Here is a 128,148-nt window from a genome sequence, read left to right on the forward strand (position 1 = left end):
ATGCTGCCACTAGATAGGCAATAATTTAAATGGTCAGTCTCACCTTACATATGCTGACGTCACATACAAGTGTTCCAAAATAAAATCTATATCTACACTGGATATCAGGGTAAGTCTTTGCATGTGGTACAACTTACTCCAGGGATGTCAAAGGCAACACTAAGCTAGAGAAGCATGAGTATTTCTTGCAGAATTGACTGTATTTTTGTGTATTGCAAACATCTAGAGTCTCCAACATTAACCACAGACTTATAATTTATTTTAAATATCATGCTTATAAATGACTCCAACTCTGTATCAATCAAATTTTCAGAAAAAAACAAACATTGACTTATGAGCAAGTATTTATGAAACAAGGACTGACATAAAATGAAATCATAAAAACATCCAAGGTGATCTGAATAAATTGTGGTTTCTGTTCTTAAAGATAATTTTACAGTGAACAAAATGCATGATTTTTCTGTAAATTATTGTGTCTACATACATCTGATAAATATTTTTGTCTCATAGAAATAAATGACATGGTCCATATGCTTCTAGGCTGCCACAGCCTATTTACAGCTGACCACTGAGAACATGGTTTGTCTATAAACAAAGTGACAAACACAGAGATACCCTTGCACTGTCAATGACTGTTCACTCTTCATAGCAATGCAGCACAAACAAATTTGTGTTTGATGATATGATATAAAACATGGAAGCTTTCAGAACGCATCTGTATTGCATGTTTAGGTTGATCCCCCATGCCGGTCATTTTAATTACCCATCCTGGATCCCATGAATATTTTCATGGAACAGCCTAAATGGAACCAAATTTCTGTCAAAAAGATCTTGAAAAATGTGTATCAAAAACTCAAAATATTCTGGAGTTACCTAAGTATGTAATATCCAGTAAAAACTTAATATATAAAGCTATTATTTAATTTGTTTGACCAGAGAAGAAAACTGCTAAACTCAAAAATAAGATTCATCACATACTAAATATATTCTTCAGTGTAGGACAAGATAATCCCACTTGAAAGTCATAAGTTTGCACCAGATCTGAGGATCTGGCAAGTGTACTAGGTGACATAAAACCTGGATCTTATGGGTAGCTTGTTTATTATATTCAATACACAGTGAAGAAAATTTTTGCCACTCATAACTACATAGATTAAAATGGCACCAATGGGTACAGGTATAAGTAAATCATAATAATTTTGTCAGACAGACAACCATGCTCACATGTAGGCTAGTATATGACTAATGTTGCATTTGCTACTTCTATGCTTTTTAAGAAAAGGCATGGACACCAAGATACTGTAAATCCCTGTTCAGACCCATGAGTATATGCCTTCTATAACTCCTACTGAAGAGACGGAAGTTCAACTGACCAAAAAGAATTGCCACCTTTGCAGACATTACTGGATACTGGCAAGGGGTGAGGTAAAGTAGGACCATATTTACTTAGGACCAACTAGACCATAATATTTCATGTACGGGTCAAATCACAAGACTATCATCCCAGTGGATTAGGAGAAGCAGTGATAAGACACTAATGGATTCCAGACCATGTGTGTGTGTGTGCGAGTGTGTGTTTGTGTGTAGACCACGGATTCCAGACCATGTGTGTGTGTGTGCGAGTGTGTGTTTGTGTGTAGACCACGGATTCCAGACCATGCACTATGGCATAAGCTCTTTGGCCAGTTGAGCTTAAACTTCAGATTTTCTTTGCAAACGTTTGTATGAGCCTGAAGGCAAAAACTGAAATTTGTAATTATGTAGATTCAAGTTATTTAATTAGATACATTGATTGCTTTATCACATCTGTTGTAATTACTAATACCAATATAACTAAAATTATCTGTTAATAATTATGTTAACATATCCATGTCAAAGCAGGTGTGGAGTCAAATCATATCAGATTAATAAATCTAAGATATATATACTGAGAATCAGAGATGAGGACCCAATAGCATACTGGAATTTATTGAAAAGACACCCACATAGGTACCACTAGACTTTAAAAAATGCACACAAATGGATGGGGGGAGGGTGGCATGTCCCTAAGGTACCAGTATAGAGAAATTTCCCCTGAATGTGTTCCTTGCTGAAAATCCCAGTCTAACTCATAAAAAAATGTGGCAAAAAACATTTCTGCATCTACAACTCTTATGACAGATTTAATAAGTCATAGAGGCCAGCACATTTAATTTTTACATGCACCACATCACTATCACAGTCTTGCAGAATCTGACATTAGATCTAACATGGTGGTATGATTAATCTCCTTATTGTAAACTAAGAATAATTACAAGACCTTAGGAAATGGTAAAAAGTAATAATGGAATTCATGACTGATCCCATCCAAGTTGAGGCAGGATCACCAAAATTATCAAAACTTGTATTGGTTTGCAATAGTAAACCAGACAGCTTTTTTTCTTTTCTTTCACATACCAAGACCACCTGTACACCATTACATTTGTTTCATGCGAACCTGGAATTGCATTGTTTTTCAAAGAAAATACAGTAATCAAGTGATACCACCCAGTGTGTAAGTCCATGTGGCCGAGGATGCCTTAAATTCCTTATTACACTTATTCCTTTCAACATGCAGCTAACTGATCTAACTATTGTAGTGGTCATCCTATCTACCAAAACAAATTTTACACAGCAAAATAATCCCCATTAGATTTATATGTATTGGATATGTGCCATCATGTTACATAGCTTACCACCTACTATTTTGCAGTTTTGCATCATTTTCATCGTTTAATTTTTCAATGCAGGATGATATTTTATATATGTTTATGTTTTCAAAGATGCCTGTGCATATGTTCCAGGCTTGATACTTTGATTTTCTAAATCACTTAATTATTTAGTGTCAAGCCAGATTCTTCACATCATTTTGTATATACTGTATATATTGTACGTAACAGATAGAAGGCCTCAAGGTAGATTCGTTCTGTAACTAACTGAGTTACATTCTCTAAATAAAAAGTCTTTATTACTATTATTATTATTATTATTATCTGAGACAGCTACCATTTAGAAAGACGCTCAATCTGACCATATGACAGTTTAAGAAGTTCTATGACCATCTCTGGAAAAACTGCCATTGTAATGAAATTCCATTAAGATGACAATAGAATAAATAGGTATTAAATCAAATCATTGAAGCTATATTGTGACAATAGACTGATGACAATTAAAAAGCCACAAGTATTAATGTGACTGCCAGGTTTTAATTTGAAAAATCTACTATATGCAATAAAACTGTCTAATTAAATTAAGAACTTCCTGTAACATTCACTTGATTTTAACTTTGAGACAGGCTCACTTTCTGTTCCTCCATTTGCTTTATTCATGTTAGGATCTGCTGTTTCTAAGTCGTCAAATGACTTAGAAACAAAACTGATGATTTTCTTGTCCAGATCCACTAAATGGATTTCCTTTACATTCATTTCCTTCCCTCTGACCTCAATAACATCTTTCAAAGCTTTTGCAAAGAGACAACTGCATTGGTATACTTCATCATCACTGACATCATTCAGATTTGCTGAAAGTATATTGAAAGGTTTTATTTAAAACCTACAATGAAAGCAATCTAAATATATCCAGAAAGTTGTAATACTATCACTGAGTAACCTGTAGCATCAGTTAAAAAAGTACTGCTGCACAAGCCACTAAATTATGGGAAAAAACAAACTTCAGTAAACTGAAAATAATTTCTGACCTGTAGAACAGCAGCACATAATAATTTTGGCTATATAGAAAATAATATTGCCACACAAAATTAGAAGAGATGATGATACTCAACCCCACAGAAAAGTCTCTTACACAATATTCTCTATATTGCTGTTGTTTATGCAATTGCTTAAGCATAACTTATACATGGCAATATGTGACCCACTCAAAAAAATAAGCCATATTAATATGCATGAGACATTTATTTATACATTGCTCACCAACCAATCAAAACATTTCCAGCTGTCATGTGTAGCATCTTTGTTCAAGAAATCTTTCTTTGGAGTCATGAATGATACCACATTATACTTATACTGACTGCCCATTCACGTTTTCCAGTGTGCTTCTATCAGTTACTTTCAGAACATGAACTTACTATCTGCTTCCACTTTTCCCTTGTGGTATTTATTCATGCATTCAGAAGGGCTTTTATCAGATATTGATGCCTGTCTTTCTTCAAAACACAATGGCATACTGCTCCTCTTGAAGACAGAGAATCACCCATATAATATGAACAATCACTGCAACTGGACCTTCCAGCATTTAAAACAGAAACTAGAGTCTATAGGCATTTAAGTGTTTACTACAATTTCTACATATGAAATGTGATAGTTATATTTGGACAATGTTGCCTCCACTTATACGTCAAGGCCTACTGTTCCTTCAATGAGATATCAGCGGGACTACTTAACTCAAATGCCACCTAGCACACATGAGTAATAATCAGATTGAAATATTACTTATCCCTCCCAGGAAGCTACATCCAACATTCCAATTTCCTCCCCACCCTGCCATTGACCCAGTATTACAATTTTCACCCCACCCTGCAATTGACCCAGTGTTACAATTTTCACCCCACCTTACCACTGACCCAGTGTTACAATTTCCACCCCACCTTGCCATTGACCCAGTGTTACAATTTTCACCCCACCTTGCCATTGACCCAGTGTTACAATTTTCACCCCACCCTGCCACTGACCCAGTGTTACAATTTTCATGAATTTGCAGCAGAGGCATCTATTTCAGCAACTGCAGTGGTGTGCAATATTCCAGAAGCTCAGGGATTCATTCCAGTATGGCCAACACTGATGTAAACATGCTGTCTACATATATTATACTCCATTCAGCTCTAACATCAACCTCAATCAGTCCAACAGTCACTTCATGGCTTGACAACAGGCTTCTTCCCTGAATTTATTTCTAGACCACTAAATATTTTATCAACATCATTAGCCCAGCTTGCATCCAGAGAAGAGTCCTATTTTAATCAGCTGACTTGCAGACCCTGGGAGTTTCTCCAGAAAGACTGCTTGCAATCAACATAGTATCTGAAAGCCTGCAAAAGCATATCATTGTGGTTAAGCACAGCAATCTTGCTTCTCCTTTGATACCTGTTTGAATCTGATCCACCAACTCAAGAATGATCCCCGATTACTTCAGCATCACAGTCTCAGTGAATTCAAAACAGCCTATGGTGAGTAAGTTGATATGTATTATTTGTACAACAGATGACATGAACTAGATAAAATGAAGCTGATATTATCAACAATGTCAATGCCTATAGCAACATATTTTATGATTACCACAATATTTACTCTAGTCAGGCAGTCATTGTCCTGTGCGACTACAGAATCATAGTAAAATGGGATCTCAGAGACCAGGTGGCTCTTAAGCTGTTGATTGGTTGCAGCAAAACAATCACATGTGACATATGCAATTCCATTACTCATCCCACCAATATTTATCCACACAAATTGTGCTCCGGCTCTCCAATAGTAAAGAGAGACAGCAAACAACAGATGGGTATTTAAAAATTAGGTCATCCCTGAGATGCTAGATGGTAAAGAACTGTAAAAAGTTTAATTCTAAGTGAGGCTGCAACAGAACTGCCTTTATTTACACAGCTGCAAAAATTAAAGGTCCAAAATACATTAGGAAGCAATCTATCCAAATAATCCATTCTACATTTCCAGTACTCACAATATCCATACCACTCATAATCTAGTAATAGAGAAGACTCAACAAATCTGACATGCTTTCCTAACAAAGGCTTCCACCCCAACTGAGATTTCCAGATTGTAGCTTGAACTCATTCATTGTACTGACTAGAACTTTATTCACTATTTGACTATGGGCCTAAAGCAAGGTTTGGAGGAGAAAACTAACTTGCTTACTTCTTCTCTGCTGTAAAAAAAAATGACCATTGTGGACCATTTATTGGTTAAGGAATGCGACAAAGGTTTCATCCTCAGTCCTTTCCCTTCTCCACCATATCCAAACTACAGTTAGCCCCATAAGTGTAGCTATAAGAAAATATTCAAAAGAGAAAATACTTATCATGCTGATCATGAACATGAAAGTCTTAATCAACTTACTAACAAAGAGAAAAGCTCCTTAGGTCAACATTGAAAATTAAGGCAAGAGGGCCATCATGTGTAAAACATATTTCAGATGCTTTCAAGCAGACTCCCATTACACCTTCACAAGGATAATTGTTTTGGATGAGATGGAGAGGACAGTACTGCATTTGTGTTTTAAGTCCAAAATTATTTGATATCTTATCTCAAGCAATCTTTTGGATAGCTAAACAAGTTGATGTTATTTTGCAATTTCTTGATGATTTTCTCACAAGAGACCATTCTTCAACATGCAGTGAGAGAACTACAGCTTTGAGAATGTTAATTTTCAATAGTTTAAAGATTCCCATAGATCCAAGCGAGATCTTTGGTCTTTGTACAATTTTAGAATATTTGGGAACGATACTGAACTTCAAACAAATGCAAGCACATTTACCACAGGATACAAGGCAATCACTGCAGACAACATTAAACACTTTCTTTACAAATGCAGGGTCCACAAGTGAAAACTGCTCCAGTTGCTAGGCAACCTAACTTTCGCTAATCATTTAATTCTCCCAGGCATTTGTGTCTTATCTCATATGACTATCAACAAGAGCTAAAAAGAGTCCCATCATTATATACACTCAGACACAAACTGCAGACAGGAACTTTGCAACATAACTTTTTTATAAACAGTTTTATATGATAATGTCATCTTGTCTAAATGAGTGATAGTTTCTCACAATGCAGCTCATGTACACTTAATATACTGAATACTGAATATTCAGAATCACTGGACTTGGGCAAAAGTAAGTCATACCATGTCAACTTCCCTATTTTGCTAACAACTTATCACATGTGGATTGCAAGTTATCATGTGTAAATTCACAAAAGAACGGTGTGTATGTCTCTTTTTCTCGCGCTCTCTCTCTCTTTCTCTATCTCTTGATATAAATAAATAAATAAATATATATATATATATATATATATATATATATATATATATATATATATATATATATATATATATATATATATATATAGTGACTGACTGGAAAGTACTCCTGCTGGATATTTGTAGTTCTGCAGATAAATCTTATTCCTTTTCTTATATATAATTCCACCTGTGTAAAATCATTTAATTTCAAACCCCTTATTTGACATAATAAGTATGTTATGGTAAATCTTTGTATGATAGGTGTCAAACTGCATCAATCGCCAGTCCTAATCACTTCCTAATCCTTGCTAAGTTTGTACTTCCATCAACAAAGGAGATTAAAGTATACACTACCACACCCAAGTGGTCCCATCTAAAATTCCTCTTTATACTGTCAACATTGGTATAATGATAAATATGTTAGGCTTTCTTTCAAGTAATAGTAAAGACAGAGACAAATGGAAAGAAAACACCAATCAAGCAATCAAAGTACCTATCCAAGTTTTAATAAATGCTTCAGGCCATAAAACAATTATGTATTAATGTTGACAATATAAACCCATCTGGGGACAGAGTTTTTCCAGATAATTGACTTTATCTGGGAGACACTAAATCAATCCAGGTAACTCAAGTCATGTGAAGTGGCAACTTTATAATCACAGTTTTAGTATATACATTTCATAGTTTGAAGGCGATCTCTTATGTGGTATAGGAAATGATACACATACAACATAATGCACACAAAGATGGAAAAGTGTCAAGCAACTTATTTTTCTGGATATAATTTTGTATTTTGTATCAGTTGTTGCATTTGTGGATGTACCATCATTACAGTACATGGGAAGAGGGACACCTTTTTCTTCATAAGTCTCTTCACTGTATTTGAGTCTTGGAATTTGTGATTTGTAACAGCAATACAATCAATGAAAACTGGTGACCTCAAATAGCTAAAGGAACTTGTACTCTACTGACCAAAAAGAATTTTCAAGAAGTTAAGACATGACCATTTCTTCCCTTTAACTCTTGAGTATTCAAACCAGCTCTGATATTCTTCAGCAATAACAAGATTTTCAAAAAAGCTGCTATGGATATCAGATTATCAACATTTTCACTTAGGTCCAACATGACATCATAATAAGTCTTCTAGTGGAAACCCATTACTGACACAACAACCTTCCATTTTTAGAAAACTAACAATAACAAGATATGGTTGCAATAGTGGCCATATTGGATATCACATGTGCACCATTTTCATTAAGGACCAAGAAGATATCATATGAAGTCTTTCGGTAAAACCAAATATCAATATGACCAGCCTTTTTGAAGAAGTAGTCATCGCAAGGTTTTCAATATGGCTGTTATGGTGGCCATATATATCATATTGGCATCATTTTCCAAAATAAACACATTGTCATCATAAGAAGTCTTTCAGTGGAAACCCCATGTGGATATGACCATTCAGGAGTAGTGATAAGATTTTCAAGATGGTCACTGTGGTGGCCATATTGGATGTGAGAGCAGCACCATTTTCATTTAGGACCAATCAAACATAATTGGAAGTAATTTAGTATTAAAAAACACAGGGCATTTTCTTTTTATTCAGGAGCAGTAACAATAAGATTTTGAAGATGGCCCTATGCTGGTCATACTGGTATCAGAACAGCACCATTTTTCATTTAGGTCAAACTAGACGTCCACTTAGAGGAGTAACAAAGATTTTTAAGATGATCACTGTGGTGACCATACTAGACATCTGATCAGGACCATTTTAATTTACGCCTAACAAGATATCATAAGATGTCATAAAACCTTGTGTCAATGTGACTTTCCATTCAGTAAATGTAGCATCATAAGGTTTTTTAGGATAGCCATTATGGTGGTCATACTGGATATCAGACAGATACCAATTTCATTTAGGACCAACCAGACCTCATAAAAAGTCTTTCTATGACAACCCTATTTTGACCATCAATTCAAGTATCAATAAGAAAATAACAAAATATTTAAGATGACAGCTGTGGCAGCCCTACTGAACATCAGATCAGCACCATTTTCATTTAGAATCATCTTAAATAAGACAGCATAAGTTGTCTTCAGGCAAAAACCCCAGTATCACCTTCCATTCAGTAAGAGTAGTCATAACAGGCTTTTCAATATAGCAAACTTGGTGGCCAAACTGAATGTCTGAATGGTACCATTTTCATTTAGGATTAATTTGGCAGCTTTCTAAACTAGATGAATGTGTTTATAAAGTTTCAATGCAATCCTCCAAGTAGTTTAGGACAAGTAGTGATAACAAATGTCTGCTAACATAGAGATGGATGATGGACAACAGACCATCCCACATATGACCATCCCTTGTTCTAGACAACAACCCAGTGGAGCTAAAATTGAAATCATACTAATTCATTATTCATATTAAAAAGAAAAGAGATAACAGTGCTTCATATGAAGAAAATCATTTACCTGCCCCAATCAAAGGCATGACAATTTTCTCCATTTTTGCTTGCCTTGCACGTTCAAAGACCTGAATATAGCGATCTTTCAGTGTATCAATATCTGTAATACTTCTTTGTAATTTGATGTGGATGACGGATTTTATATTGCGGTCTCTGAACAAATTACCAGATCTACAAATAAATATTTTCTCCCTGGAATCAGGCTGTACCCTGTAAATTGAAAAAGCAAATATGCAGATTACTTCTAATAATTAAGTGTCCCTAAAAATCTAACATAAAGTGTATGAGTGCAAATTAAAAGCCAGAAATGCATCCATATGATACTGATGACCCAGATCCATTTGTATATTGCAACTGAAAGATAAAGCAATGTCAAACAGGGAACATGACTCCCTAAATAATTTTATAAAATGGTGAAAATCATATCTGACCAAGATCACCATGTAGTCTCAGGTTCATCCTAAATATGACTGCACTTAAATCTTTCAAACTTATAGAGTTTAAGCAAACTCTGTAACTGATGAAACATGACTTGATGTGACAAGACTTTCCAACATGGGTAAAATTATATATCCCCACTATGCATAACTTTAAGAACATATTCAGGATGATTACTGCTATGTAAAGACTAAAATCGGCAATAAAACAATAACATCCCATGTCTGTTTACTGGGTCATCCTCATATTTACTTATCTAAAGAATGGATGAGAAAAAAAATGTAAAGAGTATCTTTTTATAGCTTGCACTTAAAGTAAGGCAAAAGTAATTGACAATTTAGTACTCTGTACAAAATCAAATCATGCATTTTTAGCATATAATAGAAGCAATGTCATAATTGTAAAACATGTAACTTTGACCTCAACATCAATAGGTTCAGCAATCATGTGAGTGAATCTCTTGACTTCATAATAACTAATTATAATTATGACATAAAATCTATCAAAGGAATAGAGGAAATATATGCATTTGAAAATAAAAATATAAAACTGTGACCTTGATCCATAATAAAGAGGCAACTAAGCATGTCACAGAATGAGCTGTGTCAGTTTTATATGAATTCATCCCAGGTATGAACAAATTCCAGCAAGAGCTTGAGGAAATATAAGCAAATGTCATCCCAGGCAGCTGTAGGTTACAGACAATGGCCTTGAATGAAGTGGGACAGAACTCTATCCAAACTTTCTGTGAAGATCCATGAACTAATGTTCAGACCAAAAGGGAGTGCTGTGAATCGGTCAATGAATGCAAACCTCAGGAATTTCCTGGTGACTGGTGTATTGGAATATAATGGTATGCATCTTGAAGATCTAAGATATCTTCCTCCTGAATGGAAACACATCTTGGAGTGTGTATTCTAAGCCATGGTACATATGAATTGGATGCCCTCCAAAAAGGTTTGTAAGATCCACACACTGTTTGAGTCTCCACCCACTATGATGTGTGAAAAGGACAGCATCAGCATAGGATGCTGATGGGGGAAAATGCTATTTAATTAATCATTATCTCTCTACATTTCTGTCAAGTGCCGTTGGAAGTGGTGTTCTTGTCTTTAAAAAAAATCCATGCAGGATTGTTTCAAACTTTGGCATGACCTTGGGGAAAGAGTACTTCTTGCCTTTCAGGTCTCTCCTCTGACAAAAGGGCTGAGCGCCAGGACATTGATTCTATGCTAGGTCCATATCTTTGTCAGCCTGCTCTATATGATCATAGAGAAGCAGCTTGGACAAGGGTTACTTTTTTGTAACTGCCGCTTTATGGAGTTTCTTAGGGAAAACAGATGTGAAAGAAAAGGCACCTATTTCTGCAATCTTAAGTTCAATAATGGTGTTATGGAATTGGCAAGAATGTGATGAACTACTTTGTCCAGATCACGTGATATAGACTCCCAAGCAGAACCAGTAACATTGTATATAACCATGACTGTGACTTCCATTCAAGCATGGATCATACTGCAATGACATTTAAAACCAGTTCTTGTGTACTGAGGAAGGATAAACAGTTAATATGAATGCATCTGGATTTAGAAATTCCCAGGCTTACATTTTGTCAATGGCTGCAAGTTTCATTTGAAAAATAGGCATATGCATCTACACTTGAGTCTCAAAACTGCTTCTATAAATGATGATTTGACCAGACTGCAGTAGCTGTTGGAATGTTAGCTGGTCTTTCTCGGACAATAGATCGACAGATCTGGGAACTTTGTATATTGCCAGCAAATCTATGCATAGAAAGGGAAGTCTTTCCTGGATTGTATCAGATCAAATATGTGTTATGTATATTTCATTTGATTTATATTTGATTTAATTCAATTGTTTGTAAGTTTTAAAATCTTTTTATTGTAATTTTATTGCATGTCAAAGTAATGTAATCTTGTTTACTTGATTTGGCATTTTTTTCAGTAAATTCAGTTTGACCTGACTCTTTTCATAAACTATTTTTGACTTAGTTCCCAACTTTGATTCAGAAATCACTGAGACAAGTAAATAACTTTTTATTCTTATTTTATTCTCCGAGTAAAATAATAGGTTTTTATCAAGGTCATGCTGGGAGTATGTGACTTTAGATATGTAAACAGCCTCTATTTCACAATTCTAGGTTTTCCGAAATTGCGCAGTAGTTACATTTAATAGTGATGTTTAGAGAGATATCTCTCAGTTGGACTTTTACTTTGGACACTGAAAAGTGTTTTGTTGTGACCAGATGAGTCTAAAATATATTTTTGGGAATTATTAATTCTTTTTCCTGGAAATATTTCAGTGCTCATACAGAATTCTTGGACAAAGACATTTCTTGAAATTTTATTTGGAAATTCAAACACCAGAATATTATTGTGGAATAACAATGAACTGCAGACACAACTGCACATTACTAGCTACAGTATACGTTATCGCCTTCCAGTTTGGATTTTTTTGTCGGGACTCAAATTTGAATTCATTAGAACATTTCATTACTACGATTTCTAACATTTAATTCAGGGATTAGTCTTGGATTATTTCTGGATTTGACTTCTTCAAACCATAAGTTCTTATTTTTCATTTTTACAGTGTTTTTCCAGGGAAATAAATTATTTGTTAAATTTTTCAAAGGTTGTTGTTTTCACTCTTTCTTAGTTACTATTTATTAGAGTCTAGACACCCTAAGATATGGAATATGGCATTTGTATTGATGAGTCCTGAAATATAGAAGAATAGGGTGGCACAGATGTCTCCTATGATGCATGTGACAAAGTTGGCAAAGCCATTCCATAAGGAAGGCAAACAAGACAGAAGGTCCAGACAGCCATGGACACTATAATTTCCTGATGTTCAATAAGTGAATGGTTGATAGTCTGGGAATGGTATCAAGCATACAGGATTGGAGCAACAGTGTATCTCGTGCAGGAACAGAGTATGGTGATGAAGCTGTCTTGTGTTCCCTGACTGAATGATCAAAGGTCATGCAATGGTACCAGCATAAGACACATGAAAGTTGCTATTGCCAATACCAGATAGTGATGGAGCCTTAGAGATGTCTGATGTTCACTGTGAGAATAATCAATGGTTTGTGAATAGTACCAGGCATCTGGGACTGTAATGTCACTGAAGATGAGTTGTGACTAGAGTTACAGTCAAAACTGGTACTAGAACTAGAAATGCTGGACATCAGGAGCGATCTCTTTCATGAAACCAGGAGAGGATATGTCAGGAAACAGATCACTGTACACAGTCCAATTAACTCCTGGAAAAGGTTAAGGCTGTGTCAGATCTAGTGTTGACCATAAACAATTCACATCTACTGCTAAGTCCAGTAATAGAAAATATGAACATAAGAAGAATTGTAATATGTAACTAGGTTCATCATTGGTCCTCATACCAAGCTTGGACTGGCTCTATTGGTACTACTGCGAATGACCTGTTCTTGCTCTTGATGATATTAATTGAGATGGCAATACTGATGGCATCCTCCTCTTTGTTGGTGGGTCTCTTAGTTCTTCCACTTGCCTGGTTACTCTATTTGGCCAAGCCAGTCACCCATACATACCTATGACAACTATGTGCATATGTTACAAGTACATCCCAAATTGCATCCTTTACAATTATCCTGCCCACTGAGCTGGTTGACTGTAATTATGGAGAGCAAAACAAATTCAGATGAATACAGTCATGCGTCACATAAACTTAAGCTGAAAAGATGCCAAATGACCAAAACAAGTCAGAAATAATGACACAAAAGAACTTACAGTATGTAATACTAAACAATTACTTGGCAATTCACAATGTCAAGTACTCAGATTTTGAACTGACATACTTTAGACATTAGGGGAGACACTCAAAATAGAGCTGACATGTGTATCACACAAAGAAGTTAGGCCTATCAAGTGTGAATTCTTTATTCTGACAGAATGGAGTGGGAAACGGGCATATTGAGATGTTCAATTTAACACAATCACCTCTACAGGTATATGAAAACAAGATGCTGATCAGATCAACACCATTTTTATTTAGGACCAATTAAATATCATAAGTCTTTGTGTGATAACCTATGTTGACATTATGTTCAGAAGTAGCAATAATAAAACTTATATAATTGCTGTCATGGCTGACATGTTTGAGGTCAGATCAATGCCATTTTCATATAGGACCAACCATATATCATAAGAAGTCCTTCTGTGAAAATCCCATGCTCAAACAAATATCAAATCAGAAGGAGGAGCATTAACACAATTTTCAAGATGGTTGCCATGGCAGATAACATTTTCATCTGCAACAACCTAAATTTGTAGTTAAAACTATGCGCCAAGTTTCTTCCTTTCCATCTAAGTGGTTTAAGCAGAATAGTGATAAAAAACAACTGCTAACTGATGAAAGACTGATGATAGACAGATGCCAAAGGCCCATGTCATTCACTTTTCTGGTCTTCAACCAGAAAAGATTAAAATCTACATCAGCATTGAAAATCTGGGCTCTGTATGGACATAATAACAAAGAGGACTATACAATGCAAAGATTAAGAATCATCATTACTTTCTGATAATAACCTTAATGCTTACTTTGATTTCATTTTGTCAAATTCCTTCTCATAAAGAGTACCTCCTGCCTTTCTGATAGCTTTTGCAACTGCTCTTCTCTCTATGTTAAAGTCAGTATCGACAGCACAAGCAATAGCATCTACATTCTTCACTTCAACTATGGAGCAGACATAGACCTTGACACATGTATTCTCAGTGAGCTTGAACACAGACATCTTGCCATGAGGGTAATTAGCATTGTCAGCAAATTCTGTAAAAATGAAAGCATGGTTTTATTGTAATAAATGATACTTATTAATACAGCTGCAAGAAAACTGGATAATTCTCAATGACACCTCAGGATCTACTGTTAGTCATTTAACTATTTCAAGAATATAAATCTTGTGGTTTTCTAAAAAATTACAGTCATCTGCATTTAAATACACAGATTTCTTATTGTTTCCACAGAAGAATCATTCTGTTGGTTGGTGTCTTTTAGTTTGTTTAATCATGCAAAATCGTGATTTATAGCTCTACTCATCATAGACCAGAAGAACTTATGATATGGTCTGTATTCCATTGTTCATCATCTGCCATGCATTTGTCCATTTGCACAAGTTTTTGTTGCTGCTCATTCTAAACTACTTGAAGGATTACCATGAAACTTCAGTCATGCATTCATTCCAGGATCTAGTTGGTCCTAACTGAAAACTGTAGAGATGTTCTGACAACAACAAGGCCACCACAGCTGTCATCATGATAATCTAGTTAGTGCTACTTTGCCTAAATGGACTGTCATATCAACATGGGTTTTTCACTATGTCTAATTGGTCTAAAATGAAAATGGCAGCCATCTTGTAAATCTTGTTATTGCTACTCCTGAGCAGAAAGTCATACTGCCATTGGGTTTTCAGCAACAATTTCTTATGTCAAGTTGGTTATAAATGAAATTGGTGCCTCACAAAAATCCTGTATTGATGCCACATCGGCCATCTTGAGAATATTGTTATCACTACTCCTCCTGAATGGATAGTCATATCAACATTAGGTTTTCACTAAAAAGGCTTCTTATCATGTCATATCAACATGGGGTTTTAAGATCAGTAATACAACACCTTAGTAATACAACATATTGCAAGGCTTACATTTTCCAGGAATGAATTACCCTTTGCTGTATTATAAGAATTTAGGGTGGATATTGTGGAGAATCATTGAAGCTCAGCCAGTAGACCATGTACAGACCCAGTCTGCTCCCTAGCATCACTGGCTGATCCATTGTACCGGTAGCCATCCTCTTTTTTAAGAGGATGCCATTTATAGTTTTTTTCTCAAATACACTAAATAATATTTTGCCTTCAACTAGTGCTTAAATCATTCAAATGGCATCTAACATTCAGTGTTATACCCTGTCTATTTCATACTGTCTCTTGAATTGCATCTCTTGACAGTTTATGGGCAATATAAATTTAGACTTAACCAATCCCTCAGTGGTTGGGTAATCCTTGTTATATACTGATGATTATGATTGTTGTCATTCCAGATTCTTGGATATTTTTTTTTTTAATGAAACAAATCTGGGTTAAAACAATGATTCACTGATTCCATTGAATAGCGAGTGAACATTGTGGAGAATTCTTGAAGTTAAGGGTTGCACACTACATTATTATCTTGTGTGTTCAAGTGTCACATACCATTCCCTTCACCTATAGTGAGTTGGGATAGCACTCACTCATTTTATTATACTTTTATTGCCAATACTCAGTCAAATATTTTGGTTGGTTGTTAATTGTGCTTGACCACAGGTAGCACATTGATCCAATCATAACCAGAGTGAGGACATGACTGATTTATTTTTCATTCATTTAATTGCCCTGAGCAACCAGAAACTAGACAAAGGATATTACAAAATATCATGTCAAACTGTCTTAGATTTTTTTACACATGGAACCATCAAGTAAATGCCTTATTAAAGTACAATTCAATGTCTTAAGTTTACCTAATGTTTCTTCAATAGACAATCAAAAAAGAAACAGCAAACTAAACTAGTAGTAGCATTTATAGTGGTTTGAGATAGCTGATAGATCAAGGTTCCCAATACTGAGTCTTCTACATTCCCCATGACTTAATCTCATTGGGGATGTATTGCACATTTGTGCATCTTTGATTGTAACCTGCATGAGCCCCCAAATGAAACTTCAACAGGGTGCTACAGTATAAATGCAGGCATTGTGAGCTCATGGTACAAATGATATATAATGACAATTGTTTACTTGATTTTTGCTGCCTGTAAATCAGTTTCTACTTTTACTTTCTGTGCCTGTGTATGAAGTTGTGGAAAGCTTTGGATTTCTGCCAACACAGGCTCAAACTTCACTGTGGTAACTGTTGTATCTTTGATGGTCACAGATTATAGTTTACTGATGATACTCGGAGACTGCTCTGCACCACAACAAGAGCATCTTATCAGAGAGAATCATAGCAATATATCTGTGCTTAGTTACACATGCCTTAAAGTGCATCTCAACCAAGGACTGTTTAATAACCAAGCCTAGATGCTTGAGAGAAAAGTAATAAATCTGGTACACATGAACCAAGTCTTTATGGGACATCTGCGGACCCATATCAACATTCTGGTCTTGGCCCATGTACAACAAAAGACTGTGTCATGTATGTGCAACATTATTGTTTGTGAAGTCAAGCAAAAGTTCTTCGGAGGGTTCTAGATGACCATTTAACTGCAAATTAACTTTAAATACTAATACACGGTCAAATATCATTGTGCCACTGGTTGTCCACCATTTGAAGAGTGTGTTAATAAAAGTCTGTGGTGAACATGAAAAACAACAACATTGATGTGCCTCCAGAACTCATAAATGACAAGGAACATGTTACTGCAGCCATCAAAAGGATAATCACTGGTATCCATAATATCAATTTCAAAAATGCAACTTTGCCTTCAACTGTTTGGACCTCCATGATGCCCAAATTGAAAAATTTCTGCTCCCCTTTCATGTGATTGTGTTTGGCTCCAAATGCAGCCTTGTGGGCATCACAGCGATGCAGAATATGTGACTCAGAGGAATCACAACTTGCCATTGTCTTTGATACTGCAGAAATTCAGGATTGTATTTGAATTACTACTAATTAAAGCAGTTGTTTCAGCATCTCTTGCTGCATTTCTGATGTTTGCCATGGTATATGTGAAAGGATCTTCACCATGTGAAACATCATCGATGGGCCAGCAGATCTTGCATAATCATCACTGTAGCTGGCAAGTCCAATAATCGTTGTGGAAATGTCAATGTTGTTCAGACATGCTTTGATTTCCTTTCCATTAACGATAACATGCACTGATAAACATTGCCATGATACCATTGACAAACCCAACCCAGATGCCATGAGTGTAATTAGCATTGTCATTTTGTATAATTTTCCATCAATTTCCAAAATGACCTCACACCAACGCATATTGTACACTTGTAATTCTATTCAGCTTATTTCATTAGGGTCATTAGACAGATACAAATGATACTGAAAATCTCTTCAGCCTCGATATATCTTATATATCATCACAGGCAGGTCCATGTCAAATGCAGTATTTATAGCTTACTGCATTTGTATGGGAAAATATGAACGAGTTTTTAGGATGGAAATACTGCACTCTCTTGGGAGTGCAGTATATCCATCTGACAAAACCAGTTCATATTTTCCCATACAAATGCAGTAACCTTCTTATTATATGCTCATCTTTTTTTCTACCTAAGGCTTAATTATGTTAATAAAATTACACTACACAAAACAAAGTACATGTAACTGAATGTATGCTGTATTCCAAACTAAATACACAAGCGCAGATTCATTATTACACAACAACAGTGTTAATGCGTACATTACTCCGCCCAGAAAAATGTGAACTTGGTCGCGCACTAAACATAACTTTCAAAGAAAATGGCATTTTGGTCTCTTTAAAATTGAAAATTTGGAGTCATATTGTGAATGAATTTGCATTGCAACAACTTTTCCATTTGATCTGGAATGAATAGATTTTGGTATATTTTGTCGTTTCTACAAAATTTTGTGATTATGGGCTGAATTTATGTTCCAATTCCACATGAAGTACATCGGATTTCAGCACAATGGAGCAGCATACTATTGACATGTGCAAGTGTTTTTTCTGCTCTGCCATTGAACGTCTGAAATCATAATGTGGGAAAAATATGAAGACTTTCAATTGCAATGATCAAAAAGACGCTATGGAATTTTGAGTGCAGTAAGGAGGATGTAATTGCACTTGGAATATAGTTGAAATTACAGCATAATTTCGAAATGCATAATCAAGCTTGAGAACCCATGACATGGCTCATGTAATTCAGATTTACAGAACTAAGAAAGTACATTTTGAGAAAATTCAGGATGTAAAACTGTAAGCATATTGTTTACCATTCTTATTACCAGCTAAAGAAGACAGTTTATGCCTTGTCACTTGGATGTTATTTGTAAGGACCCTGTCTGGCATCTATAGCTTGCCTAAATCCAAAACATAGTATCAGAAAAGTTAATGCAGAATGTGCCAAAGCAGCTGATATGTGGCAGTCCACAAAACATCTGCTTTAGTTCATTCAGTTAGTTTACTTCATTCACAGACAAATAAAATAAATCAAAAGTGCTGGCATCTGCGTCCATTATTTGTTTATAATAGAATGTAGTTCTTTTATTCACATGAGTTCAATATCAATTGCACGCGAGTTCAATATTGTAAAATACTGAATGATTCTGGCAATGCAAAGTTAATGGAGAAAAAAATGAGCATATAATAATGGTGCTTCTTTGAATTTGACCCTACTTTTCACTTGTACATTATCAGCATCGTTTAATACCTTTTGCAGCCTGTCCACAACTGTAATATGCTTCCCATTGCCACATCTGTGATAATCAAATTGGCCAAACATTGTTGAGCAGCTTTCCTGATGATTTTACTGACCAGCATGAGCATTGTTGCCATTGATAAAAGTGCAACCACCTCTGATGATGCTGGAGTCACTAATCATCACCGTCAATCTCGAATCGATTGGAATGCCTGCAGTCCCAGATTTTTCAACCAGTCTGAAGCAGTATTTTTGATGCTATTAATGACTCACATTTCAACTTAACACCATAAGAACCTTTGAAACTCATGTAATCAATTCAGAGACAAAATGACTGAGACCATTTCTGCAATATGTCAAATAAACAAGTTTTCTCATGTTGACAACAATCATAGTAATCACATGTTCACATATGATTGTTTTTTTTAATTAAATATCAGATCAATCTCTAATAGTAAAATTGTAATACTGAGGTCTTCAGGCAGAGATCCAATGCATGCTTGTCTTGGTCGTCAAGGGTGAAGCAAAGCGGTATCAACCAAGGATAGTGGCAAGAAAGATACATGGGAGCCATCATAAGAATTGACAGCAGATAACCCAAGGGAGCATTTGGGAAGAACCCAAACAATATTTAACCCTAACAATGTGATACTTGATAAACCTCAACAGTTTGCACAGCAACTGCCACTGATGGCATAACCTGTTAGATTAACCTTCATTGTGATGGTGATCTTAACTATATCTGGCACAATATTATATCCCATGCATAAGATTTGTTTGCTTCTGGGAATCTCATTAATATTTTCAAACCAACTGAGAACCATTCTCAGCAAAAACTGTCCGAAATATGGCAACCACAAACTGTGAAGATTTGATTGAGATGGCAGAGCTGAGCATGGGCTCATGTTTGTGTATACAGATTGGAGAGTCTTTTCTAGTCACCAATCAAACACTCCAATGGATGATCTTCACTGATTGAGTCAATGTCATACACACCACAGAATGTTAAATACCATTCTAGGTATCTATGTGACAGCCCTCTGCAAAAACACAGACAAGTTATTTGTCGGGATACCCACCCACCCACAAATCGCTGTGATTGGATATTAGGCCAACTGTTATACATGTTTATGCAGAATGATGCTAGTGCAATCTCATCTTTGAAGGATTGTTCGATAGTGATTGATGTAGAGAAAACCATGTTCCAAAGGCAAGTTTCTACAAAGTGAATTTTAATCCATCTAAGCAGAGGCTCGAAGGAAAAGACTGAGGATTAGTGCGCACAAGCCATACTACTATGGATTCAACTTCAGAAATTTATGGAGTTATTCTATGGCAAGATGAATTCTCATCACACATTCAAGGATATTTTCAATCTTGAAAAGAGCACCTGACACAATAGCAACAGGTCATGTATTACAAAAATTAAATTGGCAGCAATTCCTGTGGGACAAGAAGATGGAAATGTGAGGGTACACATCTGGAAGATTTTAGGAGACTGACAAATACTTGAGATTTATGGTGTTCCTGACTGAGATGGTTGTCTCCACTCTGAAATCTGTTTAATGCAGATAGTTCAATGAGTTGAAACTTACCATCGTTTTTGACACCAAAAATATCTGGGAATATAATTCAGTCTCTAGTCTCTAATATGCCTTCTATAGAAGAGTGTACACCTTTTCCACTAGAGTTACATGTAGCAGCTGGGACTGGTGAAAAGAAATGGGGTCCACTGTTGAAAATTCTTGGAAATGACACAGATAACCTTCCTCTGCTGTGAAAGGACCCAAACATTCTCGAAGCCTCAGGTAAGGAAGCTAGCTGAACATATATTTAGACATTTGGCAGTGGAAGACATCACAGGAGAGGAACTGTGACTCCCTAAATCAGACTGTCTCCCTCTTTTAGCCTCTACAACATCAAATCTAGCAAAGGATGGGAAGGAAGGAAATTTCAACTGTGGCTGCTAGAGAAGTTGTTGGAGTAGACCCTGTTTTAAAAAAAACTTGGGAGAAATACCCATTGACTGAGCATAGTAAGCATGCTTCTTCGCTGGTTTAGACAGACCTGGAGTTGTGCACAGGGACTAGTGTTGTTGATTCTTCAAGCCTTGCAATGTCATAGAGGGAAACCGATCTCTTAAGAGCACCTCCGCATCAAGAGGGGCAGCCCTCAAAAGGTTTAGCTACAATCCAGCAAAACTTTTTAAGTCTCCAAAGCAACATCTCAACAGAAGTAGAGTAGCTTGATATAGTGTGCCGCTGACATCATAATTGTATGCCTTGCCATTTTAGCCACAGCCTTCAACACATTCTATAAAGCTGCTGAAAACAACAATTCCTCTTTCAGTAAACTGAAAGAGGCAGCAGAAAAGAGATTGGCATGTAAGACTATTGTAACCAGGGTTCAAGCCTGGTTTCCAAATCTTCCAATCATCTGACCAAAGGCAGAAACCAGCTATCTTGCAGCCTCATGCCATACAAAAATAATTCTGATTAGGCTCCTGAACCATCAGCCACCATTGAATGCAGAAGCAACAGAAGATCTGAATGAGAATGTGTTCCAGAATCTCTATCCAAAATGGAGATAATGCTAGTGTCCTCCGGAGTGGAATGAAAAAGGCAAGAGGAAGTACCTATCCTTCCTGATCTCCATCTCTGAAGAATGAGTCCTTAAGATGATATTTAGTCATCCTATCCTAGTTCACAAGAAACAAAGTAACTAACTCTACAATCTTATCTCCTTGGAAAACAAGATTAATTATCTGTTTTGACACTGTAGAAGGTTGTTTGTGGCCCCCTCTTTTTCTTAACCAAGGCCAGAATAGACCAGGAAGGTATGAAACTGATCAGTTGACGTACTATGGAACCAAAGAAGAGACATTTATAATGATATGATGTGAAGACTACTGGACCATATATTACATATGGGATTAAAAAGAAACATGGGGAACAACCCTAATCCATTCCATACATATGAGAATAAAACCAGACAACATACTATCTCACTGGGATTAAACATTAACATAGAGAAGGGGGGGGGGGGCTACTGACCTAATCCCTCTCTCCAGATAGTTGGCAAAACCTGTTTGGTTACTCCAAAAGTGTTGCCTGGTGACCACCGACTGGTGCTAGAAGACTTTTGTCAGACAAACAGTCCAGTAATTGTAATCTGATAGAATAGTGTCTGTTCAGAGAACTAGACTCAGCATAAGATTTGTAAAGGTTTGAACACTTTCTTGTATTGGGTACCATCAATTTACATCCCAAGAATTTCTCCATAACAGAAGCTGACAGCATCAGCTTCAAAGCTCATTGATGGCAGATGCTCTGGGCAATTTCTGAAAAAAAGAAAGTAATACAGATCCCTCCCGCTCTAAATGCATAGACTGCTCTTGAACAGGAAGTGACGAAAGACCCCTTCTAGAAAGAGTGGATCATCAAGAGATAAAAAAGACAGGAAATGGACCCTTGCTCCCTTCTCTATAAGTATGGCAATTTAGACCAACACCAATTTTCCCAAAATAAAAAATCAGACAACTGTCGCCAAGTGTACACTTACTGAATGATAACAGTATGGGTGAGTGCCTCATGGGATCTTCTTATGCTTGCATTTACCCATATAATTAATTAGCTTACAAAAGACAAATCACCAAATAATGACAGGGAAAAATATAAGTAAGAGAAACTTACACTGATACTGGTAAAATAACGGGGTCAAATTGGCTAAGAAACATCTTTTAGAAGCAAAGTGCAAAACAAAATCTTAAAAGAAATAAAACGGGTCAAAAATACACACTTAGAAAGCAAGAGGAAAAACTAACTAAAAGCTAACACTACACCAAAAGGTATATGCTAAGCCAAATGACAATGAAAATGAACTTTCACTGAGCATCCTGACACTCATATGCATACAAGTCAAAGTCCAAATGAGGAAAATATGTGATACGTCGTATACTGACTACAGAATGAGACATGTTCATTTTGCTTCTGGCACTCCAATTACTAACTGGACAAGAGAATCTTCAGCTTGGTCTGGGGACTTAGCATCCTGGAAAAGTGTAGCAATGCAACAGTAGCTGCTGATGTATTACTGCATTTAAAAATTTTAATAATCTTTACTTGAAATTCCCAAGTTATTATACACCTATGTAACTGATATTATAATTATCTTTTTCTTTTCTCAAATTTTGGCATCTGCTTCAATCACTCAGATGTGCATCTGACATTGTACGCCACTCCCTTGATAACTCGCGTACATCGGGGTCCAGAAACATCGACCACACTATAAGTGAGGTGCGAGTTATCGAGGGACCTGTCAAATAAGCCCAAAACCAATAAAGTGATCGACGACATAAAGGAAAAATAAGGAGGGGGGAGGCAGATTATAGTGTTGAATACTCACTTTATAATCGTGCTGAGATTAACTGTGAATAAATATCTCTTCATAACGGTGTACTTTATTTATTATTTCCTCATAGGGCAACATTAATTTCAGGATAAATTACAGTATATTGAGGCGATCATCGAAAACTTTATTCCACGTGGTTTCTGTTCGCTTAACATATGTACCACTTCACACATTGTGTACTACGTCACTAATTTTTATGTTGAATTGGAGACATTCTAGTTTTATTGTTTGATCCAAATTAGATGTTTTTTATATATAAAAGATCGACCCTTTTCGAGAAACTGTCTATCTAACGATAGATAGATAGATTTGAATGTGATAAAAGTAAAATGGAAAACAAAAAAACAAGGGTTAATCAGTACTAACATATTTCATTGGTCTACAAATTTAAAACAATGTAAATTAGAACAAGTTAATACTTGCCATTCGTGCCATGCTTGACAAATATCAATTCACTTTTTGAAAAAAATCAGTTAATTTTTTTTGTGTGTTACTCCTTGGTTTCTCCGCCGCCGAGCAAAATCCCTCAGATTTCTCAACTGCATGAGCTTTACGTAGTCAACATTTTGGGTCTCCAGCCACCTTATGGCAATATCAAAATATTTGATTGCTTCCTGTGCAGAGGGGGGAGGTGGTGCAACATCTGCGTCTGCATCACTTTCAACACTTGTGGTACTCCAGTTAGAATCGTCTTCTGCTGCAAATTTGTTTGTTATTGAATTCATTATTGTTTCATCTGACATGTATTCAGCTGTGGGGCAATCATTGTCAGCACAAATCCACTCCTCCATATCATCAAGAGAAACGCCCATCTCAGGACCATGAGTCTGTATGAATTTCTCCCAAACAGCCTCAGCATTAATGACATCAGTTTCACTGAAACCTTCGAAGTCACTATCATCGTCACTGTCTCTGTTACTGTTTTGCTTTACGTCAAAGGCAGCTCCAAGACCCTTAATCCAGCACCCCAGGTCTCTTGTAATTGATTTTTTAATGCAAGAAATGCTTCCCCAAGTTGTTGATCAAAACAAAGCCGGCATGTAATTAGGTTCTCACAGAAGTACTCACGGGTTTCGATGTGACGGTCGATTGACTTTTTTCATGTTTTCAATGAGCAGAATATGTTGTGATTATAATGTTTACAATGAAACGGAATTAAAGGATTAGAACGTGACTTTCACACAGGAAGAAGTTTAATTGGTGTTTATTTCATTCTCTGTTGCCACCTGTTAGCATTTACCAGAAGTTTTCGTTGATCGCTATTTCACCAGACTGTTTATTTACAGTATACTGACAACTATTTATCATAAAAACTTACATAATATATGATATCTTGAAACAGAGGTCTCGCTAGGATTTTAAAACAGGGTCTTTCTGCCTCTGAATTCAATCACTAAATATCAGTACAGTTTCTCACCCGGCCACCAGTCAAAGCCTTTGAACTAGCTGCCTACTTATTGCATCATGTTCTTTTTTTTATGTACGCTTATAAAATGGCAACATGTATGTACATCAAAGAGTCTTTCAGTCACTGAATTCTGTCATTGTAAATATCAGCACAGTTAACTGATCAACACATTTTCCCACAAAGCAGGTGGCTGAAACCCCGTACGAAATAATTAGGCAGATTCCACCTGGAACTTAAGCAGACTCCAGGCGGAATCTGCCTAAAATGTTAAAAATCTGGTTAATACAAAGGCAGACATGGAAAATTTGAGAAATCAAAGATAAATCCATCTAGAGTCCGTCTAACTCAGATGGACTTTTGTCAAATTCCTGCTATAAATACATCTTTAGGCATAATTTTGGACTTGGTTGATTTTCCACCCACCATCTAGGTGGAATTAGGAACTTAGTCACTGGCATCTATTATATGAAAGGAGGAATCTGGACTTAGTTTATTTTCTAACCAACATCTAGGCGGAATGAAGAACTTAGTCATTTACATCAGTTAAAGAAGGCATAATTAGGACTTGATTTTTGTGTGTCTGTAAAGTTAAATGACCGAAAATATAGTGATATTTTGTGATTGTAATATCAATGATAGTTCAATAAAAATATCAATAAGATATAATAAAATGTATTGTTTCTGGTACAATTCGAATGATTTTCAGCAGCATTTATATTTCCTGTTTCTGATAGCTGTAAATTTTTATTGTTTATTTTGGGCACATTTATAACTTCTTGCAACAGCTTTCCTTGTTAAATTTCTTTTTCAAATTTGTTGTTGTTGTATTTTTATTTAACTTCAACTGGATTTAACTGCCCTCGAACAAGTTTTAATCTTGTTTTCCGTTTTAAAACATAATTTCGCTTTTCTCCTGACCTGAATTTCCTCGATATGGACCCATTTTTTAATATCGTCTCCGAAACTCTTTTTTAAATAATGCTCTATCCGGTCCCATTCCACAACGAGCTTTCAAATAAGTATTTGTTCCGTTTATTGTTTAACAGAGGATCGTTGTATAAAGCCTTCTGAATGGTCAACATTTTGTAATTGCCCAATGAATCATCGCTTAACAGAAACTGATGGGAAAGAGCATGTTTACTAAACATGGCGATTCGAATTTTCGAGCGGGACAAGAGATTGAATAACCATTTGAAAAAGGTGCGGCAATGAGAATACCCTGAACGCAAATTTGATGGGAACATAACTGGTCAATCTGTATGAAAACTGAACGCCAGGACAAGCATTTTGCTTTTTGTGCCATAAAGAACTTTACAGTAGTGGCTAACGTGCTAAATAGGACAAGGAATTGAATCGGGACGATTTCTAAGTAATATACAACTCCAAACTGATTAACTTCAGAATTTAAGGAGGGACAACGTGTAGATCACTGGTGGGAATTGTTGCCAGTTATCCATGTCTATCAAACATAGTCATATCTTTGCGGAATATTCTTGGCTGAAAAGTAGAATCTACTTTCAATCTCGTGAGGCATTATTGTGTATATTATCAAAATATTCTTGGTGTGTTGGAATTCAGTGTAAAATAAGAGTAATTATATCATGATAAACGTTTGTCATGGCTGCTTATGGAACAAGGACTAATTTGAGAGACCACAACAGCATCATAGTTTGTGCAATCAAAAATCCAGTCTACAGTACAAGTGACATAAGGCAGGCTCCTAGCTTTTCTTCTTTTCATAATCAAATTGTCTCAAATGGATGCTTTTATGTAATTTTGCATTATTTTCACGGCTGAATTTTTCAATGCAAATTAATATTTTATATTTTGTATATGTTTATATGTTCACAGATGCCTGTGCATATGCTCCAGGCTTGATACTTTGATTTTTAAAACCACTTAATTATTTAGTGTCATATACTTCATATCATGTTGTATATACTGTATATGTTGTACATCACAGACAGAAGGCCTCAAGGTAGATTAGTTCTGTAACTAATTGAATTACCTTCTCTAAATAAAGTCATTATTATTATTATTATTAACTCCCATTTCTCTTGCCTTGGATGTCATATAATTACAACATCAGTATAATTGTTTTCATGCACACTTAAATATCACCTTGGTTAATAAAGCCCTGTTTAATTCATATCCATTATTTCTTTGAAACCTGCTGAAATGTCTGAAACACTTAAAAAAAACTTAAGTAATATACTATATAATGATCAAAATTGTAGTGATAATCTTACACAAGTTTTAGTCATTTTTTTTGTGAAACTTCACAAATATTTCAAAGAAATTTGAGTGAGACCTCAACATAATTTCAATGAAAGTTTGGTCAAAATATGTGTGAAATCTCCCCTAACTTTAAAGTGAAATGAAACATACTAAAGTGATGCCATGTTGGATTAGATTTTGTATGCAAGAAAGAAAATGGCATTGCCCCTTAGGACAAGAAAAACCTAAATCTTATATGATAATGTCTGTCAAAATAAAATTTATGATCCATTTTAAATATTACTGTGAATATTTATCATTGATTCCCAATAATGTATAAAAATCATTAGGCAGTTTAATATAAATATGAAGTATATTTTTTATGGTTTAGGCAGAAATTGCTTTTAAAAAAAAAACGTCTGAAATCCGCCTTGACATTTTCATTATTGGATAGGGTTTCTGCAGGTATTTCCATCTAATTAGGCAGAAGTAAAGATTCCGCCTAGTAACAGTAATTTGCATATTTCGAGCTATATTCCACCCTGAATCTGCCTAAAAGTGATAATAAGGGGAATCTAGGCTAAATAAGCGGAATAAACAGATTCCATCTAGTAGGCGGAATAAACAAATTCCGCCTAGTAATAGATGGACTAATTTGCATATTTTGGGCTGTATTCCACCCTGAACCCACCTAAAATTTATAATAAATGGAATCTAGGCTTTAAGTGAAATCCGCTTTAAAATTCCACCTGGAATCTGGTTAAAGTCAGGGCGGAAGTTTTCGTACAGGACAGGACCGGCAAATCTTTGAATTTTCCTGCGCACCTCTTACATGCATATGGAGGATGCCCGCCTCAGTGATTGTCTGCGTCCCAGATCAAAAATTGGCATCCAAATATGCGTAATTAAGCATTTTCGAGACCTCTGAAATTTATTCTTATTTAGAACTTGCAAATTTCAAAATATGGATTATATTTTTACGGGCATTAATCACCATTTTCGATGATAAAACGAGCAATGTCTCAAGGTTTAATTTATCAATTCTTATCGTAATCTTTTGATGTTCAGCATATTTTAATGATATTTTAAATACATTTTCTCTGGAAAAAATTGGGAGCCAAGACGGACACCGCATTATAAGCGGGATCAGAGTTATCCGGGCGCGAGTTATCGAGGGAGCGGTGTACTGATAAGATAGGTACATCATAACATGCCCTGTAACTAAAGCCAGTCACTAACCATATATACCTGAAGCAGAAGCGGAGCTATAACTGTTTGCATTCTTGAAGTCCAGACATGTTTGGTTCTGCGTCCATCTCCCATATGCACCTATGATCTCTTGTAACATATCTTTGTTGATATCCACAAAGTGAATTTCCCTCACTTGAGTTTGAGGATGTTTACTATCATAATCGATGACGCCTTTAATGTACATTTCTGCACATATTCTTTTGGGTACACTATATATGCCTGAAATAAAGGAAAATAAGGCAGACAAGAAATTCAAGTATAATTACAGTATGTAACATTTTTGTCCCATACTTGTAACATGTATAGTGTTAGTGAGGTAGTGATAATCTCTTTCTTTTGGTTGGTCCATTTGTGTGTCCATTCCTATGTCATCCAAGCCTAACAAAATACTTTATCCTAGTTCAATAACTATACTTATTACTCAAAGGGTGAAATTTTCTCACATGTGGAGACAAGTTTTAGTCTAAACATCAAAATTCTCACTTATGTACTGGTAATTGTGATGGACAGATTGACGTCCATCAGCATATATACTAAATCAAAGGTAGGTCTTGCCATAATTATGCACAATTTATTTGTATTTGGGTTTTTTTAGCACCTTTTTTAAACAATCAGTATCAATGCCACAACTGTGCTCCTAGAGCAGACCCTGGAGATCAAACCTAATCATAAAACATAATCAAATATTTATAAATTGAACCTCTTCAATTATAATAAAACGTTGAAGTTTCTCTCAACCATTTTTTTAAATATTGCACTTTAGATGGTTCTGGTAAAAACTGACATGGTTACAAAAAAATCCCAACTCGTTCTACAAACAGAGCAGTTGGTTGGATGGTTGGTTAGTTGCTTTCTTACAGCAAAGTCAGAACTTTTGGCTATATCATGCTGATGAAACAGAAGCTAGATGCCTTTCCCAAAAATAAACTGAGGCTGCTGACCTTGGCAGATATTGAACCTGCAACTCTTAGATTATAAGTCTGATGCTGCACCAACTGAGCTAGCTACCACAGCTCATAAAACCAATGAAAAAAAGTACTTCTGTTAGCTGTTCAGCTGTATCACTGCTAAATTGTTTAGGAAAAAAATATACATAGCACACGCCGTGTTTATGCAAGATGTATTATTTAAATAATGTAATCCAACAAGAGAATATTACTATAATAAGCTTGATACATAATATATGTACCCTTGATAATACAAAGGGTATATATATTATGTATCAAGCTGTATTATAGTAATATTCTCTTGCTGTTGCACCCTTGATAACACAAAGTGGTCCAAGGCTGACATGGCCGGGGTGGGAGTGGGAGACAAGCGCCCCACTCCTCCAGAAATGCCCCATATGGCTTGCATCTCTCATCACCTCTGTCAACTAAAATCCAGCTCCAGGCCTTCGCGAGTGGCTTAGCTTTGACGTCCGGCGGACCATGTTTTCACTAACAGCAGATGGGGTGAAGGCGGGCCACTGGCGCCTTAAAACCAGTCGCTTCGGGTAGATGGGACTTGTAAACCTTGGGTGGTAGCTCATCTTTCTAAGGAGAAGAAAAACTCCGATTCAAAACCTCTGCTGCCTTGCGGCTCTACCCACTCATGGGAAAGGTTAAGGGAGTAAATCCCGACAGAAAATCCAGAATCGGAGTCCCTAAGGTAGTCGGACATTGACTTCAACGTCATTCCGGCAATTCCTGAGACACCGTTGGTGCCAAGCTGTATCGGCATTTGTTGTTCCCTTGGGTCCACCAGCTGCATGGAGAGGGGTGATCTGCTGCATGGGAAACAGCCAAAGCATAAGAAGGAAGACAGCATAGTGGAGGAGTCCTCAAGCAATGACAGCATCACCATTGAATGTGGTGATACTGAAGATTATATAGAACCATCCACATTTTGGAGAAGATGTTTCCAGTGGTGGTCAACATTTTTCTGTTTCATCTTGGAATTACAGACCATGCCATGACAGAACCGAAGCCTCTTACCAAATACAATGAGAATATTCCATCCCACCTCCTTCCATAATTACCCTGGACAAATGCTTCCTTACCGCCTCAGATTTAGAATGTACATAACATGTAGATGGTTCTGAGAACTTGTATCAACTTGCCCAGTTTGAAAGGTTTTCCAGTCTTACCAGCTAAGAGTCAAAGGCCAGAGAAGCCCTTGGCTTGGGAGGTGAGGCAGATTAGAGTAAGGATAGATGATGCAGCTTAAGTTGCACCCCCAAAAAATGATTTATTATCGGCATGACCCTCATACCAACTCTGGGCCAAAAGTGCCTTTTTTCGGCCTTGCTAGTATGGGTACTGCAACATAGGTCATTCTAGCTGCTGCCTGTATGTCATTTTTAAGGGCAATATAACAATGAGCATAAACTCATTATTGGACAGTGGGCCATCCCAGAAGACTCACGAAAATAAGTCCAAAGAGTGATATATAAAATATGTCCCCTTGATAATACTGACAAAGTGAGAATTCAGCTTACCCCCTGGGTAAAGTATTGATATTGGGGTATGGTATTGAAATTGATACAAGATAAACTTATCATATACATCAAATTTATCTCAGTGAACCATGGTAACTCAGTTGGTAGAGCATCAGACTTGTAATCAGACCAGCCTGAATCAACTTATTCTGTTTGTCCTTGAGAAGACATTTAGCTATTTCCTCTGCATTATATAGTCAAGTAAAGTGCTGAAAGTGTTATTAAAAATCCAGCCTTCCTTGTTTTGTTTTTTTAAACAAAAAGCATATTCCAAGTAAAATGATGCTTTTATACCATCATTATTTTCTGTCTGTCTTTCTCTGTCACTTTCAACAATAGGTTCACCATTAAGTGCAACACAAAGATCATAAGGCAGGTTCTTAGAAATGATTAAATCTAGAATTCAGAATTTAAAATTAATATTGTAGGGTAAATTTTATCTCTGGATATTTTGATGTGATATGTAGTTTTTTGGGTGGGTAAAACTAAGTTTAATTATTCAATACTTACCTCACACTATTGATTAGCTAGCCTATTTTTGTGTCAAAACTAACCGTCCATACATCTTCCCACAGAGTAGAGAAACTGTCAGAATGACATTTTGTACTCCACTCTCTTATATTGCACACTTTTCCATATGTCACATGGTTATATGCAGAGTGCAGATATTATCCGTCATCTTTTCACAGACAATTACCCAAAACATCAGAGTGGGGTGGGAGGAGGACATTTGGCGATAGCTTCACGTACGTATTGCATAACTAAAATTCATTTTACCCACTAAAAATCTACATTTTAACAGTAGCAATTACTTATCCTTCCGTTATTGCATAGATGAGCTTGTCGGTTAGGTGGGTAGGCTGATGCTTTAGTCAAGCTGATCAAAAACAGAGAACCTGAGTCGTACTCACCATAGAGGGCGAGGTCCATCTATAGAAGGTTGATGTATCTCTGAGCCCCATCTTGTGTTGTAACAACAGGCCCTATTGAGAAACACAAATATGTGTTGCAGTGCTCTACCTCCCTAATGGGAGCGTTTAACCCATGGTTGTGGTGCTCCATTTCCCTAATGGGAGAGTGCAACCTGCTGTCATGATGTTCTACCTCCCTAAGAGAAGGGTGCAACCCGCCATTGCCATGTGCAACCTACCTAATGGGAGGGTGCAACCAGCTAGAAACCAGATACAGCCAGTCTCAATAGACAAGGCAGGATTCTCACTTCTTGTCTTGCAGAAGGAGGCTTCACTCAGTGTTTCACATGGGGCTTGGTTAATGACCATAAGAAACAAGATTCGTTCTGGGCGTAAGAATGTGGGAGACATGTCTCTGGAACCCAAAACACCAGACAAGAGCATCAAGTTGATGGTAGCTCAATAGCCCTTAAGAGTGGATACCAAAAATCATCTGGTCTTACAAAGGAACGAAAGAAAATCAGCAATGAAGTTGGGAGGTAGGGGGATAAATGTGTTCCTACTGCACCAAATGCAGAATAGTCTCCACCAGGCATCATAGACCTTGGAAGTAGAAGTTCTCTTGGTCTGAATGATGCAACTGGTAACTCGGACCAAAAATCTGTTCTGGCAGACAGAATGCTAGAGATGAGCCAGGCAAGAAGGTGGAGAATGTAGGATGTTGTGGAGGAGGGATTCCCGGTATAATGACAGAGATCCCTCCTATGAGGTAGAGACCTGGTTCAATTGATCAACAGGTCATGGAGATCGATGGACCATAATCGATGGGGCCACAAAGTGGTGATGAGAATGATCTGAGGAGAGAAGTTCAGGCTCATTGCAGAACTTTTGGTAAGAGTCGGAATGGTGGGAAGGCCTATGAGAACAGGCGATCCCACTGGATGCTGAATATATCGACTGCCCATTCTCTCTAATTCGGGACAGACACTTAAGGAAAGTTTGTTGAACTTGGTCACAAACAGGTTCACTAGAGGTCTTCTTGTGTTGTAACATTTGGCCCAAGAGAGAAACACTAATACGAGATGTTTTGCAGTGCTCTACCTCCCTAATGGGAGGGTGCAACACATGGTTGCAGAATTCCATCTCCCTAATGGGAGAGTGCAACCTGCTGTACTGATGATCTACCTCCTTAAGAAAATGGTGTAACCTGCCATTGCCATGCACAACCTACCTAATGGGAGGGTGCAACCAGCTAGAAACCAGATTCAGCCAGTCTCAATAGACAAGGCAGGAATCTCAGTTCTCATCTTGCAGAAGGAAGCTTCACTCACATGGGGCTTGGTTAATGACCATAAAAATCAAGATTCCATCTGGTGTAAGAATGTGGGAGACATGTCTCTGGAACCCAAAACACCAGACAAGAGCATCAAGTTGACAGAAGCTCAATAGCCCTTAAGAGTGGATACTGAAAATCTTTTGGTCTTACAAAGGAACAAAAGAAAATCAGCAATGAAGTTAAGGGGGACAGGGAGGATAAATGTGTTCCTATTGCACCAAATGCAGAAGATTGTCCACCAGGCATCATAGACCTTGGAAGTAGAAAATATCTTGGCCTGAATGATGCAACTGGTAACTTGGCCCGAAAATCAGTTCTGGCAGAGAGAGAATGTTAGAGATTAGCCAGGCAAGAAGATGGAGAATGTAGGATGTTGTGGAGGAGGGATTCCCGGTATAATGACAGAGATCCCTCCTATGAGGTAGAGACCTGGGTCAATCGATCAACAGGTTAGGGAGATCGATGGACCATGATCGCTGGGGCCACAAAGTGGTGATGAGAATGATCTGAGGAGAGAAGTTTAGACTCATTGCAAAACTTTTGGTAGCAGTCAGAAGGGTGGAAAGGCATATCAGAATAGGTGATCCCACTGGATGCTGAATGTATCGACTGCCCGTGCTCTCTAATTTGGGACAGACATGTAAATGGGAAGTTTGTTTAACTTGGTCACAAACAGGTCCACTAGAGGTCTTCCCCTGAGGGAAAGCAGGGACACTGTTACTGAGTGGTGAAGAGCCAAATCTGTTGCTGGGAAAGGCTTGGTCTGTTCTGGATAGACTGTCCGCTAATATATTTATCTTACCCAGAATCTGGAGAACTCAGATTGTGACATTCTCTTAGGCTGCCCAGATGACGAGCTTCCAGACCACTACCCAAAGGGAAGGGGCATGTGTACCTCTTTGACATCATAGATATGATTAGATGGACTTGTTGTTTGAGGAGACCATAACACATCTGCCCCTTATTATGTTGATGCACCCTTGCAGTGCTAGAAATACTGCTTTCATTCCTAGGTTGTTGATGTGGAGGGACAATTCTGTCCGAGTCCAAGAACTGTGGACAATTATGCCCTCAAGCTCTAAATGAACCCCCAAATGGAATCTGAGGCATCGGCAAACAGATAGGAGTGGGGATCAGGTGAGTGCATGAAAACCCTGATCAGGAATCTGTCTCAATTCATCAACCAAGCAATGATGGTGAAAAACCGGTCCTAGGTGACTAGAGGTTGATAGAGAATCTCTGTGCGGCTTCCAACTTGCAAGAAGGTTGAAATATAGAGGATGCATGTGGCATTCATGGTTCTGAGAAGGGAAATATAAAGGAGGGCAGATAACACAGTTTGCTTGTGGCATCTCTAGGAGAGCCAGGATTCGATCTGCCAGCTCCTGAAGAAGAACCTGGACCAAGTTTTAGTTGTGAGGAAGCTCATCCCAACATAAACATAGACTTGCCATAGTTCTGACTTTGAGGATGGGTAAGAGACCCAACTGAGTTAAAGTGGATCAAGAGTGGAACAAATCCTGATGAAGGGACTGAACTTGAACATTACAGATCAGTTTGTCGCTGAAATACTAGAGAATCAAGGTTCACTGAATTTGGAGATAGACCTCTACCACTTCCATTATCCAGTTGAACAGAAGACATTCCAAATGGCAGAACCCAGAATAGAAAAACTTCCTGGTCTAGCAAAAAACAAGATATTTGCGGTGTGGAGGAAAGAAGGGGATGTGCAAATATGCATCCTGAAAGTTGATGGAGATGGCCTAATTGAAGGAAGAGTGTTCTGGATTGAGGACAAAATCTGGGTGAATGGGCAGAGATTGATTAAGGTTTGAAATTTTACACTTTTCTAGGTGACCAGGAAGATTTGGGAGTAGAGGGATTATTCAAGACCCTCTCAACTGCCTTCTCTGCAATAGGGTGTGCACCTCTTCCCTCAATTCCACCAGATTGGAATGGGGAAAGAAGTTGGGTTCCTTGATAGTAGGGTATGTTCCCAAAACTATAGAAGATAACCCTCGTTCACAATGGAGAGGACCCACCCACCATCTCATAATGCTTGACCAAGCCCCTAAGAGGCCTGGGCGAGCACTTACTGGGATGTGTGAGGGGGATGAACAGCAGGTGATAAGGTTAATTTGCTAGGGCTGTTCCCCGCCCCCTTTTCTGCTGGTAGGAAAGGAAGGAGGGTCAGAGAACTTCCTCACAGATCTGTGGTGACCTGGGCACCATGAACCTGATGAGTAAGTGGTCTAGCAGAAGTTGAGGATTGGAATGGGCTTGCCCCTGATGGAAAAATTTGCAGATGGTCCCTGAGGGTGATTTGTTTGATCTCATTTCCTGGTCGATTGCGATGGACGGGAGTGGAGAGAAAGATCAATGTTGGTGATTCCGCAAGGCTGGAGAAGTCAGGGTAGGAATGATGCCCTCAAGAGGGTCTCTGCTTCTAGAGAAGCAACTCTTAGAAGGTCTTTACTTTAGTTAAGCAAGACCTTCAAGGAGTCCATGCAATGTCATGGTGGATGTGAACAAAGTCTGCCTATAATGCCACAGCAACAGAGTGCATGACGAGATGCCTGACCACAGCATCCTCCACAGCCTATATCAGCATGCTAAAGGAAATAGCTGAGAATAGGGTGGCATGCAAAACTATGGTTACAAGGAACCAGTTTCCTGCTCCATGGCATCAATTATTTTGATGGGAAGGCATGTCCATGCTTCCACAGAAATATGACCTTGGTTGCATTAGTGTACAAAGAAGGAGGTTTGATAGACCACTTTGGGGAATGTACCCTGTAGCAGGAGAAAGAAAATAGGGTACAACTTTATGAGGGAGGAACAGACCATCTTCTACATTGTTGACCCCACTGGCCTTCTGAATACCTCCATAATATTTCCTCAATCGTGTATGTATCATCAATGTGGGAGAAGTAAGAGGCTTGGTTGAGCTTGTACCCAAGAGAGCCTTCCCAGAATGGAAAGGATATTTATGGACTGTGCACCAGGTGGTTGGGGCACAAGTCAGTGGGTAATAGATGATAAGCCTTGTTTACCACATTATTAAAAAACCAGACCTCTTCTTCCTCATCCATCTGAGCTGAAGGGTTGGGCCTGAGAAAAGGTGTCATTGCCACAGCTTGTGTCTAAATCTCACTGGAGGCAATGAAGAGAACATGTCTTCCCTCAATGATATACCACCTTAAACATTCCAAAACGAATCCACCTGGTGATGAGGTGATATGAGCTACAGCATCACTTCAACTGCAAAGGCAAGGTTCACAACTTTTGGGTGCATAATGGACCAAGGGCCCTGAGGTGGAAGGCCCCTCATCCAATAAGGGTTCACATGTATAATTGGGAACAGGAGAAATTGATGCAGTCCCTGACCCTAGCCTGAGTCCTATGTATTGATTGGGAATTCTGCACAGGTTGAGATGTTAAAAGGGGGGGAGGTTGGTCCTTTTTTCTGTCCCTGGACATAGAGGCGAATGAGTGATACATGGGAAAGACCTCGTCTTCAACTGATTATCACTGTGTGGTGTTTTGCCTCCCAAACAGAAGGAGGGCAACACGCTGCCAGAAGCACGATATGTATTGCAGTGCTCAACCTCCTGATAGGATGGAGCAATCCACTGATGGGATGCTCAACCTGCCTTAAGGGAGGTTACAACCATATGACTGTGATGATCTACCTCCTTCATTTTCTTTTGGAGTACATGAAATGACTGCATCATTCTCAACTGGACAGCAATGTCTTTTAGGTTATGCACAGTGATCCTGCCTTTGGACCTCAAAACAGTTTTTGAGTCTCAAAAAATCCAACACTGTCTGGGAATATGGCAGTTATATTAATCATGCTCTTGACATATGTTACTCGTATCGGGGGAGATTTTATAAGAGTGATAATTTACCTAACGTTATTTACTCCAAAACTGAAACAGACCTATACTATCAGAAAACAAAAGTAGGGTTGGTACAGTGTCACTGTTATTGATGAAAAACTAGGAAACAGTGAGCAATATTATGTTAGTAATCTGCATTATAACACAAATATTATCAACTCAACAACTGATGTAATGTCAATGTTTGTGGTTCTGTATATTAATTGATACAGATACAGAAGGGGCAGAGCAGTACAAGACAGTCAACCAGGAAGTTAAGAAAAACATGAAAAAAGCAAAAGAGAACTGGATAGAAGAACATTCCAAAGACATTTAGGGAAACTTGAAAACGCACAACAGCATGAAAGCATACTGACTGGCCCAAGTTCTAACAAGCACAAAACAATGGCAGGTTACCTCCTTACAGGACAAAGCTGGAAACTGCCTCACAGAAAAATATATTCTGGAATGATGGACAGAGTACTGTGCAGAACTTTACAACCACCGAGCCGCAATAGATCCAGAGGTACTGAATGTCCTTCCAGCAACAAACAACAAGCACCTTATCCTACGTGAAGAAGTAGAAGCTGCAGTGAGATCACCGATAAAGAGGAAGTCAGCAGGAGTGGACAACATCCCAGCAGAAGTGACCGAAGCTGGGGGAGGAGCAATGATCAGTGCCCTTACAATTAACATCTGCAATGTGATCTGGCAAACATGAGTATGGCCATCGCCATGGACCAAATCACTGATTATCACCATCTCCAAGAAAGGCAACTTGCAACAGCGTCAAAACCATCGTACAATCAGTTTTATAAGCCATCCAAGCAAAGTCATGTTAAGGATACTGCTGAACAGACTAAAGCCACAGACTGAAAAGATCATTGCCGAAAAGCAGGCAGAGTTCAGAGCAGGGTGCAGCACAACAGAGCAGATCTTCAACCTCAGGATATTGTGTGAGAAGTACCTCTAACACCAACATGATCTGCACATCTTCATGGATTTCAAGAAGGCATTTGACAGGGTAGGGCATGCAGCCTTCTGGGTGACCATGAGACTGTACAACATCAATGCCAACCTCATCACAGTAATAGAGCACATCTATGACAAGCCCACCAGTGCAGTACTTCAACGGCAACATAGGGGACTGGTTCAGAAAGACAGTCGGAGTCAGACAAGGCTGTCTGCTCTCTTCCACATTATTCAACATCTTTCTGGAGAGAATCATGGCAGATGCGCTTGAAAAGCATAAAGGACAGTCAGCATCAGAGGCAGAACAATCACCAACTTATGCTTTGATGACAACATTGATGGACTAGCAGGAAATGAGCAGGAATTAGCTAGCTTAGTAGAGAGCCTCAACAAAACCTCTACAGCTTATGTCATGGAAATCAGTGCAGAGAAGACCAAAATGATAACCAACAACACCAATGGCATCAGCACTGACATCAGGGTCCAAGGTACGAAGCTAAAAACAGTCCACAGCTTTAAGTATTTGGGGGCAACTGTAAGAGATGAAGGATCGAAGTACTCTCCAGGATTGCACAGACAACAGCAGCACTGACAAAACTGAGGCCCGTCTGGAATGACAAGAACATCAAACTCAGTTCAGAGGTCAGACTGATGCACTAACTGGTGATCTCCATATTTCTCTATGCCTGCAAATCATTGACCATAACAGCTGATCCTCGGCATCACATACAAAGACCATGTCACCAATGAAGAAATACAGCAAAGGACATGACAAGCAATTGGGCCTTATGATGACCTCCTGATCACAGTGAAAAAAACGTAACTGCAGTGGTATGGGCATGTCTCACAATCATCAGGACTTGCTGAGACAATCCTGCAAGGCACTGTACAAGGAAGAAGAAAGAATGGCAGATAAAGAAAGAGATTATAAGGATAACATTCGAGAGTGGACAGGCTTGACATCGAGTGACTCACTGAGAAAGATGGAAAATTGAGGGGAATGGCGGAAGCTGGTTGTTTGGTCTTGTGCAGTGCCCCAACGGTCTACCAGACTACATGACTGATCATGATGATGATGATATTAATTGACTCAAATCACTCATGAAGTAAATATAAAGCCTGTCATTAATTAATCATTCAACATCAAAATGTGACAGTCATTTATCAGACAGTACGGCAGGTAGCAATAAAAAGTGACAGCATTGATTATGTGAAGAAAAAAATTAATAAATTTAAGTTGATTTCTTGGAATAACTGTTGTTTGCCAAAAAGGGAGTTAATGAATGATTTTGGTTGCAACATTTTTTTTGTGATTGTTTTGGAAAGTCTATATTTTTCATTAGACAAGGCTGAATCTCGAGTTTCAATCCATCAAACAACCATTTGAATTTGTAAGCTTTATAGCAGTATTGTTTGGCTTATACCCCAAATATTTAAATTTGACAATTATTTTTTAATGTGGCTGAAATAACCAGTAAACTCATCAATGAAATAGATGGTTCTAAGCTGGATAACTTGCAGGAACAACATTAAATTTAAAGTTAAGTCAGACAATGACATGTACCAGCCACTTAGTGTTTAGTCCAAGTAGAATGAGATCTGTAAATGATTAAGCAGGTGATTAATGTTGGAAAGACAATTAAAACAGCCAATCAAAGCTAAAAGGCATGTGGAAAATGACATAGTGATTATAAAAATGCTAATTTTGTAGTTCCAAAAGGCAGTCACATTAGAAGGGGCAGAGGGGCACATCGTCAGAGCAAACTTTCTTAGGGGTAAGATAGTGTAACCCCTCTATTTCTTATTATTATTTCTTATTATGAGGAATACAGATGTATATTTTGAAACCAGAAACTGTCTCAAACTTAGCAAAGGTTACAGTCAATGTGGAAGTTTGAGGGATGATCCACCTGTTAAGAAAGCCTGAATTCTCTATTATTATTTTTATGCCATTCTTCATTTCTAATTAACACAGCCACAATTTCTACACACAGCAAAAGTATTGTAGGGAATAAAGGATCTTCTGCCTTAACCTCTAACTCCAACAATGCAGTTAGATTGCCATATTGAATCTCCACATGCTTGTGCATCTGGGGAAATTATGTCCACCCATTTTCTAATACAAAGTCTAAAATTAAATGTTTTAAGACAAACTGTAAGAATTCCCAGCAAAGTATTGCACTATTTCATTATTGCATAATTTTTCTAATAACAAAATAACTTGTTTAATTTTCATGCTACATGTATAAAACAAATGGTTAAAAAAGTGTGTGTCTCCAAATATTTTGTATTCAATCAGGCCTGCTTAACATTACTGTCAACAGTAAGCTTGTTTATCTACGTAATTATATAGGCAAATGAACTAGACCAGTCTAAGATGTATGTTTAACACACTTTTTATTGAGTCTTAGAATATTTTCTATTATTTCTTGAGATGGCTCAGGTGGCCTAGTGGTTAAAGCTTCTGCCTCGTATGTATTAGTCGAGGGTTTGAACCCTGGCAGAGTCATACCAAGGACATAAAAATGGTCCAACAGCTGCCTTGCTAGGTTCTCAGCATTAAGAGGTTAGTGTTAGGACTGGTTGTCCTGGTGTCAGGATAATGTGACTGGGTGCTACATGTCTGTGGCATGATGCCCCAGTGCTAGACATCACTATAAACTGCCACACTGCAGACATTGTAGAAATATGACTGAATTTGTTTAAGAGCTACATTAAAAATCCAAATCACACACACACACACACACACACACACAATATTTCTTGTTTACTTCCATTTTGATTTTGCCAGAATTTGAACATTAAGATTACTGACTTGTGGCTAAAATGAACTGCAAGTCCAAGATTTAAAAATAGTACGTTAATATTAACTTTGATAACTTTGATTTACCTGAACTAATGGCAGGCAGAGCAATCTTTGAAAACTTCAATGTGTCGGCCTCCACAAGGACATTTATGATAGTCATGTACAAGTCCTTTGCACACTCCTCCTTTACTTTGTAATCTGACCATGTGGGTCCCACTGCATGTATGACCCCCTTATAAGGCATGTTACCAGCTGAGGATGTGAAGTTCTTTGTCACATCTAACTTCCTATGCGTGTTAATATAACTCTTACATTCCCTCTGCAGCTTACTCTGGTCACCACCTGCAGCCTTAGAAATGTGGCAGGCAACACCATCTGCATGATTTAGATGCCCATTGGCAGCATTAACAATAGCACTGATACCGTTGAGTGTGACTATTGAAGCGTGATATACAAAGACTTTAGTTTTACCACAAGGTGTACAAAAAAGCCATTTATCCTTCTCTGAACTTTCATCCTCAGAAATTGAACTAGTCTCTGATCGTTCTAATTGAAGTGTAATATTACGTTCTCCTGATGCATCTTCCTGCTGGCTTGAAATATTTGGGTTTGAGTCAGTCGTCTTTGCAATTGATGTTTTGGACTGATTTTGGTTAATATCCACTGCTGCTGTTAACTTAAACAGAGATGTGACATTGCCATTTTTTTCTTTTATTACTCCCATTTTACTGTCTTGACTAACTGTCTCTTTCGAACCAACAATACCAGGACCAGTTTGACTTGCATCATTGCTGTCTGATGTTGGAGATTTGCCTGAATCAGAATGACCTTTGGAACCAACAAGACCAGGATTAGTTAGACTTGCATCATTGCTGGCCAAATTTTGTGATTTGCCTAAATCAGACTGACCTTTACCTTTGGAACCAGTGAGACCAGGACCAGTTTGACTTGCATCATTGCTGGCCAAATTTTGTGATTTGCCTGAATCAGGCTGACTTTTACCTTTGGAACCAGCAAGACCAGGACCAGTTTCACTTGCATCATTGCTGTCTGACTTCTGTGACTTGTGTAAATCTGACTGACCTAAAGTGCCAGACGAAACAAGTCTTATGAGGTCCTCAAGTTTCTTTTTCACATCCTCAAAAACCTCAAAGTTGCAAGTTATGCACAATTTGTTCTGTTTTGGATCACGTTCAATATTTACTGATGCTGATTTCAAAAGTCTGAGCTTTTCAAGATCTTTTTTCTCTGATGATAATCTGAAGGCTAGTTCATCATAAAAAACCCATACAACATAACCATTTGAAATATGAACCGAAGGATTTTCTTTGGATGTATCATCAGAGTTATCCTCTATGTTCTTCTTTTTCTTTTCTGACCAAGATTTCAACAATTGTTGTACCAGTTCCAACAATACTGTCCCATTTGCCTTGATCCTGAATTTCTTTTTTGATTTATTGGCTTCAACCTTGAGTCTATATGTTTCTTTAACCAAGTTTACTGCCTCATCAAAAAGGTTTTGTTCTATCAAATCTTCACAGAATGATATGTCCAAATCAATACCAGAAGGCATCTGAAATGAAACAGTAGAATAAAAACCTGCATATCTTGAATTTGTTTGTATGAAAAGATAAAATATTACTAACAGCTCTTTATCAGATGAACACTAATTATGGTAGTCCCTCTATGATGTACCAGCAACTTTTAACTGACATTTCCAGCTAACCTCAAAACACACCAGCAAAGTGGAATGCAGAATTTGTGTTGTATATACATATACCAATTAATAAAAAACTCACAAATCAAATGAAATACTGGAGATCAACTTTGAAAAGCCAGAATATCTATCCCAAACATGAGTCACAAGGAATTATCTCCTGTGGTGATATTATTACAAATTTTATACCAATCAAATATATAAAATAAAACATTTATTAATTTTCAATTAAAAGAACAGAGAATAAAAAATATGGATATAACCATTGCAGTTCAATACATTTTACAAATTTTATAAGTCACTTACCCAGGGAAAGCCAACTGGAAACTTTAACTTGCCCTTGAGTGATTTGAGCTTTCCCCAAATATCACAATAAAATATCACAACTAAAGTAGAAAGATAAGACCATTGCTTCCTTTAAACTGCTGAGTGTTAAAACCATCACAGATATTCTTCAGCAATAACATGATTTTCATCATGTGATGTACATATTGGAAGTCAGCTTGGCATCATTTTTAGTGAGGACAAAGCAGACATCATTAGAAGTCTTTTGGTGACAGCCTGATGTAATAATTATCATCCATTCTTGGAGCAGATATAATAAGATATTTAAGACACCAGTTGTGGCAACCATATTAGATGTGTGACTGGTACCATTTTCATTTAGGACCAACTATATATCCTATAAAGAAATCTACTAGTGAAAACTGTTTTGATATATAGCAATTGATTTGGGAGGAGTTTAACAATATTTTCAAGAGCTCTACTAGGGTTGCCACATTGAGGGTCAGTCATTTTTTACTAGTGCCCAACCTAATACACTATAAGAACTCTTCTGACAAAAACCCCAAGTCAAAAAACTTTCCATCTTAGAGGAGTAGTAAAAAGAAAACTTTCAAGATGGTCACATACTGGTCATCAGATTAGCACCATCTTAATTATGGATAAATAAACTGTATGAGAAGTCTTTGGGTGAAAACCCAATGCTGATATGAGAATTTATTTATTGAAGTAGTGATGACAAAATTTCCAAGCTGGCCACTGTGGCAGACACATCAGACATCAGATCACACCATTTTTATTTACAACTAAATATACGTCATAAAAAGTCTTCTGGTGAAAATATCATATCAATATAACTTTCCATTCAGGAAAAGCAGTGATAACAAGACTTTTAAGAGGATCACTAAAGCAACTATACTTGACCTCACATCTGTACCATTTTCATTTAGGTTCATATTAACATCAAAAGACATCTTATTGGGAAAATCCAATGTAAATGGACTTTCCGTTCAATCAGAGAAGTACTTACAAGGTTTTCAGGATGACTGCTGTGCTGGCCATACTGGATGTCAGATCAGCACCATTTTATTTCATCTAGGAGCAACTAGACATCACAAGTCACCTTTTAGTGAAAACCTAATGATTCAGGAGAAGCAGTAATAGAAATATTTTCACAATAGCTGCTGTTTAGTAGCCATATTGGATGTCAGATCAGCACCATTTTCATTTAAGACTATATGGACATCATAAGAAGTCATTTGGTGAAAACCCATGTAAATATGACTTTCTGTTCAGGTGGAGTTATGATAACAAGATTTTTTACAAATGGCTGCTGCAGTGGCCATATCGGATGTCAGATCAGTGCCATCTTAATTTAGGACAAGCAGAACATCGTAACATCTCTGTGTCATGAACTATATTGACACTAGAGTCAGTTTCAGTGTTTCGTATAAGAACAAAACACTTTTGGTCATCTGTAACCTTATATAGTTGGTTATAGTTTTTGGCAAAAACAAATCCACGTGACATGGGGGGCTGGATTTTTAGTCTTGCCTGCAGCACATCATCTGCCTTTATGGCACTGAAATTTTGCTGTAGGAAAGAATTGCTGTACACTTAGTGCAATATGAAGGAAGCCTTGCTAATTAAAGTTTGATTGTCATTAACTGGAGTCTTGAACATGTGAGGGAATGACATGAACTAATTCAAACACAACAAAAACTTTTTTAGTAGCTTAAAACCATCACTTTGGACTTGTGCTGTCATGTGACCTATGTATCATTTCGTGGAGTCCCTTGGAGTATGCAAGGATCAATGAAATATTTTTCTGAACAAATCCTTGGTAAGTGACACTTCCATTATCCTGCCTTCTTGACCTGACATTAATAATGTACACATTATCAAATATGAGGAAGATGTTTTTTTTCAAATCATGAGGCAGAGATTCTATGTTAATTAATGAAGGTACTCAATTATTATCAAGATATTGATCGAACACCATCAATAATTCACTCTGAACTTCATATGTTTTAGTAGCATATTAAGATTAAGCTAATGAGACTTTTATTCATAAAAACAGGGACACAAATTTTGTTTCAAATTGCAAACCTTTTTCACTTCTATGCTACTTGGACACTGGGCAGAACATTTGAAAAATATGTCTTCAATCAACTGTACAATTATCTTACAGCCATCAACCTAATTGGTTGTCTTCAATCTGATTTTACCCCAAAAAACTGACTTCCTTACAACTGTATTTTTGCAAGGTAATTGGCAAAGACAAAATGACATTAGTATTTTATGATACTGATAACCTTAGTGAAAATGTAACTGACATTTCACTTTTATTTCAGAGAAATTGGTCAAAATATTAGTGAGATTTCAATGAAATTTGTGGCTAAATGAAAATATCACTAACTTATGGCAGAATTTTACTAAGATTTCACAGAAATTTTGGTGAGAATTTCACTTAACTTTTGATCAAAACTTTAATTGAAATTTCATTGAAATACCAGTGAAATTTGACTGAAATAGTGAGATTTCAAAGTTACAATATAGTATTTTACTGAAAATTCAGTAATTTTTCACTGACATTTCAAAAGGTTTCAAAAGAAATAATGGATACAAATTATGTAGCATTTTATTAACCAGTTTAATTTTCAATATAAATGAAATAAAATTATACAGCTGTTATATGACATCCATGAGGTATGAGAGTTGTACTCCAGACTCGACTTTTGAATGTACAAAACTGTGATGCTGTTGTGAACGCTTGAATGAGCCCTCAATCCAAAAGCAGCCATGACAAACATTTATTATCATATAATTACACTGATTTTACTCAGAATTCTAACACAACTAGAAGACTTTGCCAATATAAACAATAATAATGCTCACAACATTAAAAAAGGATTCTACTTGTATGGGTCATGAAAACAACCCTGCAATATAGATAGACATTGGCTATCTGGCAACAATATAATCACTTCCTCACCCATGATCTATACATTGTCCCTCCATAAATTCTCAGTTTGGAATTTAAATAACTTCCAAATCATCCTCGTCCAATTCCTTCTCATTTAACATGTTAGATCCTACAACAGTTCAAAAATAAAAGATGTCTCCTCTGATATTACACCCAAAAATATAAATATAAGGGAATGATTTTGATACTGTACCTGTGGAGACTGTATATGATCTAAGCACACAGCAAACCACAAAGACTGCTCACATGTGCTCAAAAAATCAGCCTAAATTAGTCTAAAATACACTATCTTTATCAGTTATTAAAATAGGATAAGAAAATTTGCCAGAATAGACAACAACAGCTTCTGAAAGTGCAATGAATGAATTACAAAATATATAAACTGTAAAATAAAGTTATCACTGTTCTTTTACAATTTTCCTCTGAAAAAAGTCCAGGAAGTGAAAATGTCCAAGCAGAGCTAGCATATTTTGACAGGTGCACATCTAAAGTAATGCCAAGCTGTATAACCTATACTATATCCATTTATCAGACACCAAAATAAAAGGAATCGAAAGATTTTTTAACAATGCATAAGATATACAAGGTCTTTTTTTAAATAGCCAGTATAGCTAATGAGGAAAATCAGGGAAAATTTTTTTCTTGAAAAATATAACCCTGTAAAAATATAAAACTGTATAGTGACACCTTGAAACAAATATGAAAATTTGTGCAATTACTTTTCTTACTTTCATGTCATCATGTATGATGTTCTCAACAAAACAGTATGTTAATATTGATGTCATGCACGAAAGTAAGCTAATTATGCTTATTTTGCTCTTGGTTACACAGTATGCCTTGTGGCAGTATTGTGTGCAATGACCTTAGTTGTTGTTGTTGTTCTAGGGTTTAACACCATTTTTCAGCATGAGATAGGCTATATATGGTGGCCAGTATAACTGGTGGAGGAAGAACCCTGGAAAACCCAGGGAAGAACCACTGACCCACTTCAATATAAAAGTTTCATTAGGTAAAAGAAATTTATAGTAAAACATATTTCCTTTCATTCATTTATAATGAAAAATTAAGAAATAAATGATAAAGCAAATTTCTTACTTTCATAATCTAGTATTTGAAGAATAAGCAAACATTTTAACCTTTGATCTTTGACCTCCATGAACCTCATCTGTTCGATCCCTTTTAAAAGTGTAAAATAATTAGTGACATCTCAGAAATAATTGTGGGAAGTTTCATGTTCGTGTCTTTCAGAGTAGCACTTGCTGCTATGTTGTGAAAATGTAACGTGCATTTTTAAATAGCTACCGTATATTCTCGCATATAAGCCGAATAAGTTAGGGGAAAAAAAAGGCCTGGAAGAAGGGGGGGGTCGGCTTATCCGCGGGCCAATGTCTAAACTTGACAGTTTTTATGTCTTTTTATTGACTACTGTAATGGCTGTAAATTTTGGGGCACAAAACTATTTTTTTTCCATGCCCTAAGACATAAGCTTTAAAAAAAAAAAATACGTTTCAGGCGACCTGGCAATTATTAAACTGTTATAAAGTACTATGATTGATTTTGTTATTATTTTGCATGTGCTTATTTTATGATTTCTCCAACACAATATTAAATAAAGATAAATACAGACTTCATAATTCGCTGACCGGTTGAGTTTACCCTGAGGAGACTAGGCTGAATTATAATGTACAGTACTTACAGTGCAAAACGTACATAGCGTCACTTAAATCCTTATTTATTCCCAAACATATTGATGCAGACTTTGCTTTATTCATTGTTTTGACTCATTAATATTTTCAGAAAGTTTAACAAATTCTCAGTGAACTTTCACCAGAAAGTGGTGAAACACCATACTTTTTGTGAAATTAGGACATTTCAGTGAATTTAACCTAAATTTCAGCCAAATTTTCGCTAGGGAATGCCTTCAACAAAGTCAAGCACAAAGGCTTAATTCACAAAATTAGAAATACTGAAATTATTGATAGACTGATGGAATGGTTCAAAAATTATCTCTCAAACAGGAAACGATAAGCTGTATCAGACAGTTGTACATCACACCTGCAACATGTCAGGACTGGTATGCCCTATGGATCTGTATTTGGACCACAGTTATTTTTAATTTACATTAATGAACTGCCACCAATATTCAGTCCACTATATATAAACCTGTTTGCTGATACCAATGTTGTCAATTAATGTTGAAGATCCAACTACTGCTGCTGGTCTTTTAAAATCAATTTGCGGGCTAATCAATGCTTAGTTGATTTTAATCAAAACAAAACCAAATCAATCTGTTTTAATGTTAGCAATATTATGCATTCATTAATCACATCAGTCACATTATAAAAGTAACTTTTATTGTTAATAATGAGAAAGCTCGAAACAAGCTTATACTTGTTGCTCAGTTCTCTATATATCTTGTTATATTTTATGTACTTTTGTAAATAAATACTGTTTAAATCAATCAGATGCAAGATTGCCATATTATTATGCATTGATCTCGCTCAGCATTTACTGTGCCACTGTGCCTGGCATGATACTATTCAGCCTCAACTTGTATGGAGGTTTTTGCCTCACGTATTATTTTTTTCAGGCATAAATCATGGAATCACTGACCTTTGGATATAGCAAAATTATAAATCCTCTATCAAAAGCATGACAGGAAAGTTTAATTGATCTGAAGAGGTGGGGGAAGGTGGGGGTAGCTCCATGCAGATATGCACCCCTAACTAGTCACTGTATATTACTGGTCAGACAGCGATGATATCAAAAAAGATGTTAGTTTCCTTAATATCATTGGAACTGTATATAACAAGACCCTCTTCATTTTCCAGATCACCAAGATCCAAAGATATTATGCCTTCTGTCTGTACACCCAGTGACAATTTGTTTTTCTCACTAATTACTGTGATGCTACAAAATTTCTGGCATCCTTTGGTACCCCCTTTATTCTCCTGGATGAGCTTTGTGGTGTCACTTTCAATCACCTTCTGGTACAATCTGAACCTTTTTTGGCAGTTGTCTGACTCTAGCTTAATGTTGTATGTCTTCCAGCATCATAACCTATGCAGACAAATTCCATGATCAGCATCCAGTTTCATTTCTCCTTTGCCTTATGGATATTTTTTGTTGATGCTGCTGTTTGTTCTAATTGTTTAATAATGCTTTGTCCTTAATTTGACTAAATAGAACTTTGCATTAATTTTACAGTACAGACTGTTTTATGTTTCAGACACTGATTCTCTGACTAAGCGAGAATTACTGTCTCATCCCCCCCCCCCCAAGTTTGGTGCTTTTATTTTGAAAGTTAATAAGTCCACTAAACTCACACTACTAGCTGATCTCTAACTCAGGTCACATAGCAATGCAAACCAATATTGGCCAAGTCTCCACAACATATTTCTGAGGAAATTACTGTCTCGTATTTTTTCCTGGTTCTCTGTATTTATCTCAGTCTTATAAACATCTTGATTAGTCTCATGCAAGATGCAAAGTCCATTTTTCAGTGTCATTTTCTTTAGAACTTCTACAATTCTGTGTTGGACATTTGATTGTTTTTTCTACCAATGGTAAAACATGTATTAATGCAGATACCTCATTACAAATTAACCAAAGCTATTTCATTATCAGGACTGCAATATGATACCTATAAAACATATTCATTTATAAGAATGCAAAATATTTTATTAAACAGGGCTCAAAACTCCTATTCATCTAATCATATGTATGAGTGGTGGCTGAAGATGTCACTTTTTCTAGATGCCTGTTCAATTGGACAAGTTGAATTTTAAGCAGATTCAGTATTATTTATTGTGTAGTATGAGTAGAATTAATGCATGACATTGTAAAAGTACCATGTTCCTTGCTCTGCAAATATCCATGCAACTGAACATTTGATAAACTCTAATTATACAGATATTAAAATAATACCTGACAATTGAGACCAGCTTATGTTTAGAGAGTAAAGCAAATATGTCCACTATATACAAAACCCAAACAAGGATTTGACTGACAAATATCAAACTTTGAATTGCAGGTAAATACTTTTACTTCAATGTCATATCTTTCCTCTTGACTGACAGGTGTATGGTATATTCCTAAATAATAACTGAGTTTAGATGTGATAGGTGTTTTATATTCTAAATAATTACTGAGTTTACCTAGATGTGACAGGTGTTTGGTATTCTAAATAATGACTCAGTTTAAATGTGTAAGGTGTTTGGCATTCTAAATAATGACTGAGATTAGATGTGACAGGTGTTTGGTATCCAAACAAATGATAGATGTGACAAGTGTTCGGTATCCTAAATAATGAGTTCAGATGTTACAAGTGTCTGGTAGGCTAAATAATGTCAGAGTTTAGAGATGATCACCTGTAGCCACAAGAGTTGTAGGTTTCAATTCCTGAACAGAGATACATTTACTTAAACCTTACTCTCTGCTTCGCTGTGTAAGTAGAGTAACTGTTGCAGCTCACAAAGACAGCTTGGCTTCAGTTGCAGGAGTATTAGCAGCATTAAAAGAATCTATCCAATAACATAAACACAATTCTAAATAACTCATGGAAAGTAATGTCACAAATGACATACTGGTAGTTTTAGTATACAACACAGGTTTCAGTTCAAGACTTAGTTTAGTTACTTCTAAATGTTCAAGTAATTAAATTTCAATTTAAGCATCTAATTATGTGTGCATTGTAAAGGATGTGTGGATGAAAGGCAAGAGTTAGAACAAAATTAAAGCATTGAAGTTTTAAATGTTAAAATTTTATATTAGATAATCAATAATGTTGTGTCATTGTCATATCCTTTTGTTGGATGAAAAACAATAACTTATCTTGCCAAAATTCATCCCCTTTGTGAGCTTTATGTAACTAAATGTGCCCATGTATGTACAATGTATGTATGAATGAACATATGCATATAAGGTATCCTGACTCAAGAGTGTCAATTAAAAATTATGTTCCAAAACTGTAAACTTGAAACAAACTTGTAAAACTTTTATAAAACTAACAAACCCTTCCAGATAAACATGATGTCCTACAAGATAAAAGGGGTAAATAATTACTACAATTCTTTAAAAGATATATAAAATAATTAATAAAGGTACAAAATGCAAGACTATAAACCATCTAGGATTGCAGTGTGGGCATAACTTTCACCCTCTTGAAGAAGAAAAACCCTGAACTATTAGGTTACAGCAACTATGCAGTTCTTCTGTGCTATATACCTACATTTTGTGATGCATTCCAAGTGACATTTGGTGGCACTAGGTAATAGATAGAGAAATGAGAACTATTCGTAATGGATGCAATTGTTCTCTCACTAGGGTTTGTTCATTAGGGTTCTAAAGAGAAATTTGTGAGAAGAAGATGGGCATTCAGGGGCCATGACCCCCTCTAAAAGATAACATGGAACTCTTGAAATCCAATGAAAGACACATCATACAAGCAACATCCTATGCCAAGAATTGAAGTTAATAGACCAATTCTATAACTCTGTCCAAAACAAAGCCACTGAGACAAAGCCAATAAAAGGCACATTTAGGTTGATGAAACGATGCTCATATCAATTTGCACCAGAATATGTTGGGTGTTTCTAGAGCTATGCTGGTTACAAACAACATCTCATGTGAAAATATGAAGTTGAATTAACAAGGGCTATAACTCTATCCAAAACAATGTTGATGAGACAAAATGCATAAAAGGCACATCCTGGTGGATAGAAAATGTTTATACCAAATTCCATTGGAATATAGTGAATGATTCTATAGTTACAATGACTCCTAGCAATATTCCTAGTTTCCATTTGGAGGCAAGAACTTTCTTGACATGAACAGAGCTTTTGTCCAAAACTGATCTGGAAAGACTAAATCAATAATAAGCAAATTAAGCCCATATAAACATTTTCATAAAATTTTAACTTAATTGAAAAGGCACATAACTATTGAAATGGAGTTGATGTGACAAACACATAAAAAGCAGTGATTCTATGAGACAATGTACTGCATACACTATACATCTGTATTAACTGTTAGATGTAAGAACCAACTGACTAAAGCCCTGTCCAGATTTTTTTTTATACATATGGATTAAAATTGCTTTATTTCTTTGTGTAAGAAAGAAAATGTAAATAAATGTATAATCCATACTGTCCTGTAAAAAGTCTACTGCTGTAAGACATCTAATTGCCAAAATCATTGTTGTTGAAAGGTATGGTATCAACAAAACTTAGAGCAATAGTAAAGGCTACATAATGAAGTACAAAATACTTCACATAAATACTATACGCAGTGTGCTAGTTTAATATTCATATGAATCCATATTGTTACTGTGATGTCATCAATGGCATTCAGCCAATCAAAACCACTCTCTGGATGATTCATGGAGGTGCCTGACAGTTTTTATCCATTTAGAACTTTGACTCTGCATGATAGTGAACAAAATCTTCCTTAGCCTTCATATTCCAAAACTAAATATTTCTTTGGTAATAACATGATGAAATTATTCCCAAGATTTTTCAGTATTAAATTTGAGAATTTTTATAATAACAGAATTTGTGAATTTTATGGTAATCTGAGCAGAAAGGCACAAGTATATCAAGTGTCTCCACTTAACAAAAATCAGAGACAGACCCTGGTGTTGTCTGAATGTTAAAATGATGAAATGTATGTTCTTCATCATTTTCCTGAATGCTAACAGTTAAAATTATTACAATTCACTAGAATAAAGACTTAAAGTAGTACCAGTACAACATCTCCTTCTGTTTTCTTTTTCTATGTTTTAAGTAAAGCCTAAGTAAAGGTTACAACTGCATTAGGATTATTTGGCATACTTACAAGAACAAAAATATTTACCTTCTTGCTCCCAAGTAGGTCAGATGTTTAAGATCTGTAGTAGTAGCCTCCCTTTATCAAAGATGGCCCACTGTTTATTTGTAGAAGAGCTCTTGCTTCTTGGTAAGTCTGTGCTCATGTAGCAAGGAGTCTACTACAATTTCTAAAAAATATTAAACACATGCAGATCTGGGCTCTAAAAAGAGTGCAAGAAAGTTTGGAAAGTCACTAAAATGCATTTTTATTCAAGTTATCAGTCTGTGACTCAAGGAGCTTTACAGTGGATATTTGGTTATCTTTTTGTATATTTATAATTGGTGTGCATCTGGGACATACCATTTAACAGCTTTTGAGGTTTTAGGACATAACAATTAATTATTTTCAAACTTAAGGCATATTCGTGCATTAGGAAAGGCTTTCTTCATGCCTTATTAGGTCAGATTTATACCTTGTGAGTCTAACAAAAATCTTATTGCAAAGGTATTTCACTAGGAATGGTAGGTGTTTTATCACACATATACACCAGTCACACGTGACTGTGAAAATGTCCTTTTCACATTACTCCTAACAAGATCAAGAAAACTTTGAAAAACAAAAGATGACAATCAAAAGATTCAGGTCTTCAAAATTAATATTAAATGGAACACACACAGTAGATAAGTCATATTGTTCAGTTATTTATTAGATTACTAAAGCATTACCATAAGAGGTTATATCTATATACATTTAAAATGAACAAAAGACCAACACAGATTATCATTATTACCACTCTAAATGACTAAATGATATTATAAATGGAAGCTAAATAAATATGTTACAAATATTTAGTCTAATGAAAATCTGGGATTTGACACAGCATTTGTTGACAGAAATATGATTTTACCATATACAGTTAATGCTATTATACGTCCTGCCAAACAGCCATAATGCTTAATGTGCCCATACATCCAACTGTATGGCTCTAAGTTTGTAAATACATTGTTCTAACATCATTAAGTAATAAGATAACTTTTTATCATAACTGATAAACAACATTACTTCCTGATATTATTATACAGCTGCCAAACACAACTATATTGCCTGGGTGTGGTCTAAAGCACTTGCCTTTACGAATCAATGTCATGTCACCACTGTCCATGTGGGTTCAAGTGTCGGACTTGGCCAATATGGGTATGTGAGAAAGCTAACCAGTAGTCTTCGTGGGTCAGTGGTTCTTACTGGGGTTTTCCCAGGCTCTTCCTCCACCAATTATTCTGGCCGCCATGTATAGCCTATCATGTGCTGAAAAATGGAGTTAAAGTACCTAAGACAAAAACAACACCAGAAACTGTGTTGTGTTTTTGATGATTGAGCTAAATATTTAGATAAAGGTGACCAAGTAGAGATTTTTTTTATTAGACTTTCTAAACGTTTTTTACACTGCCCCCATGTATTGTTAAAGAGTAACCAATTTCATTATGGAATTGCAGGGAAAACTCTAGACTGGAAATGCTATTTTTTTTTTCCAAGAAAAATGTGTGGTGGTAAATTGATACAAATCTGGTTGGTCCAAAATTACTTTCTACAGAGTCTCTTAAGGCACAGTACTGGAACCAGTACTTTTCTTCATGCACATCAATGGCATCATTATTGAATTGATTCCTAAATTTGCCTCTTTGCAGACGACTGTGTGTGCTACAGATCAACCACAACCCAAAAGGATACCAAAATATTGCAATTTGCGACATTAACAGACAGTAGACATGAAAATGGGACATTCATTCCTACATAATAAAATACAACATAATCCAAATAACAAGAAAGAAATTCCATAAAATCAGAATGTCATATTCATTAGAAGGTAGTACATTAGAAAACATCAATTGAATATAACATTTTGGTTACACAAATCAACCAATCCATTCAAATCTACACCAAAAATATACCTTTGATATGTGTAATATATAAAGTATACGTTCTTTAGGTATCATATAGTAAATAAACATGTTAAAAATCAATAAACAGTAAGAGATTGTCGGTTCTTTAAATATCATATTTTAGTTTCTGGCAAATTTCCAGTCATAATTTTGCAAGACTTAGATATCGGCTATTATCTTCAGAGTTTATGTTTTCCTTAATCAAATAATTTTAATTGTTTACAATACAGAAATGTGAGTTAATATCTTTCAGAAACATTTTTAAACCTTTCATAAATCAGGTCACTATGGCCAATGTTTAACACTATCAAACAGTAATGAATCTGTTTGAATATCAACTGACGTATTTATTTTTCATGCCAATCTTTTTGGGGGTTTTTTTGGATTATAATATTTAAATATTATAAGTAAATACTGTGTAAAGAGTTATTCATGGGTAACATTATATTAAAATGTACTTTACTGTTATCAATTAATTTTTATCTTTTGAGTAAAATCTAACAAATTAGCAAATATTATTCAACATAATTTTTTTATTCAAATCACATATTAAATCCATTTTGTATTCAATTAATTAAGTGAGTACTGACCAAACAAAATATTATGCAGTGACAATATGACTAAGTATAGAGGCACCACTCGTTTAGTGTTAGTAATTTGAAGGAACAATAAGTCATTAAATCTTTGAAAAAAAAACAACAGTTATCTTTTCAAATCCAGATAGAGACATCATATTATGATCTTTGTTATGACAATATTATTGTCATACTCACAAATGCCATGATAAAATTTATTATCAATGGTTCATTGATTACCTAGTAATCCTAGATCCACTGAGATGGTTAGAGACATTGGTAATCAACTGGTACTCATCAATGTATGGAGAAAATTCATAGATGTTAAACATGACCAATCATTTCTTATGTCTTAAATGTATGTAATATTGTGAACTTTGTGTGGGTGTGGGTGTGTGTGTGTGTGTGCTGAAAACAAAGCATTTAGTGTTTTAGACAACAAATCAAGCAGTTTTACTATTCCATCCAATGATTCAAACCAAAATACAATGATGATATACAAACATATTTTGTGAAAGTATATACCAAAGAAAGAATACACAGTAAGAATTCATGTACACTGGGAGTACCACCTAAATCTGTTGCATGCTCAAAATACAGAAACAAGCACAGATTAGAACTGAATTTTGATTATGATCTCAAGTCACACCACCACATGGTACCTGCTGTAAACAACATATATACATGTTGGGTAATGTCACAGGGCAATTTTGTGTATTTGGTTAATCAAGGTTAACAAAAATCTGAACTGCAAATTTTTTAATCAACGGTTCTGATATTTTTGTCAAATACACTATACACAAAGAAAATACACTGTGTACATAATGCAATGTATGTGTATTTGGAGTACACCTGTGCACACACAAATACATGTACACACAAATACATGTACAAATAAATATACCTTTAATAACTGTGATACACATAATAAACAAGGTACTTGTTATTTTAGTGTCAAACAATGGCAAAAAATATTGAAAACTGTGATGTCAATATAAACAATTATAAAAATGAAAAAAGACCTTAAACAATATTTTATATAAATTAATTGTATATATAAATGTTTTTAAAAAAAAACAACCAGACTACTGTATGTGTTATGCTATGTATAGAAACTCTTAACCATTTACTGCAAGTTATCTACTTTTCTGATATATTCATGTTACTATTATGATACCAGTGTTTCCCTTTACCCTCATTTATGCTTCCAAGGCCCCCGCAATTTTAATTTCACCCCCAATTTTGATACCAACATTTGTTTTTTACTCAGCGGACATTTTTGATGACGTCAACCCATCGGTGTGACCCAATACAAACCCAATCGAATGTCATGCACTGTGATGTCGCCAAGAAAGCAACACATGTTGAAAACAAATTCGTACTATCATGTTATTTTCTATGATAGACCCGACGTTCTCTTTTCTTGGCCCAGTTCAGCACATGGCCATTATTGTAAAAACCGAAAGTTATTCAATAATTTTTGTCTATGATTTTTGAACGGCATTTAAGGTGCTGAGCAACGAACAATCAGAATTCAATAGCCTTTGGTTAAACTATTTTATTATGACATTTTAGAACAACAATTACAGTAATATTTAATTTCATTTCAGTAAATGTACATACATAATCACACTGACATACCTTTAATCTGACTCAGTATCAATCACATGCAGTATGGCTCTTTTGCAAGGCACAATATTATGAAGACACCTTGATGCCAGAACTATCCTACCCACCATGGAAAGTATTATCCCTTGTGATTTTGTTATATACATAGGATATCCCTATAAATGCATACAGAACAGCATCGGATCCCTGTCGTCCAGGAACAAAATTGTGTAAACCAGGAACTTATTTACGACAAATTCCTTCCCAAGCCTCGATGTGAAATTGATGTACGTCTATTTTTTCAATGTTAGCTATATATATAAATGTTAATGCCATAATTATTTTCCCACCAACTACAGAGCTTGACACGAGTTTCTAATCAAACAAAATCCATATACATCCGCTTTAAAAACGAAAGTTGATGCCTTGTTGCTGTTCAGTACACGGTCCAACATAGGTGCTTACAATACCGAAACGAAACGAAAAACCGGAAAATTCTGGAACCACCAAAATGTATATGCCATAAGTTGATATTTTAATATTAATTATATGCGAGAGCAACGCGTACTTTGTTTACTGACGAAAAGTGATATAATAACAAATTTTACATGCAGGAGTTCGACAGCAAACTAATTACAAAATATACATTATCGGAGGAGACCTGAATCTCAAAAATTACGGAACAAGCGTTTTACAGAAAAAATAGATTAAAGTTTAATATGAAGAATTATTACAATTTTTTATTCACTGCTGGTGTGTATTTATATTCATAAAGGCAGTTATCAGTACATAATGAGAACATACCGGAACAAGGGGGGGGGGGATAAAAATGTATTCCAGTATGACATTGTTTTATTGCATTTCTAACAATTGTGTGTTTCTTTTCATATTCTGTTTAAATTTTTCTTCGACAGAAAATTGCATATTTTTTATATTTTTAAGGTGTAAATATTTCATAACAAATAAGCACCACACACACACACAGATATACATACACACACACACACACACACACATATGGTATCACGGTACCAATTGTTTTTCCATATACCTCAATGCTAATGTTTTGTGAAATAAATATACTTTCTGTCCTACTTGGGCATGCATGTCACACACTGTCATATAGAACAATGCTAGATTGTCAATTTGACAATGACATAACCAGGTACTCCATTGCATTTAAGAGAGATAACTCTACTGGAACTAGACAGGGGTAAGAGTTATCTAGTCACAACAAGCACATTTTCAGCCATGTGTACCATATTTTAAAAAAATCATAAAAAATACAAAATATGATCTAGATAGAAATTAACACAAACTCACATGTTGCCAAGAGGCTCAACTTTTTTTTAAGCCAAACAGAAAGTACAACTCTTACATAATGCACCAATCACAGCTAGTGTTGTTCTTTAATTCTGAATACAATGTTCCATACACCTTAAGCTCCGCCCACCTGGACTTGCGCAATTGGTACCGTTATACCTATAGCAAACCTTAATTTTTCCAATAATCTGTGAAATAGTTCAGGACTGTATAAGTAACAAATATACTTAGTCTCACTTGTGAAAAACAATTTGATGAGGTACTAAGCTATGTGTTATATGAATGTGTATAGAAATCTCATTGAGCTGTTTTGAACTATTGTTTTCATACTTTTGCTTCACTATCAAAATCATCTTTTGAAATAAAATGAATTCTTTCAACTATGAGTTGTATCTTATTCATATCAGCACTTACTGAACTTCACATAGGTGATATGGGATAAATCACATTATGTCATATTATGTAATAACTAGGTCAAAGGTCAATGTACCAAATAGTATGTACCTGTCCTACTTCAAAATGTACAATTCACCTAAAAGATAGGAATTTATATTTGTTTGGTAGGTGCAGAACTTAACATCAGAGACAGGTGGACATGACCCAATCTTATTATAAAGTATAAGCTTTGACCATTTTACACTATCTGCAGATACAAGAGGTCACTAACCACCAGTCCTCACACAAAGGTCCACCTACCCATCCTCTTTGTAACACAGATAGTAAGCTTTCCTCCTTTGTAACGTGAATAAAATTGTTTCAATAAGCCAATCAGTCACCAAATATAGTAAATTGCACCTTCTAAGTGGTTATGTTGGATTGGGGGTGAAATTAGGGGAATAAAATACAGAAAAATGCCAAATATAAACACTAAGTATAGCACATCAAATGGAGTTAAAAACAGGAGGAAAGTGTTTATCTAAAAGGGAGAGGTAGCTTATGATAAAGGAATTAAAGGAGGCAAAATCAGCAATGCAAAAAATGAGAAGTGAAAGTTTTATGACCTTACCTTGGACAAATATATGGGGCAGGGCCCAACAGGTCCAAGGACAGCCCAAAGGCAACTGTGCTATAACTTCCCTTACAGGTACCCAAATTTCAAGTGAAGTTGTGTTCATTTCCATCTAATATAAAAGGGTGAATAATTTAGATAATATAGATACATATAAAGTATATTTCTTCTACATAAGAATTTAATAATAATTGGCATAAGATAGAGAGAAACTCATCTCAGATCCAAGCAGAACATACCTTATCAGTTTTTAAGCTTGTAAACTTTACTGTGAGAAATTATTAAATTGCTTCTACTTACATTTGCATCAAGATTGAGGGCTAATATAATACTTCACAAATCTTCTCTTTATTTTCATAACCAGTCACTGAAAATGTGAGATTTTATTTCCTTGAAATGTTATGACTGGTGTAAGGGAGATAACTGAATGATATACATAAGGTGTGGTAACCTCTAATACATTATCCATGTAATTTTGGTAACCTCTAATACATTATCCATGTAATATAGATGAGTTCATCAACAACCTGTATTAACTTCATTGCAATTAAATTATCTCAAAATACATTACTGATAAAGTGAGAACCTAACATTTAGACTCCTATATTTAGTGGAGACCTCAAGAGTCATGTAATTTTAATTTCTAAGATGACGCACCTCTTTCATATCACATAGTTCATATTTTCTACAATGCCGGCATGTAGAGTGCAGCCTTCCATAACCATGCAGATATCATCTGATGCCAATTTGGATTCTTGCGATGGGATGCAAAGTTAGTCTGAGTGTGGATTTCAATGGAATGAATATGCACTGTGTGACTAAAATGTTTATCATTCTGTAATGTTGGACCAAACATGGAAATTCCACAAGAGCAGCTTGATGGAAAGAAATAGGATTAATTGAAAGTCAATAGTAGATTATAATTGGGCTTATACAAATGCTGACTTAAGGAAACTGTTCTTGTTTGTTGGTATTCACTGCTTCTTCAACAAAAGGGAATGCAAGAGAACTGAACTAACTACATGAACAATTTCAAAGCAGGAGAGTGTTAAAAAAAAAAAAAGGACAATTAGAGCAGGACAATTCAAATCAAAATGGGAAGGAATACCATATCCTTAATAAATTACCTAAAAATTACTCATGCCAGAATATCCCACATGGTACAAGTGATCTATGTACTTAGAGTGTTCTCTATCCTGGTTTATGGCACGCCTTACAAGAACAAGATAGCTGTTTTTGTACGCATGATTTTTCATCTTTTGCAGGTAAAATAGCCAATATTTGACCAAAATCAACTATATTATGTTTACATAACTTATTTTATTGCATGCATTCCAATCTAGGAGGTAACATCACATACATAAAGGCATCAGGTAACACAAGCCTATATCTATCATAGCTATAGTTATCAAAAGTCCCCATCCAAAGCCATCTTGTGATATTTTCTGAAGATTTCATACATTTTATTCTTAAAGAACTTTCAATATTTGACCAAAAAGTGTTCAGCACACATTTGTTTTCCTACATCAAACTAGTATAGTTCATAAATGCCGCCCACATGTATGCGTTTCTATGGATACACTGTGAGGCTATTCTTTCCTTTAGGTATCACGGTACCAATTGTTTTTCCATATACCTCAATGCTAATGTTTTGTGAAATAAATATACTTTCTGTCCTACTTGGGCATGCATGTCACACACTGTCATATAGAACAATGCTAGATTGTCAATTTGACAATGACATAACCAGGTACTCCATTGCATTTAAGAGAGATAACTCTACTGGAACTAGACAGGGGTAAGAGTTATCTAGTCACAACAAGCACATTTTCAGCCATGTGTACCATATTTTAAAAAAATCATAAAAAATACAAAATATGATCTAGACAGAAATTAACACAAACTCACATGTTGCCAAGAGGCTCAACTTTTTTTTAAGCCAAACAGAAAGTGCAACTCTTACATAATGCACCAATCACAGCTAGTGTTGTTCTTTAATTCTGAATACAATGTTTCATACACCTTAAGCTCCGCCCACCTGGACTTGCGCAATTGGTACCGTTATACCATATATATATATATATATATATATATATATATATATATATATATATATATATATATATATATATATATATATATATATATATATATATATATATATATATATATATATATATATATATATATATATATATGTGTATGTATGTATGTATGTATGTATGTATGTATGTATGTATGTATGTATATATATATATATATATATATATATATATATATATATATATATATATATATATATATATATATATATATATATATATATATAAGTAGTGAAGTGGGGCAACCTAGCGACAATGGGAATTAGCATTATAGCCCCCCCCCCGGGCAACTCTAGCGACAATGTAAATTTAACATGGGGAAAAATCATGGGCAACTCTAGCGACAAGGGAAATTAACATGGGAATAAATCGTGGGTCTGTTTAGCGACAAGGGAAATTAACATGGGGAAAATTGTTGGGTCACTCTAGCGACAAGGGAAATTGAACATGGGGAATTGATCGTGGGACTGTTTAGAGACTAGGGGAAATGGAACAGGGTCGGGACCCTATTTTAATAGGGTCCCGACCTGATGGGTCTATGGAAATGGAACAGGGGAGAGGGATATAAAACACACACACACACATAAAAGGGGTAGGCAATTGAAAGTCTATATCTTTTCGAGAAATGTGGGTGGCCCTGAAAAGGGCCTTTGGGTTTCTTCTTCTTCTTCTTCTTCTTCTTCTTCTTCTAACTCCTTAACTTCTTTATCCATCCCCTTATTTTTTCCATCATTCCTTTCTTCTTCTTCTTCTTTTCTGTTTCCGGTATCCAGTCGGGTGACCCATGGCTCGGAACTTCTGTTGGATTTTCATCCAGTTAGCGTTTAGTTTCTCTAGTTCTTCCTTTTTCTTTCTATTTTCTTCTTCTTTTCTATCTTTTGCCCACCTGTCCTTTATTTTCTCCACTTCTTCATCTATCACCTTTTTCATCTTTTCTTCCCCTTTTTTCAATTGTTCAACACTCCTTTTGACAAAGGGCCACTCTAACCTTTTTCTATCTCTTCTAAGAACCTTCGTGCTTCTTTTACCTTCTCCATGGCCTCTTTTATTGTCCCCACTCTGACATAAGGGGGATTTATCAGCCCTCTCAATCTCTTCACTTCTTCTTCAATTAATGCCTCTATCGTCTCCCTGGCTAATTTTAGTTCGTTCATGTAGTGCAGACTTGTTCTTAACCTCCAACCTCTTTCAGTCCTTTCAACTCCATATTCACCATCCACCATCCAAAAATAAACATGCCTTAAATCATTAAACAGTTGGGACACTTCCATCTTCTTTTTTTATTCCTTAGAATGGTGCGAACGATTTTGTTGTTGTTGTTGAGTTGGATTATAGTGGTGTGCGCTCGCAATGAGCATGTACCACTGGTTTGTGATGCCACAGGCACCTTTTTGATTACTCATGGGGGAAGGAATGGTGCCACTTCCTCCAGGCATTTATGTGTTCACAGAACACTTATTGATTGGGCCGTCAGGTCGAAGTACTTTTGTGTACATATCGATCTGATTGTAAGGCCTATATTTTTGTTTGTAAGAGTGGGATTGGACCCAGCATGCACTCTGTCATTCATTTGCATTGATGAGCGACCAGTGGGATTGGACCCGATCTAGTTCGCGTTTTAATTTATGATGCGTGCACTGCACGTATGGGTTTTGATGTCTGTCCGTGGTAAGGGGTGAACATGGTCGGGCTCAGGCGGAGTTGTCTTGCCACTGGTTAGCAGGGTTTTTCCGATCCAGGATATTTGTTCTAAATTTCCGTCTTTTGGAATTTGAATAAAAGACTCTGTGCTGTTTTTAAGAGAGGTAGAGTTTATTGAGGTAGATGTTAGCTAATAGGTGACAGCAATTTGATTGGTTTGTTTTGCAGCATTGTGTTGCTGGCCCTGGATGGAATTGGTGTTTTTCCATCTTATTGAGTAATTATTTAGGGTCCTATTTTTCTAGTTACAAGTTTTGATTGCAGCCTTGTGCTGCTGGCCCTGATAGTCATTGGGTTTTTTGACTACCTTATGCTTGTAATGTTTTTGGGGTATTGATCTATGTTATTGTTATATTTGCAGCATTGTGCCACCGGCCCTGATAGTCGTTGGGTTTTTTGACTACCTCATATGTGTAAGTTTTGGGGTCTTAATAAGGGTATCCCTGATGGTCTATTCTTGCGACCACCTTATGCGTTCTATTTTTGGGATTACATAGTTATATCTAGGTTTATCTTAGCTGTCACCTATGTATAGAGAAAAGAGTTTTTGTAGCTGTTGGTTAGGATGTTAGGAGAAGGATAGGTAAGGAGGAGTGGAGTAGGATTTTTATTTTCACCACCTACCCCCCTGTATATTCCTTCCTGGTTTTTGTACTAGTTGTTTTTTGTGGTTGGTGTTTTTTATTTTATTCTTGTTATTTGTAAAGTTTTATCAGCCAGTGGATTTGTTTTGCTTAGAATTGTTTGGATTTATCCTTAGTTTGTTTTAGTTAATCAGGTCCCTGCACGGTCGTGTTGGTCCGTGAACCCACAGGACCTATCCGGCCGTCCCAGTTCCTAATTATTTGTGTTTAGATTTTTGTATAAATTTCAGTTTGGTGCCAACGACGAACTTATACGAAAAGCGCGGACGTGATGGAAAACATCCCCCTAAGAGAAAAGTTAGTCAGTTAGTTAGTTAGTTGGATTATAGTGGTTTTCGTTCTTTTGAACATGTACCACTTTTTTATTCACGCACTGCGTGATTTTTAATTACTCCTGGGGGAAGGAAAAGGAGCCTCATCCCCCAGGCTTTTATGTACTCAAAGAGTACTTTTTAATTTAGCCACTCAGGTGTAGGACTAACTAGTCCTTAACAACTTGACTGAAAGGCTAATAGACATGAGTGGGAATAGTCACACCACACACTCGTGTTTCTTAGTTGGATTGAAATGCCCCAGGTGTCAAACCAAGCAGTATGTGACTCCCGCCACGATTGGTCGGCAGCGATGATGTCACATTAGGACACCCGGTCTTGTGGCATTGACGAAGTGGCCCGCTTTTTTGATATCATCAATTGCCTTTCCCAGTCCGATATTCCGATAGACAGAGCCTTCCTTTTTTCCACTCTGTTTAGGTGGTGCAGGTTCATCAGCTTCATCGCCGCTGGATGATGATACTTCCAGGGCCGCTGCCAGCGTGGAAGTTTCAAATTCTTCAGTGTCGTCTGCCAACATTGCCTGGATTTGGCTGAGTATGTTAGTAGAAATAGCTGTGGAAGCTTGATTTTAAAGTTCAGCCAGATGTTGTTTAAGAAACAAGGAGACAGTTAGGAGTATTTTTTTTTTTTTTTTTTTTTTTTTTTTTCGTTTTCTTTTTTTTTTATTCATGAATTCCTTATTTATTTTGATTCCCTATCTTATTGGTTTGGAATGAAAACTTGTTTTATGGTTGTTTGTATGTTATTATGGAGTCATGTTTTAATTAATTCCTATTTTCCTATTTTAATTTTTTGTGGCCTTAATTGGTTTTTATTATTCTGGGTATGAACGGCTGTGTCAGTTTGTGAACCTACGAGACCTAGCAGGCCGTCATAATTCCCAAACAGTGATTTTGTAATATTCGTCCTTAACTGGTTTTTATTATTTGGGCTATGAACGGCTGTGTCAGTCTGTGAACCCACGAGACCGAGCCGGCCGTCATAATTCCCAAACAGTGATTTGTTATATTTTTAACTGGTCTTTGATTTACTTTCTTAGATTTTTTTGAGTAGATTGGATTCGTGTATAAAACTTATGATATTTTTGAATGTTAGATTAATATTGGGGTTTGTGTTCATCAAGAATTCTGGGTATATTGTAGGGGATCCAATTTTATGCTGTTTAACTTTAAACTTAGCCCTTTCTTTTTCAAGTGTATGGCAGTTGTTAAAAATATGCTCTATGTCTTCTGGGACCCTGCAGTGGTAGCAGTTAGGGTTATGTGGTTGTGGTCCTATGTACTGTCCGAAGCTGTTAGCCAGCTTGGTTTTGCCCGTGAGTATTCTATTTATGAATTTTTGTTCACTGCCTTTTGTTTTGGGTGGTTTCCTATTTCTACATACTTCTTTAATGATGGTTTTTAGTTTCCTGCCTTGAGTGCTTGTGTTCCATAATTCCTGCCATTTATTATCAATGAGGGTTTTAGATATGCTATTGAGTTCGCATATGCTATAATCTAGGTTGATGTGAGTGGTTTCGTTTAGTTTTTGTTTAGCTGTTATATCTGCCATATCGTTACCTGGTATGTTAATATGGGATGGTATCCACATAAATTCTACTTGTAAGTTATTATTGTTCAGTATTTTTAACAATAAATTGGTTTGCCTAAGATAGTTTTCTCTTGATTTGGTGTTGTTATTAAGTATTGAGTTTATGACGCTTAGCGAGTCACTTATTATTACCGCTTGGGGTATTTTGTTCTCTTTGATCCATTTGAGTGCTTCAAGTATGGCCCAGAATTCAGCTGTGTATATAGAGCAGAGGTTAGGTAGTCTTCGTCCTACTTTAATGTTAAGTTCGGGGATTACGTAAGCTGCTGCTGTTCTGGGTGGTTCTGTAATTTTGGATCCATCAGTGTAAATCTTAATGTAGTTGCAATATTTTGAGTTGATTTCTTCTGTACAGATTGTGTTTAGTTTGAGTTCCTGTTCGTTTTTATTGCCATATTTCGTAATGAGGGTGTTAACTGTGGGGTTGATATTTATCCATGGTTCTTTGTCATAGTGATTTGCAATTTCTGCTTGGAGTTTGTCTATAGGAAGTTGTTCAACTAATTGATGGACTAATTTCCCTGCTGGTATGTTTTGTGATAATTTAGTTCTAAAAGGTATGTTGCATTTATTTATAGCTAGCCGGGTGGGGTGTGTGTCGGGGTGTGTTGTTAGCCTGGCTGCATATCTGAGGGTGAGTTCTTGTCTTCTAAGGTGGAGCGGCAGTTCTCCAGTTAAGATTTGAAGTTCCACTAGTGATGTGGATGGTAGTGCACCAGTGCAAATAATTAGGGCCTTTCTTTGTATGCTATCTAGTTTTTTGAGGTTATTTTGCGGTGCCGAGTTGTAAATTTGGCATCCGTAATCTAGTTTAGATCTAATTAACGATTTATATAAAGCTAGTAAGGTTTCTTGATTGGATCCCCAGGTGGTTCCTTTAAGGGTTGTAAGGAGGTTAAGGTCTTTATTACACCTTTTGACTAGTTCGTTTATGTGGTGTCCCCAGTTTAGCTTGGAGTCATAATGCATTCCTAAAAATCGTGCTACATTTACGAATTTAATTTCTTGATTTTGGATGGTGAGTTTGGGAAACTGATTTTGTAATTTACGTTTGGTGGTGAATAATACTGCTATGGTTTTTTCATGGGATATTTTGAAACCCCATTTATCAGCCCATTTCCCTATTTTGTTTAAACTTGTTTGAATATCGCTGATTACTTTGTGGTTGGAAGGGTTTCCTGCTCTCCATAATCCACTATCATCAGCAAATTGTGAGAGTTCAATTAGTTTTGATGTTAAGTTGGTGTCCAAGTCATTAATCATGATGTTGAAAAGGGTTGGGCTGAGTACGCTCCCTTGTGGTGTACCGTTTTCAAGTGTGTGTGGTTCAGAGTAGGTGTCGCCGACTCTGGTTGATATTTTACGGTCAGCGAGGAAGTTTTCAATGAATTTAAACATTCGACCTGTGATGGCGTAGTGGTTGAGTTTGGCTAATAAGCCTTTGGTCCATACAAGGTCGAATGCCTTTTCGAGGTCAATAAATACTGCAATTAAATTCCTATCAGCTTTGCGTTTGGAGTTGAACGCCAATTTAATTGCGGTTTCTAATCGTATTAGTTGATCCGTGGTGGATCTTTTGTTTCTAAATCCGCATTGATTATCGGAGATTAAATTATTGCTCTCTAGGTGGTGTTTGAGTCGGTTGGTGACTATGGTTTCCATGATCTTACAAATGTTGTTTGTTAGGGAAATGGGTCTGTAGGAGCTAATATCGTTAGGGTCTTTTCCTTGCTTGGGTATTGGAATTACTATTGCGTGTTTCCATTTATCGGGTAGTTTGCCTGAGGTCCATATTTGGTTTAGTAATTTAATAATTGTTTGTTTAATGTTATTTGGGATATTTTTGTATATTGTGTATCCTATTTGATCTTCCCCTGGGCTAGTTTCGTTTTTGGTTTTCAATGCTAGGTCCCATTCGTAAGTTGTAATGTCTTTATTTAGGTTCGAGACTTTGGGACCGAGGTCTTTAAAGAGATTACTATGGGTTCTTTCTACTTTGTCCCTATGTAATTGAAATGCTGGGGTGTTGTTGGTGTTGCTACTCATATCTGAGAAATGCTGAGCTAGTCGGTCAGCCTTTTCTTCATTAGTAATGGCTCCAGCTATTTTTGGAGTGGTGTTAGTTGTCTTTCCTCTAATTGATCTAATCTTATCCCAGACTTGTTTGGTACTAAGAGAAAAGTTATATTACCTAGATCATAACCAAACAACGCGCGGACGTGAAGGAAAACATCCCCTACTTTTCTCATTTCATATTATCTACTATCCACATACGTGAAGCAGCAATAAACAAACCCCAGATCTACTATTCACACACTCAAAGCATTAAAATGAAACCCAAATCTACTATCCACACAAACATACGTGATCACTTACAAAGCCCAATAATCTACTATCCACACAAACGTACTTGAGCGCTTACAAACACACAAACACAAGAAAAAAGAGTCAGTGTTTATATTCACACTACTCTACATACACACAGTGGCAAATCGATTACTATTTCTTTTCTAGAGTATTGGGTAGCCCTGAAAAGGGCTGTTTGTTTTTTTGAACTCCAGTGACACCTGGTTAATGATGGCACCTTCCAGGCCTGGCACCACATACACATCTTCTTCCCCAGTCTCCTTTTACTTTTTTTCTTAGGAGTGCAGAGGCGGGATGATTGGCTTCAGCACCCCAACCGTCTGTCTCTGGTATCTTGTAAGTCATCCTCTCTCCTATTTTCGTTTCCTCCTCTTCTCTCTGTCTTCTCTCCTCCTCTTCTTTCTTTATCCTTGCCTCTTCTACTATGGCCTCTGCAGCCAGCTCGTTCACTATACGCCTGGCATATTCCAGGTGTACATGAAGTTCAAGCAGTGTTGCTAGTCTGGTGTTCATTCTCTTGATCAATCAACAAGGGTAGCTAGACTGCCGAATGATTTTTAATTTATAGTGAAAGCGAGGACGTAAGGAAAACATCCACTAAAACAAAAGTTATATTACCTAGATCATGACCAAACAACGCGCGGACCTAAAAGAAACACTCACTGACTTTTTTATACTACCTATAACTATTCTAAAAAAAATTCATTAAACAAATAATATACTATCCACATACGCAAAGCAATCAAACCCCAAATCTACTCTCCACGCACGTCAAACAGCAAAAAAAAAACATTATCATAATCTACTATCCACACAAACACATACACTCACACCACAAAAGAGTCAGTGTTTATATTCACACTACTCTACATACACACATTGGCAAATCGATTGTTATTTCTTTTCTAGAGTATTGGGTAGCCCTGAAAAGGGCTGGGTTTTTTTTTTTTTTTTGTTTGCTATGGCAATCTTTTAGTTTCTAAGAATGCGACGTCCTCTGACGATAGACTTTCTGACGATAGGTCTGCTTCTTCGGAAAGAGAAGAAGAACTCTTTGGTGTCGATAGGACAATAGACAAAGCCTCTGTCAGGTTGCTGCTGCTGTTGTTGCTGTTGCTGCTGTCTCTGCTGTTTCTGAAGTATGTACTTCTCTGTCCATTCTTCTTTCTCCCTGTTCATTTCTTCTCTGAAAAGCTCTTCTATCAGGTCTTCAGTGACTTTTAACATTCTCACATTCTCTATCTCTTCTGGCTTCGGTATCAGATTGTGTCTGACCCTATGCAAATTCACGAAGGCTTCGTTTAGCTTAGCTAGTCTGGAGCACATCTTCTTAGGAGGATGAGTCGACAATGGATGGTTAGACTGGAGGCTGCCCCCGGCTTTAAAGTCAAAGCGCGGACGTGAAGGAAAACATCCCTCCACGGTTTTCGAGCCGGAACGTTCAATGAGTGCCATGAGAGGGATAGTAAGAAGTCAAAGAGCATGAATCAAAATTCTTATAGCCAAACAAAAGGCAAAGGCATTTTTTTTCAAAACAACATTTTTTTATTCAAAATCACTTAACACTAACAAACAACTCTAACCTTTTTAAAATATAACATCAAACATTTTTTCAAAATACAAACATTTTTTTTTCCAACTAACACATTATTTTGGACAAGGCTGACAACGAGCTGTGGTTCAAAAGGTAATAAAGTTCCCAGGTATCCATAATTTGTGTGGTTTTTTCTTCTTCTTCACAGGTAATAATAAGTGATCAATTCGATCCTGACTTTTTGCTTGAAAATGTCTGACAAATAACCGTTTCTTCGTTTCGTCTCCCCACTCTGATTTAGGAGAGCTTCGATACGATGGATCTCTTGAGTGGTTAATGGTGGACAAGAATGTTCACGCAGTCTTTATACCACTGATGCAACACGACTTCGTCAGAGATGAGACTCCAAGCTTCGTCCAGATACTCGTCCAATTTTTCTTCTTGACTCAGCATCAGGCATTTATCGTGTTGAATTTGACTGGGACGATCGTTTTGACATCCATAGCAATCTTTCTTGATCAACTCCGTCATTTTTTCGACCAAGTGTTTGGCAAAACAGGAGACTAAATGGGCTTCTTGTTCTGACCATCTTGACTTCATCATGATAACTTCTTCTTCCACAGTCTCCTTACATTCCATCTCCAAAGTTTCTCCACTAGATAAAGAGGGATAACAGTCTTCCATAGCTTCTAATAGTCTAGAATGACTTCTCTCAAACTGTTGATTTCTATGGTATTGTCGAATTCTGCATACAGGAGGACGTTCCCTGTTACATCAGGGTCTCGGTTTGCAAACTGAATTTCCACACGAATCTCACCCGATTTTATAGGGTGGAAATGTCCCTCGTCGCTGCCTTGGTCTGGAGTGAAATCAAAACCCCACAAAGCATAGACTCCTGCATAATCGTCGTACGAAATACCGTGACTGGTGTTGGTTCCTAACTGTCCCGTGGCTTCGTACAGGGACAAGTACGATCTCAAGTAATTCTTCGCGGCACCAAAGTTAGGTTCAAAGGGTCGGGTACACAAGGTCTTGCCATCACGACTGACTTTAATCTTGGACACGCCAAAATGTTGAAACTCAGAAGGGTTTTCGTTGTACATTCCGTTGAAGGCTGGATTTCTGACGATACCAACAATCAAACGCTTGGGTAACTGTCCTTGGAACAGATGATCTTCGATCATAGATCGCTGTCCAGCAGGAATGGTGAACGTTTTCACTTTTACGCGTCGTATCGGATACTTGGCGGCCGTTCTGCTCAACGTCTGACTGACGTCGTTTCCCACTTTGGGTAACACTTCCACACGACGCACGTAAAGTCGGGCTTCTTGAATGATAGTTTTGTATTCATTGGCATGGGCCATCAAATGGAAAGCGGCACTGCTACGATTCAGTCTCAGACGGATATCCACCCCGTTGAGCAAATACTTTTCTTGTAACCACATGTCCAAATGCAAACGATCCATCAATTCTAAACTTCGCCCTTGCAGAATTTTCTTACGACGGTCGTTAAACCCCACATTGTGAGGATTGTCATCTTCTGTTAGGGCTGTGTCGATAAACGTGCCTACACCTGCCGTGTCAGGTTTCCATACCACGCAAGCATCCAGATGAGTATTCCTTTCTTCTTTTCCGTACGTCAAGAGATTTTCCAAGTAGGCACGATACGGGTAAGTATCCATGTTGCTGCTGACCAGTTTGTTATTCAAGTACAAGTCCACTTCGGTGAACAAGGAATGCATGAAATTGTTGACAGGAGCTACTCTAGCATTGCCTCCTGGATTGGTGTTGTCCGTTTTGATCACTTTCACTTTCAAGTACAGGTAACTGCTACTCAGATCGATGTAATCTTCGGGCTGTCCTTTGATTTCAAACTCGATGGGAGCGGAATCCGTCAAAGAGGAGACGGGTTGAAATTCCACCCATTGGGATTCTTGCATCGTCATCATGGTGGGGGGCATGGCAAACAGATCCAGTTCCGAGTTGGAACAGGCGCAAGACTCTCGGTGCATCATTTTTTCTGTGTCTCAATAATCGAAAACGTCCAAGTCTCGGACGGTTCTTCTTTTCTTTGCCTTTCTAGCTTTAGACGTGCAAAGTCTGGTGAAAGGGTATTTTCTTCGTCGTTACTTTCTGCCTTGTCCTTGCTGAATGCCTGATTCGGTAGCGTGCAGGGCATTTATAGGTGTTTCTCGTCGGCCCAAAAGGTCTTTACCCGTTTGCAGCAAGACATTTTTGCCTGCCCTCAAGAAAGCTTCTTTAGGGTTTTGTTTGTCAATGATGACATTTTGGAGAAGTTCTTTGCCTTGCGTCAGTGCCGCATCTTTCAAGGCGTGCAATCCGCATGTCACCATCGGTTTCAACACCGGGGCCACCGAACGAAAGGCCGATTTCAGCATCTCTCTTAAACCATGTCCTCGCTGTCGAGCAACCCCTCGGTACACTGGATACATGACTTACGAGTCGTGAGAGAACCGTTTTCGAAAATGGAGTTTCACCGTGACTTTTCCTTTGGTGAATGAAATATTTTGTCCCAGATCTCCTTTTATAGCAATGTTGACCGTGTCCAAATACGACTTGCTGACAGGCAAATAGTGAGGATGTACAAATTCGCGGTGAACGTGGTAAGTGTTTCCACCTTCCTCGTCAGCGGTCGTAGCAGAATCCACGTTGAAAGGAATGACACGCAGTAACAGCACAGAGGTGTGTCCCACCACGTTGTACTCCACCACATCGGAGTACACAAATATCAAATTCAGTCCTTGGTTCAGTTCTACCGGGGAACGAAATAACTTGGTAAAAGACTCGTTGTCGTAAATGATTAGTAATTCGTTTTTCTTGAGCATGGCTATTCTCATGTCCATGTCTCCGCCCAACATGTCAAACAATTCAGGACAAAATAAAATGGGCACGATTTTACTCCCGTCAAATTTCATCAAGAAGCGACGACCTGATTTGTGGTATTCCATGGTGACACTTTTTTTGACACTTTCCAAAGCTTTCAGAAACACGACATTAAACCTGGAGGCTACGGTGCTAACCAAATGTTGACCACTAAAATAGTAGCCTGGGGGAATGAACGAGTGATAGGTGGTGTACTTTTGATTTTGTGTGCCAGGGGTTTTTATGTTATATTTGCCATGGGTATCCAAGTACTGTTGCATTTGCTCGTCATGAACTTCCACATCAAAAAAAGTTTGAATGGGAAGGACATTGAGGACTTGGGTCGGGTGAATGATTTCTACTAAAGCCACTTCCCAATGGGCTTCGTGATCTAATGGGATGGTCTGAGGTAATTTGGCCGTGTAACAGCACAACGTGTTCTTGGGAAGCACCTCCATGGAATTGTCACTGGGTAAGGTTAAGTAAAATTGGTTTTGGTGACTCATAATTCCAGAGTTCCGTGGCTGTCCGAGGGGTTACTGGACGTCAGAGGAGTGTCTCCGCCCAAAATGGGATTATTGTTGTTGTTATTGGAGTGGTGACTGACACTGGCACTGGACACAAGGTTCCCGTTGTTCCCGTTCGAGGAGAATTTCAGGGAGGGATTGGGAAGCAGGTAATCGATGCAGCTGCTCAATAAAATGGTCCAGAATTGTTTGTCTCCTTGTTGCAAACTTAAATTGGCGATGGCTGCCCCGATGACACAATACACCACGAAGATTTGGCAGAAAAAGACGATTTTCGTTTTAGGCACACGTTCTCGGCACCACACCCACAAAGGTTGTTTTTGTAAATCTTGCAGAGAAGAACTAGGTGAAGGAGTGGTCGACGTAGCTGCGTCTGTGTGAAAGGGCATGATGGTCACTTCTTTTTATAGTCGATGACTTGCGAAGCGTCGATCCAAGAATCAAAACTGGGTGGATATCCTTTCCAACGTACTTTGACTTCTTTGACACGTCGTTTACCCACTTTACGGGTTCTGCGTTCGAGAATGCTTTCGATGTCGTACACATCGCCTTTCTTTTTGGTGACACGATGTAACTCGGGTAAGTAAAACGTTCCTTTGAGCACTTCTCCGTTCATGTCTTCCAATTTATAGACGGCAGGATCACGGCCATGCACTCGTCCAGTGACACGAAACAATTCGGTCGTCCAGTTAGGTAAGTAACCTTTGTCGAAAGTGCGTTTGGTTTTGCCAATGCATACCCAATCTCCTACGGTCAACACTCCACTTTTCTTGGGGGCAGCCCCCGTCGGGGACGTACCAAACAGGCTCTCAAACACCAACACTTCGTTCTCGGGAGTCACTTCTTGCGGGGCACGTCCGATGCTTCGATGGTAAGATTGTTTGTACGCTTGCACCATGTGCGGTAAGATGTCGATGTACTTCAGAGTGTGGTGATGCGTAAAATATTTCCACATACGTTCTTTCAAAGTGCGTTGAAAACGTTCCACGATGCTGGCTTTGGTTTCAGGATTCTCGGTGGTAAAAAAATGAATGTCACGTTTCTTTAATTCTTTTTGGAAAGCTTGGTTCAGAAATTCGGTGCCTTTGTCCGTTTGCCATCGAAGAGGGTGACGGCCGCTTTGTTTCAACACTCGTTGCAGGGGTCGCACTAACTCACTGCTCGATTTGGAAGTCAAGGGTACGACCCAGGCAAATTTGGAAAAGACGTCAATGACACAAAACAAATATTTGTAGCCACGATTGTAGCTGACCAAATGAGAGACATCGGCTAAATCGGCTTGCCATTGATGATCGATGCCTTCCACTCGGGTGCGACTTCTGGAAAACTTGCGTCGAATGGGTTTGTGTAAAGTATAGGTAGCTTGTTCTTGTAACCATCGTTGAACTTGAGGTAAACGGAGACTTTTCAGTCGCGTTTTGCCAGCACGATACACTTTTTGAACTCCTGTGTAACCTGCAGGATGGGAGGGATCGTAGTAAATGCTGGCTAACACCTTCTCCATTTTTTTGGTTTCTTAATAAGGCACCCACTCTTGGAAGGTGCTACTCTTTTTCTCTTGGGGTATTTTCTTGGATTGTAATGCTTTGCGTGTGCGACCGGCAATAGGTGTGGAGGAGGAGGAGGAGGATGCCTGAACAGGGGATAATTTTTCTTGTTTCACTTTTGTCTTCACTTCTTTTTCTCTTTTGATGAAGAAGGGGTGGTCATCATCTTTTTAATCCATCCAATTCTGGAGGTAGGTGGTGTTGTTAACTTGCGTACTTTTTCTGGTGGAGTTTGAAACCCTTCTTCTTCTTCTCCTTTTTCTGTCTTGGTCACTGGTAGTGATGGTAGTGGTACTGGTGATGGTGCTGGACTTTTCATCAAGGTCTTAAAATCTTTCAGAGTGGGAAGAGCTGTTTCGTCTAAAGCTTTCGGGTGAAAGAGTTGCAGTCGTTGCAAGAGTTGACCGTACTTTTGCGATTTTTCTGTTTCGGACAAATCTTGGCGATCCATCAAGGACTGCAATTCGTGTTGTAACTGGGACATCTCGCTCAAATTGGGATTGGGAGGTAAATGCGGGGTGCGTTGTTCTTGCCAACGATGGTATTCCATCCATCGTTTGTAAGGCACTAAAGCTAGTTTTCGTCCTTCCATGGGGTTGTCAGGGGTCGATTCTGAGATCTTGGGACTTCAGAGGGTCTTTTTATCTTGCTCCCGTCAGTCCTCCCAACATGGTTCCCAAGACTCCTTTCAGTAAGGGGCCTAACAGGAGAGGTAAAATTCCTCCACGTTGGACCAACATCTTCTTCTTTTGACGAAGGGGGATTTTATTTTGAAACAGTTGGCGAAGAACGTGATAATGTTTGCCTAAGCATTGTTTCTGGTGTTTGGACAAAGGGATCGTGCCTTTCAAGACGTTCAAACAACATTCGCACACGGTATCGATGACCTCTTTGGAGGCTGTTTGAATGAGTTTTTTTCGTAGGGGTGGAGAAGCTTTGGACAGGACAGATAACATGTCCCCATGTTTGACTAAACGTGGTGGCAGTCCTTTCCATTTCTTTCCTTGGAGTTGTTTAGAAGAGGGAAGTTTTCTGGAGGGTGACATCTTCAGGAGCACCAAAAACACTGATACCCTACTTGGTCACACACCTTTTTTATACTAAAACGCGTCGCCACTGATTGTCTTTACGTCGTATCAACTTCAGGACAGGCATGACACGTCGTGCAGGGGTACGCAACGGACTAAATCGAGCCAGTTCTTCCTTGGACAAATCCAGTAAACTTTGTAACATGCCCGATCTTTCTTGAACTTTGATTTTGGGAGAAGGTACTTTGTGAGCAGCAGCCACTACCTCTAAATTGGAGGGTCCTGCCACTGGGGAAGTTCTTGGGGTCATCAACGGAGAAGTTCTTGGTGTGATCAACGTCTCCAAGTACTCTTCAGTTCTTGGTGTCATCAACGCGGAAGTGGTTGAACTTGAGGCTGCTGGAGACGCGGTCACCGCCGTGGCAGGTCGTGGTTTGCGAGTGTAAGGTTGCGTCCTGGCTGAACTGCCTATCTTGCGACTAGTTTTCTTCTGTGGACTTTTCTGGGGACTTTTTCTCTGCTTCTTTTTCTGGGGGATTCTTTTCTATTTCCGGGGTGGTGTCTGGTAAGAGGAGGGTCCCGCCACTGGAGAAGTTCTTGCAGACACGGGTCTCCTTGGGGACCTGGTCTTTTTCTTCTTCTTCTTGGAGCTTCGTTTGACTTTTTTCTTGGGGAGAACTTTGGGGGCATTAGGATCCCATCTTAAGAGAGAGCGAATGATGACCCCTCCTAGAGTACCGCTCCCTCCAGGTTTCAAAATGATTTGTTTTTTGGTTTGAGTGTCGATGCGAGATCGGCCAGTTGGGTCAAAGCGACTTTGTTTCGATCAAAAAAGCGTTTGGTTTGATGAGGAATCTGAATGATCTCTTGCAGTAATTGACGTGCAGTCACCGTGAACCATCGTAAGACTTCTTTGAGACTAGCTTCTAGCTCGTATTTGTGGACCTTTTTCTCGACTGATGCCATACAAGGCACGAATCACTTTGACGGGAAGATGCGACTGAAGGGACGTCATGTTCAAACTGTCTGAGACAGACGAAAAGTGTCTGAGGTTTTTATAGATTTTTTTGTTGAGTGAAGTTAAGTCGAGGACGGAGACGTGTACAGGACAGGCCCTCCGTCTTGGCCCCAGTGATGAAACAATTGGGTACGAAATCGCAAATCATCGGGGGTAGTAGGTTTCAAATCGACGAGTAAATAGGCGTGTGGAGTTTGAGTGGCATCGTCGTACGCCTGAGTCAACCAAGGTGTTCCTAACTGTTTGGCTAAAACTTGCACTTGCGATTTATCTCGAGGGTTTTTAAACAAGACCACGTAATGCTCATTGAGACTGATGCACTATGGGCTTTACTTTGTTGAAACAAATTTTGGGTGATGTAAACGACACTGGCATTACGATGATGCCCTTTGCGCGTGAACCACAGTTTAATTTCTTCTTCATCTTCTCCTAACATGTCATCGAAAATGACCAAATGTGTTTGACGGTAGTCAGAGACGATGCCGTCGTCTTCTTTAGGAATGCCTTCCACAAACACGATGGAATCGCCTTGACTTTCTTGCCACTCTTTGTAACACCACACGATGCGTTGAGGTGGACGATCGATCAAATGATGTTTATGTTCGATCAAGCGTTTGACGAATTCGGTTTTGCCTGAACCGCTAGGTCCAGCAATGAGCATGTTAAAGGGATGGCGAAGATACAAAGCCTCCCAACTGGCATGATCTAAGTATTCGACGATGACTTTGACAGTGGAGGAAGAGGGGGCAGAGACAGCAGAGGTAGCCATAGTGTTAGGAATGTCACTTGTGACACGAAAACAGACAAGACAAGAGTTTATATACTTTTTCAGGACACGTTTATTGAATGTTTTAAACATGAACACGAAAGACAAAAATACATAAAAGCCAAAGGCTTAAGTACAAGGATAAAAGGCACATCAAAACCATTAACGCGGAATAAACACAAGTGTCTGTACAACATGTTTTGAGTAATGTTCTGACCAGTTCTATAGGGGGTAAGGTCACACAAGTGTCCTCCCGAAAGGGTCTTTCAGGCATGTCCACGACAGTCCTGTCCTGGATGACGGGTTCTTCTGGCACTGTCACTAACACAGGTTGAAAAGTAACTTTTTTCATGAACAACTCTCGTGCATACTGGGCCACTTCTTGGATCCAAGCCTCAAAACCCCCATTTTTCCAGTCACATACATCTGTCCAATGGGGGTGTAAGTCACAAGCTACACACACATCGTCATACACGTCTTGGGTAGCTAAAAGTTGACGAATCATTTTTTCCCGTAGAGGTCGAGAAGTATCCAGATGAAAACGTAAGGTTTTGAGCAAAAGGAGTCTCTCGTGACCATTTAAGGCATTTGGGTGGTAAGTACTGTTCGTAAAGAGTCCACAAGAAATCGGCTGGTAAACGAAATCCCAGAAAACAAGTCACTAAGACACACACTATGCGTCGACCCAAATTGAACGGATACAGTTCTTGTAATAATTGATGGTGATGATCCACGGTTTGAATATGGCCATTGAGTTCCTTCCACGGAATCTGTTCAATCACTTGTGACATAAGCCGTGGCATGGATTCCTGATTTTATAGTGTCTTTATTTCGGAAGCAATAAAGGTACTTTCTAACTAGACATCTTCGTTCTCCAGTAGGGAATCTAAATCTTGCATACTGTAACCTACACTTCAGAGTTTGTTTAGATGTTTCGTCTTACGTTAAGCAGATTCCACGTAAAATATGTTGGTAATCCTTTAACTCGTCTTCCTCAATACGTTGCTCTAGGTGAATCTCGAAGTAACCAAAATTACGAACATTTCGTTCATTCACTAACTCAAAGTGTTGAACAAGGTCTGACCACTGAAACAATTTCTGACGAATCAGTTCTTTTATACCATTCAGGTACCCGTGGTTCAAACACCGGTGACGTAACGGATGCAACTGTTCTTTACGTTTCACTTGTATTTTGACCAGCTCTCGGTAAATGCGTTCTCTCAACTCCACAGGCAAGCCCAAAATGTTCTCTTGTAAAGTATCCATAAGTATATACACTGTTTATGGGATCCTTGGGTGGTGGCCAATAGCCTCGTTCACCTTTGTGCCTGATGTAATATCCACTCATAATCAGTCTTCTTATACTTTGGAACAGAGCATAATTTAAAAACGGATGAATAACTTTGCGTTTGCGTTTCACTTGTATTTTGATCAGTTCTCGGTAAATGCGTTCTCTCAACTCCACAGGCAAAGCACGAATGTTCTCTTGTAAAGTATCCATGAATAGGTCAGTCCGTACAATTCACAATCTTCTCCTAGAGCAAAAGTATTCCACATAGTGAGTAATTTCTGACCACTGCCATTCAGGGTAACGTCCAAGAATCTCACTGAACTCTTTTGATGTAAACGGTCTAGAGTGATATAATAGGATGAATGTACACTTGACCCGGATAAATCTAACACACTGGTTGACTTTTTTCACTTTCCTCTTGTGAATTTCTCGGCACAAAAGTTCTACAGTTACCCATTGAGATTTCACTCTGGCAAACCCCTGCCAAACTTCCTTGTAAATCTTCTCTTGCAGTTCTTTAGGTAATGATTCAATATCGTTTTTGAAATGAAATTTAAATACTGGTCTCGGTGATGTCTAACATTTGACTCCTAACCAATCTAGTTTCTTCTTCTTCGTCAACGACATGGTAAGTTACTTCAATGTCTCGGTCCCACTAAGGGTAAGTAATGACAATTCGGTGACCATCGAGCATGTTCTACGTAGGTCGAATCTTGCGGTTCCCAGTGGTGAAGTGACACTTCGCAACTGAAGCACTTGACTTTATCTCCTTCTCCCAAGTAGAACAATTCGGCTCTGGCTAATTCTTCGGGGGTTGGTCCTCCCAGATACTTAGGACATTTTCCTTTGAACGATTGAAGACGATTTTCAAAGTCGCAGTATTCCGACAAACGCACAGGAAACGAATATTCGTCTTTCACAGGTTCGTTTCGATGAGGGTTGGGTGACATGGACAGGAGTTTGCTCAGGGCTGGATGACATCCGTAGGTGGGTAGACGTGAAGGTGAACATCCACCTTTAAAATGAAACCCAGTAAAGTGTCCAAGAGGACGAGCGGCATCGCTTTCGCATCCCTCAGGTTTGGCACGCACAGAATCACTTTCCATGATAGGGGTAGTGAGAACAAAGTTCCTATGATGCTTTACGGCATCGCTAAGGTCACAGCGTACAGCATCGTTCCCATCGCAAGGCTCACAATCGCATTCCACTTCAGAAGTCCCACACTTGAAGTGTACCTGTCTGAACTTGTTTTGTGTTTCTCAAAAAGTATTCATCTTGTTCGCTTGGTCTTGGTAGTCACAATGAACTATCGATCTTGACCATAGCCCCTTTTTATACTAGTCGCAATGTAGTCTCAAGCTTGTACATCGTTCCTTTTTTATGTTTAGTTTTGGAAGGTACCGTTTCTAAGGTGCCGTCATCATTGTACCGTAATGTCATGGGTGGAAAGGCTATAGAAAGGTAAGGGCAGTGCGGAGACCATCGAGTATGTTCCAAAATAGCTGAATCTTTATAGATACATAGATCCATTCGTAACTTCAGTCCGCAAGCGAAACACTGTACTTCGTATCCCAATCCTGACTCAGGTCCCAAGTAGACAAATCCTGTTCTAGCTAAAACATGCGAAGAAGGTAATCCTTTCCTATCCGTAGGCCATGCTTGAAACGTGTCCAATCGACGGGCACAATCACAATAGTCAGGCAAGAAAACCGGAAAATGGTAGGGTTTGAACTTGGAGTTCTCATCGGGTTTCTCACTCGATTCTTGCTGTGGCGAAGTCATCCTTCTGGTGGGTGGCTATCCTCTTACAACCAATGTTTTATACCAACATGTCCATACGGCAAAGTAAAGTGGTCGGGCAGTCGCACTCGCTTCTGGTACACGATTTGATAGACTTTTTCCAAGGGTCGACTGACGATGTGGTGAGTGGGTAAACGTACAATCTTGTTGGGCTGATAGGTGGTCACTTTAAAGTGTTCATCTTCTCTAGACTGCAAGGCTTCTTTCAATACCCCAAAGTTCACTACTCGACTGGTACGATAATTCAGAGTCAATCCTTTCACTTTGCACTGCGTGTGCACTTCTCCTTGTTTGTTCCGGTATTCGTAACCGTAATGTTTAGGATCACCACTGGCGAACTTAGAATCTTGTCGTCGGGGTGCTCGTTTGTCCAGGCTCCTAAACGGTCTCCTTCGATGTCAGGGTGCTGTTGACTCGGGTGATGGATGTAAATGCAACTGTCTGTGTCAAAGTACAGGACACGTTCCCCTAACAGTTCTAAAGCTTCATACAATTTTAAGCGAGCATGAGCTGTCACGTAAGCCGCAATGATGACATTTCCAAAGGCGTCGCCTTGTACAAAGTCCAGATCTTCTTCGTAATTGACCAAGATCAAATCCTCACGAACGACGTCTACCTGTTTCATGAATTTGGTTTTGTCGTAAATCATCTGGAAGTAGCGGGAAGGTTCGGTCAAATATTCCGTCTTGGGTAAACACGGTCGTTGTGCCATTTTACCCCACAAGCAATTTAACATCACTTTGGCAAACGATCGCCTGCCTTCATTTTTCTCGATGTGATCTATAGTGATGCCTTCTTGTTCATAGTATTTCTCTTTGAATGTCTTTTCGTCTTCGGGAGTGTGACACCAGGACGGATAGCCGCTGGCTTCTTGCTTCATTTTCAAAAAGGCATCCACGTAGTCTGCGAAAATGCCTTTCTGCGTGGGGTCACCCTCGTGGTATTGTTGTATCTTGGGAAAGTGGCAAATTTCGTACACTTCTAACAGTTGGTATCCCATGTCCAGAGCTTTGAACAATTCTACGCTGACCCACGTCCCCGTCAAGGCCCGTTCTTCCTGGTCTTGGTTGCACGTTTCGGCACAAGTACGGCACAAAGGAAACATCAGTTTGCCTTGGTAATGGTGACGTAAGACGGGATGGTAAAAGTCCGTGGGAGGCAAGACTTTGCACTTGATAAGACCTTCGTATTGTCGAATGTTTTTCAGGTCGATGTGTTCCGTGAACAATTGCGGGTGCCCTGCAGGAAAGCGACAATATTTGCACACGTAGGGATACAACGAACACACGTCCAAGTATTTGATTTCTTCTCCTTTCTCTTCGTCGGCTTGGTACAGCAAACAGGTGGCATTGGTCCTTCCTCCGTACAAACTATCCCTCGGGTTCAGCGGGTCCATGAACTGGTAATTTTCCACGAGGCGTTTAAACTCGTTATCGGTTTTCAAACGGTGATCGTATTCGTGTTCCCACATTTCCACCACTTGGTATCCTTGCTGTTCTAACTTTAGGCGTCCCTGACAAGTGTCCTGGTACAAGTCTTCCATGGTTCGTTGTAAAAACTGATTTTTAGTGCCACGGTCAGGGTAACAGACGGGATATCCGTGAAATAAGCAACCGTTAAACTCGTACACCATCTTGGGATTTTCTAAGTCCCAACCATCGACCGAATGTGTTCCGATGGTCTTTTCGCCTCCTCCGTTGCGGGCATGCTGAATCTACTTGTCTTCCTTGTCGCACAAGTAATGTAACCAGCGTAGGGCTTTCACCGAGTAATGACGCTTGACATAGTTGGTCGTTTGAGGACTGATGACAGCTACGGTGTTTTCAGGCATGAATCGTTGGCGGTACACTAAGGAACACGCTTTGGCAATGGTGCAGGCTTCTTTCAAAGGATCGACCCCTCCGTGTTCCATGAAGAGTTCTCGAAATTTTCCACAGCAACGCCGTAAAATGTCCACGTCGGAACGACAATACTTTAACATTTCTTCCTGAAAGTCGAAAGGGTCGGAGGCATGAGCCTGGTACCAAGCGTAGAAAGCTTCTCGTTGTTCGGTACGCATGTTGTCGGGGTCGTAATAGTGAGCCTCAGGCAAATGGGGTAGAACGGCGTGTTGGTTGGCTTCCGTATTGAAAAAGTGAGGAAAGTACCCTTTAGCCATTTCTGTCATTCCAAACGTTTTAGGCATTCGACTCAAAGGCATGGCCAAATAGCTCATCGAATCTTTAAACTGTACTTGTCCCACTTGCATGAAAATGACTTTGGCTCTGTTCAAAGTGACTTTAGGACGTTCGGTGCCATGCTCCGTATAGTGTCTGAGAAGAAACTGTCCATCGTATCCGGAGAAATTGTCAGCCATCACCGTGGCATGACGATGACAATCTCCGTAACGTTCGATGTCCTCTTGGCTCCACGTCTTGTCGATGGGGTCTAAGACCCATTGTGCGAAATCGGCTAGCGTGTTCGGTCCCCGAAAGATTTTTTCACGCCCTCCAGGAATCTTGCTGCAGTAAGGGCAATGTCTCACGATAGGTTCTTGAATGCACTTTTCGCACGCTCGATGAGCCACGCAGAAATTAGGAATGTGAATGCCGGTCTCTTGCATGCATTCGAAATCGAAAAAGATGAAATTGCCTTTCTTCTTGTGTCCATCCTCTTTCTCTGGTTGGGGTTGGTATTTTTGCACGTAGCATTGGTGTTCCAAGTCCACAATGTGATGACAAATGTGACATTTTTTCTTTCCTGAACATACCTGTCCCTTGGCATTATTGGTACGTAGGCCTTGTCCACACGTGAGGCACAGTCTCTGCAGTTGACAAGCGCATTTCTTCTGTGAACCTTGCGCCTTCAAATGTTGTTGGTAACAGGCAGGGCTGACAAACGTACGCAGGCAAGTGAAACAATGCACTGGTTCTTGTCCTTCGCTCTGACAGGGTGGAGAGGCCAAACATCCTGAGCATTTCGATCCACAATGCTTGTGTTGCTCTCGATTGTTATAGACATAGTCACATTTCTTACAGTAATTACTGTATCCTAGGAATCCAGTGATAGTGGTAAATGGTATCGGAATGGTCATCGTGATGATAGACGTGAATGTATTTTCCATCCTTAAAGTCTTTCCCTCGAAACAACAGAGGCCCACGCATTTCTTGAGGATGCACTTTCAAGGTGTATCGTGGAGCTAGGGCATCTTGCAATTTTTGCATTTCAGGAATGCCACAGGGTTTGTCTTTGGGCAAGCCAGCTTGTTGTAACAGGAGTTCTGCTTCATTTCGTTGTTTGGCTCGGTCGGATCGTTGAATAGTTTTCCAGGTTCTTTGCCATTGTACCGTGTCGTTCTTGTTGGCATAGGTTCGTCCCACCACGATGGCCCTGGCTAAACACATCGGGTCTTGAGGGTTGTTAATTCGGACAAGACTTGTTTGGTGCTGCGAAGCTCGTCCACCAATAACATCTTTTTGCGTCCAGTCCCTTGAGGAGGAGAGACGTGGGTCATGTCCAGTGTGGCTTTTCCATCGGTGATGTCAAACTGGTCATTGGATTGTTGTACGTGTTGAATTTTGTCCATGACTTTGGAAGCAGTCAATTCTGCAGGGGTGCTAAACTCGATCCAAACAGGGGATTTCAAACCGTCGTGTTAAATGGAAAGTCTCAAGCGATCGTCTTCTTTGGGTTGACATTGTCGCTTGAGTGTGGTAAGTAAAGAATCCCACATCTCAGTGATTAACCCTTCTGTTTTCTCTAACGGTACGTCGGACTTGAAATTTTTAAACTTCACCCTGTACGTGTAAGCCGTGGTTCTAAATTTTCTAGAGGAGCGCTTTTCTGTCTCTCGAATGTCATAGTACTTTTCAGGGTTGACTAAGGGTGGTGAACTTTGTTTAGAGGGTTTGGATTCTGGTTCACTCAAGTCCTCTTCAAAATCACTAGCATGAATTTGTGCCAAGACTTCAGCCCTGGTACGAGGCGATAGATCACGTTTCTGCCTCTTACTTTCTTCTTCTTTCTTCTCAAATGAATTGGATCGTTTCATCTTGATAGCAAAACGTCAAATGACTAAAGTTTAAACACCATAGGTTATTTTATAGTCATGGCAGACCAGCGTATATAAAAGGGTGTGTGTCTTGTGCTTTCACTATTCATTTCACTCTCAAACCGAGCACAACGATGGAAGAGACTACACAAATCGAACATTTCATCAGAGCTTTGCGAGGGGTCATTAGAAAATTCTCTTCAGACCAGCCGACGGACTACTCTCCTTCCTTGCGAGATAAAAGTCAAGATACTTGCTATATCTGTCAGAAGAAAGGGCATTGGTCTTCAGAGTGTCCAGACCGTCAAAAAAGCAAAAAAGGGGCTAGAAAAGACAAAAGTCAAGATACCTGTTATTATTGTCAAGAAAAAGGACATTGGTCTCCAGATTGCCCAAAAAGAAACAAGGGGAGTCAGAAGAAAAGAGGGATTCTTCAGAAGAAGAGAGGGATTCTTCAGAGGAAGAAAGCAGCCAGGTAAAGAAAAAAAAACAGGAGAAGAAAAGAAGAAGAAGGGAAGAAAGTGAGGAGGAAGAGGAGGAAAAGAATGTGACGGTGAAGAAATTTAAAAAACAGAGCGACTAAACAATGAGACAGAAGAAGTGTAAGAACTTTTTAAAGTGTACTGTTGATAATTTTGAATTGTGAATTGGATTGTAAATATTTATAAAAGAATAAATTAGGTATAAAAAGGTAAGTGTCTTTGAGTTTTGATTTTAAAATAAGAACGTACACTCACACACTCATACACATATTATAGGGTAAAATGGGTTGATTATTTTGGTTTTTTTTAGTTTGAATGGACGTTGGCAATTGAAAGTCTATCTCTTTTCGAGAGACGTGGGTGGCCCTGAAAAGGGCTTTTTTTTGGTGTAGGGGTGAGTTTAAGCAATCAACTTTAACTGCCTTAAGCCTTTGCCACGGCCAAGGCCTACTTCTGGACTGCGTACTGTTGATGATGATGACGATGATTTGGTTGAAATCACTAAGGGTGGCACGGTAGGCTTAGTCACAGGGTTGGAGTGTTTAGCTCGGGAAAGTCGTATTCTCTTCGGTCGTAATAAAGAAGTCTGATACATTTGTTTCAGACTTCTTAACTCCGCTAAAATGTATAACAATACCGTGACCGTTTGATTTTCACACCCTTGTTTCTTTGCTGCTGCTTCTTCTTCTTGCTGTTGTTTTTTTTCTTACCTCTTCTTCTTGCTGTTGTTGCTGTAGCTTGTTCCGCTTCCTTTTGCTGTTGTATAAATTTCTCCAATTCTTCTTTATGTCTCTGTCTAAAATTCTCCACGTGCGGCAATGAAGGAGACGAAGGTTCCGGAACAAATTCTTGCGAGGTAAGAAAATCCACAAAATTCCAGTTTACCTCTTCTGAAAGTAAGTCCTTGTTCCCTTGGGTGATCTCCACTGCTGGTGCACCCCAACTGATCGTTTTCTGAGTTTCCGTCATGTTGAATAACTGACGCATAGATTGACTGTACACAGGCGCTAGCGAATTTATATAGACCACGTGACGTCACAGACTGCTCTCTTCCGATTGGACGATGGCTGACTGAATTTTGTAACGCGTGTTTGGATTGGTTAATGAACTCAATCCGTTTCAATCCTTCCTCTACCTATAAATAAGCGCAGTTCACTGCATTGATTCACTTGTTCTCGGCGCCTCAAGATGTGGACCACAGTCGAATCATCAACCCTTGTTTCTTCGATGATGTTCAGGACGGACATACTAATGTATGTCCGATCCAAGTGGACAGTTGTCCACAAGTCAGACACCAGTCTGTGGATACGAAGAGTGTATGTGGAAAGACAAGGATGTCTCAAGAGGACTCTGATTTATGGCCCTGCAGTAAGACGCAGCTTGAGGACAAGAAGATGCCGCAGATGCCCTTTATGTTAAGGGCATATTAACATAAATACAAAGGCCCTTTTCAGGGCCACCCACATTTCTCGAAAAGAGATAGACTTTCAATTGCCTACCCCTTTTATGTGTGTGTGTGTGTTTTATATCCCTCTCCCCTGTTCCATTTCCATAGACCCATCAGGTCGGGACCCTATTAAAATAGGGTCCCGACCCTGTTCCATTTCCCCTAGTCCCTAAACAGTCCCACGATCAATTCCCCATGTTCAATTTCCCTTGTCGCTAGAGTGACCCAACAATTTTCCCCATGTTAATTTCCCTTGTCGCTAAACAGACCCACGATTTATTCCCATGTTAATTTCCCTTGTCGCTAGAGTTGCCCATGATTTTTCCCCATGTTAAATTTACATTGTCGCTAGAGTTGCCCGGGGGGGGGGTCTGTAATGCTAATTCCCATTGTCGCTAGGGTGCCCCACTTCACTACTCAAAAATGAATAGTACAAAAAATAATAAAATCACCATCTGGCAATGGAACTGCAGAGGAATCTTTAAAAACCTATCAGAACTGCAGAACAAACTGAATAATACGGCCATAAAACCAGACGTAATCTGCCTACAGGAAACCCTCATAACACAAGAACACAAACGCCTGCCCAAACTACAACGCTATACCCAGGGAATCTTTAAAAACAGACCCATGGGGCAGAAAGGGGGTGGACTAGCAATTTTTTTAATAGATACACTAATCTACTATGAAGTAATAGAAGTACCCCCTAACCTAAACATCAATAATAGCATCGAAATAATGTCAGTAATGATAAATATAGGAACCACAAACATTCAAATAATAAACGCATGCTACCCAGGGGGGTACCTTCTGCCCTACCAACCTAATCTCACTAAAGGCAATCACTAATAACAACAACAACAATCTAATGATCTGTGGCGACTTCAACGCACACAGTGAATTATGGGGAAGTAAAAAGAAAGATCAAAGAGGAAAAATGGTTGAAAAATGGATAACTGAGAACAATCTGGTCATCTTAAATGACGGGTCGAACACTAGATTAAACCCTGAGGATTGCGCTCTCTCAGCCATAGACCTAACCATCACTAACCCAAAATTGGCTCAAATCACAAATTGGTGGGTGGATCAGGAAGATACGTTAGGAAGTGACCATTTTTCCCATCACAATCAATATTCAAACAAAAACTCAACACATTCCTAACGAAACCCCAACCAAAATGGAGGTACCAACAGGCAGACTGGGACCAATTCCAATTATTACTAGCTAGAGTAAATCCAGATAACTTAGAAAGTCCAAGTATTGACATGTATTATGATAACATAACAGACACAATTATAGAAGCAGCTAGCCGATGCATACCAAAGACAACTAATATCCAAAATAAAAACCCTGTACCATGGTGGACTAAACAGTGCACTATAGCACATAAAGACAAAAAAAGGGCCTTAAATAAATATAAACGCACCAAAAATTCTATCTACTTCCAGCAATATAAAGATAAAGAAAAAGCACTAAAACAAACTATAAAAACTGCTAAAATTAATCTATGGCAAACCTTTTGCTCTAAACTGAGTCTAAAATCAAACTCAAAACAAATATGGGACAAGATAAAAGCCATAAAAGGGAAAGCAACTACCTCAGCCCCAAAAATTAAAAATGCCATAACAAATAAAGATAAGGCAGACCTCCTAGCAAAGCATTTTTCGAACATGAGTAGCAACAATAATCACACCAAAAACTTTCAAGAACACAAAAAACTAATGGAGGGAACCCAACCTCAAATGTTTCAAGACCAAGGAACAAAAGAATCTCACCTAAATAGCGACATCACAGTACATGAATGGAAGATAGCCCGACGATCCAAAAACGAAACATCCCCTGGTAAGGATCAGTTAGGTTACATTATCTACAAAAATCTACCTATCAATATAACAATAGCCATAATCAAACTCTTTAATAGGATATGGGATAAAGGCCAACTACCCACCAAATGGAAACAGACCATAGTAATACCAATCCCCAAGCTAGGTAAAGATCCCAACAACATAAATTCGTACCGACCCATCTCCCTTACAAACAATATTTGCAAAATAATGGAGACAATAATCGCAAATAGGTTAAAACACCACCTAGAAACCAATAACCTACTCTCCATAAATCAATGTGGCTTTCGGAACAAACGGTCCACAACTGACAAACTTCTCAGATTGGAAACAGACATCAAACTCGCTTTTAACGCACATAGGAAAACCGATCGCAACCTCATAGCGGTTTTTTAGACCTAGAAAAAGCGTTCGACCTAGTATGGACCAATGGACTAATGGCCAAATTAAACCAATTTGGAATAACTGGACGCTTGTTCAACTGGATTGGCGATTTCCTCACAGGCCGGAAAATTACCACAAGGATAGGCAACACCCATTCGGAAGAATTTTCACTTGAAAATGGAACACCGCAAGGCAGTGTAATAAGTCCGTTACTATTTAATCTAATGGTAAACGACCTTGACCTCAAGGTAGCCTCCACAAAAATAAACTTGTCACAATTTGCAGATGATAGTGGCATATGGAGGAATGGAAATCCTGCCAATCACACAGTAGTTAAAGAAATCCAGCAGAGCCTAGACAACATAGGGAGATGGGCGGACAAATGGGGTTTCAAAATATCTCATGAAAAACTGTGGCAATCATATTCACCCCCAAACGAAATAACAACCTAGTCTATCCAAACTTCTATATACAAAATCAATTAATCAAATATGTAACAGTAGTAAAATTCCTAGGAATGTTCTTTGACAACCACCTCACATGGAAACAGCACATTGAACAACTCACCATGAATTGTAACAAAGATCTCAATTTACTGAGGAACATCACAGGGACTGACTGGGGATCCAACCAGGAAACCCTCCTCACGATATATAAAAGCCTAATTAGATCAAAACTGGATTACGGTTGCCAAGCATATAACTCGGCTAAGCAGCCTGTACTACAAAAACTTGACACTATCCAGAGAAAAGCCTTGCTATTATGCACAGGAACACTCCCCTCAACATCATTAGAAGAACTACAAACACTAACAGGAGAACTACCCTTAAGATTACGTAGGCAAGAACTGCTTCTCCGATACTCCATTCGATTAGATACCCACCCAGACAACCATCCTACCAAAATAGCTATAAATAAGTGTAAAGTTGTCTTCAAACCCAAAATCATACCTATCACACCAAGTGGCAAAGTAATCCTTGAACTAAGAGAAAAGATACCTCTACTAAAAAAACAGGTAACAAACAATACAGACCAGAACAAATCACCATGGTTACAAAAACCACCAAGGATTAACATTGAAGCTACCAAATTAGGCAATAAAGAAGGACAAGAAAACTTACTAAAACCTGTACTGGTAAACGAAATCAACCAAAAATACCCGGACTGTGTTAAAATATATACCGATGGATCAAAAACAAACAACCCACCAAGAACAGCAGCAGCAATAGTCATCCCTGAATTCAATATACAAACGGGATCCAGATTACCTGACTATTGCTCCATTTACACCACTGAATTCTGGGCTATACTTGAATCACTACAATGGATCAAAGACAACCAAATACCTAAAGCAGTCATTATAAGCAATTCCCTAAGCGTTATCAAATCGATCCAAAATCGCAATACACACTCTAGGGAACAATTCCTCGACAGAGCATGCCAATTAATCGACGATATCACCACAGCACATCAATTAGTCGAGCTCATGTGGATACCGTCGCACATTGGAATCTCTGGCAACGAAACAGCAGACAAAGTTGCACAAACCAAACTAGGAGATTAAAACTCTATCAAGCTTAACTATAGCTCTACAGAAGCAATAAGCTTCGCACAAACATATATAGACCAAACATGGCAAGATTTTTGGAACTCCTCCACAAAAGGGAAAAATCACCATGAAACCCCAAAACACGTAGATAGGAACATACAGCTACCTAAGGGTACCTATTTAGAACAGAAAACCATAAACAGGATAATAACTGGAAAAACTAAACTAGCAAGCAGTTTTGGAAGGTTTATAGGACCCAAACCAGCAACCATTAACTGCTTTAACTGCCACACCGCCAAAGATCTACACCACATATTCAATATATGCCCAAAATATCAACCCGCTCGGAAAATATTTATCAAAAACCAAAAAGAGATTGGATTACCACACACATACCCAGAGTTACTTATGGACTCTAATAAAAATAAACAATCAGCATATAAAAATATAAATCAATTCATAGACTCAGCAGGACTTAGGAACAAAATATAATTACTATCCCCACAAAACCAAAAGACCCAGTAACTAGCTAAATAAGTGTAGAAGCCACCACATAAAAAAACCATAACGTATCATTCAATTTTATAAAAGTATTAATAAATAATTCACTTACGAAGCACCTATAAAAAACTAAGGAAACCGCAAAATCGGATGTCCTAGATGTCCTTAACGAACCGAGTAATCAGCTAGGATTCCTGTCCTAGATGTCCTTAACGAACCGTGTAATCGGCTAGGACTGCGTTCTCTTGCTAAATAAAGTATAAATAACATTCAATCTCTAAAAACATCAATTAATAAATAACTTAAAGAGGTAATATCTAAACACTTATAAATAACATAACGTAGGAAACACACCCTAAACACCTCGACTGGTAATACCATAATAACCTTGAAAATCTCTCTTCATACATGATTTCTACTAAGAACCTCTATAAACAGCATAGAACATCCCCCCTCCTTTTAGAACATTTGAAGAAGAAAAATAAAAAAAAAATCTTGAAAAAAAAAAAAAAATCTCGAAAAAAAAAAAAAAATGGCAAATGCAACAAGAAACCAGCGATGTAAAGCAAGCAGGACCGTTCCCGAGTTCTCCTTCCCACTAATGACAGCCAACCATTCAAGTGTAGGGACCTTTATGGACCCACAGATTGAGGCCAAACTATCAGGGTTCCTTGAATCCATAAAAGCCTGGGGGAGGTGGCACCATCCCCTTCCCCAGGAACAACTAGCAGGCTGCGGTGCAGTCAGAAAAAAGTGGCACATGCACAATTGTGCGAACGCTACTATAATTAAACTCAACAACAACACCTCACTACTTATATATATATATATATATATATATATATATATATATATATATATATATATATATATATATATATATATATATATATATATATAGAGAGAGAGAGAGAGAGAGAGAGAGAGAGAGAGAGAGAGATTCACTGTGCAAATAAATTAAGAAAAAAAAGAAGAAATTATTGTAAAATAATAAATTTCACAATATCAAATTGCATCAAAAGTTGTATATTATAAACGGCTATAAATAAAAATGAAGGATTACAGCGACTTTTTAAATGCATGCGTGTATACTATTTACTGGATAATCCTGCAAAATCAATATTAGATTTGAACCTATAGATTACAGAAAATATAAGATGTGGATGTAATAACAAAGTTCTTACACGCATGCATAATGAGAGATGCCTTCACTTTGAAATAGGATGGATAAAATAATACATAAAATTGTATAACCTTGAAAAATTAATGTTGGTATCATACTCGTCATTTTCAAATACACATGATTTTCAGAAGAGGTTCAGTGATTTCCGAGACCAAGACTTTAGTTATTGTTCAAACATATTGTACCATTTACAACAATCTGAGCACTGAATGATATCATTTTGACACTTAGATTTGCACGTACTACATGGAAATTTAACCATTTATACTGATTCATTAAAGAACCTAGCGAACTGAACAAACGTTTGCAGTATTTTGGCATTTTTATACCAAGACTCATTGTTTTTAAAGATGCGACAAAGAAGATGGTGAGGTAAACTTACGTAGAAGTTGGCATGAAAATCAAGATCATTGTAATGTTCCAATCTCTAATGACCTTTTTAATTTACTCTGAGTAAAGATATTTGTATAATCTTGATTATAACGTTTTGCAATGATGTTTTTTTAAAAGAAAATGTATGATGTCTAGTGTTCCTGAACATGTGGTTTTTAAGATTTATTACACTTGTTTATTAATCAGATAGCTGAAGGAACACGTGCTGCTAAATCAACCCTTGGCAACACCTAAAATAATAACAGGCACTTTAATCTTATACGTAGAATCTTATTTAGTATGGCAAAATTAATATCTCTTCATATTATTAAAATTCTCATTAACATTATACACACAATCGGATATTAAAGCGAAACAAAAAACAAACAGTAGGAAAAATACCAGTTGCCAAAACCAGAACTGCATTCTAATATATTACTAAACGTAGCATATCGATAAGGACATCTCATACATTTGTTTTCCTCGGGATAATATTTCTCGCTGAATTGTTTAGAAAATATATATGAATTATACATTAACTGTTCTCGGGTTTCTTTACCGCGTATAGCACTGCCTGGGGGTAGTATATTTTCGTCGTTAGCTATTGGTTCTTCAAAATACTTCATTTGATTAAGCCTGTAAGAAAAAACATTGACAGTGGGTTATGCCCAACTGTTATGATGTTATGTATATTTATATTTTTTTTAACTCTTGGTTCATGACTGTATTTATATTTTGTGTAGTTATTGTTTATGATTATACATTGTAATTATCATCTGTAGTCAGGATATTAGATAATTTTTGTACTAGGGTATGCAATTCTATTTTAAGATATTACGAGTGAAGACTGCATATGATCTATAGACAGATGTCGAGTTTCTAATAATAAAACCTCCGGTGGTTTAAGCGTCCGCCTAATATGTGGGAGGTCGCGGGTTAGAAGCCCGGCCGAGTCATACCAAAGACTTATAAAAATGGTACTAACAGCTCCCTCGCTAGGCGTTCAGTATTAAGATGTTAGTCTTAGGACTGGTCAGCCTGGTGTCAGGATAATGTGACTGTGTGAGACTTGCTACATGTATGCGGCATGATGCCACAATGCTAGACATCACTCTAAACAGCGACACTGATATGATTGATTATTTTTTAAAGCTACGACAAAAATCCAAATCTCTCTCTCTCTCTCTCTCTCTCACACACACACACACACACACACACACATACAGGCAGACAGACACACACACACACACACACACACACAGACCATGGAATCGTAAAAAAAATTGGGAGATCGTCCGGGATACGAACATCAGAATTATTTAAGAGAAATTAAAATTTCCTTTTTATAAATATAATTTCATTTTAGTTCGGAATATGTTTTACCCTTGGCCATTTGATTTTCATGGTGGTACCAACAAGTTTTCACAATGTTTGCTGGAGTGGAGAGTTTTGTTTCCAATCGGACATATGATAGGTTTCAGTGTTTAAGGAAAGATTAGGTGCTGGAGCTTGCTAACCTCTATTATCTTTCGGACATAACATTGTCTTTGTTAAAACAGGACATAAAATGTATTTTAGTTAAGTTTAGAGTGATGGAGCGAGGGGATGGGGAATGGGAGGCGGTAATATTTCCCGCCCCACCCCCTAGGCGCCAGTAGGAAGGGGCGCCGACATTTCTTTTTGCAGCTGATATTTTCATAGTATTTCACCTTCACATAGAACCCTCACGCCAACACTGATTTTTCATTTATAAAAATATTCGACTGAGTGCATATATCTTCGAGAAAAAATAGAAATTCTTAATTCTGCAAGGAGATATAAAAGGTTTCAGACCGAAATCAAACAGTTAGCACTGTTTTCTATAGAAGGCAGTAATGATGAAAACTTGAAGTAAGAGCTTAAATGGAATATCTTTTTTTTAAATCGTGGAATTAGATTTTACCTATGTAGGATGATCTATGATTGACAGTTGGCCCTCCTTTATCCCTAAAACAATACAACTAACGAGGTCATAGAACGCACATGGAAAAATGGAGAGGGTGTTGGGGTGTTTATTATTTTTATTTCTTTTTGTTATTTTGTTTTTGTTTTGGGAGGTTTGTCTTTTTATTTCTTGTTCTAATTTTACAGTATTATGTATTACATCTCATTCAAATCAGCCCTGTGATTTGCAAAGTAAAAGCAAATGAAAGTTTGAACAGAATGGATGTACAAGATAATAATAAGAATTTAGCAGATAAAATGATTTTGACATTAGAAATAATGTAATACATAAATCTGTATTAGCAGCCAAAGTACACAACACTTAAAGACAGTATATGCTGAAAACATTAATTTGAATCCGTTTCAAATTTTATAATTAGGCAGATGTATATCAAAATGGCTTCCTTTGTTTCATTGCCCGTGGTGCTGGCAGTGCTTTAAATAGGGAACTGGGGTCAGACCACAATAAAATGTTTCCGGTTGGGTATGGAGCCAAGTGGTACTATCTAAATTTAGGGGTGTTGTTTGTCTGTGCTTTTGACTGTGATATATTCATGACACTAACTGATTGTTACCATGGAATGATTGGGAAGGAGTCATTCTTGATTTCGAGATGCCTTTTATTCCGTTTGTGAAAGTTGTGTGTGTGTGTGTGTGTTTGAAGCTCACAGGTAAAGTAAGAATGAAATATGGTCAAGAAATGTTTTCGTTGACTCACAAATGGAATCATAACCCAAGTATGCTTTAATCCATTATGATTAAAAAAGAATGCACCTGACAAATTGTAATATGTGTTAATGTACTACAATGGCACTCTAACCCGTAGGAAGCTTAGTGTCATTAGAATGTTGGTCTAAGTTCAGCTGGGAAAAATGCATGTACGTAATACTTAGTAAAATAATTAGTGGTTTGACCCCACTTTCACGACACGAGCTAGGGATTACACAATTGGTCTTGCTAACTATCCTACATGTCGTACAGCGTGACTTATATGGGCAAACTGTCTTCAGTGGAATTGGTCCCGTCATCATGTTCCAAAAAATAAAATATCGCACGCTTTTATAAGGTGTGCGCAAAATATGCACCAGTGTTGACCGTTTATTACACACCCATTTAATCTTACATGGCTGATTTGGCATTCGATACAGATGGCCAATCTATGACTCCGTATGGCATACCTAATATTTCCCAATCGTACGCTCAGCCTGGAACTACTTCCATCAAATCAAAGTAGTGAATGGGGACGATATAGGGACACTGGGGCTTATCATTAAAAACCACCCTGGGACGATATAGGGACAATGGGAATTTAACATGGGCAAAAATGGACCGGCATTATAGGGACAATGGGAATTTAACATGGGGAATACAGGACCGGCATTATAGGAACAATAGGAATTTAACATGGGGAATACAGGACCGGCATTATAGGGACAATGGGAATTTAACATGGGAGATTTATGTAATATAGACAAGACTTACATTATACATATACAACATATAAAAATTATTTGTTTGGGAGTTAGGCAAAATACAAGGCAAACGTAAAGAAAAATTGCATCCGTTACGTCACCAGTCTTTAAACCACTGGTACCTGTATGCTATAAGAGGACTGATTCATTTGAAAATGTTTCAATGGAAAGATATTGTTGAACTGGACAAGGACAGTAAGACTATGGAGTCTACTCATATGTAGTGTGTGAACTTAAGATTAAAACATTTGGTTTAGTTACTGGAGCACAATCAGATTTGTACAGAAAATTCACTTATTACCTCCGAAAAAAGGAGAGTATAAAAATAGGCTACCATGCCACGACGTTTATCACAAGTGATTGAACAGATTCCTTGGAAGGAACTCAATGACAATATTCAAACTGTGGATCATTACCATCAATTATTACAAGAACTGTTTCCGTTCAATCTGGGTCGACAAGTGGTGTGTGTCTTAGTGACTTGTTTTCTGGGATTTCGTTTACCAGCCGATTCCTTGTGGACTCTTTACGAACAGTACTTACCACCCGAATGGCCTTAAATGTTCACGAGAGACTCATTTTGCTCAAAGCCTTGCGTTTTCATCTGGATACTTCTCGACCTCTACGGGAAAAAAAGATTCGTCAACTTTTAGCTACCGAAGACGTGTATGACGATGTGAGTGCAGCTTCTGACTTACACCCCCATTGGACAGATGTACGTGCCTGGAAAAAAAATGGGGTTTTGAGGCTTGGATCCAAGAAGTGGCCCAGTATGCTCGAGAGTTGTGATCCTTCCTTTCAACGTCCAAAGAAAAAAGTCACTTTTCAACCTGTGTTGGTGACAGTACCAGAAGAACCCGTCACCCAGGACAGGACTGTCATGGACATTCCTGAAAGACCCTTTCGGGAGGACACTTGTGTGACATTACCCCCTGTTGAACTTGTCAGAACATTACGCAAAACATGTTGTACAGAAACTTGTTTCTATTCCACGTTGATCGTTTTCATGTGCATTTTATTGTTGTACTTAAGCCTTTGGTTTTTATGTATTTTAGTCTTTCGTGTTCATTTTTAAAACATCAATAAACGTGTCCTGAAAAAAGTATAAAATCTCTTGTCTTGTCTGTTTTCGTGTCACAAGTGACATTCCTGACACTATGGCTACTCTGCTGTCTCTGCTCCCTCTTCCTCCACTTTCAAAGTCATCGACGAACACTTAGATCATGCCAGTTGGGAGGCTTTGTATCTTCGCCATCCCTTTAACATGCTCATTGCTGGACCTAGCGGTTCAGGCAAAACCGAATTCGTCAAACGTTTGATCGAACATAAACATCATTTGATCGATCGTCCACCTCAACGAATCGTGTGGTGTTACAAAGAGTGGCAATCGGCGTACAGCCTCTTGCGAGAAAGTCAAGGCGATTCCATCGTGTTTGTGGAAGGCATTCCTAACGAAGACGACGGAATCGTGTCTGACTCACGTCAAACCCATTTGGTCATTTTCGACATGTTAGGAGAAGACGAAGAAGAAATTAAACTGTGGTTTACGCGCAAAGGGCATCATCGTAATGCCATTTCATTTACATCACTCAAAATTTATTTCAACAAAGTAAAGCCCATACCACCATCAGTCTCAATACTCATTACGTGGTCTTGTTTAAAAGCCCTCGAGATAAATCGCAAGTGCAAGTCTTAGCCAAACAGTTAGGAACGCCTTGGCTCACTCAGGCGTACGATGATTCCACTCAAACTCCACAAGCCTATTTACTCGTCGATTTGAAACCTACTACCCCCGATTATTTGAGATTTCGTACCCATTTGTTTCACCACTGGTGTCAAGACGGAGGGCCTGTCCTGTACAAGTCTCCGTCCTCGACTTAACCCCCCCCCAAAAAAAAAAAAACAATCTATAAAAACCTCAGACACTTTTCGTCTGTCTCACACAGTCTGAACATGACGTCCCTTCAGTCTCATCTTCCCGTTAAATTGATATGTGCCTTGTATGGCATCAGTCGCGAAAAAAAATCCAGAAATAAGTGCTCGTATCTTAGAAGCCAGTCTCAAAGAAGTCTTACGATGGTTCACGGTGACAGCACGTCAATTACTGCAAGGCATCATTGAGATTCCTCATCAAACCAAACGCTTTTTTGACCGGAACAAAGTAGCTTTGACCCAACTGGCCGATCCCCGCATCGACACTCAAACCAAAAAAGCAAATCATTTTGAAGCCTGGAGTGAGCGGTACTCTAGGAGGTGTCATCATTCGTTCCCTCTTAAGATGGGATCCTAATACTCCCAAAGTTCTCCCCAAGAAAAAAGTCAAATGAAGTCCCAAGAAGAAAAAAAGCAACGGTGTCAAGACCAGGTCACAACCCCCGAAAAAAGTCCCCAGAAAATGAAACAGAGAAGTCCTCCGAAAAAAATGCCCATAGAAAACTAGTCGCAAGAGAGGCACTTCATCCAGGACGCAACCTCACCTTCGCAAACCACGACCTGCAACGACGGTGACCGCGTCTCCGGTAGCCTCAGGTTCATCCACTTCTCCGTTGATGACGCCATTGAGACCCGTGTCTCCAAGAACTTCTCCAGTGGCGGGACCCTCCTCTTTAGTGGCAGTGGCAGCTACTCACAAAGTACCTGCTCCCAAAATCAAAGTTCAAGAGAGATCGGGCATGTTACAGAGTTTACTAGATTTGTCCAAGCAAGAACTGGCTCGATTTAGTCCGTTGCGAACCCCTGCACGACGTGTGTTGCCGGTCCTCAAGTTAATACGACGTAAAGACAATCAGTGGCGTCGAATTCCAGTATAAAAAAGGGCTGCGACAAAATAGAGGTATCAGTGTTTTTTTGTGCTGCTGAACTCCCAAAAAGATGTCACCTCAAAGAAATACACACCGTCACTATCGTCAAAAGAAGAGAGATAAAGACATTCTCGTCATTCGACAAAGCGCGTAGCCAAGCATCAACGTTACTCTAAGAAAAGACACAGCCGTTCAAAGAAAAAGAGGAGTCGCCAAAGGGGAGGATTCCTTGGCGATTTTGGAAACACATTGTCACCTTTATGACAAAGCGATAGTCCAAAGAAAAGATAAAAGGGTGTGTGCTTAGACATTGACGTTAGTGTATTTTTGGTGAATGTCCCGGAACCAAGAAGCAAAGATGTCACCCTCCAGAAAACATCCCTCTTCTAAACCCAAAGGAAAGAAAAGGAAAGGACTGCCCCCTCGTTTAGTCAAACATGGGGACATGTTGTCTGTCCTGTCCAAAGCTTCTCCACCCATGCGAAAAAAACTCATTCAAACGGCCTCCAAAGAGGTCATCGATGCCGTGTGCGAATGTTGTTTTAACGTTTTGAAAGGCACGATCCCTTTGCCCAAGCACCAGAAACAATGCTTAGACAAACATCGTTACGTTCTTCGCCAAATGGTTCAAAAGAAAATCCCAATTCGTCAAGAAGAAGATGTTGGTCCAACGTGGAGGTATTTTACCCCTCTTGTTAGGCCCATTACTGAAAGGAGTCTTGGGAACCATGTTGGGAGGACTCGTGGTAGCAAGATAAAAAGGACCTCTGAAGTCCCAAGATCTCAGACGTAACCCTTGACATCCAATGGAAGGAGGAAAATTAGCTTTAGTGCCTTACAAACGATGGATGGAATACCATTGTTGGCAAGAACAGCGGACCCCACATTTACCTCCCAATCCCAATTTGAGCGAAATGTCCCAGTTACAACACGAATTGCAGTCATTGATGGATCGCCACGATTTGTCCGAAACAGAAAAATCGCAAAAGTACGGTCAACTCTTGCAACGACTGCAACTCTTTCACCAAAAAGCTTAAGACGAAACAGCTCTACCCACTCTGAAAGATTTTAAGACCTTGATGAAAAGTCCATCCCCCACACCACCACCACCACCACCACTACTGCCATCCCCAGGGGTCACCAGAAACGCTACCCCACGAAGGCCTGAGGAAGAGGAGATTCGAGAAGTTTTTCAAACACCGTCAGCAGCTCCCATTTCTAGTAAGATTGCAGCATCCTTGTTGACCCCTTCCCCCACACCCCGAGAAGAAATGAATGCTTGGGTTAAAAAGATGATGTCCATTCCTTCTTCGACAGAAGAGAAAAAGAAAGAAGGGAAACCAGAAGCAACAAAAGAAAAGAAGACCAAAGCCATTCCATTACCACCTCCACCACTAGCGTCGACTTATACTCTCGTAGCTCATCGGACACGTAAATCCGTTTCCAAGCCACCCTTTCGCCCCATTCAAAGTAGCATCAGCGAAGAGTGGGTCACTCATTAACAAACAAACAAAAAAAAATGGAAAAGGTATTAGCCAGGATTTACTACGATCCATCCCATCATGCAGGTTAAGGAGGAGTTTACAAATGGTATCGTGCTGCCAAAACTCGACTGAAAAGTCTCCGTTTATCTTAAGTGCAACGATGGTTACAAGAACAAGCTACCTACACGTTACACAAACCCATTCAACACAAGTTTTCCAGAAGTCGCACCCAAGTGGAAGGCTTCGATCATCAATGGCAAGCCGATTTAGCCGATGTCTCTCATTTGTCCAGCTACAATCGCGGCTACAAATATTTCTTTTGTGTCATCGACGTTTTTTCCGAATTTGCCATTGACTTCCAAATCGTGCGAGCCCTTCAACAGGTGTTGAAACAAAATGGTCGTCACCACCCTCTTCAATGGCAAACGGACAAAGGCACCGAATTTCTGAACCAAGCTTTCAAAAAAGAATTAAAGAAACGTGACATTCATTTTTTACCACCGAGAATCCTGAAACCGAAGCCAGTATCGTCGAACATTTTCAACGCATTTTGAATGAACGCATGTGGAAATATTTTACGCATCACCACACTCTGAAGTACATCGACATCTTACCGCACCTGGTGCAAGCGTACAACCAATCTTACCATCGAAGCATAGTACGTGCTCTGCAAGAGGTGACTTCCGACAACGAAGTGCTGGTTTATGATCTCCTGTTTGTTACGTCCCCGACGGGGGCTGTCCCCAAGAAAAGTGGAGTGTTGGCCGTAGGAGATTGGGTGCGCATTGGCAAAACCAAACGCACTTTCGACAAAGGTTACTTACCTAACTGGACCACCGAATTGTTTCGTGTCACTGGACGAGTGCATGGCCGTCATCCTGCCGTCTATAAATTGGAAGACATGAACGGAGATGTGTTAAAAGGAACGTTTTACTTGCCCGAGTTACAACGTGTCACCAAAAAATAAGACGACGTGTACGACATCGAAAGCATTCTCGAACGCAGAACACTTAAAGTGGGGAAACGACGTGTCAAAGAAGTCAAAGTACGTTGGAAAGGATATCCACCCAGTTTTGATTCTTGGATCGACGCTTCACAGGTCATCGACTATAAAAAGAAGTGACCATCATGCCCTTTCACACAGACTCAACTACTGCTACCACTCCTTCACCCAGTTCTTCTCTGCAAGATTTACAGAAACAACCCTTGTGGGTGTGGTGTGGAGAACGTGTGTCTAAAACGCAAATCGTCTTTTTCTGCCAAATCTTTCTGGTGTATTATGTCATCGGTGCAGCCATTATCAATCTGAGTTTGCAACAAGGAGTCAAACAATTGTGGACCATTTTATTGAGCAGTTGCATCGGTTACCTTCTTCCCAATCCCTCCCTGAAATTCTCCTCGAACGGGAACAATAGGAACCTTGTGTTTAGTGCCAGTGCCAGTCACCATCAAACAACAACAACAACCCCATTTTGGGTGGAGACACTCCTCTGACTTCCAGTAACCCCTCGGACAGTCACAGAACTCTGGAATTATGAGTCACCATAACCAATTTTACTTAACCTTACTCAGTGACAGTTCCATGGAGGTGTTTCCCAATAACACTTTGTGCTGTTACACAGCTAAATTACCTCAGGCCATCCAATTAGATCACGAAGCCCATTGGGAAGTGGCTTTAGTGAAAATCATTCACCCGACCCAAGTCCTCAATGTCCTTCCCAATCAAAGTTTTTTTCAGTGGAAGTTCATGACGAGCAATGCAACAGTAATTGAATACACGTGTAAAATATGATAAGAAAACACATAACTCAGAAACTCAAAAGTCGACCTATCACTTGTTCGTTCCTCCAGGCTATTATTTTAGCGGACAACATTCGGTGAGCACCATTGCTTCCAGGTTTAATGTAGTGTTTCTTAAAGCTCTGGAGAGTGTCAGAAAAAGTGTCACCCTGGAGTATTATAAAGTAGCTCGTCGCCTCCTGATGAAATTTCCTGAGGGGGGTAAAATCATGTCCATTTTATTTTGTCCTGAATTGTTTGACATCTTGGGCGGGGACATGGAGATGAGGAACAAAGTAGAACAAAAAGGCGAATCACCAGTCATTTCCGACAACGATCCTTTTGCCAAGTTTTTCGTGCCCCGGTGGAATTGAATCAAGGTCTGAATTTGATCTTTGTGTACTCCGATGTGGTGGAGTATAACGTGGTGGGACACACCTCCGTACCGTGACTGCGTGTCATTCCTTTCAAAGTGGATTCTGCCACGAACGCTGACGAGGAAGGTGGAAAAACTTATCACCTTCACCGCGAATTTGTACATCCTCACTATTTGCCCGTCAGCAAGTCTTACTTGGACACTGTCAACATTGCTATAAAAGGAGATCTGGGACAAAATATTCCAATATTCACCAAAGGGAAAGTCACGGTGAAACTCCATTTTCGAAAACGGTTCTTTAGCGACTCGTAAGTCATGTATCCATTGTACCAAGGCGTTGCTCGACAGCGAGGACACGGTTTAGGAGATATGTTGAAATCAGCTTTTCGTTCGGTGGCCCCCGTGTTGAAACCGATGGTGACACGAGGATTGCACGCCTTGAAAGATGCAGCATTGACACACGGTAAAGAATTTCTCCAAAATGTCATCATCGACAAGACAAACAAAAGCCTAAAGATGCCTTCTTGAGAGCAGGCAAAAATGTCTTGTTGCAAATGGGCAAAGACCTTTTGGGTCGACGAGAAACTCCTATAAATGCCCTGAGCGCTGCCGAGTCAGGCATTCCTACTTCCCTGACGCCACAGCAAGAACAAGACAAAAAGAGACGACAAAGAAAACACCCTTTCACAAGACTTCACACTTCTAAAGCTAGAAAGACAAAGAAAAGAAGAACCGTTCGAGACTTAGACGTTTTCGATTATTAAATTATTGAGAAACAGAAAAAAATGATGCACCGAGAGTCTTGCGCCTGTTCCAAGTCGGAACTGTATCTGTTTGCCATGCCACCCACTAGGATGACGATGCAAGAATCCCAATGGGACGAATTTCATCCCATCTCCTCTTTGACAGCCTCAGCTCCTATCGAGTTTGAAATCAAAGGACAGCTCGAAGATTACATCGATCTGAACAGTAGTTACTTGTACCTGAAAATCAAAGTGGAAGACACATCAACGGACGGTCCCAATCTAAGGGACGGTGAGGTAGTAGCTCCCGTTAACTATTTCATGCATTCCTTGTTCAACGAAGTTGACTTGTACTTGAATAACAAACTGTTCAGCAGCAGCATGGATACTTACCCTTATCGAGCGTACCTGGGAAATCTCTTGACGTACGGAAAAGAAGCCAAAAACACTCATCTGGATGCTTGCGTGGTATGGAAACCTAACACGGCAGGCCAATTCAACGAAACAGACAATGACAATAAGGGATTTGACGTAGGTCAAGAGAAAATCAAACTAAGTCGTAGTTTAGAACTAATGGATCGTATGCATTTGGACATGTGGTTGCAGGAGAAGTATTTGCTGAACGGTGTGGATGTACGCGTGAGACTGAATCGTAGCAGTGCCTCTTTCCATTTGATGTCTGCAACTCCCGATTACAGAATCATTATCCAAGAAGCTAGACTCTACGTGCAACGTGTGGAAGTGTTACCAAAAGTGGGAAACGACATCAGTCACACGTTGAGCAAAACGACCGCGAATTATACGATACGCCGCGTGGAAGTGAAAATATTCACTATTCCTGCTGGACAGCGATCCATGATCGAAGATCATCTGTTCCAAGGACAGTTACCCAAGTGTTTAATCATTGGTATCGTCAAGAATTCAGCCTTCAACGGAGCCCACAACGAAAATCCTTTCCAGTTGCATCACTTTGGCGTGTCCAAGATCGAAGTCAGTCGCGATGGCAAGACCTTGTGTACCCGGCCTTTCGAGCCTAAGTTTGATGACAGGAATTATTTGAAATCATACTTGTCCTTGTACAAAGCCACCGGACAGTTAGGAACCAACACCAGTCACGGCATATCGTACGAGGATTACGCAGGAGGCTACGTATTATGGGGTTTTGATTTCACTCCAGACCAAGGCAGCGACGAGGGAAATTTCCACCCTATAAAATTCGGCCAGATTCGTGTGGAACTTCAGTTTGCAAACCCACCTCCAGACCACACGGTAAACGTCATCCTGTATGCTGAATTCGATAATACCCTAGAAATCAACAGTTTGGGAGAAGTCATTCTAGATTATTAGAAGCCATGAAAGACTGTTCTCCCTCTTTACCTAGTGGAGAAACTTTGGACATGGAATGTGAGGAGACCATGTAATAAGAATCCCAAGACAAAGACGAAGAAGTCATCATGATGAAGTCCAGATGGCCAGAACAAGAAGCACATTTAGTCTCCTGTTTTGCTACAGTCCTGGGAGATACAATTAAGGAATTGATCAAGAAAGATTGCTATGGATGTCAAAACGATCATCCCAGTCAAATTCAACACGATTAATGCCTGACGCTGAGTCAAGAAGAAAAATTGGACGAGTATCTGGAAAAAGCTTGGAGGTTCATCGAGATAGAATTCGTGCTTGATCAGTGGTATAAAGGCTTGCGTGAATATTCTTCTCCTCCATTAATGCCTCTGGAGATCCGTCGTATAGAAACTCTCGTGAACCAGGGTCCGAAGTCGGAGCTGGTACCACTTTACTTGTCAGACATTTTCCAAGAGAAAATCAGGATCGAATTGATCACTTATTATCACCAGTGAAGAAACAAAAAAACAAACAAAAAAATGGATACCTGGGAATTTTATTATCTTCTGAACCACAGTTCCTACACTGCTTCTTGGAATCCCGTCGTATGTGCTAAAGATGAACTACTTCATCGCAAACCTCAAGACCATCAAGCTTATGTGATCAACACGGACGACAGTCATCTCCCAGGAACCCACTGGGTAACCGTCTACTTTTCCTCAAGAAGGATGTGAGGAATATTTCGATTCGTATGGATTGCCCCCTTTGGAAGACGATATCATTGACTTTATGAGAAGAAATGTATCAGACCACACGATTCAATAATTTGAAATTACAAGGCACAGATTCCTTGGTGTGTGGACAATGTTGTGTGTATTTTCTGCATCATCGCAGCTTGTGATATTCTTTAGAACATTTAGTGACTTATTTTGATCGTCATTCTTCTAGAAACAATGAGAAAGTAGATCATTGGTTTTGTTACCATTATGCTTATCTTTTGTCTTTAGCTAGGAAACGTAGTGTACATCAATGGCCCAATGACTTCCAACAGTGGAAATCACAATTTCATTCACAACGTTGTCAGCCATGTCCAAAATAGAGTGTTATTTGAAAAGAAATGTTTAATGTTATATTGAATGGTTATTGTTAAAATTTTATTGTTACTTGTTAGTGTTGAGTGACTTGAATAAAAATGTTGTGTTTTGAAGACCAAAAATGCGTTTGTCGTTTGTTTTGCTATGGGTATCATGATTCATGCTCTTTGACTTCTCTCTATCCCTCACATAACAGTAATTTAGCGTTCCGACTCGAAAACCGTGTAGGGATGCTGTCCTTCACTTCCGCGCTTTGACCATAAAACGGGGTAGTCTCCAGTCTGACTATCCATTGTCGACTCATCCTCCTACGAAGATGTACTCAAGACTAGCTAAGCTAAACGAAGCCTTCGTGAATTTGCACCGTGTCAGAGAAAGTCTGACACCGAAGCTTGAAGAGATAGACAATGTTAGAATGTTGAAAGTCACTGAAGACCTGATAGAAGAGCTCTTCAGAAAAGAAATTAACAGGGAAAAAGAAGAATGGACGGAGAAGTACAGACTTCAGAAACAGCAGAGACAGCAGCAACAGCAACAGCAGCAGCAGCAGCAGCAGGAACCTGACAGAGGCTATGTCGACTGTCGTGTCGACACCAAAGAGTTCTCCTTCTCTTTCCGAAGAAGCAGACCTTATCCTGTGAGAAAGCCTGTCGTCAGAGGAGGCCGCAATCTTACAACGTAGAAGATTGCCATAGCTTCAAGTTCACACAAAAAACAGCCCTTTTCAGGGCTACCCCATACTCTAGAAAAGAAATAACAATCCATTGCCTATGTTATGTTAGAAAAAAATTAGAAGTGCGTCTATAAGCACATAAATTCTTTATCTGGGATAAAAAGTGCGTGTATAAGCATTTTTCTTTAAGTGTCTTGTCAAATAATTTTAAAATAGTGATGGGTAGTAAAAAAGTGAGTCAGTGTTTCTTTTAGGTCCGCACGTTTTTCGGTAATGATCTAGGTAATATAAGTTTTGTGTCTTAGGGGATGTTTTTCTTCACGTCCGTTCTTTTCATATAAATACGAAAACAGTCGGCAGTCTGGCTAACCTTGTTGATTCGTGAAGAACGAAAATGAGCAGCAGACTAGCAAAACTGTTAGAACTCCAGATGTACCTGGAATATACCAGGCGTCTACTGAATGAGCTGGCAGCGGAGGCCATCGTCGAAGAAGGCAGAATGAAAGAGGAGGAGAAACTGAGAAGGAAGAAAGAAGAGGAAGAAATAAAGAGTGGGATCAGGTCTCACATAATGATGAGACCTGTGTGCGAGGTGAAGTCATTGTCACCTCCACAAGTAGCACCGGTACCAGCACAACAGCCGCAGGTTCTGTCAGCGCAGGAGAATAGAGAAGAAACAACAAGTGTTCCGAATCACAGAAAGTGAAGATTGGGGTGCTGAGGCTAACCATCCAACCTCTGCACTCCCATCAAATAGAGTTAACTGGGAAGGAGATTGGAGTAGGAGATGTGTCTGCGGAGCCAGACCTGGGAGATGCCAGCATTCGATCGGTGCATCTGGAGTAGCAGCAGAGAGGGTGAACAGACCACTTAAGGGAGTGGTCACCCTGTGTTTGACCAAAAAAAAATAGTGACCACTCATAGAGGTCAATACCACGTCTACGATTATTGTTTGTCCCAAACAGAATTGTAGACGCCCCCTCTCTGCTGCTCCCCTTCTGCTGATATTAATTAAATTATTTTATGTTATAATAAAATGATACATCCAGAATCTCATACTGCAAGAACAGCACGAGAACGATTAAAAGCAATTAAAAAATTTCTTCCTGTCAGAGACTCATTCAGAAAAAATCTGCAAGCGCAGCAAGAAGCACAAGTTGAGTATGAAGAAGAAACTAAAAAACTATTTAAGCCCGTCACTGCAGCTACTGAGAAAGTTACGACAGTCATCAAAGAAGATCTTCTTCCAGTATCAAAACAAACTGCGGCGCAGGCTGAAAAAATAGCAAGAAGAACTAAACAGGCAAAGAAGATTTTACGAGATCTTCCACCTGGCATAGCCAGGGAAATAGCTGCGGCTCAGCCTCCGCCTGTTGGTGAGGAAATACTTGAAGAAATTGGACAACTTCGTGCTGAGATAGGTGATATGAAAGATGATGAAGGGAGAACGATTATGCTGAGCAATAAATTTACCAAGGTGGGTATCAAATTCATAAAAAAATTAAGGATATTAATACGTTATCAAAACTTCCAGTAGAAAGTTTTAATAAAAAAGAAGAACTTTTAAGACCTGAATATAGTTCCACTCGTATTAGTGATCCTGAAATCTGGTATAAATGGATATATCGTATATATTACAATAAAGATAGAGTTTACTCCAGTGATGAGGTATATAATGATTATCGCAGAAAAATAGACATGTATCTTGCACAAAAAGAATCAAAAGTATCATAATCTCTCAGAACAATAAGTGAGGAAGAAGAAGAAGTATCACCCTCAAGACTATTTGAGAAAAGATCACCCTTAAGACTATTTAAGAAATCAGAAGAAGAAGGAGCTACTGGCAGTGGTCTGGGAAATAATTTTATTTGTCCTGATAATATCCTCAATGACGTGTCACGGTTAGAAGTTCTCATAGGAGGAAAACGTGCCGGAAATAATTCACCAGAAATAACCAATGAAGCAGCTGATATTTGTCGGCGACTATTTCAAGGTGGTATCATGGATATCGGCGTTTACCGAGAACTTATCGCTGAACTTGTTGATGACTAGTTGTTAGATAAATGGTAAATAAAAATAAGATGATAATACATAATAATCATCGCAAACCTGTACAGGTCAGAGCGGTAAACTCACGATTACCAATCTATAGTGTTATTTACGGAAATGGACTTGGTGATGTTATTCAGGGATTATTTACAAGGATAGCTCCAAAAGTAGCACCTGTAGCAAAACAATTATCGATGAAGGCTATTGATATTGTTCGTGATAAAGCTCCTGGTGCAATTTTCAATGTTGCTGGTAAGGCGTTCTCGGCGATCAAAGAAAGACTAGCACGATTATTGCGACGAAAACAACAACTACCGGTAAAACTGGCAAGTACTGAGGTAATGCCCGCAGACGTAAGTAAAATAATAAATCAAGCTGCAAATCAAAAACTAGCGGCGATATCTGAAGAAGCAGAAAAAAATATAACAGCAAATTTAATAGCAGGAAGCGGTCTTCGTCGACGATGATCATCATTTGAAAAATGGTAACTATAATAAAAATGTTCAGGCGCGAATCAGACCCAGCATTTGATATGGAGGCACCTGTCCTTAAGTATGAATCGGTACGTGATTATCAGTTTTATTCTTATGACGCAAGACTACCAAATCAGCGGGGGAGAATCGAATTACAGGTTCATGATACAAGTAGATATTTCTTGCCCGCTGAGGCGTTTATTGAAGTAGAAGGTAGACTTGTAACGAATGTTGTAGCTAATACGCCATATGCTGCTAATTTACGTGTTGGTTTTGTCAACAACGGGATCATGGCATTATTTAGTGGCGCCACATATATGATTGATGGAAAAAATATTGAATCAGTTCAGAATGATGTCGACGTTGCTACAACAATAATTGGTCTAGCGAGATATTCTGACGACTTTACAAGATCAGCTGGTCCAACAATGATGTTTGCTAAGGATATTACCAACAACGCTGATCATGTTCAGTATACCAAAATACTGGCACCACAAAATACTGCAATTAATCCACAACCAGTTGATTTTGAACACGTAGACAGACCAGGTGCTAATTTTGATATTATAAAAAGTGTTAATGCGACTTACAACTTAGGGTTTGCAACACGCCGAGCAGCGCTGTCAGGAGATAATACAAATTTTTCGTGTGCAATTCCATTATCTCACATCTTTGGATTTTGCAGAAATGTTAGAAAAGTCATCTTTGGAGCTAAACACACAATTGTGCTCGTAAGAAAAGGTGATGATAATGATGCAATCTGGCGAGGTGATGGTGTTGCTGATGGTAAAGTAAATATATCAAAACTTTCGTTGTGGATGCCAGTAATGACTCCATCTATTACTGAGGAACAAAAATTACTATCTTTTATGGATCAAGGCGGTAAATCATTGCTATCATGGTTAACAGTAACCACAGATGCTGCTCAAAGCAATATTAATGGTTTATTTACATGGCATATAGCATCACAACAGGGTGTTTCTGCACCACCACATATTTTTATTGCACTGCAAAATATTGACCGGATAAATGATCAACAACTTTCACATATGATATTTGATAACCTTGGAGTTAATGAAGTTTCCTTACGGATAAATGGAATCAAGAACCAGCCGAGGATATATTGTTAAATTTTGATCAAAATCATGTAGCGCGCGCATATCATCGTTTAATGTCATTCATGGGACGTGATCAAAATATAGATACCGGTTTGCAAATATCACAATAGATTTTACAGGTCTATACCCGATTTATTATTTTCCACTAGAACATCTTGATTTATCCAAACAATCTGTTGTTGATATACACTTTCGAGCTCATGTTACTAACCCACCACCTGGTGGTGCCTTCTACAGAGCGATCGCGGTCGTACTTAGCGACAAAGCCATGTTACTTGAAGGTGGTAGTGGTCGAATGAGAGTTGTTGATGCACCGGTGGAAAATATTTAATCGTGTTATTTAGAAAAATATATTTTATATAAAAATGTCGTATGGTCATGGTAATGTTACTCTGACTCCCGGTCAGGTAAAAAAGCTTCAATCAAAAACCGCCAACAAATGCGGAACTAAAATATCACCAAAACGAGATCAGATTAGTGGTGGTCCAAACAAATTATCGTTGACAAATAATCAGATTAAACATTTCAATAAAGCTCTGGAATTAAAAACTGGAGTTCAATTTCATCTCTCCCCGAGCGCCATCAAAGACATGTTTAAAACCGGTGGTATATTTCCACTTCTTGCGGCCATTCCGGCATTAATAGCTGCAGCTGCTCCAGCCATAGCAAAAGCAGCCGCGTTAGGTGCTGTTGGAACAGCTGCTGGAATGGCACTAAAGAAAGCAACAGGGCAAGGATACAAAAAAAAGGGGCGCGGCTTAAGATTGCCAGGATCTCGTTGGGGGAGAGGCCTAAGGCTTCCAGGATCACTTCGTTAGACGTTCCAGCATCAAATTTTGATTTACTTAATGCCGCTAAAAAATTAAAAATATCTGCCTTTAGAGGTGTTTTTATGCGAGATCAATTACCGAAACAACCAAACAAACTTGAAACAGGTATTATTAATCTTGACGAACGTTCTGGACCTGGTACTCATTGGGTATCATACGCGGTTGATCCACGTGGAATCGTTTATTTTGATTCATACGGGTTAGCTCCACCTGTTGAATTTATCAAGTATGTCGCACCACTTCACGCAACAACCAGAGTTTGGTATTCAACGCTACCCACACAAACAATGACAGATCCGCCAATATGCGGCCGTGAAGTAATTAATGTACTCGACGCTATATCAAAATCATCCAGGCCGCCACATAAAGTCGTGCACGATTATACAAGCAACCGATTTGTTGCGCGTAAGGCGTTTTAAACAGATCTTAGATTTTTATATAATGGTTGATATTTACGGAAGATCTTCTTCACGCGTTAAGAAAAAGCCCGGCGACGTTGATCTGTCGAAGCATGTGACTAAGGATGACCTCGCTGATATTATGAACCTGGCTGGAGTTGACCCAGATGAAGTTGTTATTTTTCAGGATCGATATGGTAAACTAAAAACCAGCAATATCAAATGGAATGATATAGTCCGGCGAGTACTTGGTGCAGTTACGGATAATATTCCCGTGTTTACTGACGGTGGTAGAATCAGAGATTCAAGTATGTCACTTAAAACTATCAGAGATGAAATTGCAAGAAGTGTTGCTAATCGCGTGAGAAACGCCGGTGACACAATGATGGGTGAACTCAGCATGAACGGAAATAAAATAGTAGTTTTAAGAGATCCAACATCTGACGAAGACGCAGCAACAAAAAAATACGTCGACGCCAACTATGGCACCGTAGACGGTAAATTATCCACGTTACGGGATGAGTATGACGTTCACGCAGGCGCTTTTGGAAGATTTCGAAGAAATTTTCAAAAAACCGATGATGCCATAGATAAATTCTTCGGTACTCCACTCGCCATTGACATGAAACTCGTTGATATCAAAACTAACCTAGACACGATCAAACAAACACAGCAAGACGTCGTAGCGGGAATTCCTGAGATTATCAATAAAACCAATTTGATTAAAATTCCGGCTGGAATAACTCCCGGGCATATCACAAACATCGTATGCACGGTATCATCGGGATTTGCAACATGGTCGCAGCAAAATAATACTATCAAATATACCGCAACAGTCACTGGCGTGTACAGGCTGTCTGTGTTTAGTGCTGCAAAATTTGAAATATTTACAACGTTTCCATGGCGTCATTCCACCGACAGGTTTTCCGGGGTTGTATCTGTTGTATTAAATAGCGCAAACGAAGAAATATTTATTCTGGAAGCAGCTGATAAGAAATTAACCGCAACATCCTTCTGGTGGTGTTTGGAATTTGTAGCTGAAACACCTCAATTGGTTACTGCATAAAAATATATATGGACGGTGCACAATACAGATACAATCAAGCGCGTGAATGGCAGGCGGCGCTAAAAGATCAAGTCGATCAATATACAGTAAAAGTAAAAAAATATCGACGACGATTGGTTATCGTTGATGTGATTGTTTATTCAGTATCCGCTGTTGTTGCTGGAACCGGTGTCATATTATCAGCGTTGACAACGATGGCACCAGTAGCTGTAACTATTTGTATTTCAGCAGCAACAACTATTGCAGGTGTGCTTAATATCATCGCAAAAAAAATATGTACTTGTACGAACGAAAAATTATCCGATTACAAAATAAAATTACATACAGCGACGGTAGCATACTCGAAATTATCCTCGTTGTTATCAGCGAGTCTCAGTGATGGAATTATATCTGATTTCGAATTTTCAATGATAACCAAAATATACGACGAAGGTATCGGTATTAAAGATACAAGTATCAATAATGACAGAATTACTCCAGCAGATCGTGACCAACACAACTCCGCCAAAGATAACGATGATCTCGGTAAGTTCAATTAATCCTGAATTTAGTGTTAATTTTCCTACTGCAATTCCAGTAAAAGAAATAGCACTAGCGCAATTACGAGTATATTACAGCTGGCCAAATATCAGATCAAAATCATTTAATGGTACACCAGCAAATAATTCGCTTGTATTTGCTAACAACAACAAACCCGATGGAACACCTGACTGGGTTGTTGTTGGAATACCAACTGGCAGTTACGAGATTGAAGAGATCAGTGAGGAATTTGCGCGTAGAATAAAATCAATAACGGGAAAAGAATCAAAAATATCAATTAATGTTCATGAACCGACCCTGTCCTCGACGATTGAAATAAACTCGCCTGATTATGCCGTTGATATTTATCAATCCACGATAAGATCCGTACTAGGTTGGCCTGAAATATCACCACCGATAACACCGATACCACCAGAACCGAAAAAGTCTGATTATGTCACGGATAGGCAATCATATCATGAAATTAATCCATCATACGGGGAAAAACTACGTATTTTAAAAAGTAAATCAATGCTTAGCAATTTTATCTTTCTCAGTAGTGTGGAGGCATGGACTTTTAGAAATCCCGAGGAAACAAGTAATACTTTTGGTCTTCATCGGAGTGATATTATTGAATATTTTCAGGAAATCAATCAAGAATGTAAAAAACAACTAGATCAACTAAATCAATATTTTAACGAACATATGTTTGACATATCAGCGTCATCGCGTGAAAAAATCATCACGCGTGTGGAAATATTAAATCAGCTTATATCAGATATGGAATATTTTAATAACCGAATAGTTCAAGCGATGCTTAGTTTAGAATCATTTAAAAAAATTTTTGCAGATAAATGGTTAGAAAAGTATAAATTAACAGAAGCCGATGTACCAAATTTTAAATTTCCCGGGTATAGTGTAACCGAGTTAAGAAAATCTGTCAATGATGTCATTGATGAGTTTTTTCCTAAAATACTCGATGCATGGAGAAAATTAATTCCACCAGCAACTGTTCTTAGACATGATAATGATCCACATGGCGGCGGAAGACACGTATCTCCGGGAATCGTTAATATAACACCGACGGTCGCGGTCAATCTGGTTTGTGACGTAATCGATGGCAGCTATCAAATAGATCTCGGAAGATCAAATCAGGCTCAACAAGGATACATCCTGTACACGTTCACACCACAAGTTCCCCCTGGAAGTTTAATCGTGCAAGAACCAACTAATCCTGTGTATTTGCGGTGTCACAATAATATGTTAACACGAATCAATTTTAAGCTCACAGACCACCTTAATCGCTTAATTGACATACGTGGAGAAGAACTTGTGATAAATCTGTATGTAAAGTCGTAAGACTTTTATCGTAGATCTTTGATTTTAAAGATCCAGTAATGTACCAGCACGTGAGGGTTTTTATACACTTGAAAACGCGCGTTTTCACAATTTAGCCATTGATGAACACGGAAACGAGGATTTCTTATTAACACAAGAACAGTTAGATGAACTCCGTCGAGATCATTTGTAACGGAGATCAGGCACACTCCTGCATCAAAGTCGAATAAATATATCTGACGAGGTAATTCATCTTTTTTAAAATGTTTTATTTTTTTTCTGAAAATTTGATCATTTTCACATAAATAAGAATCTTCGATTCTAAGTACCAACTCACCCATCAGAGTTATAAATAAATAATAATTCAGAAATAAAATAATAATTCAGAAATAAATAATTTGTAAAATTAAGAAATTTGTACAATTTTATGTTTTTGATGGGGTAAATGGTAGTCAAAATTAAGAAATTTGTACAATTTTATGTTTTTGATGGGGTAAATGGTACTCAAATTAAGAAATTTGTACAATTTTATGCTTTTGATGGGGTAAATGGTAGTCAAAATTAAGAAATTTGCACAATTTTGTTAAATTTCAGTAAAAAAAACAAATTAATTCAGTAAATAAATAAATTAATTCAGTAAATAAATAAATTAATTCAGTAAATAAATAATTTGTAAAATTAAGAAATTTGTACAATTTTGTAAATTTGATGGGGTAAATGGTAGTCAAAATTAAGAAATTTGTACAATTTTGTTGTATTTTGTGAAATAATTAAGAAATTCTTCATTTTGATGGGGTAAATGGTAGTCAAAATTAAGAAATTTGTACAATTTTGTAAATTTGATGGGGTAAATGGTAGTCAAAATTAAGAAATTTGCACAATTTTGTTAAACTTCAGTAAAAAAAACAAATTAATTCAGTAAATAAATAAATTAATTCAGAAATAAATAATAAATCTGAGTACCAAGTAGCCCATCAAAATTGCAAATTACATGAATCTAAGTACCAACTAACCCATCAAATTCAGAAATAATATTTCTGATCAAAGATCTCAGTCATCTTCATCGGAATTACTACTTTGGACGAAGTTACTTTCTGACATAATTTTTCTTAATAGTCTTATACGGGTACTAATCGTTTTCTTTTCCTCGTACTCGTGGGATAATAACGATTTAATTCTTTCTACGGCGGCAGAGAGAGGAACGAACTCCTTCACATGATCATCTTCTACGGTAGCTAGCGACTGAAACATTGCCGCCTGAATCCGCTTCATGAGCTTGTATTCAGATGATAGTGTGTGTGTCCCCTGGGTTTTACGTTCTTGTAAAATCTCAAAGTCAGAAACTATTTTTTCAGGATTAAGTTCATCAGATATATTAATTCCATCTTTTTTCAATTTTTTAATAGCAACAATTACATCATTGATATTTTCATGGTTCATTATATAATATATAAATCTTTAAAATAAAAAAAAATATCCCTAGAACCCCTATCGAGTGTATTAGCGAGTTCGTCGGGATGTTTCAAGGACAGCACAATCCTCATTAAACTCGTAGCTTGCCGCCGCAATCTACCAAGTTTAGAGGATATACACATAACATATAACTAACTAAGGACAGCACAATCCTCATTAAACTCGTAGCTTGCCACCGCAATCTACCAAGTTTAGAGGATATACACATAACATATAACTAACTAAGGACGGCACAATCCTCATTAAACTCGTAGCTTGCCACCGCAATCTACCAAGTTTAGAGGATATACACATAACATATATACAATGAAATGGATATATACAATGAATGAAGAGCCCCTATCGAGTGTATTAGCGAGCTCAGATTACGAATGAAGAGCCCCTATCGAGTGTATTAGCGAGCTCAGATTATGCATGGACGGCACAAACATATAACTTAACTAAGGACAGTACAAACATATACGCCCAGCAAAAATCCCACCCACAATAATTAATCCAGTGGGTGATACGAAAATATGTATCAACCACAAGTCAATATTGTGGTTGAATTTTGCTGTTCCCCCATTATTATAAAAATCGCAATTATGCGCACACCACCGACAAATTGTCAGCCATGGGGGTTCGATCCTGGACCGCGAGCGTCACAGTCCAATACCATACTGACTGAGCTATCAAACCTTGTTACGAACATATATTTCGGAAGTTAATATATAGTTAAGCTATATAGCTAAGGAACCAATATTTACACTAAAACAGCGGTTTCTGAATAATAACAGTTTCTGTATTTATAACAACAGTTTCTGAATAATAACAGTTTCTGAATATAAAACAGCGGTTTCTGAATAACAACAGTTTCTGAATATAAAACAGCAGTTTTCCTAAGCAGACTGCGAATCAATAATAACAGTGGCATGAACACACCTGCAGATCGATTACCATGACAACGGTTTCTGTTCTGTACCTGTATTACAGCTTCCTTGCGGATCAATAACATTATCATGATTTCTCGTAATGTTGTATGATGGGAAATATTTAAAAACCATAAATAATACTTCTACGAGTAATTAATTACGATGTAATTAGTTAAACTGACTAATTACGATCATAAAAAATCAAAAATCTGCGAAGAAAACTATATATTACAAAGTAATCTCCCTTTGATATAATCAAAAATTCAGTAGTGTATGGAGGACCTACTGTGACATAAATTAAAAAAATTAATTCAATGTGGTGATGATAGTTAATAATGTGGTGATGATAATTATTGATACTGAAAGGTAATTTTCTGTTTATATTTTTTCGAGAAAGCGGTTTTATATATATTTTCTGCCACTCTTTGTACTGATTGCGGGTGAATATCAAAATATTTCGCAGCAGAAGATATTGAACGCAATATTATTTCTTCACCAGTTTCTGTGTTTGTGGAAATTACCGCCCTCTTTCCGATTGTCTTACATCTTCCTGTATTACCACATGCAGAGTTCACGCTTCGAGTGACAACTCGAAGGTTGTGTAGGGAGTTATTTTGAGTATCCCCGTCAATATGATCAATAACAAGACCGTCATTGATCATCCCATTATGACATTCATACGTAAATCTATGACATAGATAATGTTTTCTCTTCCCAGCAGTAAACATTAGATAACCAACATTGGTAATATAACCAACTTGTCTCTTCAACTTGCAGTGTCTGATGATACCATTAATATTTGATTCATACTTTGTTATGACAGGATGTGGGACAAATATATTTTGCTCCATTATAATAATATTATTTGTTTAAATCATTGTTTGTCTGAAATCTTGATATATAATCCCCCACGGATTTTATAGCGTTTTCACCGCTATTATTTTTTTTGTCATAATATCTTTTAAGTTCTCTGAACCGTTTTCCTCGCACTTTCCACATAATTCTGTTTTTCCTCGCACTCCAATACCACACCGCAGACATGGTATTGGTCCTAGACTTCCTCGTCGTATGTTTTGTGAGTGCATCCAACAAAATTCCTTTTTGCAGGATTTGTTGCATCGATTTACCGAACCGATCATCAACCATCTGCATTGAGACATTGTATATATATATATATATATATATATATATATATATATATATATATATATATATATATATATATATATATATATATATATATATATATATATATATATATATATAATATTTTTTATTTTAAATATTTGTTTTAATTATATGAACGAGTTTGAGAGATTATCCCAAACTAGGCCTGTTAAATATAAATTCAACCTTGACAGATTATCTTCTGACTTGCCAGTGCGAGATTTGGTTGATCCGAAAAATAAAAGTTTGATCTCGAAAATTCACGACGCCAAGAAGGAATTTTACACGGATGGTGCATCTCATACATGGTCAACGTTCAAGATCATACGCCTTGACGGAGTCAAGAAAGCTGACAAAGTCAGTGTCGACAAAGTCACGGACGCCACAATGAACGACAAGCGAGCGGCAACTATCATTAACTACATCGCTGAATACGAGGGCAATCAAAAATATTTCTTCAGAGTAAAATTTATTGTATTAACAGAAACAGGTAGTTGGATTATCCGTGACAAATATGATCCTGTCCTTGGTAATAATAAAACTGTCATATTAAGTAAAAATTCCAGACCGGGTCTACTGACGGGTATTGACAAACCGTATTATGAACGAGCGTATCCTGTAACAGCGGTTATTTATGGAATCTATGAGATAAATAAAAAACCCAACGTTGATAAACTAGCGCCGATGAAATTTTCAAGGTTAAATTGTGTAGCCGAACGAGTAATAGAACACTTTACAAACACGATGCGTGGAAATGGATTAACTGATTTAAGGCGTGAAAAAATAAACTCGTCGGCTGATTCAGTTAAGGATACCGGTGCTACAATAAAAGATGTTGCTGAGTTAGGAAAAATATTAAAATTTCCAATAACCGTAGCGACAATAACGGGAGAAGTACTGTACCAATCGAAATATAAATCGAAGGGAGCTCCAAAAAATATTATCGATCATAACGCGCACGCATGGACTAACGCAGCAACAATATTTCCACGTGATCGAACTGTTAGATTTTACCCCACAGATAATTCTGGGGCAGATAATTCTGATGGAGGCATGTTTGATTTTATCAACGAAATAAGTAAAACCGATCCTGTATCGGTATGGTTATTTAAAAGTAATGAAGAAGGTGAATTTGATCAGTTTGTCAAACCTAAAGGTTAAATATATCGCACAGAATCCTTCCATGACGAGATGAAAAATCTTGCGGAGATGTTTTTCAAGTGCAAGCACGCGGAAAATACTGACAAATTACTAACTAATTGTTTTACCGTTCCATCTGTTGCGGCTCATTTCGCCAGAGAGAGAAATTCATGGAAACCAACACGATTTGATTTACTCGAGGACGTACGCGCAAGTTGCGTCGAATACGGACATGGCGGATTATGGAATACCAAATACAGTTACAATGATGTTATTTCGGTTGATATGGTTGCATGTTATCCAGGAAGTTTTCTGGGATACGGAGATTGTTCTGTGTACTTTGAAAGATTTGGTCACCCTACAAACGAGATGACGCGAGTGGCAATTAATGGACCATTACCTGATTTTGATCTGACTGGATTCGCCTGTATTGAATCATTCGAGTTTAACGAAAATCTTCACAAGATTTGTTATGTTTGGTTTGGCAGACATTTTTGTGAGAAACGTTGGGCACCTATAGTTTTGTTACGATATATGCTAGATTGTATGATACTGACATCGTTGGTGGTCAGTGAGGCAATTATATCATATCATGCACAGACCAAAGTTTGGTTGCCCATGTCAGATTCTGAAGTTATTAGCGAGTTTAAGGAAAAATGTCCTGATGTTTCCGAAGATGATATTCCTAATAAACTCAAAACCGCAAAAGATCTCGGTAGAAAAATTATAGGTAAATTTACTCAAGGTGGTGCATATGATTATAAAAGACATCACGCACGATTAATTTTAGATGATGCCGAGTACGATTTTATAATCGCTGATACAACAGCGAAAAATATATTTGTAAATCGAGAAAGTGTTTATTTATCCGACGGAACAAAATTGGGTACGATCGTTAGTTACATAAATGACGTATCCCCACAATATACTCATCTAAGATCTTCCATGTTGGCTTATGTTTCTATAAATTTATTATCGATGATTAATAGATTTCCTGAGACCGCAGTCAGAGTCGCAACAGATTCGTTTTATATTTCAAGTAAATATTTAGAACTTGTTATGAAATTTACAAGTAATGATGAACGATGGGGTTCGTGGAGAATAAAAAAGGAACTATTACACAATTATGCAGAATCAGCAGATGTTCCAATGAGAGATTTTTATCGTAAGGGTAATAAAATATCAGAAATGTCGAAAGCACCATCGTTGAGTGATCCAATAACCAGATATAAGACAGTATATCTCAATGGACCTGGTGGATGCGGCAAAACAACTCGAACGATTAATGTTTTTAGAAATTCAGATATAATCGTGCTGACACCCACACATAGACTTGCACGTGAGGTGAAACAGCGGCAAGTACAATCGTGCACGTATCATAGTTTCTTTCGGTGGCGCGGAGATACATGGACTCCTGAACGGATGGGAGAAAAATATATACCTAAAATAATTATTTGGGATGAGATATGCACGGTCTCATTGGATACATTAAAAATGTTTCTTGATTGGTTGTTGACGAAAAATACCGCTATAATAATATGTGTCGATCATGGTCAACCGCCGCCTTTTGTTGGACCATCTCCACATGATTGGTTAAAAAATTTCGTTGATTATTACGAAGAAATAGATGATGATCATAGAGCTCTTGATGCAAATTTGAGGGAGTTTAAAAAATTAATCAGATTACAATCAAACAAAATTCAGTGTGAAATAATACGTGGAGTGATCTCAGAGACATCAATGAGTGATTTTTTGAAATTATGGAGACCCACCGATTTGATCGTAGCAAGTAGAAAAATAATCAGAGACGCTTTACAACAACAGTTATTTCAGCTGCATAAAGAAAAATATTCAGAATTACCCGTACCGTTGTGTTATAGACCATCAGATACACGAAAACAGAATATTAATGTTGATATTCCAGGACCCTTGACAGAGTCAAGGAAACAGAATCTCGTATTAAATGATATTGTCGCTGTTGATATCGGTGTGGTCGAAGATGCAATACACGCTGACAAATCTCCATGGGTGTTGGGATACGCTATGACAATCCACTCGTCTCAGGGATTAACTATTTCTGATACACGAGTTTCAATTGTAGACGATCGCATCGAGTGGTCAAATTTAGTTTATTTAGCGGTATCGAGGGTCAGAAATATATCTCAATTACGTAGAATCATAATTCCTGAAATCGTTGATAAATTTAACATCATCGATGATGATATAATAAGAAAAAAATTAATCGGATACAAACAATCTGATAAAAAAAAAACGTGACTTTGATCTTGATGTTGAATTTATTATTGAGTTAAAACAGGAGCAGAACAATCATTGCGCCAGTTGTAATTGTATAATGTTATGGCGATATTCGAGTAATGATTCAAGACAATTTACCGTAGATAGAAAAGATAATAGTCGCGGTCATACACGAGAAAATACCATGTTGACCTGTCTTGAGTGTAATCGACGTAGAGGCGCTAGTGCTAGTTAAGTGATCGAAATCACTGAAGTGATCGCGGTGGTAGTTATGTATCCGCGGAAATTATTTGTAGTTGTTCACGTGTAAATCCACGTTGAGGAGCGGCCGAATCTAATCTGTAGATTGCAGGTCTGGAAACGCCTGCGTTTCTCCCAGTGGATCTTGTCACGGTAGATATTTTGTGTGTGGTAACACTCCAAATAGGATCAGTTGCTCTTCGTTTACCACCTTCAAGTTCACCAGGCTCATATAAATATCTGACTGTGACATCACCTAATATTTTTTGTTTTTCAACATCTTTTCGTTGTGTTGGTATATTTTTTTTTGTAATTGCATTAATGGGTTTCATGTTGGTTGTTCGTGTGATCTCATTATTTAATACAGCTATCACGCTTGGTAATCTTGCAACCCATTCGCGAGATCTTTTATCCTGAATAAATTCCCTCGCGTATTGATATCCAAATAACCGCTCGGCAAGTGTTCGATTAAATCGCTCAACAATTGCTTGATCACGATGAATTGCAGTATGACATCGTCGTATTTTGGTATTATGTCGTTTCATCAGCGATGATACTGGACCAAGAAATTCCTTACCAGGATCAACCTGTAGTAGCTGTGGCCATCGCAGACCACCTTGTGGTCCGAGTCCTCGTTGATAAATTCGTTCAAACGCATCGGCTACTTCAGATGATGTTTTCGCTGATAGCGGCTCTGCTTCTTTATATCTACTTGCAACATCAACTACGGTTAGCGCGTATTTGTACGTTTTTCCACGCACAGTATCATGCGGTAAAAACAGAATATCAGCTTGATGAACTTCATTAGGAACACTGACATCGAAATACGCGTACTGAATTCGTTTAGGACGTGGTAGATAAATTTGCCATATTGCTTGTTTGGATAACCACGCTTTAGCAGTAGAATGTTTAACCGCTGCTGCATCAGCGAGTTTACCAATTGCTGTTTTGCCTCTCCAGTATCCTCTTGGTGAATAATAAATTAATTCCATTATTAATTACCAGCCCCAAACGCTAATTTACCTTTCATCGAGGATCTTACTAACCAATTAGCTAATGATTCTCTAATATTTTTATTTTTTATAGAATTTAATGCATGAATTAATTTCACATCTGCAATATGCCTATGTTGTAGATTTTGACTTTTATAAGCTACATCATGAACATGACAAGCTCGATCAATAGCGTTTATTGGTTCCTCGCCTGGTTTTGGTTGATCCTGATTATCGAGCCTGATATCAAGTCTGGTACCAGGACCGCAATAATTATATCCTGGTAGATGTTTTTCTCCACTGTATTTAGCCCATGGAGCACCTGGAAACTTTGACATCAAATTAGCAATATCACCACCGCGCCTATTAGGTAAAAACGAAAATTTCTTTCTACCGCATATAGAACATTTTCCACCGTACGCTATTTTTTTATTTTTTGTTGTAACCGTAGCTAAATCAGTGGTTGGAGTTTTAACTTTACAGCGTAAACAATATAAATTCATGTTATAACATATATGGATATAATTGATTTCTCAGCAACTCGGCAACGAGAGCCAGTTAAGCATCATCCTGCGCTACCGAACTCCATCAGAATGATTATCATAGGACCATCCGGATCGAGTAAGACGCAGTTATTACTTAATCTGATAATGAGATGGTTGAAATGGGATAAATTATATTTAGTAGCACCATCCGTTGATGATCAACGATGTTATGATGTACTTAAAGATTTCAATGAAAACGCACGATTACTGGATGAAGATAATGATGTTATAGAGTTTATAACCGATATTAATGAAGCACCATCCGTAGATTCCATAGACGGATTTATTAATAATTTAGTTGTATACGACGATGTGATGCTGGACAAACAATCAAATCCAGCCAGAATATTTTCCCGAGGTAGACATAAAAATACCGACGTTATTTATGTTACTCAACGATACACACAAATACCAAAAGTGATCAGAGACAACTGCAACATTTTAGTTGTGTTTAATGGCGTAGACACACACACACTTAGAAATATTCATCAAACTTGGTGTGGTGGTGACATGGATATAATTAAATTCAAAAATTTCTTCTCACGAGCGCAAGCTACTCCGCATGGATTTATAACAATAAATTTACATGATCCAAGAACAAGATATCGTGTGGGTCTTGATAAAATATTTGGGTAACAGCGGTGATGATAAAATTAAATTAAATTAAACAGATATCATTAATATAATGAACAACTGTGCGTGGCTGCGTCAAGGAACCACTAACAATTGTAATAAAAAATGCCGTGGAGAATATTGCAAAAAACATAATTATCTTATAAAGAAAAACCTTCATGCTGGTCCACGAAGTTGTGTTGGATGTAACAACGGCGTTAGAGGATTATATCAGATTTGTAAAACTTGCGGTGGAGATCGATACAGAAGTTTGATGAACTATTACAGAAAAAGAAAGAACATAAATCCAAAAATAGAAAAACCACCATCAGAACTTGAATATTACTTGAAACATAGAACAAATTCCCATGATTCGGATGAAGATTCCCATGATTCAGATGATGATTCCCAAGACTGATAGCAGCAGAGAGGGCTCGTCTACAATTCTGTTTGGGACAAACAATAATCGTAGACGTGGTATTGACCTCTATGAGTGGTCACTATTTTTTTTTGGTCAAACACAGGGTGACCACTCCCTTAAGTGGTCTGTTCACCCTCTCTGCTGCTGAAGTTTTAAAAACAAGCCGTTTTCAGGGCTAACCAAAACTCTAGAAAAGAAAAAACTTATCAATTTTGCCAATGTGTGAATGTGGAGTAGTGTAATTATAAACACTCACTCCTTTTCCTGGTGTATTTGAGTGTGTTTGTGTTTGTGTTTGTAAGGACTCACGTACGTTTGTGTGAATAGTAGATTATTAGGGTTTGTAAGCTGTAAAGTACGTATGTGTGAATAGTAGAGTGTGTGGTTATTAAACCTTCCCTTCTGTATGGATGGTACGTTTGGGTTTTGTTTCTGTTTATTTTGTTTTTAATGCTTGGCGTGTGTGAGTAGTAGATTATGGTTATGTTTTTACTGCTTCCCGTGTGTGGATAGCATATTTGGGTTATGTGCTTGCTGCTTCGGGGTATTTAAATAGTATATTTTGGGTTTGATTTTGCTGCTTACCGTGTGTGGATAGTATATTTTGGTTATGTTTTTGGTGCTTCCGTGAGTGAATAGTATATCATGGTTATGTTATTTGTCTAGTCATTACTGTGTGGATAGTAGATAATATGAGAAGAGAAAAGTAGGGGATATTTTCCTTCACGTCCGTGCTTTAGAGATAAAAACTCATAGCGTTCGTCGTTCGCGCCATTCTACGGAATAAAGACAAGGAAGATGGTGGCTGCGACAGAGTTGTTTAACAATTTGGTACATATATACTGTTGGATAATGTATGGTATTTATGTAGTGGAGAGGCTAGAAAAAGAATGGAAGATAGCATAGTACCTGGACTATGCTAATAGCCTAAACGTAGCAAAAGACCTAGTAGAAGGGATGATACAAGAGGAGGGAAAGAGGTTGAGAGGTTTGACGAATCCCCCCTATGTCAGAGTGGGAAGCTTAAAGGAAGCACTTGACAATGCAAGCAAAGTCAGGTGCTTTCTGAGAGATATGTTGTATGGGACCGAGTGTTCTTATGTGTCGAGGGGTCTGGACAGACTGAAGAAAGGTGAGGAATTAATGAGAAAAGTGATGGAGGTAGAGGTAAAGAAGATAAAAGAAAAGTGGACAAAGGAGAGGAAAGAAAGAGAAAACCTAAAGACAAAAGAAAGATTTGAGCAACTGAACAATAACTGGATAAAGATCCAACAGAAGTTTAGAGCGATGGGTGACCCTGACTGGGTGCCGGAAAATGATGAGAAGAAGAAGAAAGGAATTTTGGGAAAGATAAGGGGATGGATGAAAAAATGGAGGAAATAGAAGAAGAAGAAGAAGAAGAAGAAGAAGAAACCAAAGGCCCTTTTCAGGGACATTCATATGCCTCGAAAAGAAATTGACTTTCTTGCCTAACTCCAAAACAAATAATTTTTATTTGTTGTATATGTATAATGTAAGTCTTGTCTATATTACATAAATCTCCCATGTTAAATTTCCATTGTCTCTATAATGCCGGTCCTGTATTCCCCGTGTTAAATTCCCCTTGTGGCTATAGTGCCGGTCCTGTATTCCCCATGTTAAATTCCCATTGTCCCTATAATGCCGGTCCAGTTTTCCCCATGTTAAATTCCCATTGTCCCTATATCGTCCCAGGGTGGTTTTTAATGATAAGTCCCATTGTCCCTATATCGTCCCCATTCACTACTCATCAATAATAATCCTCTTATTAAATATCGGGAATGATTTGTTGCTATACATTTTAAATTATTCAAATATGTCAACACGTTTTTGTAATTTTAAGAAATGCAGTCATAATGGGTGAAAATGGTCGCTTTTGTCGCTTGGGATAATGGGAGAGTGCAATAATTAGTGACGAGTAATTTATTGACATTTCACTGTATTATGGTGTCAGCATTTTTATTTTTATCTACAAAAGAATTTAAACAATTTGGAAACCATAAGTAAGAAAAGGTATGGTGGTTCCTTCCAGGCTGGCTAGATATGATATATTAATTTGTGTCATGGTGGTTCCATCCAGACTGGCTGAATATGACATATTAATTTGGGTCATGGTGTTTCCTTCCAAAATGGATGGATATGACATAATAATTTGTGTAATGGTGTTTTCTTCCAAACTGGCTAGATATGACATATTAATTTGTGGCATGGTGTTTTGTACCAGACTGGCTGGATATGACATATTAATTTGTGTCATGGTGTTTCCTTCCAGACTGACTGGATATGATATATTAATTGTTTCGTGGTGGTTCGTTCCAGACTGGCTGGATATAACATAATAACTTTGTCATGGTGTTTCCTTCCAGACTGACTGGATATGACATATTAATTATGTCATGGTGTTTCCTGCCAGACTGGTTGGATATGACATATTAATTGTGTCATTGTGTTTCCTTCCAGACTGTCTGGATATGACATATTATTTTTTCATGGTGGTTCCTTCATGACTGGTTTGATATGACATTAATTTGTGTCAATATACACGTTAAGAGAGTCTCTGGAAATATACATTGAAGGTATGTTTCGTTCTTTGAACGTAGGCTAAAAACCAATAATGTTTCATGCACTTGAATACTTATGTAAGTATTCTAATTGCAAGCAGAGCGTGAAAGTGTTAATACTATTCAACTCGTTTCATAAATTCTGTATCAAAAGGTTAGTTGTATAAAAACAATTTCTCAATGCAAGGTACGCAACTCTAGTTTACTCCAAACTAGTATAATTCTCATTTATTTCCCTTCGGTTTCTCTCGCTTTCACATTTTCTTTTCACTGTAACTACTACTACTACTACGTAATTAATACCTTTACTTAAACTACTACTAATAATACAATACTGCTGCTAGAACTAATACTAATAATAATAATAATAATAATAATAATAATAATAATAATAATAATGATAATAATAATAATAATAATAATAATAATAATAATGATAATAATAATAATAATAATAATAATAATAATAATGATAATAATAATAATAATAATAATAATAATAACGTAAATAAATGCATGTACACAAAAGTTGACTTGTCCTTAAATCGCTGAACATAACTTTGTTGATGCTGCTGTCTATCGAATGCTGAAAAAATAGATTCATCCAAAGCGTCATCAACATAAATCTGCATACTAACGAAGTAATTACGGACAAAGGAAAGTTGGTGAGTGAGACGATATAACTCCATATGATGTTGTGTGCTGGACATAAACAGAAACAACACAATCAAAATCACCCTAAACATACGTAAGCAACAAAGACAACCAAAATCTGCCCAGGTTTCATTCATATTATAGATACTTGATAAATATGTTTAAAATCCAGTGAGTGTCATTCATATACAGAAAAGAAATTAAGTTGGTCTGATAATCAAGTGCTAAAAGACTGCTAAATGTTGTATAATGCCGATAATTTAACTCAGCCGATGCCTCATAAATAGTAAGCTGCCTACCAAATGTGGATGAACGTATTTAAACTTATTTTAGTTTTTTGTGCACAATGAAAGTTAATTGGTCTGACAACCAGAAGCTATAACTCAACTTAATGATGATGTAGAAAAAAAACAACAAATTTGCATCAAAGCTATATCAATATAAACGCGTCTCCCAAATATGGCTAAAATACAATGAACATAATTTGGAGTTATGAAACAGATCCATCGAACTGTCACTTGGTGGTGTTAAATAAACCGGAATATTCCTAGTTCGATGGGATTGCTGTGAAAGGAAAAATTGTGCCTGCCTTTGGCGTGCAAATGTTGTTACAACTGGCGATATGTTTCAGTGACAGAGTGAAAGGACGACAAGTTTCCAATCGCAGCTCCAACACCACAATACACTAAAAAGACCTGACAGAAAAAGGGTATTAGATCTTTAAGTTCACGTTCTACACACTACACCCACTGTGGTTGTTCTTTGCGTAGTTCTTGGAGGGATGAACTCGGAGAACAGGATGCACAGTTTAATATGTTGGTAACGTTTACTTCTCTTTGTAGTCAATAACTCGTGGATCTGCAATACAAGAATCGAAACTGGTGGATATCGTACCTAAGGAAGTTCGATTCCTTGTTATTTGATCAATAATGCTTCGATATCGAACACACCATCATATTTCTTGATCATTCGTTCTAACTCTGTCAAGTGTAATGTTCCTTTTATTATTTCTCTGTTCTTATCGTCCAATTTATAAACCGGAGGATCGCATCGGTTTACTTGTCTGATGACACCAAACAATTATGTCATCCACTTCGATAAATAAGCTTGGTCAAAAGTGCGTTTTGATTTTGTAATGCGAATCCAATCTCCCTTTTACAAACGAAATGGATTCTTTTTGCTTTCTTGTAGTAACATGTATAATTCGATTGTCACTCTTTTAACACCACAAAATAAGTAACGGAGGTTGACTGAACAAAATATATTTGTGCTTGATCACATGTCTGACAAATTCAGTTTTGCATGAACTAATTGGTAAAGCAATCAAATTTTTAAAGGGATGAATGCATTGATGCCCAACTTAGACGATTTTGCATTTTGTCAATCATCTTGACAACGGAGGATTCAGTCATAACTTAAGAATACCATCGACCATTCTGAGACTATTACCGAGAACACAAGAT

The 128,148-nt window shown here is 38.0% G+C and overlaps 2 protein-coding genes across 2 annotated transcripts; both read right to left on the reverse strand.

The window, feature by feature from the left end:
• Positions 1 to 3,263: 3,263 nt before the first annotated feature.
• LOC149773798 (uncharacterized) lies at positions 3,264 to 32,009 on the reverse strand. The gene is made up of 7 exons (XM_089945977.1): positions 31,991 to 32,009; positions 31,374 to 31,475; positions 28,598 to 28,819; positions 17,404 to 17,556; positions 14,492 to 14,720; positions 9,469 to 9,671; positions 3,264 to 3,538 (listed from the first exon to the last, which is right to left on the reverse strand). Exons 1-7 carry the CDS (start codon positions 32,007 to 32,009, stop codon positions 3,264 to 3,266), a joined length of 1,203 nt encoding a protein of 400 aa, XP_089802103.1.
• A 9,016-nt stretch (positions 32,010 to 41,025) lies between these two features.
• On the reverse strand, positions 41,026 to 57,318 carry LOC149773799 (uncharacterized). The gene is made up of 3 exons (XM_089945978.1): positions 56,934 to 57,318; positions 52,823 to 52,964; positions 41,026 to 42,558 (listed from the first exon to the last, which is right to left on the reverse strand). Exon 3 carries the CDS (start codon positions 42,556 to 42,558, stop codon positions 41,026 to 41,028), a length of 1,533 nt encoding a protein of 510 aa, XP_089802104.1. The 5' UTR covers positions 52,823 to 52,964; positions 56,934 to 57,318.
• Between the last annotated feature and the right edge of the window lie 70,830 nt (positions 57,319 to 128,148).

Source organism: Sinohyriopsis cumingii, unplaced genomic scaffold (genome assembly GCF_028554795.1).
Source record: "Sinohyriopsis cumingii isolate HCF-2022 unplaced genomic scaffold, ASM2855479v2 utg000552l, whole genome shotgun sequence".
Classification (NCBI taxonomy): Eukaryota; Metazoa; Mollusca; class Bivalvia; order Unionida; family Unionidae; genus Sinohyriopsis; species Sinohyriopsis cumingii.

What these genes read in the sequence shown, in the direction of transcription:
- LOC149773798 (XM_089945977.1), bottom strand. An exon ending in ACAGACAGAAAATAATGATG is followed by an intron (nt 28,820 to 31,373) that starts GTATAAAAGCAT and finishes CCTTTATTTCAG; the next exon opens with GCATATATAGTGTACCCAAA. An exon ending in TTTGACAAAATGAAATCAAA is followed by an intron (nt 9,672 to 14,491) that starts GTAAGCATTAAG and finishes TTCAATTTACAG; the next exon opens with GGTACAGCCTGATTCCAGGG.
- LOC149773799 (XM_089945978.1), bottom strand. Translation starts at nt 42,558, where the DNA reads ATGCCTTCTGGTATTGATTTGGACATATCATTCTGTGAAGATTTGATA.